We start from the raw sequence: 144,179 nt of genomic DNA, 5'->3' as shown, positions 1-144,179 counted from the left end.
GGCAAGACTTGATTACAAATATACAAGTCTAAATCAATGAGGCTATTGTTGCTGAAAGATATGTGATGATGCTGGTGAATGAAAGTAAGGTAGAAAAGATTGTTTGAGTGAAAAACAAGAAAAATCTTAAGTGACTATGTGTTGAAGGAGAAACCGGTAAGGTGTGTGTGAACCGGTAGAGATAGAACCTGGAAAAGTGTGGGCAAGTGTGAAGTGAATCTAGCAGTCAAAGGGAGAGAAGTCTCAATAGAGTAAGGACCATCATAAAAGCAGTGTTGCAGCATGTGTGGAGGTTTCATGGACCGGTAAGATTGAAACCAGAAGAGAAGAATATTGGAGGGTTGCAAAACTTCATTTGCAATAGGGAATTTACTTATGTATTTTAATTTTCATATTGTCTTTGTTGGCATTTTTGATGTTTATGTTGTGATTGTCATTGATGGACACACACTTGTATTGAGAGCCCCTTTGTATGTATGAGCTAGAACTCAACCGGTATTTGTTCCAACCGATATGTTGTATTCTAGTCCTTAGACTATTGGTGATTTTGCAGAATGTGTTTCCTGGTGTGAAGCGGCATGTCGACCCCAAGCGGTTCATAGATCTCAAGCGGTACGAGGAAGCAAAGCGGTATAACACATTCTTAGCAGTCTTCATTTTTGTTAAATCAGCAACCAGTATTTTGTATGAACCGGTAATACTCTATGATGAGTTACCAACCGACATTTTATGATGAGTTACCAATCCACCGATTGTTTGATGGTGCCGACCCACTGACGGTGCTTTTTGTGTCATGTTACTGAGTATGTCTAGATTCATTGAACCTAGGAAATTGTAATGTAATCCTATTGGACCGACATGAAATCAAATTCCTTTAAAAGGACATCATGTCTAGGGTTTTAGGTTGTTTCTGAAAGGGTTTATGTTGTGCTAGGGTTTAAGGTGGTTGTTGAGTTGTTGTAAGAGTGATCTTATCTGAGAAGATCAAGTTGTAACTGAGAGAGAGATAGATAAGACTGAAGTAATGCTGGAATACATTAGTAGTGTGCTATACTGGATCTAACCAAGCAGTTTGTGCTATTAGATAGATCAAACACTTGTTGATTACTCACATCTTTGACAAGTCTTTAGCCCTTAACCGGGTAGGCCCAAAAGCCTTTGGTAAAATCCTCTAACAAGGTGGTTCACTTCTGTGAATCTAAAATCCTCTAACAAGGTAGTCTTTAATCAGACTTATCTTCTAACAAAGATTGAGATTCCTAACAGGATCTGTTCTAGTGAAGAACATTGTAAGACCTTAACCGGTCTAGTTTCTATTCTGCAAATAGTGACTTGTGAGTTCCATCTCACCGTGGTTTTTCCCATTTGGGTTTCCACATCAAATATTTTGTGTTATGGTTGTATTGCTTTTGTGGGTGAATGCTTTACTTGCATTTTGGTTTGCATGTGTGATAACCGGTCTGTGTGTTAAATTGTTTTACTGATTTATCTTCAGACTGTTTAAGTGTTTAAGTACAAAGGTTTTTGGCATACTAATTCACCCCCCCATCTTAGTATATATCAGTCTTCACTAAGAAGGTGCTTTGTGCAGGGCTTGTAGCTCCTTTAGTTTGTATCCTATAAATTGTTTAGGGGTTGGTGCTCCTTGGGATGGTTCCCTAAAATCGTAATCAGAGCATTTTCATTATGAGGCTAGATTGGAGTAGAAGATCTCCAACAACTATTCTCACCGAGGTTTTTCCTACACTGGGTTTTCCTCATAAATCTAGTGTTATGTGATGCATTATTGTGTATTTGTTATTTTGATGTTATAGCAAATCCTTTCACACACTTAGTTTGCATTGTTTGGCTTACCGGTCAGCACTCTATCTATTTTATATTGTACCAGCATATCCTTGATTAGAAAAGAAATGTTTAAATCACCCGATTCACCCCCCTCTCAGTGATCCATTGTGTCCAACACCTATGTGTCTTCAAGAATTTATTGCTTTGACCATGGTTATCCTTTAACCCTTTCACATCTATTTATCCCTTGGAAAAAATGATTATGCACTAACTCAACCCTAACTAAACCCCCTAGGGTAACCATCATGTCCCTTTAGGCATTTAATGCCTCATCTATCTCCTCTCAAGCCTTCTCATGGTGACACTTGTCAACATGGGATTAGGTTGAAAGTATCACATGGAATGAGGATCATGCAATCCCAACCCTAGTTAAGATAATTCAATCTTAACCATCTAATTCCCTATTTCTTCTATAAATAGGACTCACTTCTTCATTGTGAGGGATCAACAAGTCTTAGTCTTAGAATCTAGATTTTGCCTCTCTTTGTCTCAATCACAAGCTTAAGCATTTAGAAGCATTTTTATTATTAGCATAGCATAGCATAATATCAATATCATATTAACATGTTTAGTTTCTTTATCATAGTATAATCTTCATCATAGCTAGCTCTGTTATAATATTATAGATCTAGAATACATTGCATATAGATCATTTTCATCACATATCACTTGTTCTTGGAGTTGTCATTCTAAAGGTCAATTGCTCAATGATTTGAGAGAAACCATAACTTGAGGAATCCTTGAAGATAGAGGACAATGGGACGTCTTGCATGGATTTTTTATTTAACTTATGTTATCTATTAGATCCTTTTCATATAAATGTTTCATTGGTATGGTTGTTATTTTTCTCTTTATTGACTAACACCACATCTCAAGTATACAGATTCAAGTGCAAGCAGTTGGGGCATTATGCTAATCAATGTAGAAATGGAAAATATAGAGAAATATGTCGAGAAGAGTGTGATAGGAATGGTGAATCAAAGAAGAAAGAAAATTTGGTCTAGAGAAAGAAGAGTGAGAACAAAGGAAGTGAGCCTGATGTACTAGAATCTAGTGCAGGCACCTCTTCCTCTGGTAACTATGTATAGTTCTTTAGGTCAGGGGGAATTCTCTTTTGAAAGAAAATTTTTATGTCCTCCCCGTCTGAGTGGATCACATCATTGATCCGGCAAGAATGTGCTTTAAGTTCTCTTTTGAAAGAAATAAGACTTTGTGAATATGTTTTGGAAGGTGAAGGAGATTGTTGAGGCAAAATTGGAGCATTTTTCAGCGTTGCTTGATAGTGCAGTTGAGTATGAGAAAAAACCATCTACTCTAGATATTTTTTCCCATACAATTGATTTGTTGGTGGAATGCAGAAGCCTTTTAGTTAGAATTAAACTGGTTGTAAATTCTTGGGAAGTTCTTCTTTTGGAGCTAAAGGAGAAATGCAAGCTTATCTTTTTGAAGAAGAGAAGCTGAAGGTTCTCGTGTCATATTTAGTTTTTGATATTTTGGTAATTGTGTATATATTTTGTTCATTTTTATTTCTTTTCTTTTTCATCAAAGGCATCCTTTGTCCTTGATGTCAAAAGAGGGAGAAAGATATTGGATTTGAGGAGTTGCATAAGTAAGGGAGAGTTGAGTCACATGCATATATTTTTTTTGGATATGTTTTGCCATCAATGACAAAGGGGGATATTGTTAGACTCGTGTGAATATTGTTGTCATTGATGTCAAACCAGTTATCCGGTTTGGACCGAATCCTCTAAGATTAACAATTTGTATGTTAAAGAGGTGTTAAATTTTTTTGGTATGAAGGATTTTAAACCAGTTGGTACTCTGATGGTGTCAGGTTGTAAACTGTCTAACAAAAATGATTCACCATCTATTTATGAGAAAGAGTACTGGTCTATGATTGGTAAATTGCATTATGTTGTTCATAGCAGGCTTGATATTGCACATGTTGCTGGATTGGTTGCTAGATTTCAAAAGGATCCCAAGGAGACTCACTTGGTAGCGATGAAAAAGATATTTTGGTACTTGAAAGGTAAAATAGATTATGGTTTATGGTTTATGGTATCCTTATAAAGGATATTTTTGTTTGAATATATTTACTGATGCAGATTGGGCAGACAATGTTGATGACTAGAAAAGCACTATCAGTGGAGCTTTCCTTCTTGGAGGTAGATTGGTTGCTTGGACAACCAAGAAGCAAACTTGTATTTTTCAGTCAACAATAGAGGCAGAGTATATTGCAACATCAATGAATTGCACGTAGGCAATCTAGATGAGACATGTGTTAAAAGGATTTAAATTTGATATGTCTAAACTGGTAACTATTTATTGTGACAACACTAGTGAAATTAATATTTCAAAAAATCCAGTATTGCATGCAAGAACAAAGCACATAGAATTGAAATATCACTTTCTAATGGAGAGAGTACAGGAAAGACATGTCAGAATGGAGTATGTGACAAGCAAAGAGCAGCTAGCAGACATTTTCACTAAACCATTACCGAAGACTACCTTTGAGTACCTCAGAGGTAAATTAGGGGTCAGAACCCTACTCAAAAAGCACTAGGATGTAGGAGATGCATCAATCCAGTGGGATTAATGGCTATTTTTCACTATGGATTGATGAGATGCAGGCTACTCCATAAGGGGACCAACTTAGATATGGTTAGAAGAGATATTAAAGATAGAAGCAATAGATTTGATGACCAGTGATACATATGCACCTTTAAAATTTATGTCAAAGGGGGAGAAGAAATGAAGATGAAGTGTAACTAGTTGATGAGGCGCAACAGAGAAGAGTTGCCTAGTAGGTCTAGAGCAGAGTAGAGCAATATGAGTTGAGTATGTTGATGTTTAGTGTTTCCATCAATGCCAAAGGGGGAGAATGTTGGCATGATTGGCATAATTGATGCAGATGGAGAATAATGGCTGAACCAGTAAAAGACTGTTTGTGATGACATTGTGATGAAGAGATTGAGGTTGCATGATGGATAACTTTGATCAGTTATTTGTGTTGTCATTGATGGAAACTAATGTTCATTCCTATCTACTGATGTTTACTTATGTTTTATTGTGTCATCTAAATCTTTTTGGTCTACTGGAGAAAGCCTACCAGTAAAGAATCAAGAAACTGGCAATTAGGACCTTAACTGATAAATGAGGAAATATTTTGATTGTATCTAGCGATTGGAGATGATTGATACTTTATGGTTTTAAATGTGAGTTTGTATCTTTGTAACATGTATCTGACCCAAAACGCATCATGTTGTGACAACTAGAAGTTATGTTTATAATTTATGTTGAGCTTTTGCTAGGGTTTAAGAAGGGTTTAAGGATCGATAAAGAATTATCTTAACTGGTAATTATTTTTGGTTTGGCAGTGATCTACATCAAGTTCACATGTCGGTGATGATGTGGCACAATCTGCATGAAGTGTTTGAATTATGTTTTGGCACGATCAAGATGTAAATTCTTGGGAATGTGCAAAGCGCTTAGTGGAATGTGCTAAGGGTTTGACTTTGTATTAGATCGACTTGCTGTGATGACTTATGATCATTCAACGGATGATATTGATTATAATTATCCATATGATGATATGTAATGAGTTGTAAATATCTATGATGATCTATGATGTAAGTCTTAGGGTTTTGTAACCGACTAAGTTGTAAGAGTTATTTATGTCGGTATTGTTGATGTTTGTTGTGTCGGTGATTTTTAGAAGTGTGTGAAGCCAAACCAAAGTGTGAGAAGAACTGCCAGAGTATTGTAGACTAAGAGATTAATTGGATCTAACCAAGGAACTTATTGAGTTCTATAACACAGATCATTCATTGCTGTTCCCTAATAGTTGAAGCAAATAAAATCCCTTAACCGAGTAGGTCCTAACAGGCCTTGGATTGTATATCCCCTAATAGGGTGACTCAACATTTGCTTTCTAAATCCTCTTGTGAGGTTGATCCTAATAGATCAAAGCTCCTAACAGGGCTGAGGTAAATCCCTTAATCAGGTGACTCCTAATAGGGTATGCTCCTTGCAGGGCATCTTTGTAAGCTCCTAACTGGTCTAGGCTCCTAACAGGGTGCATTCCGAAAGAGTGCAAAATTCTTGTGGGTATCAATTCCCATTGTGGTGAATGTTTTTGATGAGATGTTAAGATTTACTTTCAGTTTATGCATGGTTAATGAACACTTAATATGCAACATTGATATATCAGTTTAGTAGATGTTTATCAGCAGATACTGGTACTAGTAAATGGATTTGTTATTGGTTTATGTTTGATTTGGTGAATGTTTGGTAAGTTTAAGTTTTAGTTTTTCAAGTGGTGTTAATACTAATTCACCCCCCTCTTAGTATTAACCGGATCCTCTATGATTAATAGTGAATATTATTGTCATTGATGTCGAACCAGTTATCTGGTTTGGACCGGATAGTATATGCACTTTTGTGGTATCCGGATTGGTCTGAATATTGTATGTAGTCGGTATGTGTAGCTATTTTGTTATGGGCAGATGTTATGATTCAATAATATGGAGGTGATATAATGAAGTGATTTCTAAAGTAATTTCTGGAAGATCTTTGCTCTAGAATTTTGAGTTCTCATTGGTCCCAATATCAGTTATTTGTTCTGGAATTAGTTGTTTTGGTCATGTGAGTGTTATCTCTTTGAGTTTTGTGTTGTGGTAGTCTTGGTATGCATGGAATCTATACTTTGGAGTTCAGAGATGTTGTGCTTAAGTTTTGTGATAATTACTAGGAAATATTCTAATTCTATTCCTAATCCCAATTAGCTAAATTAATTCACAATTAATTAGGCTAATAATGTGATTCCTACCAACCCACCTATTAATCCCCTCAGTAAGCTAATTCACCCAAATCCTAATCCCTACTAGTATTTATTCAATTTTTAAATACTACACATCTACCCAAGTCCACATGTGACTCTTCTTATAAAGGATGTGCATGCACAAATCACTTCACCTATCCCCCTCATCTTTGACCAAGGCGTGCTCACGCATGTGTGAGATTTTTTTCCCCCATGTAGCCACCTTACCTCTTACACATGTCATAGACATGTCCCTTTCATGAGCTTCCCCGTGTAGACACATAAAATTAATTAAATGAATATTTAATTAATTATCCCCTTGCATCCATATAATTAATGTATTAGTTAATTTTATATGTCTCATGTCCTCCAAAGTTTGATTTATTTCAATATATCAAACTCAACCTTAGGGAATATTCCAATTATATTCCTAATTCCAATTAGCCAAATTAATTCATAATTAACTAAGCTAATTTTGTGATCCCTACAAACCTACATGTTAATCCCCCAATTAAGCTAATTAACCTAATCCTAATCCCTATTAGTATTTATTCAATTTTTAAATACTATACATCTACTCAAGTCCACATGTGACTCACAAAGTCAACCTACCCCTTACACATGTCATGGACAAGTCATTTTCAAAAGGTTCTACCTTTTCAACATGTGACTCACAAGTCACCTCATAGCCACCATATCCCTTAAACATGTCATAGATATGTCCCTTTTAGGAGTTTCCCCATGTGTGCTCACGTATGTGTGAGAACACTTTCCCTTTCACCCCACTTCTCCTTGTGACACTTGTCACAAGGCTAAGCCTTCAAATCTAGGACCACAATCCCTTTTAATCTCAAGCCTTCACTTGACTTCCAATCTTGATTGTCCATTTTCAAGCACCAAACTCTATAAATTATATCCTTCACTCTTATCAAATCATCCATTTTCATTACATCATTATGCTAGCCATTTATCCATAATCATTGCATCCATCATGTTGCCCTCTTGAGAGAATAATCATTAACATAGCACCCTCATCATGTCAAAATCCCTATCTACACATCCATATGTTGTTATGCAAATGTGAGAAATCCACATTTCACCCTCATCTATCTCTCCCACTCTTCATTCATCAACCTCAAAGAAATGTGGTTCATGAAGACGAGGAGGACAAGGAAGATTCAGGGCATTGAGAGCGTCATGAGGGAGTTTGTCTATTTCATTCATGTCTCTTATGCTTTATTTCAATATTTATTGGTATAATCTAAAGTGGTTTGATTTATGATTATTCACTAATCCCTACTAATCATTTTGTTGTATTACAAATATACCTCAAGATGTTTAATGTCCCACTATACTGCAATTCTTAATCTTGTGACTAGGGCTTCATACTTTGCAATGTTGTTTGTGTATTGAAAAGTGATTCTATAAAATTTAGGGATTTCATAACCCCATGGAGTCAAAAATAGGATACTTTACCCCAAGCCATGTTGTGTGTGTGAGCCATCAAAATAGAGTTTGTCATTCAGGAGTAGTTGTGACATTGCATAGGGATTTATTTGGTAAATCAAATAATAATGGGTGGTTATCTTTGACAAGAGCTTTGGCCATTTGATCTACTATTACTTGTACTTTTATATCCTTGTGGTCTATATACTATATATCAAATTCACTTAACATCATAATCCATTTAGCAAGTGATGGCAATCGGCTTGGGATAGACTAGCCTAGTCTATGCTCTTTGATCCTCTCCTTGGATCACCAGGTGTTGCAACCACACCCTAGGGTCTCTAGGTCTTCCCTTGCTTGTGGGATCCCCTGAACTTTTCCAATCCTCCCACCAACAACATGTGATTCTTCTCCTAAGCTCTCACCTACTCACAAGCTTCAAAAACCCTTACATAGGATAATAAGGGTTTAACTCTTCCTACACCTTCTCAGGTCCTAGCAAGGATAGGATAGGTCTTTGACATGTTTCTCCAACCACTCATGTGCCCCCAAGAGGTTTTGACATTCCTTCTTGTTACCGATTTCTCAATTTTTCTTTTTTCCTAAAAAATAGGGCTACAAGGAATGAGCCCCTATTAGGCCTCCATTTCGGACTTTTAGGGCTTCCTCTTGCAAACGATGCCAAAAATTGTAAAACTTCCCAAAGGGGCTGCTATTAATTTATCAAAGGCTCAAGGATTTTCCTGGTTTTGGGCCCCCAAGTGTCCGTACACTGCCCTAGGTGAAATTAAGGGTTTTTAAGGGTTTTTTAGGCCTGCCAGGGTCACAGAGTTGGTTTGCTATCTTCACCACCTTTTCTGGATTGGTGGAAGCTCCTCCTTCTCACAAATGATGCTCCACACACCCCTCTATAACTCCTCCAAAGGGTTCCTCCTTCCTTGTCCTTCCTTGCTCTCACGGACCTCTGCAACCTTGACCCTTCCTAGCTAGGCACAGACCAGTCTCGCATAGGAGTGGGTTTTTGAAAGGTTTTCCTGCATTCTCCAGGGCCTTGCTTCCTCTAAGATAATATAAAAGGTTTGTAATCCTATACCCCATGGTTTCATGGTGTTTCCACAATGGGGATAGGAGTTACCAACCCATTTTCACAAAGCAGTCCAAAACTGGACAGTGAAGAGATAACTACAAAATTATTTACAAAGCACACAACACTTGCGAAACAAAACCTAATCTAAATGCTCAAAATGAAAGTATAAACACTTTACAAGACTCTCAACATAGTTTAGTTTCCATAACAATCCATTATCAATCCTTTAATGCTCCATTTGTGCTGACTGGCAACAAAACACAGACACAGTCAAGATGTTTTTCCTTTTGTCGTACAATCTGACATCTACCCCCATCATTTTAGGGTTTGCAAAAATATAAAATTTATTTGCCTCAGTTTGTGTGCCAAGGTTAGGGTTCCCAATTCCAAGCTAAGGTTATGACCAATTTGGTGGAAAAGTTGCATGACAACTTTGAAAAGTTGTCATGCAACTTTTTGCAACTTTTAAGCAACTTTTGGAATGTTGCTTTTCTTGGCTTGTAGGCCTTTATTAGGCTATCCTCTGGACACAACCATGCCAAAAGGACCCAAAAATCATCAATAGGCCCACATTCCCTCAACCCCAAGAGAAAACTCAACCTATACTAGTGAACCTAGGACCTAAACTAGAACCTAAAAAAAACCAATGAGCTCTTGGCTCTTATTATATTACATGGCTTCATGAATAGGCAAAATCACAACAAAAACAAATGGGGGAAGCCCTTAGAAGGGTGCTCACGCACCATACTCCCCCTCTACACAAAACTAAGGAACTAGGGGAGAAATGAGAGCTAGATCAATACCAAGTTTCTTGAACTTGCCCTCTTCAACCCAAGTAGCTTCAGACACAGGTTGACCTGCCCACTTCACCAAGTGTTCCATGTAGACCTGGTTTCTAGTAGACTTCTTCACCCTTGACTCCAAGATCTACTCTGCTATTGGCTACTTCACTTGAGGCAAGACATTCACATCTAAGTCCTGCAACACCTTGGCCTGATTCTCAGTTTGCCCTGCTATTTCACCTTTGTATAATATCAGATCAACAACATTGAAGACTGGTGATATAGCCAAATCTGAAGGAAGATCCACCTTGTAGGCGTTCTCACCATATTTGGACAGAATTGTATAAGGTCCTCCCTTCTTCATTTGCAACTTAGTAGGCTTGCCGCTTTACATTCTAGCTTTACTTAAATGGACCATCACATAGTCATCCACTTTGAACTAAACCTCTCTCCTTTTCTCATCCACTTTAGCTTTCAGTTTTTGAGTAGACTCTAGGATGGCTCTCTTGACCTGTTCTCTTACTTCCTTGATGGTTTGAGTGAATTCCTCTGCTTTCCCACTCTTCATCTCCATTGAACCAAGTTCTCTTAGTTCACACACCCCTCTAGGATGTCTGCCATAGACAACCTCAAAAGGACTCCTTCCAGTGGTCCTATTTACACTATCATTGTAGGCATACTCAGCTTGTGGAATAACTAGATCCCAAGTCTTCCCATACTCCTTGGTTAGACACCTTAGCAAGATGCCTAGCACCCTGTTAATGACTTCAGTTTGACCATTAGTTTATGGATGGTAAGCTGAGCTGAATGATAGATTAGTTCCTATTCTTCTCCATAGATTAGAGAATGATCAGACAATTGTTGGCTCTATGATCGAGGTATGAAATTCGATTGCAGATTGAACTTCAGTTAGAAACAACTGGGTGAAATGAGATCAACAAAGATCAAGGTCATAAAGTAGGGTGATGTTTTCTATTTTTAGGAAACATGCATTGGATGAATAAAACGTGTACAGATTGATCTCCCCAAAGCAGAGGAGCGATCCAAGGTAAATTGAATCGTATTGGATATGGATTTGATTGAAGGAAAGAAACCCTAACCACCTAAAGTTTGAATTGGTTTTTTGTGGCAAGACTTGATTACAAATATACAAGTCTAAATCGATAAGGCTATTGTTGCTGAATGATATGTGATGATGTTGGTGAATGAAAGTAAGGTAGAAAAGATTGTTTGAGTGAAAAACAAGAAAAATCTTAAGTGACTATGTGTTGAAGGAGAAACCGGTAAGGTGTGTGTGAACCGGTAGAGATAGAAACTGGAAGAGTGTGGGCAAGTGTGAAGTGAATCTAGCAGTCAAAGGGAGAGAAGTCTCAATAGAGTAAGGACCATCATAAAAGCAGTGTTGCAGCATGTGTGGAGGTTTCATGGACTGGTAAGATTGAAACCAGTAGAGAAGAATATTGGAGGGTTGCAAAACTTCATTTGCAATAGGGAATTTACTTATGTATTTTAATTTTCATATTGTCTTTGTTGGCATTTTTGATGTTTATGTTGTGATTGTCATTGATGGACACACACTTGTATTGAGAGCCCCTTTGTATGTATGAGCTAGAACTCAACCGGTATTTGTTCCAACCGATATGTTGTATTCTAGTCCTTAGACTATTGGTGATTTTGCAGAATGTGTTTCCTGGTGTGAAGCAGCATGTCGACCCCAAGCAGTTCATAGATCTCAAGCGGTACGAGGAAGCAAAGAAGTATAACACATTCTTAGCAGTCTTCATTTTTGTTAAATTGGCAACCAGTATTTTGTATGAACCGGTAATACTCTATGATGAGTTACCAACCGACATTTTATGATGAGTTACCAATCCACCGATTGTTTGACGGTGCCGACCCACTGACGGTGCTTTTTGTGTCATGTTACTGAGTATGTCTAGATTCATTGAACCTAGGAAATTGTAATGTAATCCTATTGGACCGACATGAAATCAGATTCCTTTAAAAGGACATCATGTCTAGGGTTTTAGGTTGTTTCTGAAAGGGTTTATGTTGTGCTAGGGTTTAAGGTGGTTGTTGAGTTGTTGTAAGAGTGATCTTATCTGAGAAGATCAAGTTGTAACTGAGAGAGAGATAGATAAGACTGAAGTAATGCTGGAATACATTAGCAGTGAGCTATACTGGATCTAACCAAGCAGTTTGTGCTATTAGATAGATCAAACACTTGTTGATTACTCACATCTTTGACAAGTCTATAGCCCTTAACCGGGTAGGCCCAAAAGCCTTTGGTAAAATCCTCTAACAAGGTGGTTCACTTCTGTGAATTTAAAATCCTCTAACAAGGTGGTTTACTTCTGTGAATCTAAAATCCTCTAACAAGGTAGTCTTTAATCAGACTTATCTCCTAACAAAGATTGAGATTCCTAACAGGATCTGTTCTGGTGAAGAACATTGTAAGACCTTAACCGGTCTGGTTTCTATTCTGCAGATAGTGACTTGTGAGTTCCATCTCACCGTGGTTTTTCCCATTTGGGTTTCCACGTCAAATATTTTGTGTTATGGTTGTATTGCTTTTGTGGGTGAATGCTTTACTTGCATTTTGGTTTGCATGTGTGATAACTGGTCTGTGTGTTAAACTGTTTTACCGATTTATCTTCAGACTGTTTAAGTGTTTAAGTACAAAGGTTTTTGGCATACTAATTCACCCCCCCATCTTAGTATATATCAATCTTCACTAAGAAGGTGCTTTGTGCAGGGCTTGTAGCTCCTTTAGTTTGTAGCCTATAAATTGTTTAGGGGTTGGTGCTCCTTGGGATGGTGCCCTAAAATCGTAATCAGATCATTTTCATTATGAGGCTAGATTGGATTAGAAGATCTCCAACAACTATTCTCACCGAGGTTTTTCCTACACTGGGTTTTCCTCATAAATCTAGTGTTATGTGATGCATTATTGTGTATTTGTTATTTTGATGTTATAGCAAATCCTTTCACACACTTAGTTTGCATTGTTTGGCTTACCGGTCAGCACTCTATCTATTTTATATTGTACTAGCATATCCTTGATTAGAAAAGAAATGTTTAAATCACCTGATTCACCCCCCTCTCAGTGATCCATTGTGTCCAACACCTATGTGTCTTCAAGAATTTATTGCTTTGACCATGGTTATCCTTTAACCCTTTCACATCTATTTATCCTTTGGAAAAAATGATTATGCACTAACTCAACCCTAACTAAACCCCCTAGGGTAACCATCATGTCCCTTTAGGCATTTAATGCCTCATCTATCTCCTCTCAAGCCTTCTCATGGTGACACTTGTCAACATGGGATTGGGTTGAAAGTATCACATGGAATGAGGATCATGCAATCCCAACCCTAGTTAAGATAATTCAATCTTAACCATCTAATTCCCTATTTCTTCTATAAATAGGACTCTCTTCTTCATTGTGAGGGATCAACAAGTCTTAGTCTTAGAGTTTATATTTTGCCTCTCTTTGTCTCAATCATAAGCTTAAGCATTTAGAAGCATTTTTATTATTAGCATAGCATAGCATAATATCAATATCATATTAACATGTTTAGTTTCTTTATCATAGTATAATCTTCATCATAGCTAGCTCTGTTATAATATTATAGATCTAGAATACATTGCATATAGATCATTTTCATCACATATTTCTTCTTTTGGGAGTAGGTAATGCCTCCACTTCTTGAGAGACTGAACTAGTGCATACAACTCTAGATCATATGCTGAATACCTCTTCTTTGCCTCATTAATCTTCTCACTGAAAAATGCCACAGGCCTTCCCTCTTGACTCAATACACCCCCTACTGCAATTCCACTTGCATCACACTCCAATGTGAATATCTTGTCAAAAGTAGGTAAGAGTAGGATGGGTTTTGTGGCTACTTCTCGCTTCAATAATTGGAATGCTTCATCAGCTTGTTCAGTCCATTTGAACTTAGTTTTAAGGCCTCCTTTTATAGTGTCAAGTACTGGTGCACATATGCCACTGAAGTTCCTCACAAACTTTCTATAGAAGTGGGCTAAACCATGGAAACTCCTAACTTCAGTCCCTGTTTTAGGGGCAGGCCAATTCAAGACTGCTTTCACTTTGCTTGGATCCATCTTCAAGGTTCCCTTAGACACCACAAACCCCAAGTAGACTAACTCTTGCTTCAAGAAGTCACATTTCTCTAAGTTGATTGCCAACTTCTCCTCATGCAACCTCTCTAGGACTAACCTCAAATGTTCAAGGTCCTCCTCTTTGGTTCTGCTATAGATGAGTTTGTCATCTAAGTACACCACCACAAATCTGCCTGTGAAGTCCTTCAACACCTCATTCATCAACCTCATCAAGGTGCTTGGGGCATTGGTAAGTCCAAATGGCATCACAAGCCATTCATACAACCCTTCTGTGGTCTTAAAAGCGGTCTTCCACTCATCACCCTCCTTATACCTAATTTGATGATAACCACTTTTAAGGTCCAACTTAGTAAAATACATGGCACCCCCTAAAAAGTCCATCAAATCCTCTATTCTAGGAATAGGGAATCTATACCTTATGGTTATCCTATTTATTGCCCTTGAATCAGTGCAAAGTCTCCACTTGCCTCCCTTCTTTGTTGCTAGCACTACCGGGATTGCACATGGGCTGATGCTCTTCTTGATCAGTCCTTGATCCAACAACTCTTGCACTTGCCTTGCCACCTCCTTATTTTGGTCAGGTGTGAGCTTATATGCTGCTTTATTGGGCAGGGATGCACCGGGGACAAAGTCTATTTGATGGCTTATAGACCTTCTTGGTGGAAGTGTTGCAGGTGCTCCATCACTCACTATGTCTTTGTATTCTTGCAACATTTGCTTTACCTCCTTAGGTACCTCTATCTGCATCTTACTTTCCTCCTCCTTTGGCTTCACAAAGATGGCACATCCCACTATCTCTTCTTCATGTAGCAGGTGTAAGAACTCTTTACCAGTGTTAAGTAAGACAATAGGTGTTCTTGAGGTTCCCTCATCATTCTCTGTCAGAGATTGAATCTTAAAGGTTATGTTGTCCTTCTTGAAGGAAATGGAGTTCTCCTCTCCATCATAGATCACCTTCCTATCAAATTGCCAGGGTCTACCTAGCAGCAGATGACAAGCATCCATGGGTATCACATCACAAAGGATCTTGTCCTTGTACCCTCCAATAGAAAACTCCACCCAAGTTTGTTCATTGACAAGCACACTCTACTCTTGATTCAACCATGTCACCTTGTAAGGACTAGTGTGGGGTATCTTTATGAGTTTCAACTTCTTGGCTGCCTCATCTGATATGATGTTATCAGTTGACCCTAAATCAACTATCACCTTGTAAACCTTACCAAGGATGTTGCATCTCACCCTAAACAATTCTCTCCTATGCTTAGGTTCATCCTCAACTGACTGTCTTATCAAGACCTATTGAACACCAGATTTTCTCCAATTTCTGATTCAATATGGTCCACCTCAGTTGTTTTGTTGCTTGATGTGTCTTCATGGGCACAAGCAACCCTCTTTCCACTATTTGATGAGGTAGGTTTGTCAGGGCATCTATAGGTCGGGTGTCCCAATTGACCACAATTGTAGCATTTCATGGTTGCAAAGTAGGAATTACCCTTGTTGATACCTCTGCCCCTATTTGGACCCCCTTGTGCACCTCTTCCTCTAGAATGGCCTCCTCTGAGAGTGGTTTCATTGTTATGCTCAGTCAACTTGGACTCTCCTTGATTCCTTTGCTCATTTGCCTTGCTTTGGTAACCACCTTGGTGACTCATTTGATCTCTACCTCTGCCTCTACCCCTATTGTTGGAGTCTCCCTTCCTTTTGTTCCTCTCTTCCACCTTAGCAACAAGTTGATGACTTTTTTGGACAATTGTAGAAGTCCATAGGCTTATCTCCTCTTGGATGTTCCACTTTAGGCCACTTAGATACCTAGCCATCTTGATAGATTCCTCTTCTTGGACTTTGGATCTAAGACAAAGCTTCTGAAACTCCTCTATGTAAGAGGCCACATCAAGATCTTTTTGCTTCAATCCCTATCTCTTCTTATGAAGTTGGACTTCATATTCCTCTGGCAAGTAGTTCTCCTTGATCTTACTCACCATGGCCTTCCAGTTTGCAATAGGTAGCTTCCCCATGCTAATTCTCTCCTCTTGCAAGTACTTCCACCATGTCAAGGTTGCTCTCCTTAGTCTTGATTTGGCAACCTTAACCTTTTGGGCTTCTATCACACCTTCACACTCAAAATGGTTCTCCATACCCTCAATCCATTCCATGACGATGTCAATATCCATCCTTCCACTGAAAAGTGGCAATCCTTCAAAAGATTTTGTATTCAAAGCCTTAATAGCCTTTACAAAAGGTTCTTCATTGATTAAGGGGTCTAGTTTAGGTATGATGTCATCTATATCAATAGCTTTCTTGCCTCTGTCATTGGTGTCCTCACCCCAGAGTTCTTGTGCTCTCTGATCAACCACTTCTTGCAGCTTGTTCCTTATCTCACTCATAGCATCTTCAAGGAGTCTATTTTTTTCCTTTTGTTCTTCTACCTCCCTATCCAGCTTTGCATTAGTGACCATTATGTTCTCCCCTACCGATTCACCTGAATATAGAGACATGCATGGTCCACCAAATCTTTAACTTTGCTCTGATACCAATCTGATGGGAATGGGCTTGGGATAGACTAGCCTAGTCTATGCTCTTTGATCCTCTCCTTGGATCACCAGGTGTTGCAACCACACCCTAGGGTCTCTAGGTCTACCCTTGCTTGTGGGATCCCCTGACCTTTCCCAATCCTCCCACCAACAACATGTGATTCTTCTCCTAAGCTCTCACCTACTCACAAGCTTCAAAAACCCTTACATAGGATAATAAGGGTTTAACTCTTCCTACACCTTCTTAGGTCCTAGCAAGGATAGGACAGGTCTTTGACATGTTTCTCCAACCACTCATGTGCCCCCAAGAGGTTTTGACATTCCTTCTTGTTACCAATTTCTCAATTTTGCTTTTTTCCTAAAAAATAGGGCTACAAGGAATGAGCCCCTATTAGGCCTCCATTTCGGACTTTTAGGGCTTCCTCTTGCAAACAATGCCAAAAATTGTAAAAATTCCCAAAGGGACTTCTATTCATTTATCAAAGTCTCAAGGATTTTCCTAGTTTTGGGCCCCCAAGTGTCCGTACACTTCCCTAGGTGAAATTAAGGGTTTTTAAGGGTTTTTTAGGCCTGCCAGGGTCACAGAGTTGGTTTGCTATCTTCACCACCTTGTCTGGATTGGTGGAAGCTCCTCCTTCTCACCAATGATGCTCCACACACCCATCTACAACTCCTCCAAAAGGTGTCTCCTTCCTTTTCCTTCCTTGCTGTCATGGACTTCTGCAACCTTGACCCTTCCTAGCTGGGCATAGACCAGTCTTGCCTAGGAGTGGGTTTTTGAAAGGTTTTCCTGCATTCTCTAGGGCCCTGCTTCCTCTAAGATACTATATAGGGTCTGTAATCCTATACCCCATGGTTTCATGGTGTTTCCATAATGGGGATAGGAGTTACCAACCCATTTTCACAAAGCAGTCCAAAACTGGACAGTGAAGAGGTAACTACAAAATTATTTACAAAGCACACAACACCTGTAAAACAAAACCTATTCTAAATGCTCAAAATGAAAGTATAAACACTTTACAAGACTCTCAACATAGTTTAGTTTCCATAACAATCCATTATCAATCCTTTAATGCTCCATTTGTGCCGACTGGCAACAAAAACACAGACACAGTCAAGATGTTTTTCCTTTTGCCATACAATCTGACATCTACCCCCATCATTTTAGGGTTTGCAACAATATAAAATGTCTTTGCCTCAGTTTTTGTGCCAAGGTTAGGTTTCCCAATGCCAAGCTAAGGTTATGACCAATCTAGTGGAAAAGTTGGATGACAACTTTGAAAAGTTGTCATGCAACTTTTTGCAACTTTTAAGCAACTTTTGCAATGTTGCTTTTCTTGGCTTGTAGGACTTTATTAGGCTATCCTCTGGACACAACCATGCCAAAAGGACCCCAAACTCATCAATAGGCCCACATTCCCTCAACCCTAAGAGAAAACGCAACCTATACTTGTGAACCTAGGACCTAAACTAGAACCTAAACAAAACCAATGAGCTCTTGGCTCTTATTACATTACATGGCTTCATGAAGAAGCAAAATCACAACAAAAACAAATGGGGGGAGCCCTTAGAAGGGTGCTCCTGCACCAGCAAGGTCACAAGTTAGAATTTCCCTCTTGAGTAGATATTTCAATGGATCTATTTTTATGATTAGCAAAGTCATGTGACTCAACATATAATGTCTTAGCTTCTAGGTAGCGAAGACAACTGCTAGACACACATGTTCAACTATCGTATAGTTCAATTTATATTCAACCAAAGTTTAAATGATATATCATATATCCCTCTCTTTCCCTTTTTCATCATGTTGTACTAGGAGAGCTCCCGATGCTATTGTTGTTTTTGATATGTACAAAATGAAAGGTTTGTTTTCAATTGGAGGCATCAAAATAGGTGGAGATAGAAAATAATCTTTCAGTTGCTAGAAATATTGTTGACACTATTTAGTCCATTTTAATGTTACTCCCTTGTAAAGGAGATGTTGGAAGGTATGAAATTTATCGACCAACTATGCTATGAATTTTTTGATAGACTATAGTTTTCCTTGTGGGCTTCTCAATTGTTTCAGATTTGATGGGGGAGGCATGTCCATGATAGCCTTCACTTTTGTTGGATCTACTTCAATGCCATAATGATATACAATGTATCCTAGTAATTTTCCTAATGTAACCCCCAAAACACATTTCTTAGGGTTTAGCCTAAGCTTATACTATTTCCTTCTGTCAAAAATCATAGTCAAGATACCCAAATCACTATCTTGAGTGAGTGATTTACAAAGTAGTTCATCCACATAATATTCCATCACTGTAGGCATGAAATCATGAAGAATGGTTGTCATATCTCTTTGATAAGTTTCTCTTGCATTTTTTAGGCTGAAGGGAATTACATTCCAACAATAAGTTCCCTAGGCACATGTAAAAGTTTTATAAGGTTGATCCTTGAGAGCTATTCTAATTTGGTCATATCTAAAAATTCCATCCATTAGGGACATCATCTCATAGCATGTTGTTAATTCCACAATTATATCAATGTTGGGCAAAGGAAAGTCATCTTTTGGAAATGCTTTGTTCAAATCTCTAAAATTGGTACAAATTCTTAATGCCCCCAATGGGTTTGCTCACTGGAACCAAGTTAGATATCCATTTTTTATAATCAATATATCTAATAAATCCAACATCTAATAACTTCTTAATCTCAATTTTTACAAGTAATGCAATTTGTGGATGCATTTTTCTCAATTTCTATTTGATTGGTTTGGCATTTGGTTGTAATAAAAAATGATGGAATACCAATTCTGGATCTAGACTTGGCATGTCAGCATAGAACCATGCGAAGTTGATTTTTTTGTAGAAATAATGTGATGAAATTTGTCTTTTCTTTTTCTGACAAGGAAGCTACAAAGTGAATAACCATACAATTATATGATGTTCCCAAGTTGATTTCTTTTGTCATCTCCACCAAGAAAGAATATTTTACATGTTCTCTTAGGGTTTTGTCCATTCTTCCATCCTTTGGTACCTAATAAAGGGTTTCACCCTCTGATACATCATTTATTTTTACCTTTTTAATGTCTAGAGGTGCCTTTTGATTTTCACCAAGAGACTCTGTTGGCATTGCATGAAGATTGCATTAAGGAAGTATAAGTGTTGTCATTCATGTCAATAGAAACCGGTAATGGAGTTGTTATGCAACTGGTTGTAGAGCAGTGATGGAAATGGATATTAGCAAAGCAGTGAAGGCAACTGGTATTACTATTGAAGAAAAGTGATCAACTGGTAACCCTAACCCATTGATATGCCAAACCCTAACTGATGGAGCTTGGTGAATCGGTTATGTTGACCTATGATAGAATGGTGATCAAAGATGATCATGCCACATATGCATGTTGCACGTGATGAGTTTCAAATTGGTTTTGGTACATAGAGATAACTGTTTTATCTTGGGAATGATAAAGTGCATTACATGAAGTGGAAACCATAGGATGAGTTACAGGATTCGATGAGCGGTGATCCAGGAGTGGTTGAAGTTGTCTTGAACTATTTACAACTGTTTTCTATGTAATCCAACGGTCATTTTTGAACTGATATGTTTGTAATCTCTATGAGATCTTAGGTTTCGTTATGTGTTATCAACCTATTGTTTTGCTTATAAGGTCGATGAGTTGTTTTGTAATAGTATTGGCAATTTTGGTTAAGTGTGGTAGTCTGATTGTTGCTGAACCAAAAGGAGTATCTGCAAAAAAATTTGAAGGCAGATAGGAGCTTAAAAGGATCTAATCAAGCAGAGTAGTGCAATTACCAGATCAACAAGACCCTGTTGTTCTCTAACAATTACAACAATTAAATCCCTTAACTAGGTAAGCTTTGATAGGCTTGGTGCTATCTAAATCCTCTAAATAGGTGATCCATTAGCTTGGATTTGAAATCCTCTATTGAGGTTACTCCTAACAAGGTATTTCCTTTAACAGGGTATTGTAGTCAATCCCTTAACCGGGTGGTCCTTAATCGGATCTGTTCCTAATAGGACATTTTTGTAAACCTTCTAACAAGGCTTGGCTCCTAACAGACCAAACTTTAGAAGAGTTCAGAATACTTGTGCATATTCATCCCCATTGTGGTTTTTCCCATTTGGGTTTCCACGTCAAAAATCATTGTGTCAAGTGGTGAATGGTTTTGTGGTTATATGTTTTGATATGGTTAATATGTTTAACTGGTAAATCCACTTAGATCTATTTAGAGGACCGGAAGTGATATGAAATGTTCTATTACTAATGTTAGTAAAGTGATTTGATGTTTTGATTAAATGGTATGTGAGTTTCAGATCTATTACACTGTTATATTGGTATTCTAGTCAACTTGTAATCTTGACAATGCAGTTGTAGTTTATGGTACAGTGTCTAAACCGTTTAGTTCAGTGATTGATTTATGAGTTTGGAGAAAGTTTAGTTTTCTTTCTATCTACTGATTCACCCCCCCCTTCTCAATAGTTGACTGGATCCTTATTGATTCATCATATCATCAGACTCATTCTTTTATTTTTTTATTTTTTGTACTAGAAGAAGGAGTTGATTCCCCAAATTGTGCTAATATATCCTCATGAGACTCAAGGATTGTTGCTATGGTGTCATCATTCTCAAAATGATCTAAAATTGGTGGTCCTTATTGGTCCCAATAAATAAGTTCAGGATGAACTAAGGGCATTTTATCATCGACATTGTACAACTCTAGTGTGGAAAAGGCGAAAGTCATGATATGGATATCTTTGGCATTACTAGCAACATTATTTTTAGTATTCTTTCCTTTAGAAGAGGAGATAGAATCCCAAAAGTCTAAATTCCAAGCTCCATGATAAGGTTGTTCTAGAAGGGGAGAATTGACTTGTTTTCTTTGATGGGTAAGTCATCTGAATCAATGAAAATATTGTCTAAAGCATAAGAGTAGGAGGAATAGGAATCCCATCCCCACTCATTGGAATCAGGTTCTTTAAGGTCCTCCTCAAGTGTATTTTCATCATCAAGAGTATGTCCTTTTCACATGAGGTTAATTTAGTATTGGAACGACCAATTCGTAATGGTTTATATATGAGTACTTTGGTGTGATGTTGTTCTTTTGGCTAAAAGGTTCTATAATTCCTTTCTTGTTTGTGCCAAGACCACTATGTCCGTCATAACCTTTCTTTTGTATGATGGTGAATTATTTACCATAATTCTCTAGAGGAAATTGTATAGGTGGAACATCTACTTTATCTTTGTAAAGCCATTTGGATACATCTTCTTCAATTTTTTCTTCATTATGGTCACCCCATTTTGTAAAAATAGTAGGAGGTTGATATTGAATTATGACTTTGGGTTCCTTTTGCATAGGATGTGGATTTCCATAGGATTTAGGAGAATTAGGTAGTTTTCCAATGTGGAATGACTATTCCATAGTGTATTCTCCACATCCTTGATCTTCAACTTTGAGTTTTCCTTTAGATAATTTAGCCAATGTTTGAGGGTCTATGTTCCAAGAAGTATCATTGGATGATGGAGCTTCTCTATTTGCAGGTACTTGTTGTTCAGATGTTCCTTTCAAGTAAGAACAAAATTGAAAAGGATCTGGATCTCCAAACATGGTGATTTTTGTTCTATTGTATGGGAATTTTATGCACTAATGGTAAGTAGACAGGACTGCTTTCATGGCATGTATCCAGTGGTGACCCAGAATCATGTTGTGGGGTAGATCATTGTCTAGGACCTACAGTGTTATACTTTTAGTGATAGGTCCAACTTTGATAAGTAGCACAATGCCACCCTTTGAAAGGAATTATGCATCATCATAAGCTTTGATAGCTATTTTCTTTGAAGGATCAATGTCACTTTCAGAATAGCCAAGAGCTACGACAACTCATAATGTATAAATGTTCAATCTTGCTCCATCATCTATCAAGACTTGTCTTAACTTAGTGTTGTGGACAAATCATTCTAGATACAATGGGTCATTGTGATTAGGCTTATTATGTGGGAAATCATTAAAGGTAAATGTAACTGGGCATGAGGGAGCAATATGTCCTATCATGGCTTTAAATTGGTTGACATTTACGTCAGTAGGAACTATAGACTCTTCTAATGCTTTATCAAGGACTTATCTATGAGTTGGAGATAATCATAATGAATCCAAGATAGAGATTTGTGTAGGTGTTTTTCCTAAATGATCAAGGATATTATACTAACTTGTCACTTGTGATGTAGGAGGATCTCCTTGTATAACAACTTTATATCTCATCATACTTATCACACACTAGGAACATGGATCTTTGATTCTTATAGTAGATACATGACTATCCTTCATTGAGAGATAATTAATGGTATATTGATGGGAAGCACTGGTGTAATTAACATTGTCTTTTGAGTCAAAATTACATGTATAGGCCTTCCCTTTATCATGATCAAGTAATGGAGTCTTGAATATAGTATGATGTGTATTTAAGAATGACATTGGAGAATCTATCTCAACCAAACTTTGGTAAATTAGGTCTTCTATCAGATGTTTCAATTGGAAGCAAGAAGGAGTTTTATGTCCCTTTGTTTGGTAATACTCATAATAGTGATTGGCATTCCACTAGCTAGGTTTTATTGTTGGTTCATTTATGATCTTGGGTAGTTAAACAAGATTTGATTGAAGTAACTTTTTTAGTAAAAAATCAATAGGTTCCCTTTATGATGTAAACTGATGAGGAGTTGTGTCTCTGTTTTGAGGAGATCTTCGTTGCCGATTTTGCTACATTGTATTGGCTGCTTGACCTTGTTGTTGATTTGGTACATTATTTTGGGTTTGTTGAGGAGACTGATTGTTCGTTTGAGTATTCGATGGTATAGCTCCTTTAAGGATGATTTTTGTCTACCTATTGTCTACTGTCTTTGCATCCACAACCCCATCGTTGGTAACATTTTTGTTTCTAGACCAGAATTTCCTCTTATCATTAGAATTGCTAGGTTTGTTTGTGTTGTCTTTAGAGAATATGATAACCGATTTTTGTATAAGAGATTTCTCAATGTTAGTCCCTTTCTTGACAAGTTTGTCAATGGAGCTAGGACTTCTGATCTTTAATTTGTACATTGATTCTAGTACTGGGTTTTTAATAAATAGGTTGACTTGATGTTCTTTAAGGATGTCAAATGGGTATCGAATGACTAAGTTTCACCATCTTTGTAATAATATGACAAAGGATTCTCCTATTTTCTATTTAGTAGTGAAAAGGTCAGTCATAATGATTTCATTGTCTATATTGAAGGCACACTGGCAAATGAATTTCTTAGCTAACTCATTCCATGACTTAAGGTTACTGAGTAGTTAGACATACCAATCCATCACTTGCCTAGATAGACTTTGTAGGAACAAACACATGAGATATGTGTCACCATAGTGAGTTTCCATGCAAGATGCATAAAGTTCTCTGATATGATCCTTTGGGTGTCCTTTTCCTCTATATTTGTCAAATTTATGTACACTAAAGTTTTTAGGGAAAGGAGGCATGTACAAACTTCTATCGAAGGGACTAGGACATAGCAACTATGGTGTATAACTTATTTTAATTCCTCTTCTCATTAACACTTCAACTTGTTTGGACAGTTTCTCAATTTTTTGCATCATTACATCAAAAGGTCATTGTCTAGGAGGTTCATTGTTCATCCCTGTATGACCTTGTTGTCTATATATTGTTCCTTTGAGTGGATATTGCACTTGATACTCATGAATAGTGGATCAAGGTGTACTTGTTATTGGTGTGTCTTGGTATGGGTTTCCAACTGTGCTGCAATGGTGTCTTCATATATATTTTGCTATTGTTGATATTACATTGTAGATTGAACTTGAGGTTGATATTGAGTGTTGGATTGTATCTGAGGTTGAAATTTCCTATTTGATTGTTTCATTTGCTGGATAAGTTGTTGTGTTATAATTGTGAATAATGGACTACATGGTTGTTGTTGCAATTGGGCAACTTGTATTTTTTGTTGAGTTCATAATTGTTTCACCTATTGTTGAAAGTGGGGAACATGAGGTATTTGTTATTTCTATTGTGGTATAGATTGTTGTTGCTTATCAAATTGATATTTTTTGACAATTAGTTATTATCGTTTTACTTGGTGTGTTTGTTCAACATTTTAATATTAGGTACAAACTTAGATAGTTAGTTGCATACATTGTCGATATTATGTAGCAATATGGTGTTCTTGTACAGTTGGGTGTGTGTATCACAATCTCCCAAGAAAATTGTCAAGCATGTATGTTTTGCACTTTCGATGTTTAGAAGGCTTGTTTTGGGATATCATGTTTAGATACTCTTGTGGTATAATATTGCTTGGTTGACCTTGTTGTTTATTAGTGTTGATTTGTAATATGTGAATGGGTATGTCAACTGGTGCAATAATCACTTATTTATGAGATTGAGTTTATATTTGATTTGCTTGGACATTCATAGTTTGTGTTTGTGTGAAGGAATTTTTTTGTGTAGTCTCATTCAAAGGTGGTATGTATGGCATTCATGTTTTTTATGTAACCACTTCTTGGGTAATGGGTTGTTGTAGACCTATTTGAGGAACATTTGATGTTTGAGGTCAAATAGTATTTTTCAAGGTTCCCATCATTACTTGTGATACTGGCACCTTGCATGGATCTATTTGATGTGTTGATGATGTAGTACTAAACAATGGGTTATCAAACTTTTCAAATAAATTTTTTGAGGGATCTTGTATAATTATTTTCTTGTGAGGTCTTTTCCCTGTCTTCTTTTGTGATTCCTAGGACTTGATATGTTTGTTCTGGGAGATTTGTTTGAAATGGTTGTTGAGCATGTTGTGTCTGTTCTCATATTCCAAGTTGGGATTCAAGTTCTCCTAACATAGTTTGGTATTTAGGTGTTGATGCCAATTTTTCTTTGAGTCAACTCAAAAAATTACAACTTGTCTGTGAAGGTCAACTTGTCTAAAGTTTCAACGATTCTTGGATCACTTATAGTCTTATCGATTTGTTTTTATGATACTTTAGTTAAAGAGAAATGACTCTATTGTGAGGAATCTGAATCACATGATCCATCAGATTAAACATTCATGTTTAAGGATGATTTAGATCTAACACAAGTAAAATCTATATATAAAACTAGTTCCATTTCTAAAAATAGTCTCGGTTGAACATAGCCTTGGATTGATGGGTCTAAGTCCAGAATTGGTGGCAAATTGATTGGTGTTGTCAAGGGAATATTTCCTTCTCCTATTTTTACTATTTGGAAATCAAGTATTAACCCTACTTATGTCATGTCAAATTGAGATCGCAGGTTCAAACCTATTTCTTGACTTAAGATGGGTTGCATAATATTTCCTGATTGTGTTGAGTGTGATAGGGATCGTCTCAATGGTGTCTCTTCCATGATTTTTTATTATTTTATAGAGATCTAGGAATGTGTTTCAACAATTCACTATGAATTAAGCTAATGCTTTTTAGATTTTGATAGGGATGCAACTAAATGATATGATCTATCTTTTTGTTGTTTTGGGATTTTGAACAAGATGCAAAATGAAAATGATGAACCTATGCGAAGATGGTAAAAACCCAGTCTAATGGTTGGTTGCATAGATCATGTAAAAAACCTAAAAAGCATTCAAACAATGCAAATTACCATTATACCTAGATTCTTGCTTCTTCCTCCAATTAAGCTTCATGAAGTGGAAATGTGCCCTCACTCCACTTAATTCAATTTTCTTTTCTGATGGTAGATTGTGGATTTCTCTCCACTACACAATAAGATGGGATAGTGAATATTGGCCAAGTGAGATGGATGATGGGTGTTAGGAACAATCAAGAAGGAAGACTGAGAGGAAGGGGGGTGAATTATTCTTCACCAGACCATAGAAAATCAAACTCCAAAACATAAACAGATAAACTTCATCAACAAATAGATAAGAAAATTAACAACACAACAAACAACACCAAGATTTTGACATGGAAAACCTGGTCAAGGGAAGAATCATGGTGGAAAACTACCCATAGTAAGATAATAATTTTTAGTAGTATGTGAAAATATTACAATGGGGAATGCACATACATTTAGGCACACTACCTAGAGCTCACTTCTCAAAAGATATTTGCCTGAAAGGCTACAATACTCAGGAAAGTCTCACTGACTTACAATATGATTTGGACTACAATCTGGAAGAAATGAACTACAATGATAGTATCTACAAATGCTTGATGACAGTTTCGAGTAAGCACAGTTGTTTGCTTTGTAACACCAATCTCACCACAACACTTCACTAAATGAAATATATTTTTTGCACATTCAACTCTCTTTGATAATGCAGACACAATACCGACACCTAAATTACATAATCATCTCACCTATATATACAAACCATCAACCTTGATAATTAGGTCGACTAAACCCTCAACTCACAATTATAAAAATTACATTGCATGATACAGAGATAGATCACTAGACCAATATTATGATTTACATTACATAGAATGGACCTAATTCAAATTCCCAAATAATTACATCCACCGAAAATCCTGCCAAGATCAACCACAACATGCTAGACCACCAAAAATACCACATAACATGAAAATCATCATTGGTTGATGAAAACCACCAAAAAAATGCATAATGATCAATACAAATTGCCAAAACAAATAGGAAATGACTAGGAAACACCAGCAAACATGTTAGAATCATTTGGACTAGCTACACCAACACCACTTCTCAAATCTTCATCGATCAACATCAGAAAGCTTAAGTACACAACCAATCATCAACTGTCATAAGGAAAGATAACTTGCGGGTCACCAAATCAAAAACCATATAAAATAAAGATACATAGGATCATCTAAGAAAATATCCCAAAGTCTCAGCAAAAGATCTGATCAAATTGGAATATGCCGAAGAGAATACCAGATTTTGCAAAACATTGATCAACAAAACCAAACTATAAAACCGGATCAAAAAATCTTCCCAAACTCACAGAATAAATCACAAGAAAATGTTGACATCAATAACCACAACATATCCTAGCAGCAGCAATGAACAACCAAATCCAACAATCTCCCCCTTTGGAATTGATGGAAACATATGAATGTGAAAAACAGTTAATGCAAAGAAAGAATATATCACCAACAAACTCCCATTAAGATCAAGATGGGTAATGCAGTTTTTCACATGATCTCTCTCCCCCTTTGACAACAATGCCAAAGATCTCCAAAAAAGAAAACAAAAACTTTCTTTCCCAAAATAGAAACATGAATCTGTCTCCCTTGGGATACACAACCAAATCAAGAGACTACTCCAACAGAGGAGCAACACCAACTCATCAATCCAGATAAAAGAATAATGCTTTGAATTCCATTGGATCGATGCAACTCAATGCATCTATTTCTCATCAAGATGGGTGGATACCCCTAAGTTGTCTCTCAAATAGACAAAAGTATCTGTAGGCAAAGGCATAGTAAAAATATCAGCAATTTGTTCCTTTGTAGATACATAGTCCAGCTTCACCTTCTCTTCACTGAATTGCTCTCTCAAGTAGTTATATTTGATTGATATATGCTTAGTCTTTGAATGTTGTACTAGATTCTTTGACATGTTTATAGCACTGGAATTGTCATAGTATATAACAATAGGCTTATCATGAAAAACTCTGATATCTTTCAACATTTGCTTCATCCAAACTATCTGAGTGCAATTACTGGCAACAACAATGTACTTAGCTTTAGTAGTAGATAAAGATAGTGAATCTTGTTTCTTGCTATCCCTTGAAACTAACTTCTTACGTAAAAAGAATGGTACACCGTTAGTAATCTTCTAGTCATCTACATCACCAGCCCAATCTGCATTAGTGTAGACACACAACATGAAATCATCATTCTTTGGATACCATAAACCATAAACCACAGTTCCCTTTAGATATCTAAATATCCTTTTAACAACATAAACATGACTTTACCTTGGATCAACTTGATATCTAGTAGCCATACACACATCATGCATAATATCAGGCCTAGTCTGAGTAAGATATAATAGTTCACCAACCATAGATCTATACAAACTTTGATTAGCTTTAGGAGATTCATTATTTTTCGACAATTTACAACCATACACCATAGGAGTTCCAACCGGTTTGGAATCATCTATAGTCCAAACTTATTCAACAATTCCTTTACATACTTAGTTTGAGATAGAAAGACGCCTTTTCCTGTCTATGCAATCTGCAAACCTAAGAAAATTTCATTTCACCAATCATAGACATCTCAAATTGTTTTTGTATATCACCAGCAAAATTCATACTCATGTCATCATCACCACCAAAAATAATGTCATCAACAAAGATTTCAACAATAAGAATCAATCTTGAAGTACAGATTACTATCAACAACACCTTTAGTAAATCCCAATTTCAACAAATATTTGTCTAATCTAGCATACCTGGATCTAAGAGCTTGTTTCAATCCATAAAGTACTTTCTTTAACTTGCAAACCATGTATCCATCAAGCTCTTTAATGTAAACTTATTCTTCTAGATCACCATTCAAAAATACAGATTTGACATCCATTTGATATACCTTGAAATCTATGTAAGCAGCATAAGAAAGCAATAGTCTAATAGCTTCAATTCTGACAAACGAAGCAAAATTTTCTTCATAATCAATTCCTTCTTGTTGTGAGTACCCTATGCAAACCAATCTAGCTTCATTTCTGACTACTTCACCGACTTCAATCAATTTGTTTCTAAAAACCCATTTAGTCCGATAACATTTTTATCCTTAGTTCTACGCACAAGCTCCCAAGTGTTATTCTTTTCAATCTGATCTGACTCTTTTTCCATGTCTCTTATCCAGTTTTCATCTTTACAATCTTGAGCAACATCTTTAGGTTCAACTTTGGAAATTAAACATAATTCTTCTAGTCATCACACCTTTATTCTTGTCATCAATAATCTGATTCTCAGAATGATTTAATCTTACATACCTTGGAGTCTTTTGAATTTTTTGATCTTAAATTTCTTGCATATCATCACCAATAGCAGCAACATCCAGATTAACAATCTCTACCGGATCATTCTTATTAGACTCTTCAGGCTGAATAGGAGCTAAAACAACATGTTGACCATCATCATAAGCTCTAATCTCCTTCCCAAGGTTTTCATCCACCTTCACATTTGCACTTCAACTATCTTTCTTAGTCTTTTGTTATAGCACCAGTAGGATTTGCTCTTTGTAGAATATCCCAAAAAGATACCTTCATCACTTCTAACATAAAACTTTCCAATATCCTCACCTCTCTTGATATAACGTTTGCTACCAAAAACTTTGAAATATTTCACAATAGGAACATGACCAAACCAAAGCTCATAAGGGGTCTTATCGATATCACCTTTGATATGAACTTTGTTAAATGTATAGAATGCAGTGCTAATATCTTCTCTCTAGTAGACCTTTGGAACATTTCCTTTAATCAACATAGTTATTGCAACACCAAAATAGTACGGTTCTTCCTTTCAAGAATCACATTCTGCTGTGGGGTCCTAGGAGTAGATAATTGTCTTCTGATTCCATGCATCTCATAGAAAGAGTTGAACTCACCGAAACATAATTCTCCACCTCTATCAGATCTCAAACACTTCAACTTCAATCCAGACTTAGTTTCAACTTCATCTCTGAATATATTGAAATTCTCAAATGCTTCTGATTTCTCCTTCAAAAAGACAACCCACATCGTCCTAGAATAATCATCAATTAGCAGCATAATGTATCTAACACCATGCACACTTCTAATATTTGTAGGTCCACATAGGTCAGCATGCAAAAGATCCAACAATCCATCTAATGAATACTATTTTCTCTTGAAAGAAATCCTTGTTTGCTTACATACTAGATTAACAGGTTTAACAATCTTAGGTAGATCTCTAACAACTTGTGTAGAAGTAATCTTAATCAATGAATAAAAGTTTACCTGACACATTATCCTATGCAATAACAAACTCTCATCTATCTTAGCAATCAAACAACTTTTTTCACCAACATTCAAATGAAAAATGTTACCTTCAGTCTTACTCCCTGATGCAATCTCTATATCAAAAGCATTCAAGACCTTGCATTTACCATCCTTGAATTGTAGATCATAACCCTTTTCAACCATCTCTCCAACACTCAAAATATTATGTTTCAAACCTTCAACATACATGCCATCATCGATGTTATGCTTACCATCAAAATAAATAGAACCTCTCCCATGGATTACCTAGGCTTTGTCATCTCCAAATATTACTATTCCACCATCGTAGTTTTCCATGCTTACAAATTTACTTTTATTACCAGTCATATGATGTGAACAACCATTGTCAATCACCCATATACCCTTTTCTTCAACCTTAGCAGCCAAAGATTTCTCCTCAATAGAACAACTAGTGGAATCAATAGGCACATATCTATCTTCTTTAATGGCAATAAACACAACTTCATCTCCTTCTTATTCATCATCTGTAACACCTTCATTTGCAACATAATAACAGTATTTCTAGTTCCTAAACTTTTGTTCAGACTTACAAGGCTTATCATACTTCTCATGCTTCTCATATCTATCATTCCTATCATGCTTATCAAACTTATCATGTCTTCCGTACTTAGTCATTCTCTCTAGGCATCTAGAAGAAAAATGTCCAATCTTATTACAATAAAAATATTTCAAGGGAAACTTTCCATCATGCTTATCAGCACCTTTAGGAAATCTCCAAGCAATGAATGCTTCAAGCTCATCAAGCTCTCTTTCTTTCTCATTCATATATGGATATCCTGCACTCATCAAGATCATATTTGTTCTTACCGGATACAGATGTTGATTCTTTAAATGTTGTCTCAAAATTTCCATGTGATTCTCCAAATTTTCTCAGCTCAAATGCAGCAAGTTTTCCAACCAACACATATCTTGTCACTGTAGTTACACTTCGGATCTCATAAATAGCGGCAACCTTATGTTTATAAGTAGAAGGAAAAGATCTCAGCACCTTAGCAACAATATCATCTTCCTCAATCTTTCCACCAACACATCTGATACCAAGGACAATTCCATTCACTTTAGCCATGTACAAATGTATGTTCTCATCATCTCCCATCTTCAATGTCTCATACATTCCTTTCAAACTCTGCAACTTTACAACTTTCACTTGACTATCACCTTCATACAAGATTTCAAGCTTCACCCAGATCTCATGTGCGGTCTAAAGTTCCATTACATTTGTCATTTCAAAATCAGTCGGGGCACTAAGTAGTGCTTCCTTTGCTCTGATATTTTTTTCAGCTTCTTTAATCTCATCAGGAGTGGATGGTCTATTCTGAGGAACAACATAGACATTCTTAGTAATCTTCTCCAATAAATTTCAAGTGCACCTCCATCTGACTCTTCCACATGGTATAGTTAATTCCATCAAACCTCAGACTATCCTTCTTGAAAAGGATACCTTGAGATACCATCTCAAATCTCCTCAAGTGATTAAGCTTCTACCAAAGGATCTTGCTCTGATACCAATTGTTAGTAGCAATCAAGAAGGAAGACTAAGAGGGGGGGGGGGTGGAATCAGTCTTCACCAGATCACAACAAATCAAACTCCAAAACATAAACAGATAAACTGGAGAAACAAATAACTAAGCAAATTAATAGCACAACACACAACACCAATATTTTGATGTGTAAACCTTGGTCAAGGGAAAAACCATGGTGGGAACCTACCCACAGTAAGATAATACTTTGCAGTAGTATGTGAAAATATTACAATGAGGAATGCACATGCATTCAGGCACATTGCCTAGAGCTCACTACTCAAAATATATATGCCTAGAAGGCTACAACCCTCAGGGAAGTCTCACTAACTTACAATATGATTTGGACTACAATCCAGAAGAAATGAACTACAATGATAGCATCTACAAATTCCTGATGATAGTTTCAGTTAAGCACAATTGTCTACTCTAAAACACCAATCTCACCACAACACTTCACTGAATGATAAATCTTTTTTTCGCACATTCAAATCTCTCTATTAATGCAAACACAATACCGACACCTAAATTACATAATCAGCTCACACACACACACACACACACACACACACACACACACACACACACACACACACACATAAATCATCAACCTTGATAACAAGGCTAACTAAACCCTCAACCCTCAACTCACAATTACAAAAATTACATTGCACAATACAAAGATCGACCATTAGACCAATATTATGACTTACATTACAAAGAATGGACCTAATTCAAACTTCCAAATGATTACATCCACCGGAATTCCTACTAAGATCAACCGCAACATGCTACACCACCTGAAATACCGCATAACACAAAAATCATCACCGATTGATGAAAACCACCAAAAACATGCACAAAAATCAATGCGGATCCTCAAAACAAATAGGACACAACTAGGAAACACCAAAAAACACATTAGAGTCATCTGGACTAGCTACACCAACACCATTCTCAAATCTTCATCGATCAACATCAAAAAGATTAAGAACACAACCAATCAGCAACCGTTGTGAGGAAAGATAACTTGTGGGTCACCAAATTAGGAACCATTTAAAATGAAGATACACAAGATTATCCAAAATAATATCCCAAAATCTTAGCACAAGATCTTATCACACCAAAATATACCAGAGAGAATATTAGATTCTTCAAAATACTGATCAACAAAACCAAACTACAAAACCAGATCAAAAACTCTTCCCAAACTCACTAGAATAACTCACATGAATATGTTGACATCAATGACAACAACATATCCTAGTAGCAGAAATGAACAACCAAATCCAACAGATAGGTTGACTAAAACAATATTTTGGCATGGTAAGGGTGCAAGGGATGGATTTGAAACTCAAAAGGCTAGTATAAGATTGCATGAAAAGTGGATGATTTATGAGGAGAGGAGACTCCAATTTATAGATTGGATGAGGCTAAAATGGAGGGTCGAGATTGATTCGAAATGGAGGGATATGATTGAAAGAAGGTGGAGGAAGATTGAGAGGACAAGGTGTGGGATCTAAGAGATATTCCATAAAGGAATTTCTTGTCTCCACACCCCACAAGTACATGGGAAAGAGTTCCCTAAGTATGATGGGAATAAATATACGAATATAAAATTCCTTCGAGTAAGAGAGGAGGAATTAAAAATTCCAAAATAGGAGATTGTGTGTGGAGACTAAATGAGAAAAGGGATTAAACATTCCTTGAGAAGATGAGGCATGAGAATGTGCACGGATTTGACATTCCTTTGAAGAGACAAAGTTGGTGTATTTTAGGTTTGGAGGGTGAGAGAATAAAATCCATTTATGGCAAAGAGTTGAACCATTCTTGATCAATGTTATTAGGAATGTGCAAGTGATTAGGTGGCTTGACGATGGATTAAAATGCAAGTGGGAAAGTTAGGAGGATGTGACATGAAGAGACATAATGAGTGGAGGAATATAAAATTGGAGGAAATGTTGAGCATGATTAGAGAGTGATTAATTAGGATAGATGATAGGATTAGAAAAGGGTGATTTGTAGGAATCACATGATTATCCTAATTAATTGATATTAATTAACTAATAGAGGTTTAGAAGAAATAATGATTGAAATGAATTTAGAAGAATGGGGAATAATTTTTGATAAATTATTAATGAGGCTATAGTGATAAGATTAAATAAGTTTAGTTTAATTAATCTTAAGAGGAAGAGGATCAATAAAATTAAATTAATTAATTATGTGGAAAGGCTTAAATTAATAAAATATTAATTTAATTAATTTTAGACGTCTACATTTTTCCCCTATTTGATATAGCATCATGAAGTGATGTTATATCAAAGAAAAATGAGATATAGTGAATAAAAGGGATTAAGAATAGTAGTATGATGCCTTAGTCATAGGTGGGTGAGGAAGGATGTAGAGGAGGTAGTGGTATGCCCCCTCGAGAGGACATGTGGGTTCTAAGAACATGGGTGTGCTCTTGAAATGGATAGGAGGACTATATAATTAAGGTTGTGAAAAGGATAAGGATCAAGGGGTGGATAAATGAATAATTAGAGTCTCGGGACAAATGGATGGAAATAATGAAGGAGATGAATAGGTACATGGGATTTGTTATGTAAAATATAAAGAGAAGACCTAGTTTTTATATTGCAATAGACCATCTTCACCACTGATTATAAAAGTCAAGATGTTGTGTATGTTTGATGCATGGACTAGACTCTCAAATAATAGGTTATCTCAATGCACATATATTTGCACACACCAATGATGGTGTCGATGTGAGACTATTGGATCATACAAGAAAAGCTATCAAACACATCATAACATAAAAACTATGCCCCATTATACACTAACCAAGACACACCAAGATATAGAAGGATCAAGGTATCCCTAGATAGGAGTAGTCACAAGACATAAAATAAAAATCAAAACAAAAAGACCAATCATGCAAATTACATACACATGGCCAACTGACATATCTTGCCAAGAGTAGGAGTAGGATTTCATAAACTGCCAAACATGGGAAGGATATATCTCAATGCACAAAGGTGACTGATAGGACTGAACTAGGAAATAGAGCAAATGAAGGTGTAAGTGGATGCAGATATGAAATATCATCATTGAGATTTAATTAGCACAATGTGGATGGATGCTTGTTTAACGCACAAGTCAAGCACAAGCTTAATTTGATGGGAAAAACTCAGAATATGAGGGAAGCTAAGTGTGATGGGATAAAAGCTCAATGTAATGGGATAATCCTTATTCATATTTCAGAATGTAGCTCATCATCTCAAGAGGAGGGAGCAGGGATGAATGATCAAGTGTGTGGATGAGGGTGAACTATTGGCATGATGATGATTTTTGTATTGAATGACTTTATGTGTTGTCATTGATGACACACATATGTTTTGATTGTCTTAGTTAAGTCAAACCAGTATCATATGTATAGAGAAGTCTAGCCGGTATGAAGGTGTCTAACTGGTATATACAGTCAAGACAATTCATTTTGATCAATTCCACTGTCACCAGTTTCAAGATACTGTGGAGAGTGAAAAGGAGGCACATGGAGACAATCGATATATGAGTTGGAAGCAGTTAACATTCAATTGGTATTTGTGTTCCAATCAGTTTCATAGATTGTGTTATGAGTTATCACCGGTTGTGATGAGTTATCTCTAACCAACATTTTTTTTGAGGTAAGTTGCAATGTGTTATGAAATATTGTCTAGATTCACTAAACCTAGGAAATTGTGTTGAGGTTCTTGAGCAGACATAAAATCTAATGTCTATAAAAAGACATTGTGATGAGTTATTTTGATATGCAAGATACAAGTGATGTTATGAGTTAGAGTTAATGCGATTTATTGAAGGAGTTACAGAGTATGTCAGTGTTGCAGTATTAAGTGAGCAGAAGAGGATCTATACAAGAAGAATGTGCTATTCCTAGATCAACCACCTATTGTTTTCTAATCACTACAATAGTTAAATCCCCTAATTGGGCAAGCTCTAACAAGCTTCATTGTAGAAATCCTCTAACAAGGTGATTCATTAACTTGGATCTAAATCCTCCATTGAGGTTACCTTTAACCAGGTATATCTCCTAACAAGGCATTGGGACATTTAACAAGATTCTCTCCCAACAGAGCACTTTGTAGACCTTAACCAGTCAGTTACCTATTTCAACAGATAGTTAACTTGTGAGTCCCATCTCACCGTAGTTTCTCCCAGTTGCGTTTTCCATGTATAAACACTTGTGTTATGGTGAATGGTTTAGTTGTTGTGGATTCTTTTATATCATTTTGGATTGCATGCAAAGTCTTAAGTAAACTGGTTAATTGTTTTTACCGGTTTGGGATTAAAGTGTTATTATTTTTGCTATCACTAATTCACCCCCCCTCTTAGTGCTTTATAAGTCTATCAATTGGTATTTGAGCCTAACTTCCTTAAAACTTAATCAATTGGAAGGAAACCCTAAAGTCATTATGGGGGATATGAGTTATAGAGAGATGGCTAGAGAACTTGATGCAACCAGGGATGAGCTTGAAACTCTGAGAGGCAGATTCAAAGCTTCACAAGTAAAGAGGAGAGAACCGACTAAGCAATTATTGGAGATCTCTAACAAAAACTCTTCCGATGGGGCCAACATTGATGCACTGGTTGAAGAAGTGGAGAAACTCAATGGTGAAAAACTCAAACCAAGGAGAGAACCTGAAGCTCTTACAATCCGTATGAGTCAAGAAATTGAAGCAATGAGATCAGTTGAAGACCTGATCAAAGAGAAAGATCATGAGATTTCTAAGATTGAGCAAGAGAATGCAGCTTTGCATGAACATTGGCTTGAGGAGAAGGAATAAACAGAAGCATTACAATTAGATCTTGAGATGACAATGTCTCTTAGAGAGAATCTTACAAAGCATAATGAAGATATTATCAAAGAGCTTACTCAGGCTAATGGGAAGCTTTACAAATTCAACAAGAGTTCCTCTATGTTGGATGAATGGATCCAATCTCAAAGAATGAAAGGTGACACATCTAGATTAGGATTCAATACATCTAAGAAAGGAGAATCTTCTAGTACCAAGAGCAACATGCATGAAGGAAAAAATTCTCCTAAGGCTAAGAAGCCTACCGGTAAGAAAGATTTCAAACCTATTTACTTTAACTATCTTAAACTAGTACATACTGCTAATGTGTGTAGAAGCAGATCTGATGGTAATAGTGGTAATAGACCTAATACTAGATATGTGTCTAGAAGATTTGAAGGTCATTGTTACACATCAAACATGTATGGAAATAGATCAGTTGAATGCAGATATGGAGCAAACAATCTAGCACCTCACATGAATCCAAGACCTATCAGTGACTAGAGAAGGACTTATGACAACCGGAGAAACATGAATTGGCAAAATTCTTATGTCAACCGATTTAGTCCCTATGAGATGGAAAAGGTAATCAATGTGATTTGCATAATTTGCAATAACTATGGACATATGGCTATGAAATACAGAAGAAGAACTGGAAGAGGTAATGCAGAACCTTGGAGAGTCTCTAGGATGGCCTACTATCATTGTCACAAATCGGGATATATGGCCAAGTTTTGGAGAACTAAGAAGAACCAACCAGTAAATCTTAATGCAAATCAGAAAGGAAAGCAGAAGGTTGATGTTGAAGAGACTAGAGAAGAGATGAATAAGATTTGAAAGAATAAAAGTGAAGACAAACCACTGGAATAATCAAATCCTTCACCTAGTGTGGAGATTCCTACACTAGAAAACTGATCTTTTAAATAAGCCTAAGGGGTGCATATCAGTAAATCTACTTCCAGTCCCTTTGAAGAGAGTATTTTAAGAGAGTTTTGTATTTCGAGTTGTAATATGAGATTTTTTTATATTGTTATCTATCGAGTTTTTGAAGGATTACCAACTAGTTAAGTATACCTACCGGTATAAGTGAGTTTGTTAAGTGGTAATTAGGGTTTGTTAACCTATTGGTAGCGCATTTAATGCAATCGGTAAAGTTAATAAAATGAAGTTTCACTAAGCCATTTTTACCTACTTGCATTTGAAGAAGTATTGAACATTTGCAGAGCGATTCAGAGCATTGTTAGCAGATTGAGAATGGATTTGTGGTACGAGTTAAAAAGTTGAATCAGATTTAAAGCTAAGGAAAGGCGAATCGGGTGTGCAAGGGAGAGAACAACCGGAAACCCTAGCAGAGGGAAGGAAACAAGGTATTTTTTGTTAATCTCTCTCGAATCAAGATTATCTAAAATGTCATCGTCATCTACACTAGCAAAAAGTCTATTTATCACTGTTAAAGCTATGGAGTCTATGGGAATGGATAAGATAGAATCTTACAATGCATTGTCTCAAGTTCCCCAAGGTGTTCTGATCAAAGGTGAGTTGTCTAGTTACATAGGTTGCAAAATTGAGGATCTAGGATCACTAGCAATCTATTCACAACTTAAATATTTGTATGATAAGAGCAGAAAAATCAAACCCAAATATATTAGGGTTTATGAAAAGGGCTTTCATAATGCAGTCTACTTTTTTGAATATTTTGAGGAAGAACATGTTAGGATCATCCTCAGTCATGGCCATGGAGGAAATATGTATCTGGATAGGTCTCACACTATCACTAAGGAGTCTATTCATGCAGTAACTGGTTTCTGCGAAACTGATGAAATACCTAAATTGAGGAAAATCTCAAAGGAGACCGTTATTGAATTGACAAAGACCACTACCGATGGTCATGCTATATCGGTCAATAACATTGTAGATGAAGGAGTCAGATTTGCAACAATGGTTATTAGCTACTGGATATTCCATTCTAGCAAAAGGAATAGTGTACCATCTACTGCTGTGAATTCCGCCTACAAAATGATGAAAGAAGATGCTGATTATGATCTGTGTGAGATGATGAGAAGTCAATTGATGTTGAATTTAGAATCAATTAAGAAAGACAACAGTCATAAGTTTAAATATGAACAACTGTTGATTGGTTTTTTTTGTCTACTTTTAGAATTTTATTTCAGGAATTGGTGATATACAATGGTCTAAAGATACACTAGTTACAACACAAATTAAGAATAGGATAAAGGTTGTGAAGAACACATTTACAGTTGCAATGAATATGTATTTCAATGAGTTTCAAAAGAAAATGAGCATGAGATTAAGGTTATTTGATGAAGTGGTGAAACACTTTGAAAAAGACATATGTTTCACCGTGACCATTGACTTCTGTCTTACAGAGGCTGTTGAACTGAGAGAAGAATAAATGGAGGAAATGAGCTATAAAGTAAATTATGAATTACTAATCGGTTATGCCAACAACCTTTTGGCGTCTCTTAAGGACCCTAAGAAGAAAAGACTAGGCACTTACCGGGAAAGGATTGCACCTACACAACCCAGTAGTATGAAAGAGAAAAAGAAGATCAAGGAGCTTCTGCATCTACCAATACAAGAGTAACAAGGAGTGTTCAAATCAAGAAGGAACCAGTCCCTAAGGTATATGCAAAGAATCCTACTATCACGAAGAAGGGAGGCAGACATATCATTCTTCAAACAGAATCTGAGAGAACTCAGTCTGAAGAAGAGAAGAAAAAGCTAAAGGCAACTCGTAAGAAATCTAAATTTGTAGGAGAAATCCCTAAGCAAAATGTTCCTATTGACGTCACATCTTGGAAGCCAGAGAGTTATTTTGAGAGGACTCTAAATTTGTTAAAGAGAAAATTATTTAGTAATGTAAAAGAACATTTTGATTCTTTTGATGAACATCAGAAATAGGAAGTGGTAGAAGAGGTGATCAATTACCTGTGTCAGAATAATAGGTTACCGCATGAGATTAATAAGGGCATCTCTGATTCTTTTATTCTTATTCTTGAAAATAAATGGAAGATGATTGTAGAATAGGATCATGAAATTATTTATAGAATTTTTGTTCAATATTTTCTTGAGTTGTCTCAAGAAGAATTATCAGCAATACTTGCTAAGTATAAAGGGCAATTTAATTCAAGATTCAGGAGAATGAAATTATTGGCAGGAATAATTCAGGAGGTTGAAGAAGATACACATTGAGCAAATAAAGATATTCAAGGAATGAATGAGAAATTGAAGGACTATTAGAATAAGCCTAATTAGGCTGAGACTTGAGCTCAACCGAAGCTGGACACCGAAGACATTATTCAACCAGATGTAGTCTACCCTATCAAGGATAAGGTTGACACATGCTCTCAACTTGTTATATTATTTGTGGATGATATTGAAGTTATTCAATATATTGTTGACACAACTGGTAATGTCATTGAACCAATTAAGGAAACTGAACAACAATCGGATATTGTTGAGAAACAAATAGTAGAGGAAGTAAGGGTTACTGAACCAAGTGTGGATATTCAACCACCATCGGTAAAGGATCATAACGTCAAATATTATTAGAATAGAGGGAGAGCATGGAGCAAAGCAGGGAGGAGAAGGGGAGCGGTCAGGCCCAAAATTCAAATTTTTTGGGTGGGAGAACTGGTTCAGCAGCAACACAGTATGCAACAGCAGATTCAGGGAGCCCTTTAGAAGGGGAGAGTTCAGATGGTAAGGAACCCGATGTTCCTTTGGACTCAGGGGACCCAGGAGGGGGTCCCAGATCATGAGAGGAGCAAATAGCAGCAAGCAAGGGGAATGGTCAGGTTCAAAATTTAAATTTGGGAGGCGGCAAACCTGAAGCAGTTCCAGGACAACAAGTGGCAAGTGGTTCAGAGGACATAGTGGAAGGAAAAGAATCTAATGGGAAGGATCTTGAGAACCCACCTAATTCAGGGTATCTAAAGGGGGGACCCAAATCGACTCGACACATTGGTAAATGGTCCTCTTTGTTTGGGGTCAAACTTAAAGGCAAGTCATCCTTGCCCCTGGTTAAGAATACCTCGAATGTGTCTCAGGAAAAGTTTTCCATTTCTGTTTCTGACCAAATTAAAGATCACAACATTTCTCGAATGGAAAGTACTTTGATTGGCAAAGTTTTTGGGATGAGACCGAACATTGAGGTTGTCCATGGGTTTGTTAAGAGGAAATGGAACTTGAAAGGTCAGGTTGATGTGGTTTCTATGAACAAAGGATGCCTTTCCTTTTCTTTCTCTTGTGAGGAGGATCGTAGAAATATCCTTTGCAACGGTACTTGGGCGATAGGAAAATATTTAATGTATATTCAAAAATAGTACCCTAATGCGGGAAGAGAGGATAAGTTTGTGGTCCAAGTTCCAGTTTGGATAAATTTACTTGGGCTCCCAATGGAATATTAGGAGGAAGATGTGTTTGCATAAATAGCCAATGCTTTCGAGGAGCTTATCGCCATTGATCCAGTCATGACATCCAGAAGAAGACTTATTTATGCTAGAATCTATGTAGGAGTTGGGCCCGAAATGGATAGGTCAGAGGAAATAGAGATAGAATCAATACTTGGCAAATGGAAGCAAAATATTGTTTATGAAACAATCCCTTTTGCATGCTTTCACTGTAAGAAAGTAGGGCACTGGGCTAAAAAATGCCCAAGTAATGCGGTCAAATCTCAATCCCAAACTAAAGTTTGGAAAAAGGTGGACAACTATTTGAAAGCATTGCCTTCTAATGGACTAGATCAGGAGAAACAGTCCCACGTTGGAAGGACATAGGAAGTGTTAGTCAGAGAGTTGGGAAATGAAACGAAGAAAGGAGATAATGAAAAGATCTCCCATCAGGAAAAGGAGTAGAGTGGCAAGGATTTAGATGATGGAGAAAGAGAGTCACAAGTCAGTAGCTAAAATAAGGAAACAGAAAAGGATAAGAAAGAACAAAACTCAAATAAGAATGAGAATAGAAATAATGGTCAGATGAATAAGGGAGATAATCAATCCAAAGATAATAAAGAGGAAGAAGACAAGTTTAATTTTGTATCAAATTCATTTGAGTCAGAAAATGGAGTAGGCTGGATCCAAGATGCACAACCTGGTAACATCCTTGATCAAGGGTTGTCAGAGATTTCATTAGCCTCTCCAGCTCAGGTAAAGTTGATTTTTCCAGAGGAAAATAAACCAAGATGGGGAGATGAGGAAGACATCAAAAAGGCATTGGGAAATAGTGAGTCAAAGCGGGAAGAAGAGGAAGTAATGGAGGATAAAAGAAATATTAATAACAAAAAAAAGAATAATAACAACAACAACAATAATACATCAACTAAAATTACCAGAAGTAAGACTTGGGGATGTGGGAGCTCAACATAATTCTCTAGGAAGATATTCAAATGCAAATAAGAGGACTATGGAAACAAGCAAGAACATAGCAGATGGGACTCAAAGAACCATCTTTGAGGCAAGTATTTCTAAAAAACCATGAAGATCATCTCTTGGAATATTCGAGGATTGAATAATCCTCACAAACATGATTTAATTAAAAGTATGATTAGAGACAAAAACACGGATATTTTTTTGATTCAAGAAACCAAAATGTCAAAGGAAAAGGTTGAAGGATTGAAAATTTTAGTAATGGAGGAGTTAGCGGTGGTAGTTCAAAAGGAGCCTCGGGAGGTATTGTTACTTTCTGGAATAAAAACACTATAGAGAGAGAAGTGCTGATTCAAGACAACAATCTAACTTGTATTAGATTTAAGCATTTGAAAGAGAGCACGTCATGGGTCTTAACTAATGTGTATGCTCCTAACACTAAGAGAGGCAGAAGTGATTTTTGGAAAAGATTAACCTTGTTAAGAAGTAGGTTTGTTGAAGATGGGTGGATGATTATGGGGGACTTCAATACCCCTTTTAAGGAAAATGATAAAAAGGGAGGGAGCCAAACCAATTTGGATAGTAGATTGGATTTAATGGACTTCATCAATAATAATGCTCTCCATGACCCGGATTTTCAAGGAGTTAAATACACCTGAACTAATAGAAGGAGCAGTGAGGACTTAATTCAGGTTAGACTTGATAGAGCTCTTATTTCTTTGGATTGGTTTAATTTTTACTTTTGTTCTTTATCTGCTCATATAAGGGCAAAATCGAATCACTATCCTATATCCTTCATGGTTGATGCCAAGAAGAGAAGAAGACACTTCCCTTATAGATTTGAGAGGATGTGGACTAAACACCCAGATATGGAAAGCGAAATCAAGGAATGGTGGTAGGTCAGAATTGAAGGTAATGCTATGTATAAAGTGGTCAAAAAGTTGAAGTTTGTGAAAGAAAATGTTAAAAGGTGGAATAAGGAATGCTTCGGGAACATCTTTGTTTCAAAAGCCACTATTCTTTCAGATTTAAAAGATATTCAGGATGAGATTCAGAATAATGGATATACTAATACTTCAAGAGAGGCTGAAGATAAAATTCTTATGAGATATCATGACATAATAGAAAAAGAAGAAATTTTTTGGAAACAAAGGTCATGGTAGAGTTGTTGAAGAGGAAGAATCTATGAGAAAGGCTGCCATGGAGTTTTTCTCCAACCTCCTTGCTAAGGATCAAAATTTGGATCTGCAATCTCAAAAGAACCTTATGGATTGTATCCCATCTATCCTGGAGGCAGATCAGAACTCTTATTTGACTTCTATCCCTTACATTGATGAGATTTTGAAAGCTGTCAACTCCTTTGAAGGTAACAAGGCTCTGGGCCCGGATGGTTTTACCATGTTCTTTTTTCAAATGTACTGGCATATTGTTGGAGATGATGTTTCTAGAGCTGTGAAAGATTTTTTTGGTGTTAGAAGAATTTTGAAAGAGATAAATGGCACTTTTATTGCTCTTATTCCCAAAAAGATGGGAGTCGATTCGATGGATCTATTCAGACCTATAAGCCTTTGCAACTCTCTATACAAGATCAACTCTAAGATTCTAACTTCTAGAATCCTGAAGCTATTTCCTTCTATCATTTCTCCTTAGCAAAGTGGTTTTGTCCCTGGAAGACAAATCTTGGATTCGATAATTTTGGTCCATGAAAACATTCATTCTTTGTCTAGCACTAAAAAAGAATGCTTTCTTCTGAAGCTTGACTTATCCAAAGCCTGTGATAGAGTGGATTGGGATTTAATGATGAAAGTTCTTTCGGCTTTTGGTTTTTGTTCTAGAAGTATTAGTCTTATTAGGCAATTAGTCTCTTTTGCTTCTTTTTCTGTTTTAATTAATGGGTCTCCTTCCCCCTTTTTTGAGTCCTCAAGGGGACTCAGACATGGAGATCCTATATCTCTGGTTATTTTTATTATCATGGCAAAATTTCTGGGGAGATGCATTGGAAAGATGGTTGAGAAGAGAGAGTTTTATGGATTGAAACCATCTTCAGCGGATCAAGTTTTCTCCCATCAGCAGTTTGTGGATGATTCTATAATTATGGGGAAGGCTTTAGTGTAGGATTCTAGGAGTTTAAAGAAAGCATTGGATAGTTATGGGTTTGCTACTGGGCAACTTATTAATTAGTCTAAAAGTTTTGTTTACTTTATCAATACTCTGGAAAGAAGAAAGATAAAAATAAGCAACATTTTGGGGTGTCCATTGGGGACTCTTCCTGCTTTCTATTTGGGGCTCCCTTTATGCCAAGATCCTCCTGATACTTTATGGGGAGCTTTGGTGGACAAATTCCATAAGAAGTTACCAGGTTGGAAAGGTTTTCTTCTTAGCCAAGCTGGTAAGGTTTAGCTTTTGAAATCAACTCTTCAAAGTATTCCTCTTTATGCCATCAGCCTTTTCAGAATTCCTGCCAAGTTTGCGGAGGCTATTGAAAAAATTCAAAGAACTTTTTTGTGGACAGGGGTTGAGGAGAAGAAGAGAATGAATCTGATTGCGTGGGATAAGATTTGTAAACCAATTAGAAAGGGAGGTCTGGGTCTCAGAATAATAAGAGACATGAATGAGTTTCTTATGGCCAAGAAGATTTGGAGAGGGTATAATAACTAGGGAGAATGGAAACTGATATGGGACAACAAGTATAAAAGACAATATCCTACTCTTCTAAGCTTCCTCAATGCAGAAGATATTCCAATTGGATCCAATATCTGGAAAAATGTTTCAAGAATAAGAGATCTAATTGCCAAAGGTGTGAAATGGAAGATGGGGAAAGGAAACCTTATCAAATTCTGGGAAGACTCCTAGTTGCTTGAGTCCCCTTTGAGTGAAAGTCCTGATTGAAGCAGATTTTAGAACTAGTGTAAGGAAAAATATGGCTTTATGGTGGGTGACTACTCGAAAGATGGATAGTGGAAGGATTTATCCTAAGTTGATCCATCCCTGGGAAGTCTGAACAAAATAATGAACTCCATGGTGGTGGTGGAAGATGAAGATCAATTAATCTGGAAACTCACAGCAAATGGTAAAATTACTGTGGCCTTTATTATCAACAATTTTCTAAAATGGATAGTCCTTGTTGGGATAAGGCTTGGGTGAAAGGCCTAACTCCTAAAATTAATATTTTCTTCCGGACAACCCTTCAAGATAAAATTCTAACTATAGATAACCTCAGAAAAAGAGGTATTTGTATGCCTAGTGTTTGTTTTCTTTGTATGCAGAATGAAGAGCCCATTAACCACCTGCTCTTTCATTGTCCCTTCTCTGTTGATATCTGGGGAAGATGTCTGGATCACTTCAATATTAGTTGGAGTTTCTCGGAATTAGTTCAAGAGGTTTTTAATTCTTGGTAGCACCCATCAAGGAATAAGTCTACAATTTTGTTATGGAAATTGGCCTTACCCCATATATGTGGGTATATGGAAAGAGAGAAACAAAAGAGTGTTCAGAGAGAAGGTGTCTAAGGCTCAAATTGTGTTTGAGAAAATAAAAAGAAACATATTAGAAAATATTAATATCATAGGTGGTATTGCTAACCCTCAAGACAAGGATGATCAAATAATCTTCAAGAATTGGAGATTAAAAGGATGAGATTACTTTCAGACTAATCCTAGAGAGGGTGTGAAATGGGAATGTCCTCCCAATGGTTGGATGAAAATCAACTTTGATGGCGCTTCAAAGGGTAACCCTAGTAATGTAGGATGTGGTGTGGTCCTAAGGGATGAATGGGGAAAATGAAAAATCATTAGATGCATACTTATAGGAAGTCAAACTAATCATGTTGTTGAGGCTATGGCAGCTTATCATGGGATGGTCCTAGAAAAGGAAGCCAATTGCACCAGAGTCTGGTGTGAAGGAGACTCTTTGAATATAATAAATTGTTTGAACAAGGAGTTCCTGCCATCTTGGTCAATAAACAATGCTATTAAAGCAACGAAGAAAATAAGTGATACATTTGATATGTGTGTTTTCACACACATGTACAGGGAAGCTAATTCGTGTGTTGACTGGGCCACCAACCTGGCCTGTCGAACTGAGGAAATCGTTACTATTAATGGTGAGAGCGAACTTGCATGTGAAGAAAAATCCTTGTTCAACCTGGACCGTATCTAGATGAGGCAATGTGGTATCATCAACCATAATTTCTAAATGCTTCTTCCACTTATTTCGATGAAGGCTTACAACGACGACGATGAGCATTTATTTAAGTGTCTTTTCATAATTGCTTGGAACGAATTTAGGGCTGTTTTTCAGGGCAACAATAGAAACCAGAGAAGAAGAATTAGAGCTGAGAGTAGGAAATTCAGTGATTGCGAAGGAAAAATGGGAGGGAACAAAAAAATGTTCAAACCTACCTCTTGTTCAGAATGGAGAAAGAACAGAGAGGTTTGGGATATTATTTAGGAGGGGGGTTTAGGTGTGTTTATGGAGAGGCTTAGTGGGAAAGATCCAACGGTCACTAAGAACTTTATCAAGAATTAGAAGAATGGAAAAGTTTTGGTAGGGACCTAGATGATGACTATGGATGAGGAGATTATTGCTGAAGCCACGGGGATGATGACAGAGAGCATGGAATTCTATAGAGATCGTAGTATCTCTGATAAGGCAGTGGACAAATTTCCTGTCACAGAAGGTGAGAAGAAGAAAATGGTGAAGGTTGACAACTCCCATCACTCTCAAAAATGTATATGCAGGCCATGGAGGTTCATTTTGTTTGCTACAATTACCTATATAACATTGGATGGCAGATTTATGAGAGCTTACGGGCACCATTTTGTGTTGCTCAACCATTTCTGCCATGGGGAAAAGATAAGCTTGCCATATTATCTTGCATGTTCCATGGACCATACTATCAAAGAGATACAGAAAGACCCCAAGGGAGACCATGCTCTTCATCAGGGTCTTATGGCTCTTGTGTATAAATTGTTGAAAGGGAAATGCATTGAAAAACCTATTAAAGGTAAAAATGCAAGGGATGAGGAAACAGAGAGTGAGGTTAGTGGTTTTAACTTCAACTTGGAAAATAAAGGTGAGTCAGAGGAGCTAAGTAAAAGGGGAGGAACAAGGGAAAGAGGAAGAGGATAGTGGTGGATTCTAATATCTCAGAGTCTGAGGATGAGTCCTTCAAAGGTAAATTCATCCAAAGCAAGAAAGGTAAAGGTACCAGAAAAAAAACCCAGAGGAAGAAGAACATTAGCAGGGGAGGTAACAAAGATATTAACCAAATTTTGATTGATTCTGATGAGGAGGGAGAGGAGGATAAAAATGATAATGGGCAGGGTAAGGAGGGGGATGATATCCTGGTTGTGGGCAGCAATGAGGATTTGAATACACCAGGTCTGCAGAAAGAGGATCAAGAGGACAAAAGGGGTAAATCTAGTGATTGTGTTGGAGATAATGAGAGTATTAAGGGTTTCTGTGATACCATCAATATAATGGTGAAAGATATAGGTAGCCTGAAGAAGGATATGAATGTTGTCAAAAGAGCCATGATAGGTGACAAACCTCTATTTGAAAAAAAGTCAAAGAATTGGCGGTGGAAATTAATAATTCTGAAGCCATTGAAAGCATGGTGAGTAAAATTATTGAAACTGAAAAGAAGGTTAAGGAGATGGAAGGAAATAAAGAGGTGAAAGGGATGTAAATTTTTATGAACAATCTGGGCAATAGAGTTGACAGGATGGAACTCATAGTGAAGAAGATAGTTGAACAGAACTTCCAGATTCTCAAAGCCTCAGTGGACAATATGAACATTTTGATTAATAGATTTGATAACATCAAAGATAAAGAGGGTGACAAGGATCAACTGGATAAAAAAGGTCATGAGAAGAGGACTAGAGACAACACCAGGAATAAGGGCGACATCAAGGGTCGAGAGATTGATGATTTAAGACCTCTGCAAACAACATGAAGCAGATGGTGGTCCACGCTAAAGATATCATAAAAAATATTTAGTTGTCTCTGTCTCGGTCTCTGTCTTAGTCTTTGTGTTGTCTTTTTTATTTCCTTTTGTTGTCTTTTTGTGGTTCTTTATGCAATGTGTGTTGAGATCCCTTTTTGTTTGAGTGGGATCCATTTTTGTTGTTGGAGTGATCAGGCATGGTTCTTTCAAGCTCTATTGCTCTCCTGATTTGTAAAAGGTTCGGGTTCCTTTCAAAAACCTGTTTTTACTTAATCAAAAAATTGAAAGTCAATTGCCACTGACTACTACAACTGCACAAGAGGAACAAACAGAGAAACAAAAACTAAAGAAAAAGGATGAAGTGAAGAAGACTAAAAAGAAAACAAAGAAGAAGGAGAAACTAATTGTTGATGATGAAGATGACACAATCAATATAAAAGGTCCTATTGATATGGAAAATTTGAGTGCATCTGAACTAATGGAGATTGCTACTATTATGCAATCCAGACCTCAAAAGAAATGGTCGAAAGAGCAGAGAAAAGAAGCGGAAACTATTCAAACTGTTGTTGACATTTTGACAAGTCAACTACCGAAGATTGATACTGGTAATTTGTTTGCCCCTATTGCCAAGCTTGGATAGTTGGTTGCTGATGCTACTGACGAAGTGAAATCACTTGAAGAGGTAGCACATGTCTTAGCTGAAAAATATTATAGGAAGAAGAGGGGAGAGCAATTAATTTTAGTAATTGATAAAGGTAAGATTGCTTTATTGGTAAATAAAGATCTTTTGACTAAAGGTATTGAAACTGGAGGTAAAATTTTGGCCAATATATCTAAAGTTTCATTTTTCTATATTGATTTGAAGAAAAAGCAAGAATATACAGAAAAGGAACTTGAGAGGATAAGTGATGCTTATATTCCAATACAAGATTCAGCTTTAAATTTTGGCAAATCGGTTGATACTTTGCAACATCTATTGGAAGTTTATGATTTTGAATAGGTTAAGCGAATTAGATCCTTGAAAGAACTAAAGAACTAATTGATCCCAAAGATTGAAATTCTACAGAGGGCATACAAGGATTCAGAAATGGTTTTGGCTACCCCTGACATGTGCACAGTTGATACCATGGAAGAATTTGCTACACAACTTTTCACAAATGTTGAGATCATTGAAACATTGTTGGAAACATGGAAAATGATCTTAAATAGATGAAGATTCATTTCAGTGACATTTTCTTAAGAATTGCATTTTACGCACCTTAAACACTTATATGTATATACATATATGTATATATGTATATACATATATGTATATATGTATATACATATATGTATATATGTATATACATATATGTATATATGTATATACATATATGTATATATGTATATACATATATGTATATATGTATATACATATATGTATATATGTATATACATATATACATATATACATATATGTATATATATGTATATATATATGTAGTTTTTTATGACAATTTTTGATGCAATATATGTATTTTACTTTTTAATTTGGCATTGTTGTCAAAGCGGGAGTAGAATTAGTTTAAGAGGTCAAATTGTGTATGTATTGTTAAGGGGGAGTTTGTACATTTATTTTTGTAAACACACTTAGTTGACAAAAGGCAAAATTTTTCTAAGTGTTGCCATCAATGCCAAAGGGGAGATTGTTGGCATGATAATGATTTTTGTATTGAATGACTTTATGTGTTGTCATTGGTGGCACACATATGTTTTGATTGTCTTAGCTAAGTCAAAATAGTATCATATGTATAGAGAAGTCTAACTGGTATGAAGGTATCTAACTGGTATATGTAGACAACCGGTATATACAGTCAAGATAATTGGTTTTGATCAATTCCACTATCACCAGTTTCAAGATACAACGGAGAGCGACAAGGAGGCACATGGAGACAATCGGTATATGAGTTGGAAGTAGTTAACACTCAACCAGTATTTGTGTTCCAACCGGTTTCATAGATTATGTGATGAGTTATCACCGGCCATGATGAGTTATCTCTAACCAACATTTTTTTGAGGTAATTTGTGATGTGTTATGAAAGATTGTCTAGATTCATTGAACCTAGGAAATTGTGTTGAGGTTCTTGAGCTGACATGAAATCTAATGTCTATAAAAAGACATTGTGATGAGTTATTTTGGTATGCAAGATACAAGTGATGTTATGAGCTTGAGTTGATGCAATTTATTGAAGGAGTTGCAGAGCATGTCGGTGTTGCAGTATTGAGTGAGTAGAAAAGGATCTATACAAGAAAAATGTGTTATTCCTAGATCAACCACCTATTGTTTTCTAATCACTACATCAGTTAAATCCCCTAGTCGGGTAAGCTCTAACAAGCTTCATTCAATAAATCCTCTAACAAAGTGATTAATTAACTTGGATCTAAATCCTCCACTGAATTTAGCTTTAACCAGGTATAGCTCCTAATAGGGCATTGGGATCTTTAACAAGATTCACTCCCAAAAGAGCACTTTGTAGACCTTAATCGGTCAGTTACCTATTTCTGCAGATAGTTAACTTGTGAGTCCCATATCACCATGGTTTTTCCCATTTGGGTTTTCCACATATAAACACTTGTGTTATGGTGAATCATTTACTTGTTGTGGATGCTTTTATATCATTTTGGATTGCATGCAAAGTCTTAAGTAAACTAGTTAATTGTTTTTACCGATATGCGATTAAAGTGTTATTGTTTTTGCTATATGTGTTGTATATATGTTGCATTATGTGTAGTGGTGGATGCAGGATTGCAAGTACTAGACATTGACTCTACTTGGTCTCATAGATCTGAGCGTGTCTTATCCCAATGGCAAGTGTTGGAGTTGGAATGTGTTTCCCTTGCACACTCTAGGCTTAAGTTGTTCACCTTGTCAATTGTGTTGTGGCACAAGTTGGTGGTTAGAGTCTTGTGTTGTTTTTGACCCTTTGTCGGATTGCCTAAGGTGTTGTGAGTATGTGATTTATATGTAAATTGACATTTGACTAGTATAGTATTAATACTATAGTTGATTTATTAAATGGTTTGATTATTTGATTATTATTTGGATGGTTATTTAATATTTATTTCTATTGGCTTGGTTAATGATTAATTGATCTTGATTTATTTAATTAATTGACTTATTGTTTATGGGCTATTTATTTATTTGGTTTATTTATTGTTTAATGGTTATTTATTTATTATTTATTGTTTAAAGAATTAATTATTGATTAATGCTTTATTTTTTATTTGATTTTATATTTAATATTGAGTTTCTATTTATATAAGCTTTTGCTTATTTAATTATTATTGGGATTGATTTATTATTTGTTACTAATCTTATGATATAATATAATATTATTATTATTTGAGTAATTGGTTATATTATATAGTTACCTACCCCTTATTTCTATTGGTTGATTTTGAGTGGGGTAAGTAAATAATATTGTTAAATAATACTTACCTCGTTTTCACTCATGGTAGCTATAATATATGGTTTATTGGAATGTTTTGATTGGCCATAAGCCTTCTATAGTTTTGATTATAAATTTATTTATGGAGTTTTCTAAGAGTGTTGTAAGGTTACCAACAGGAGAAAATTGCTTTCTTTTGACATTGAATTTTGTTGGAGCTTCGATGATTAAAGATTTTGTGTTGGAATTGAAGATTGATTGATTGGATTTGTTGGTAATTGAAGTGCTCTAATTCAAATTTCCTTTGCCTTTATTTCAATTTTTTCAGGTTGGAACTTCAACTCTTCTTCTGCATTTCAATTTGAAAAGATTTTATTAATTGTGTTTGTTTAAAGATTGATTGCAATGGATATTTTAGTATTAAAATATTGCAATTTTGGTTTGGGGAGTTGATTTATATATATGAGTGAGATATTGGCAAAATCTAGAAATGGAGTATTGTCGGGAATGTATACTTTGCATATTCTCTATATGAATTTCTGTTTTCATTTCTTTGTGGTCTTGTTGGGATTTTAAATATCTTTCTATTGATATTCGGTATCGCCTTATGCTTTACTACATCTCCATGTGTCAATATGTGAGTATGGTGTCTTTTTGTGCAAGTCTGAGAGAAGGAGTTGCGGGGATTTGTTAATGAATCTTGTTTGTGTGAGTTGGTGGTTTAATTTCATGGTTGTATTGGCTCTATTTTGTCCTCCCACATATTTTGGAAATGTCTTTTGGTCAAATTGAGAGTCCTCTGGCAAGTTTCGTTATCAAATTTATTTGTTTTTAATGATTTTTGCATTTTGGACTAAAAACGCTAATGTTTGGCCCCAAAATGCCAAAATATGGCTTGGGAGAGCTAAAATGTCTCCCAGGAATGCTAATCTCAGTTTTTGGTGTGCTATTATGTCCAGAGTTACTAGTTTTGATGGTTTTTGCTAGTTTAGTCTCCTCATGTGGATGGACCTTTGGAGTATAATTTATGTAATTGGAATTGATATCATGTGTTTTTGTATCTTGAGAAAAATGTAATAGTAAAGAAATCTATGTAATTAGTACCTTGTGAACCTATGTACTAGGACATGTAGTAGGTTGATTTCAAAATGAGATGTATTAGATAAGATCATTGTAAATGGATATTCAATGTGTATGTAATTCCAAATTAGGAAGGAATTAAATGATTAAGTGGTATGATTGGATTATCTTGTGTATATCTTGTGGATGGTAGTGGATATGCTAATGAGCATGTATGTCTTGATTTGAAAGATATTAATCCTTAATGTTAGTTATCCTTGGAGTATGAAAAAGAATGAGTAGTTGTAGGTTTGTATGAACTCTATGATTCTTCTTTATGTGGAGCTAATTTCTATGTACAGAGATAGTATATTGAACCATGATGAAGTTGAAATATAAAAGAGATTATGTACTATTACCATGTATTCTTATGTGATAGGACGTGATGATGAGGTTGTTGAGGTTATGATCTTGTAATGGAATAAGATGTTGTATTAATTGTATGATACATGTTATAACAATTTTCATTAGATAGAAAAGAGATAGAGACTTATATGGTATAAGAATTGATATGGTTAGTTATGTGTATGTCCTTATTGTGGAATTTGTACTATTAGATAATCATGTTATAAGTAATCTCATTTGAAAAGTAACTAGCATTTGTTGCATAGACTTTTTTATGGTTGTGTACATGTTATCATGATGGGATGTAGGGTGAAATTAAGAAAGGAAAAGAATTGGAATTTCTTATATGTTGATAGTGCTATTAGGATTCATATAGAGTTAAATGGTTAGTAAAGATATGGGTAAATTAGGAACACTTGGAATTTGGTGTTTTTAAATTAACTTAGAGAGCTAACAGAATATGATAGGACAAGTGTTTGAAAATTCATGATTCTCATGATAAGAGAGATAGTAATGAAAATGTTATAACAAATATTAATGGTTTTATGATATTGAAGTGTTATGTGTTATTGCTCGTAAGTAATTATGTTAAAGTACCCTAGGGAATGAATGTATAGATGAATGAATGATTGAATATAGGTGAGTATTGAGATTATGATCATTAAAATGCTATTTCTATTTGCACTGTATGAGTTCATGGTTATCTTCATAATGTTTTATGCAATCATGTTATGTTGATCTATGAATTGGAGTAATGATAGTGTACTATGTTTTGATTAAGTAAAAACATGTTTTTGAAAGGAACCTGAAACTTAATACATATCAGGAGAAAGATAAAGCATTAAAGAGGAAGAAAATCATGCTTGATCACCCAAACAAAAAACAGTTCCCAACCAAAACAAAAAGGGAACTCAAAACACAGAAAGCTGCACAAAGACAACTAAAGGATAGCAAAAGGACAACACAAAGACAAAGACAAAGACAAAGATAGAGATAGAGACAACTAAATATTTTTCATAATATCTTCTGCATGAACCACCATCTACTTCATGTTGTCCACATAGTTCTTCAATTCATCCAGCTCTCGTCCCTTGATATCACCCTGATTCCTAGTGTTGGACCTAGTTCTCTTCTCATGACCCTTTTTCTCCATCTGGTCCTTGTCACCCCCCTTCTCTTTAATGTTATCAAATCTGTTAATCAGAATATTCATGATAGTGTACTATGTTACATTAGTAAATGCTTTAAAAAAAAAGTATCTCTATTTGTTAGTTAGTTTAGTTATTTTCTCCAAGGTGTTTTGGTGAGCATTACACAAAGGTGATTTAAGACCTTGAGATTCCTTTCATCTAGTGATTCCATCTCTTGTAGTCTGGCCACTCTATATTCTTCATTAAGGAGGATGTTTTGCAGTGACACCCGAAGTGACGGGAATTCAAAACCAAAGACTAAGGACTACTGTGTGTCTCTTGTGGGGATGTGAATGCTTGTATGATAATCCCTAAGGGTGGGATGGAGTTGCAAGTGCCAATCATGACCAGCTTTGTTGACTATTTTCTTGAGGATATCGATGAGAGTTTTATTTGAATCCTCATCCTGACCATTACCTTACAGGTGGTATGGGGTGGAGAAGCGATGTTGGATGGTGAACTTTTGACATAATTCTTTGACAACTTGATGCTTGAAAGGTCTTCCATTGTCTATAATGATGACTTTAGGTATTCCACAGCGACAGATTAAGTAATTTAGGATAAAATTAGAAATCTATTTGTCAGTGGTAAGGGTGAGTGGGATGGCTTCCACTCACTTAGTGAAGTATTCTATGGTATCTATTATGAACTTGTGGCTATTGGATGAGATGGGATGGATTATTCCTATGTGATCGATCCCCCACTGAGATAAGAGCTTGGGTGTAATTAATTCTTGTAGATCCTAAGAAGGTGCATGAATCTTGTCAGTATGCTTCTAACAAGGGATATATTTCTTCACATAGTGGTAGATGTCTTGTTAGATTGTGGGCCAATAATAAGCGGTGCACCAGAGCTTCTTAGCCAAAGTGAGGCTTCTTAAGTGTGACCCATAGATACCTTTGTGTACTTCATATAGTTCTCATTAAGACTCCTCTTTGTCTAAACACCTTAGGAGGTTTGCATCAAAATGCCTTCGAAATAAGGTATCACCAAGGATAGCGTATTGGGCATATTGATGGATTAATGTTTGTTGTTGGGTTTTGGTGAGATGAAGGGGAATGGTGTTATCTTGAAGTTAGATGAAGGTTCCTTGATACCATGAGGAGTCCAGATCAATAAGGACACATACCATGTCTAATTTGGGGACATTGTATGCTAGTACAAAAAGTTGTTCAATGAAATATTCACACTTTTGACTATTTGTGAGAATGTGTAGGAGAGAAACAATTATAGTCATTGTGTTAACAACTCTATTGTTTGTCCCAGGAAATTTATCAAATTAAATGGAAGTGAGGTGCTACTTGAAGTCTTCAATCATGCAAAAATAAGGGAGAAATTTTTAATCCTTGGTTTGATACTCATCATTAACTTATTTAATGACAAGCTGGGAATCTTCGTAGACTTGCAGTTCAATGATCTTCCATTGGATAGCCAAGCAGAATCTAGTGATGAGAGCTTCATACTTTTCTATGTTGTTTGTGCAATCAAAGGCTATCTTGTAGGACTTAGGGATCCAATCACCTTGAAGGGTGATAAACAAGATACTTTCCCCCAATCCATGTTGTGTGGACGAACCATCAAAATGCAACTGCCATTGAGTGGATTGTGTGACGAACATGATGGAATCATCTAGAATTTTTTTAATTAAGGGATGATCTTCTTGAAGGGGAGAATGAACCAATTGATCAACTATGATTTGTCCTTTTATTGCTTTCCTGTCTTTGCACTCAATTTCAAAATCACTTAGCAACATGACTCATTTAGTTGTGTGCCCATTAAGAGAAACCTTAGACAACAAGTACTTGAGGGGATCAATCTTTTCTATGGGTTTGGTCTTGTTGTTAAGCATATAGTGGAAAAGCTTCTGAGTGCTAAAGGTCACTACAAGCCATGCTCGCTCTATGGGAGTGTAATTGAGCTCATATCCCACAAGAGTGTGACTGATGTAGTATATTCCATGCTCCTTACCTTTGTCATAAGTTTGTGCAAGTAATTCCCCCAAAGCCAATGTAGTTGCTAATATGTAGAAAAGAAGTGGTTGTCCCATAGTAGGTGGCATCAATACTAGAGGGGAGGCCAAATATTCTTTTAGTTTATCAAAGGATTTTTGACATAGGTAGTCCCACTTAAACTTGATTTCTTTGTGTAGGAGATGTGCAAAAGGATGATACTTATCTGCAAGTTGTTCTAGAAATTGGAAGATGGATTGAATCTTTCCCTATAGAATGTGAAGTTTGTTGAGTGTCTTAGGGGAGGCATTTCCATGATTTCTTTGAATTTATTGAGATCTACATCAATTCATCTGTAAGACACAATGATTCCTAATACTTTTCCAGAGGTGACATCAAAGACACACTTCTTGGGATTAAGTCATAGCTTGTAATTCTCTAGTCTCTTAAAGATTATTCTCAGTATAGTGATGGGTTCTTCACATGTCTTGGACTTATCAAAGAGGTCATCCATATAATCTTCCATGATGTCATGTAGGAGGTCATGGAAAATAGCTATCATTTCTCTCTGATAAGTTGCACTTTTTGTTCTTTAAACCAAAGGGCATGACCTGATAACAGAATGTTCCCCAAGGGGTGGTGAATTTTGTCTTGTGTTGGTCTTCTCTACAAATTTTGATTTCATTTTATCTAGAGAAATGATCGATTAAGGAAATCATCTTATGCCCAATTGCTAAATCAATAATCATGTCTATGTTGGGTAGTAGAAAACCATCTTTAGGACATGCTTTGTTGAGGTCCCTAGAGTCTATTCAAATCCATATGCCCCCTCGTGGGCTTGCCGATAGGAAGAATTTTTTGGTGCTTCCAATTGGTGGTTCCAAGAATCCTCTATGAGAAGCCCATCTCGATCTTCAAGGTTTGGATCAATGGACCAACTTAAAAAATAGTAACTAGGGATAAGGGGATTGTTACTTTCTCTTCACTTTAGGCTCTGTAGCACCTAGGTGGGTGTCCCTATCAGCAGTACTCAAATATATTCAATTTCCTTTTAGTACTACAATAGATATATTCTTATAATATTTAGTGAAACATAAAATTATTTGAATCAATAGGATATGGATTTTATCCTCACACACAATGTTCTAAATCACTATAAGAATATTTTATCCTAATACTCAAAAAAGTAAAAATTCATAAAATGAAAACTTGATTGAAATAATAACTATATTTTCTCCTCTAGTGCCAAAGTTTTCAATACAATCCTATAACCAGTGCCTCATCCATTGAGCAAGATGAACCATTATTACAATATGGGTGTTGGACAAATATGCCACTGAGAGGGGGGGGTGTAAATGAGTGGTTTCCAAACTTTTCCATTTTCAATCCTATGTGTGTGTACAAGTTAGTAGATCTAACATAAAGCACACATACCAGTTAGATAGGAGAATGACACAAATGCAACCACATAAAAGGGATATCACATAACACCAGTATATACGAGGAAAACCCAAGATGGGAAAAACCTCAGTGAGAAATGTTGCTGGAGTCTACTGCTCCAATCCAACCTCATAATGAAACTCTGATTACAATTTTTAGGGCACTGACCCCTGATTTAGGGCAGCAAACCAAGGAGTTACAACCCCTAACTGATTTATGGGCACAAACCCAAAGGAGCTACAACCCCTACATCGAGCACCAACTCAGTGATCACAATACATTATATTCAAATATAAAAGTAGTAATATAGTTACAAGTGAGTCTTGTAACCTCTCAATACAATCCTCCCTATCGGTAAAGTACCTCCTCTATCTTATCAGTTCTCTGCTCACTCAGAATGAATCTTTAGCAACTCAGCCACTATTTTGTTGGATCTCCTCTATCACCCTCTTCTCTCTTCCTCTCATTGTTGCTTCTTACCAGTTTGGTTTCTGCTAGTTCCTTCTACACTCAGCATGCTGCCTTTTCTCTGTGGGTTCACCTCTATCTTGTCCATAGTTATTTGTCACTACTAGTTCTCTACCATTCTTTTTTCCTTGATAAGATTCCTTTGGTTCTTCATTCAACTTGCATTCATTCTTAAATGCCTTCTCACTGGTAGCCTTAACCTTACCGGTTCTCCTTCTAACACTCAGTCACTTAAGATCTTTGCTAGAATGAATTAGACTGATTTCTTCACTCACAAAGCTATACATGCACTTTGTCCAATATCAACCTCTCATGCAACATATTTCCACCATCACCTCTCATTGATTTTGGCTTGGATATATATAAACAAGTTTTCCCACTAAAAACCAATTCAAACTCTAGGCAGTTAGGGTTCCTTCCACCGACCAAATCATCATCTGATCTAATCCGATCTACCTTGGATTGATCACCTACATTGGAGAACTGAATTTGTACGCGTTTTGTCTTTCCAATGCATGTTTGTTAAAAATAGAAAACTTAACCCTGTTCTTAAGCCTCAAAATCATTTGACACATTTATGATCCAGTTGTTTCCTTTTCAAGGTCAATCTGTAGTCAGATATCATGCATTGATCATGGTACCTACAGATCTTAGATCTTCCTCTATCGTTCATCCTTCATCGAGCTGTAAACCCTGCAACTCCCTGTGATTGTAGCAGTCAACATTTAATTTCAACCAACCTCAACAACCTCTTTGTTATTCTACACCAACCTATGCAAGTTTGCCACTTCACCTCCACGTGGCATCCCTATCGGTATCCACCTCGACTAAGTCATCTGCATCAGTTTGGACAAGATCATCGACCATCATGCACTACTGGTGCACATCTACTGGATCACCAAACCTATCGATATAATAACCCTGCCGGTATATCATACATTATCGACTGACCTTAATTCCATCACCTTTTCTATCCTTCCGATGTATACCTTTGTTTATTTTGTAGCAGCATCATGCACATCTTCTCCTAATCAATGGCATATCCTTTCCTTCATGCCGGTGAAACCCTTATGTCTGCACTTCACTGCTCTGCTGGTAGCACACCTTGTTTTCACTTGCTTATCCGATGTGCATTTTTGATCTTATGCTCTAGAGGCTTCCTCATCTTCCACCTCTTCATCCGGTCTCTGCATTCAATCACCTGCCTATCTCAGGGAACCATTCTTTTGGTACAAGTGTGACTTCACCAAGGGGAGGATACATCTTCAACTTGGCATATGTCCTGGTATCTTTCCATATGTCAGCTTTCTCATAGAAGCATCATACTTTGTCAACTAATCACTTAACCTATGATATCTTCTTCTTCCGGTGAGAGTTATGGTAGTTAACATCATACTAGCAATCCAATGGCCTGCACAAATCACCTCTGGTGTTGATGAGATTTGAATAACATTCCACCTCTTTATCATAATTAACCTCCCAGTATGCCTTATCTTTCATGCCAGTTGTATGCATCACTATGTCAACAACCTTTTACACACTGATCTCTTAACTGCACCACTAGCATATTGATACATATCGGTTTTTGCTTCTACATACTTGATGGTCAATTGGTTGACATCAATGAAAATCACAATGTCAACAATCTCCCCCTTTGGAATTGATGTCAACACATGTAGTATCCGGCATACTAAAAAGTCTCTCTCCCCCTTTGACAACAATGGCAAAGGGTACTATCAGAGTTTCACTCCTCCTTGTATCTACCAGGCACTGACATAAATCTTTCTCCCCTTTTTCTTTACCAGATGCATCTCCTCCCTTAACCTTCATACTTTGCATCCTCTCAAGTCATAGTATTTGAGATGGAGGGCACAACCACCATCTATCGGTCATACTGCATCATCACTCCTTTGATTTGTAGAAGCCATTCTGACCCCTAAAGGGTGATATCAAGTGCTGAGGCTAACACTGATACCAATTGTATCTTCTCTGATACCAAGTGCATATTCTCTTATGCAGGTAATTTTACGTCTTTGCAAGCAACACTCTGGTACAGCCATACACACTTGCATACCCTCTTTTTCAGCAAGTCTGATAATAGTCCGAAAAGCATGGCTGTCAACTCCCCCCAAGTAATACATCTCAGGTTCCCATTGTCTTTCAGGTTCAAAACTAGAGCTCCAATTTTGTCCATATATTGGTTGAGTTGTGTACATGTGATCAATTTGATGATCTATCAGGTCTATTATATCCACCACAACCTATGACATGATCTTGGATCTTCACAATGCCATACAATGTCATCATCATGCCATAAATCCAACTGGTTAGCCCACAAAGGATGCATGCATTCATGATCAATAACTGGACCAACATATGTCATTCAGATTTTGATCAACACCACCTGAGACACAAACTTCTGATTCCATGTTACTGGGGCTAATGCAATTATTTCCAACCTCATTGTCTTACATAGCCTGTAAATACCTATTATCACACAAACTGGTAACATCCTACACTTACCGGTATCTTGTACCAATCCACTATCTCTGCCAGAGCACCTTCCTCTAACTCTTGTCCCTTTGTATCAATATATTCTGATCCCAATGTTAATCTCTATCTATTAACACATGCAATAGTGATCCAACCCTGATCTGTAGGTGTGTAGCAAAGGTAGCCACTACACCCACTTATCTTTTCATTTCCATCATTCATATCGGCAGCACCTTGTTCTTCCATGAGTCCTTCACTGAGGGGGTGAATGATAAGTTTAGTGTACTACTCCCCTAAGGTTTTTCTTCTCCTTCAAGCCTTAGGAGATATTAATTGTGCATTGAATGCACAGTGTTAGTCCATGGTTGCATATTCTTGCTTCTTCCTCCATATCTTCTTGATTTCTTTCTTTTTCTCATTTGCAGTCCTTGAAGTGGTGTTCACCTTCTCCTCCTCATTTTTCCTTGTTCTACAGGATTCTGCCTCATGACTGGAAGCATTTCTATAGAAGAAAATTGTGTTCATTCCATACGCATGATTGGGGGATCTTCTATCAAATTGGTTTGACTATCTTCTTCTGGTCATATTATTGTTACCAACTACCAGAACCGGTGGACACCTTAATCTTGAAGGGACATTTCTCCTTTAGTTCCATGCAGGTGTCTAACTTCGATATGCTCTATATCCATTTCTATATTGATCATGGCTACTATACTGACTTCCACATAACTACAATTTCTTCTTCCTACATTCAAACTCTTTATTGCTAGATCTATTGCAGTTATAACACACACTATTTACATAACTGGGAGAGGGTATATGCATTCATCTACTCCTTGATACATTTTTCTCACATGCCTGATAGCTATGAGATCATAGCTTGTTCCTTCTAGATCTCTTTTTTCATTCTTCTGGCCTATGGCCATAACCATTACATGCAAAGCAATAACCAATGAAGGAGGACTTATTTCTTACAAATTTGTTTTTCCAAACATGAGGTGATCTTACCAGTTTGTCATCTCCATTTCTTCTTCTCTGGGAATGAATCTTGGGTTGTCCATTTTGTGCAGTTCTTTCATCAACTCCCTTCTTCTTCCTCTCCTGCCTGGACTTGTGGACAACAACATCTCTTTGTCTTCTATCGGTAGGGGGTCTTCTAGGCTATCTTATCTTGCTCTTGCTGTCAGTGAAGCTATCTTCTCCTAGCTTCCCTTTTCCTTTAGGATCTGCATGATCCCTTCTTACATCATATCAGACTGTGAATTTTTGTCCTTTGTCTTTTTCATTCGAGGAGACAAACTGAATGTCTTTTTAAGAAGTCTCCTTGCTAGTGGAGTATTCACTGGTACCACATCCTAATCCTCCATTGTCCTTGGAATGTTTTGTTGGCTTAATATATTATCCAAGGCATCAATGCCACCATCATACTTCTTTCTCAGTTTGATCTCATCTTGGCACTTTTCAAGCTCTAATGTAAGCTTTACAACTTCATCCTTAAGATTCCGACACTCATTTCCTTTAGTTTCCACTTCTTGTTGCAGCTCCTCACATATTTTCTTCTTGGCATCCATCTTTGACTCTAAATCATTGCACTTTCATTTCATGGTGTCATCTTGATAAGTTTTCAACTCTGAGATACATTTCTCAAATTCTTCAAGACATTTGATCAACTGGTTTTGCTCAACAACAACAACATTCTTGAACAACTTGTATTCATTTCTCACTCTACTGAGCTTCTCAAGTGTACTTACATGTTCATCTTCAAGATCTACTTCAACATCTTCTTCTTCTCCATCTTCTTCATCACTATCAAATGGGTCTTTCCAGTGGGATTTGTCTTTCCTATCACCTTCTAATGTGTGCACTTCACTTTCATATTCTTGAGCCATAAGGAGATGAGTTTCCTCATCATCATTTATACAACTGGTGACCGATCTGCTTCAACATCTACACATGTGTTAGCTACATTGTTCTTCTTATTCCCACATTCTGAACCAATGGAGCATGGTTCATTTCCATAGAGATTATTTAGTCTATCCCATAGAATTTTTGCTGATCTGCACTTATCCACCTGTGAGGAAACATCATCGGTGAGTCCATTGAATATGGCCTTCATGGCTTTAGCATTGCTCATGGATCTTATTTCTACATCAAAACTGGTGGGAGGACTTACATGACTAGGGAGACCATTTATAACTAACATCCAAACATCATACCTTAAGGAGGACAGGTAGACTTCCATTCTGCACCTCCAAATGAAGTAGTTTGACCCATCAAACATAGGAGCAATAATTGACTCTAACATCACCATTGTGTCCTTATTCTAGAATCTACCCAACCTAGAGAAAGATTTTCAACAGGGAACCTAAGCTTTGATACCAATTGTTGGACAAAATATGCCACTGAGAGGGGGGGTGAAGCAGTGGTTTCCAAACTTTTCCCTTTTCAATCCTATGTGTGTACTGGTTAGCAGATCTAACATAAAGCAAACATACTAGTTAGATAGGAGAATGACATAAATGCAACCACACATAAAGGGACATCACATAACACCGATATATATGAGGAAAACAAAAGATGGGAAAAAACTCGGTGAGGAATGCTGCTGGAGTCTACTGCTCCAATCCAGCCTCACAATGAAACTCTGATTACAATGTTTAGGGCACAAACCCAAGGAGTTAAAACCCCTGACTGATTTATGGGCACCAACCCAAAGGAGCTACAACCCCTACACCAAGCACCAACTCAGTGATCACAATACATTATATTCAAATACAAAAGTAGTAATCTAGTTACAAGTGAGTTTTGTAACCTCTCAATACAATCCTCCCTATCGGTAAAGTACCTCCTCTGTCTTACCGATTCTCTTCTCACTCAGACTGAATCTTCAGAAACTCAACCACTATTTTACTGGATCTCCTCTATCACTCTCCGCTCTCTTCCTCTCACTGTTGCTGCTTACTGGTTTGGTTTCTTCTGGTTCCTTCTTCACTCAACATGTTGTCTCTTCTCGGTCAGTTCACCTCTATCTTGTCCATAGTTATTTGTCACTACCACTTCTCTGCCATTCCTTTTTCCTTGACAGGATTCCTCTGGTTCTTCATTCAACTTGCATTCATTCTTAAATTCCTTCTCACTAGTAACCTTAACCTTACAGGTTAAACCCTCTTACCGGTTCTCCTTCTAACACTCAGTCACTTAATATCTTCACCAGAATGAGTTAGACTAATTTTTTCACTTGCAGAGGTATACACACACTCTGTCTAGCATCAACCTCTCATGCAACATTATTCCACCATCACCTCTCAATGATTTTGGCTTCCATATATATAAACAAGTTTTCCCACCTAAAAAAAATTCAAACTCTAGGTGGTTAGGGTTCCTTCCACCAACCAAATCATCATCTGATCTGATCCGATCTACCTTAAATTGATCACCTACATTGGAGAAATGATTCTGTAAGCATTTTGTCTTTCCAATGCATGTTTGCTAAAAATAGAAAGCCTATTCTTCAGCCTCGAAATGAGTCGACACATTTATGATCCAGCTATTTCCTTCTCAAGGTCAATCTACAGTCGAATATCATGCATTGATCATGGCACCAGAAGATATCTGATCTTCCTCTGTCGTTCATCCTTCATCAAGCTACAAACATTGTAACTCCTTGTGATTGTTGCGGTCAACATTTAATTTCAACCTACCTCAACAACCTCTTCGTTATTCTACACTGCCTTGTGCAAGTTCACCACTTCATCTCCACATGGCATCATTGTCGGTATCCACCTTGACTGAGTCATCTACGTTAGTTTGGACAAGATCATCGACCGTCATGCACTACTAGTGCACATCTACTGGATCACCAAACCAACAGGTATAATAACCCTACCAGTATATCATACATTACCGACTGACCTCATGCCATCACCTTTTCTATCCTGCCAGTGTATACCTTTGTTCATTTTGCAACAACATCATGCACATCTTCTCTTGATCGACAATATATCCTTTCCTTCATGTCGGTGAAACCCTTATGTCTGCACTTTACTGCTCTGCTAGTAGCACACTTTGTTTTCACTTTCTTATCCAGTGTGCATTTCCAATCTCATGCTCTAGAGGCTTCCTCATCTTCCACTTGTTCATCTTGTCTCTATATTCAATCACCTGCTTATCTCAGGGAATCATTATGTCCGTACAAGTGTGATTTCATCAAGGGGAAAATGCATCTTCAACTTGACATATGTCCCAATATCTTTCCATATGTCAGCTTGCTCACAGAAGCATCATACTATGTCAACCTATCACTTAACCTGTGATAGCTTCTTCACCCAGTGGGAGTTATGCTAGTTAACATCATACTAGCAATCCAGTGGCTTGCACAAATATCCTCTGGTGTTGATGTGATTCAAATAACATTTCACCTCTTCATCACAATTAGCCTCCCACTATGCCTTATCTTTCATTTTGGTTGTATGCATCACTATGTCAACAACCTTTTACTCACCGATCTCTTAACTGCACCACTAGCATACTGGTACATACCGGTTCATCCTTTTGCATACTGATAGTCACCTGGTTGACATCAATGACAATCACAATGCCAACAATGGGATATTCAAAACCCCGCAACATACTTTGCCTAGCATGATTAGTACTTGATATCAATCATAACAGGAATGAATTTAACAATTGTAACTTAGTACACTTGTTCTCTACATAGAATCCCTTTGACTGAAATAAGAAATTTTAATCCTCTACTTTAGAAGAAGCTCAAATTCATTCAGTCGACAACACAATGTAGAAACATAAACCAAAAATCCTTGATTCATTGATTTATATAAGATTCTGGATGACAAGTAAAAAGAACAACTTGGAAATCATTGAATTTGATTTCAATGTTATTGTATAGATACAAAGTACTCATGCATATCCATTTCAAAAAGATTGCAAGTGGAATATGAAATTGGTTACAGTACTGTATTGTAGAACTATGGACTATTCTAAGTAAAATTCACCCTTGGTGAAAATAAAAATCTTATATATTAGACCTATGCCTTTTTTTTCTAACTCTATCTCACTAACCCCTACATAAGGCCTTGATTATCCTCTTATAAAATATTTGAGGATGCAACAAGCTTCAGGCCTTTTAGAATTTCAAAAATTAGGTAACCACCTGGCAGGAAAAAGACAATAAATTTTTGAACTTTCTAACAAGGACATACGTTCTCCTATCTTCCTTAGTGGGTGGCAAGTATTGTGGATGATCTATAATCCTCCTTTTTTTCATTTGAGCTCCCTTATCAAGTTGGAAAGTATGATATCCTTGCAGACCTATTAAATACGCATGGACAAAGAGATGCTTACAAAATATTTTCAAAAGATATGCATTTATCAAAGAACATAAAAGTTAATATAATCAAGAAATGTCATAAATTTATCATCTATCCAAGAAATATGTTCCTTTTGATGTAATACACTAAGAGAAAGAAAAGAAACAACATTTCTAAAAAAGTCGAGAAACTAAAAAATCAACAATTTAAAATTCAAAAAACTTAAGAAGAAAACAAAGAAGGATTAGAAGAATTCAAATCCATATTTCTTGAACTCTTACGGCTTCCTGATATGTTCATGATAGTTGTCATCATCTATCTCTGATCTTGCAACATCCAGTTTTGTCCTTCCACTATCAAATATTGATAGAACATCCATGTGTGACTGCATCTTCCCCTATATCTATGCTTCATTTGTAAAAATATATATCAGTATTGGGTCCAAAGCTGCCCCAATTTTGGTCTTCCATTTTGTCCTTGATCTCAACACCTTTATTCCTTCCACATTTCTCTTTTCTCTATCAAATAGGGTTGGCATGTGGTTTGTAATCAAACACTGGAAACTCTTGAGCCCAATATTTATTCTTTGAGTATACATCTTATGGATAATGAAAGTTTGCTTTATTACCTCAAACCTTGTTCTGGACTAAATCAAAATGTCATACAAATAGGCAAGAAGAGGCCTAACCAAAGAAACCTCTAACATTGAAATTGTTTTACTCATGTAAGACAATGAGCAATCCAAAAAATTATGCCACTTAAGATTCTCCTCAAGGAGTCCCAACATTTCTCGATGCTCATCCCAAGTAGCATTGGCATGGTCCACGATTGCACTAATCTTTGTCTCATGTAAATATTGGATCATCTCAGTTATTACCTTCTTCTCTATCCTTGAGTTATTTTATTTCCATATCTCAATTTCATTATTCAATCTTGTCATGTTTATCTTGGCCTTACCCAAATATCTTTTCAATCTCATTACCTCATGAGAGGAATGTTCTATCACACAAGGAGGTTTGTATGTTGGTCTTGATAGTTCTGATACTTAATATAAGTACAGATCCAATAGCCAACAAGATGAGAGGGGGGGTGAATCATACAAACTTAATCGTCCATAAAAACATCAGATTCAACCTCGGTAACATATATATCAGTAATATAACCAAAATTGTTAAACATGCAAACTCAAAAGCATATGAACAATATAAACCTCATAACACTAGATTTAATGTGGAAACCCAAATAGGGAAAAAACCACTGTGGGATTTTGGACCCACTAAGAAATATACTCTTCTAGAGTATGCTCAGTTAAAAGCAAATCCTGTTAAAGATTACAAACACATTGCTATATGTGACCCAGTTAAGGGATTTCCCTTAGATCTGTTAGGATCTTCACTTTGTTAGAAGTGACCTTGTTAAAGGATTTCAAACATTCAATCAGAATGTCACCTTGCTAGAGGGTTTTACATATAAGACTGTTAAGTCCACTCGGTTAAGAGATTTTCTGTCACTTTCACAAAATAATAGTAATAAAATCTATCTGCAACTTCACATCTAAAACGCTAAAGCAGATTCCTATTTGTTCAATACAATCTAGACATAGAACTAATCTTGTCTATCTGTTGGGCTTCTATACTCTATTATTCTAACAAGTCTTCAAGCTTCTGTGCTCGGTAATCACTATGTAGCATCCCTGTGCATACACTTGCCTACATGCATTGTTTATTAATAGTTTCCTATTTATAAACAATTAGGTAACCGCTTAATCTCCTTTATCACATTTCCCATGATCGATCATAGCCATCAGATCTTCAATCTTGTCCAGGTTCAATGCATCTATCAATCTAAAAATGTTTTACCCCGCCTTGAACTTGCATAATAGTCTTGGAACTTGTGCCAGGGTATTGCGGTTCAATCTGAGTTGTAGATCTTAATGCCAACTTTCCATTGCCTTAGATTCATTAACAAACTTCTTCCACGGCTCACCAATCATTTGATCCACTCCAGCTCATCAGCTTCCTTCATTAAATATTGCATGTAAACATTTAATGCATTCTATTATAGCTCGGTTACAAATCGGTAACAACTCGGTGAGTACTAAACTCTACTCAGTGGACATTCCACCTTCATTAACTGATAGCAATAACCTTAGGGTTTACCGACTATGTTCCTTAGGGTTTACCGACTAGGTTCTTTGCTTGATAACATAGTATAGTATTAACCTTTACAATTTACAACATATGTATGATGTTAAAACAATCTAAAACATCATGATCTCATCATTGTCTGACTCAGTAGTAGTTGCCCATTGAATACCTTATTCATCATATTCTTTCTCGTGTCTTTTACTGACATCTTTATAATCTTCATATCATACTTCTCAAGATATGGCAACATCATACTGAATTAGAAAATCAATTTCTTGACATTAATGAAAAAATAATAATATCAAGACAGTAAAACATCTTTAATCAGTTATATCCATAATCATCAACAACCTTCTCAATATCCTTAAGAAGTGCCAACAATCTTTCATTGTCTGTTATAATGCAATATTGCCAACAGGTCTTGCCTGCAATGGTTGCACCTTATCCCTTAGGATATAAACTTCTTCATTTGCCTTCATTTCAACCTTGTGGGAAAAAATTGCCACATTCAAATTCATGCCTATGGCCTCTATAGTAGTAGTATTTGCCACCCTCTTGACCTCGAGACCTCCAAACAATTGGTCCATTTCATGACATGGGGTTGGTCTTCTTGTAATTGGGTGCAAACACCAAATGACCAATTTCTCAGGGTGATCATCAAAAGCTTCTCTTGAGAGCACCTTATTTCTTTGTTGTGGATCCATTATATCGAATTCAATATCATGCCTTCTCCTTAAGGCATCAAATGTTGTATTGCAGAAGAGATATCCCATCCCTCTAGGAGAAGCACACCACTTTTCTTCATAATCTACCTTGCCATCTCAGGAGTCATGGTGACCATTTGTTCCTTGGCCGCTCTTAGGAATTCATCCTTCAGTCTAAATCATTCATCCTCACTTAGGATATCAAGCCTAATCCCTTTCCTTCTTTCCAATCTATATACCATGTTCCTTATTACAAATTTTGAGAACTCCCTTGTGTTGATGAACTCATCATCATCCATGAATTGTTCATAAGCATTCAACCTTATGTCTTCACTAAGGTCACCACCAAGCTTAAAAGCATCAAGTGCCCACATTTGAGAGGGGTCTTGGATATTGACACCCAACCTGGTGTCAAACCTATGAGGGGGTAGAGGTGCCTCTCCTTGGTATTCAAAGCCCTCAAAATTCTGGAATAGAGTATCTCTCCCTGGAGAGAATGTATGCAATGGAGTGAAAAATCTTGTTCTTTCTAGAATTTAGTGTTGTGAGCTTCCTAACGATGAAGAAATAATTGGTTTTTTATGGTAGCTTCTGTAAGCAATCTATGTGAGGGGAGAATTTTTGATGCAATTTAGGCAGAAGTAGTAGCAAATGAAGGCTCATTGGGGCCAAGTGGAGGAGATGATAGAGGGGAAGCAGGACCAATGGGGTAACCAATGGATTGAGGAGAACAGGGCCTTTCCTCCACCTCTTGGACTAGTGACACAACATCCAATATAGGCCTCTCATGAGGCAAAGGGATCCTATCAATATCCGGATAGGTAGCAAAGATGGCATTCATCCTTTCCCTTGGAATGAATAGCAACTTCCATGCTGAAGAGTATGTGCTATCTTCCCTCTTCTTCTTGTGTTCTTCATATTGAATTTTATACCACCTCTGCTATCTTTTCAAAACATCATTATAATCTTCAACATTTATGATAATATCCTCTTCATCATGCCATTTACATTTTTAGGGTTTTTCCTTTCCAAGGCCCTGAATAAACCATTTAGAGTCATAGTATCTATATTGAGCTCGAGGAAGGTGATACCTGTTAAACAAAGAATCCAAAATTTTATATGCCTTTTGTTAAAAAAATGGTACATCCCTACCACAACTTGTGATGGGAGAAATGATCCTTTCTTGTGAGCCCCTCTAGCTAGGGACTTATTGTGAGAATCCAATAACACTAAGAGGGGGGGTGAATCACTATTATACCAAAATGATTAATTTTAGCCTTATTAAAACATGCATACACCAATTGATATACCATTACATATAGAATTGAAAGAAGTAAAGTAAACAATAAGCCAATCACATAAATGAGAACCATAACACATAGATTTATACGTGGAAAACCTCAAAGAGGAAAAACCATGGTGGGATTTGTGACCCACAATATCAATCCAATGGACATATGAAGAGATATTACAAAATATAGGGGGCCTACACTTGTAGGAAGGCTTACAGCCTAGAGCACACTACTCAATCACAAAAAGAGTCTCAGTGACTACAAAAAATTCCAGCCTACAATCTAGAGAAGTGTGAACTGCTAAGATAGCATCTTCTATGCTTGAATACAGTTCCGGTTTAAGATCTATCTGTTTTGATTTGAAACCCTAAACCCTTTATCAGAATAACCCTTACATTAATTTCCTCACATACATGATCTCTCTGATATATTTTGCATCATATTACATTCGCCTGCACATAATCTCCTATCTCATATCTATATCAAAATGATCTATCAAACTGACTTATATACCCTATACAAATTTACATGCCTTATGTCGGCTTACAAGGATACATACAATATCAAATTACATGTCAGCCAGATAACATAAATGCATAAATATAAAAACCAATTGCCGATGCCGGATCCAAGATATGTCGGCCTCCAATATCGATAACCTTTACTAAACCTTGTCAGCCTGCATTGCTAGTAACCAAAGAAATCCTTTTGTCCTACCGGTGCCGGTGAATTATTTGTGAAGTGCTTGATGGTACACAACTAAACCAAAACATGAAGCCAAACACAATAGCATGTTGCCATCAATGACAACATAGTGAAACCAACCAATTGAGTGTCAATTGCCAAAACTTGTCTGCTTCTATCAAATTAGTGCATGATCTCAAGGAAAGCAACTCTATCTTAAATAGTAATAGGCCAAATCCTAGGTGTAAAAAGGCTACCAAAAACCCTTATGATTTTGTGACTCCGCAAATAAAACCACAATCCCCAATTGTGAGGAACTTCTAATTCAGGTATTACGTCTTTAGGTCTTAATAAATTCTTTACTTCTTTACTCAGTCCCCACCTTACCTCTCCTTGGAGGATACTCATTAAATTTCTAACAAACAAATTTTTGAAAGCCATATAATTAGATTCATCCATATTAAAATCCCAAATTTAAGTCCATTCCTAGACTAGAAGCAACTCCCCTTTCACTATAGTAGTGATATGCAGGTCCGCAGGCCAGACCTTAAGACCTTTATACAAGAAAATATGCATCAATAGATAATAATACCTAAAAGTCATTGTTTTTCCACTCTTTAAATCACAAAGGGTATTGTGGAGACCTTCCTCCACCAAGGTAGCATAGTTAAATGGTTTGTTGATGTCCTTGCTTTTGATATCCACGCATAATACTAGCATCCAATTAGGAATCATGTTCGTTGCATCTGCAACACACACTTGACAAAAAGCATAATATGTGTCTGTAAAATAACCAGCAAACAAATTATCATTACAAGTAGCAATTTGTTTTGAAGTTAGTGGTCTTTCATCTCTTGTCAATCCCTTAGGCCCAAAAGAATCCAATTTGTCTCTATACAACCCTTCATTATTCTTATACTTTATTTCCAACTCTTTTGGATTAATAGGCCAATCCATATTAGGGATTAGTATAAACACTTCATCAATGACCTCCTTAGTGATGGTTGTCAATCTACCTCCTCCTTTGGCCAAGACTTATTTGGTCTCTGGTCTGTAACTATTAGCAATAGCAACAACCAATTCAACATTCACATATACATTTGGAACCATCAATCTAGCAAGATTGCAATTCCATATGTTTCACACTGAGATTCATTCCTTTTTCTTATATTATATCCCCTTCTCCACAGGCTAAAATACCAAGGTGGGATTAAAGAATCCCTACATCTAGAAAAATGGTCAATGATGAATTCCTCATGTCTTTCCCATGGTCTAGACCTCTTATTTGTTTCTATAGACCCAAGGAGCTGCACAATTATCTCCTCAAAGAATTTTCTCCTACCCAAGCTAGAAGATTTAGCCATTGTTAAAATCAAGGTTTATGAGAATGGATACAAAATAGCTAGGGTTTCACAATAAAACCTATAATGATCCTCTCTGAGAATTTGAATGATCAATTTAGCTTATATAAATACATAATACTTAGATAGAAAGAAATAACTAATGCAACAAATGCAATTTTGGTCTGCATAGAAAACCCTCGTACACAAACCCTAACAGTAACAACATGAATTTATAGGAGAGCATTTTTAGAATACGCTACATACAAAATTGAAATGGAATGGAGTTAATATAATCAAAATTTTGTATTTCAATAGGAATTTGGGAATATCACCTAGAAGCACATAAGTTGGTTTGATGGCAAGAGCTAGCTGTTGAAATTGATATTTGAACGTTGGGGCCCCAACAACAAGATCCTAGTGAGTTAGCGACGAATGAGAAACAAGCACGTGGAGACCTTTATTATTTTTTATTCAACACTTCTTATAAAAGTATTTAAGCATTATGGAGTAAATTTTTTTAGTACATCTAGCTAATCGTGCAACTATGCAAAGGTCGTGATGGTCGATCCTATAAAAGATAATCAATGATTAGATTACCAAAGAGATGAGCAATCTAGACCCACATCCTTGCCACATCATATATGCCTTCATATGTCACCTTTTTATTAGTCCAATTGTATGTCATCATCACCAATAAGGCCCACATGCCACATATGCAGGTGGAGCTATGGAGTTAGCTCCTATGAGTGGCTTTGGTTAATCGTGCAACTCTGCGATAATCTAAATTGTTAGATAAATAGAAAGTAGCCGACCAAAACTATGGCATGTATTGTAAAGACATTAGGCCCACCTCTTTGATGTGTCCACTGACATCCAACAAGTAGAAACTTATAGGTCCACCTAGAATGAGTCATTCTTGTGTGGGGCCCATGTGCCAAGTGAGCAGATGGGGTTGCAGAGTTAAGGTGAGTGAGCATTTTAGGCTAATTATGCAACCGTGCGATCATATAGGCCATTGATCTTGTAGAAGATGCACTATATGGTAACAACATGGAGAACAAAGGTAACCTGATGACTAACAAAAGGGGGTCGATCTTGAAGATGATGCGATAAGAATAAGTCACAACTTAAAATACCTAGAATCGGCCACTAGGAGTCACCACAAATTTTTTTTTAAAAAAGGAACAAGCAATCACCCTTAGGGTTTAGGGTTTAAGGCTTTTAAGCCTTGTACTAAAAGAACACATAGAAAGTCCAAAAACCCTAGACCAAGCTTCTCTAGCATACAAGACAATTTTTGGGCATATCCCAACACAATGTTTGAGACCCAATTAAGATAATCAATGGTCTTAATTAATCTAACATCCAACATATTTTGTGGTTTTCCTTTGAAGAGTAGGGAAATATGTGGATGCATCATAGAGCTTCTATTTCACTGGTTTAGCATTGGGTTAGACAACAAGGTTGTGTACTACTAGTTATAGATCAAGGGTTGGCATATCAGCATAAGACCAGGCAAAGTTGATTTGTGTCTTATTGAGGAAGCTTATGAAGTTCAGTTTCTCCTAATCTATAAGGGGCTCAGAACCAAGCACATTCTTCAAATTATCATCTGTACCCATTTTGATGGTGTCAGCAATGATGATTTCTTCTAATATAGGGTAAGTATGGTAGGTAGGTCAATTCCCTCATCTTCTAGCGCCTAATGTAGGGTTTCACTAGAAGATACGTCTTTTGTTTTCACCTTTTTTGTGTCTGAAGGTGCCTCAGAGAGGTTTTCATCAAGGGACTTCTAATTTTTTCTTTTTTATTTTCATTTTTGTGACTAAGGGAGTTGACTTGACTGCAAAAGTATGCCTCCCTATTGAGTTGGATTTCATTTACAAATGTGTGATTCTTAAGATCTTGCATGTTCAGTAATGCCAAGAGGGTATTGTTGTTAGCGCAAATGTTGACAACATGCAGTCCTTATTGGTCCTAGTCAATTAATTATAGGTGTATGAGTTGGAGATTTGATGGGCTGGAAGGGGTGACAGGGGTGATGGTGTTAATGTAGGAATCATTGAAGAGGTCGTCAAGGTATTTGAAGGACACTTCATGGAATTCCTCTTCATCAAAGTCTTTGATTTCAGAAGGAGCATCTATCAAAGAACCAAAGATAGTAACCATAGGCACTAGTGAGTAACCCAAGCCCCTATTGTACTTGTATGAAATTGGTGAGATGAGTGCTTTCCTTCCTTGTTCTTGAGGTCTCAGGCCATGTCCTTTATAGCCCATGTTATCTACAATAGAAGACGCCTTAGGATATATTTTCTTTAGGATATCTACTAGTGCATCATCTTCTTCTCAGTAGAACCAAGAAGTGACATCAGTTTCAAGGTTCTCTTCATCAAGTAGGCCTGACTGCTCAAAGGTGGTCTTTTTTCATTTCATTATAGGCTTCTTTTGGATCTAAATTTCTCTAGGCCTTGCATATGACTTGGGAGAGGGTGGCAATTGTCTTACGTAGAGTGCATTTGAATTTTATAATCCCCATAGCCATTTTCAATTACCTTAAACTTGATCTTAGGTTGAGAGGAGGTGGATGTGATGTTTGAAGGATTAGATGGAGGTGATAGAATAGGTATATTGAGTGTACAATAGTAAGGGTGTTTTCCCTCAAGAAGTTTGCAATACTGGAAGGGCTAAGAATCAATTGAGATTATGATCTCTCTACCATTGTAAGGGAATTGAAGGCATTGATGGTAAGTGGATGGAATAGCCTAAATGGAGTGGATCCATGAGTGGCTGAGGAGGATTTTATAGGGAAGATCAAGTTCTAAGACTTGAAATGTAGTGTCCATTGTTGCGGGGCCCACTTGAAGAGGTAGTGTAATTGTGCTCGTAGATACCCTTTCAACATCATAATAGGCTTTTATTGTGATTTTTTCCAGATGTGTCAACCAAGTCTTCATAAATACATAGTTGTGTGATCAATTTATATGTACAAAGATTCAATCTAGATCCACCATCTATATGGACTCTCTTGTTTTTTATGTTTATATATGATGGTTGAAGGTCAATAAAAATGACCTAGTAAAAAACAATTCATGCCTTAGGTTAAAATGAGTAATCTAGATCTTGTCTTTCTCTTTCTCTTGCGCTTTAGGCTTAGGGTTTAGGGTTTTACGAATTTTGTCTAAGTCTTGGTGAGATCCCCTAAAAATTGTTTTAAAACTACATCACATTTTCACTTAAACCCGAGGGTTCTATAACATTGGTGGGGCCTTTTTTCTATGTCCTAGGTGTTTATTTTTTGCACGTGTCCTAATTTTCCTAAGTATGCACTTTGATTTTCTTAGGTGGGTCCCTTTTCAAGTTTTAGTTGATATTTTTATAATAATAGTTGGGCTGCTAATGTTTTCTATTGTCTATGCATGCCTTAATGGATGGAGATCTTTTAATCATGATTAAAAAACATGCTCGGTCGTTAAACGACTAGAAAAAATGCACACTGTGGCTAGCAATATAAAGTTCAAACAGATCCAACAGTTCTCGCTACCTCATGATAAAAAGTGCTCAAAAATTAATGATCGCGATATCACGAGATGATATCACGTGTATAGGGTAGGCCGAGAGAAGCCAGATGGTGGGGGTTGCTATCAACAATGAGGAGGATGATGAGTTGGAGATATTGTGTCATGCTTTTGGTGTCTCTGCTTGCCATTAAAGATGGTCAATGTCAAATTGACTCATATAGATCATGTGATGTGCCATCATGGAAAGAATTAATGACCTAGTTTCAAACTTGGTTTAAATATGAATTCGAGTCATTTTCCACTCGCGTGAGCAATAATGGTGAACAATATGGTGACACTTGATCCCAAAATAGCATTAAAAGACTTTTCAGATATATTTTTGATTCACAAAGCATTTTAAAAGTAACCAAAAGGTGAATCCAGAGTTGGAGAAGACTCGAGTGAGCTATCCCAATGTAGAATTAAGGTTTACTCAGTACTTTCAAAACCGTAAGTTTTTTTCTTTCCCTTATGTGTTTTCAAAGTTGGATAGTGTGAAATTGTGTAAAATTTTGGTGAAAGGATTGAAGATCATTGTAGAGTTTTACAGTCTTAGCATAAGGAGTTTAATAATTTTCATTCTTCTGTGTTGGAATTGTCAATTCATGTGTTGAACCCTAGTTTCCCTTCCCCATTCATCAATAATTATTGAGAAGGCCCTAGTTTAGTAGAATAGCTCCCTCATGAAACCACTCAGGATAGACAAAATATTTAAGGAGGAATTTGTATGATGAATTTCTGGACCAATTAAAACCATTAACAAATGATAAGTATTAGGGGATTAATCTTATTCAAGAGAAAACCATAGGAGAAGGGTTAGTAGATAAAGCATACACAATTTCAGATGCTAGGGTACCCATGACTTGGATAGACATGTTTAAGTTATGGCATGGACATAGGAATTTGCAGTCTCCATTCTCAAGTACATGGTAGTATGACTTAGGCAAGTTGGTAGTGCCTAACGTGTTCATGGATGTTGACCTTCTCAGGGCAGTTGCAGACAGGTGTGATCTTGTTTCAAGAGTGATAAGGGAGAATGATGGAGAGGTCTTCTTGATAATCCTAAGGAAGGAGTTCCAAGAAGTTTTTGATTTATATGAAACCTCTACTACCCTGATTCAAGTAAATTTTGATGAAATAAAGGTTGAGTATCAAAAAACAAAGGGTTTTCTCAGATCAAACCTTCTCCTGGTCCACTTGGAAAAAGCGGGAAGCACATCATACAATATTGGCCCAAGTTGAGTGGAGCCTTTTTCAATTGGTGCTTTCACCAAGTATTTACAAGCTACTTTATTATTTCTATGCCAAGTTTTGGGTTTTAACCTTTCCATAGTTATGCCACCAGATTACATGTATTGGCTATTCAGATTCAGCATCCTGATTTTATAGTGGTTTTTTATTTTGTATCAAACCTTGAAGATAAGATTCATGAGGGACTATTGGATATTAAGAATAATGTATTAAGCACTAACTTTTACTGGTACTCATTTCTTATGCATATTTTCTTATTTAAGAACTCAGATTATTTTGAAGATACCATGAATCTCAGAAGAACAGTTAATAATGTTGAGATACCAATGCAGCCATAGAGTATGGATATGTCATGGGATAGGAAGGACGATAGTTTTTTAAGGTTTGATAATGGTTTTACTTCTAAATTAAGGCAATGATTGATAGTAAATCTGCCAAGAATTCCTACATAGTTGCATGACTTTTTGAGACCAAAGGATAGGCTACCAATTATGAGAATTGAGCATAATTGGGGCGATATTATCCCTTACCCGGTCAACACTGTCATTAGAGTTTATGGTTTCCCAGGGCAACCTCATGTGGTACCTTTTAATGTCCCATTGAGATTAGGGTTTTCTAAATTAATTTAGCAAATAGGTTGCATTCAGGATAAGGATTTGAGGGGTAAGGGCAAGGGAACTATCTTCCCTGATTACACTGTTATTCCATACTTTGCGATTATGAAAGGAGGGTATGTGAATTTTGACAAACTCTTTGCACCGTATCACTTGGGAGTTGGTGTAGTTAGGCACAACGATCTAGCAAGGTTCTATAATCTTTTCAAGCAAAGAATAAAATGAGTTATATTGCCTCATGAACACCATTTTCTTGAAGATGTAATTAGAAATGATTTTGATTTCTCTGCTAAAGATTGGAAGAAGGAGAAGTGGATAGCTTTCAAAAACCTATGGGCAAATGTACAGAAAATGGATCCAAGTTATGATCCATTGAGAGGTTTCAATACTTTATGTGCCAAAGTTGATTTTTTTATACATAATTTTGATGAGTTAGTTCTTTCTTTAAAAGAGAAGAAGGCCAAGCTTGATGAAATTCATGACTGACAGATTGAAAAGAAGAGTATACATCAGTCTACACCCATTTCACCTACAGCTATGGCCACAATTCAACAAATGAGGATGAAATAGCTTGGCTCACCTCTTCCATTACCTCATAGAATGGATGGGATAGAAGAGACTTGACCTAGTTATGAGCCCCCTTCGAGGGGTGGTATTGTAATAAAAAGAGTAAGGAATGAGGAGAGTAGTGAAGAGGATAGCGATAGTGATAGTGACAGTGGAAAGTTGGTGAGGATGAAAGGAAAGAAAATAATGAGAGCAGAGCTAGCCCCAAAGATATAGGTTAGACCTTTGAGAGGGGTTCAGATAGTTGATCTAGAGGACTCAGATATAATCCCCTCACCACCACATGTGCCTTCTTCACCTCCAAGAAAATGGAAGAACAACAGGATGAAGCCATTGTTGAAATTACAAATGTGAAAATGCAAATTGGTTTTCCTCCTGAGCCACCGACTCTGGAATTTGACATCACTCATCTATATATTCAAGGAAGAGCATTTAAGGGTGCTAGAAAGGAGGCATGTGACAAATTTCTTGAGGACAAAATTTTTGTGAAAAGACTGGCTTTCTTTCAAATGATGTGGAAAGTGAAAATGGATGAATACAAGAAGAGAAGTGCCGAGAGAATAGCCCAAAGGTTGGATAGGTCTGACCAAGAAAATCAAGAAGAGGTCAAGGCTAAAATGATAGAAGAATTCAAGGCAATCATTGCAAATGAAGGCAAAAAGATTGTAAATCAAGCTGGTATCTTAATTCTACCTAAATAGGACATAGATGATGTATTGGCATTTGATACAATTAGAAAATCAAAAGGCCAACAATATAGCTCAAAACATGAAGCAAGGTTAGCACTCAAAGGATCATATTTTATAGATGATCATGCAACCTTCACAATATGGTCACAAGAGGCCTGATATAAATGATATAAACCCAAACCTGAAAGGAGGTCTCATTTTTCAGAGAGCCTCTGATACATCAAATGTTGAAGCTACAAAGTTAGTTGTTGATATGGCCAAGTTGGCCCACGAAATTGCAAAAAGAAAGGCTAAAGAGAATCAGGAGTTAATGAAGAAGTTTGAGAAACTTTTTAATGATTATAATGCAGTCCAACAAAAATATGTGGAGTTGCAGACTAAAGTTCATCTTCTTGAACAGAGACAACCAAGAGCACCCTGTCCAGCCCTTGCTATTAGATCAATCCCATCAACGTCCAAGTCTCCACCAGTCTCACACATAGATGCATCAATTCAGTTTGACAGTGAGACATGAATTCCAATAATACTACTAGTACCTTATATTGATGATGATCCTGAGCCTACTAGATCTACTGATCCAACCAGAGCTCAAATTTTGGAAAGAGTTGATGAGTTGGAGAAAAAACTAAAAGAGTCAAAAGATCAATCTTACAGTAAGAAAAGGGTGATAGTCAACTCTATGTTGACTCACTTAAATGAGAAAGTAGATAGTAGACTGAATAGTGTTCATTCTTTATATTCTTTATTATTTAATGCTATTCATATTTTTGATAAAGATAAAGAGATAACAATCCCTTTGTTCAAAAAATGGTTATAGATAAAATGAGCTCAAAATAATGTCCATCGCTTCAAAGCACCATGCCGAGAGGCCACCAACACTTCAGCCAACTTATTTATTGGTAAAATCAATGCAGGAGGCCCAAATGTTGCCCGATAATATAGAAAGTAAAATAAGAGAGTTGATGAGAACTTTCAATGAAATAAATGAGACACTTTTGCGTAGTATTGAGAATGAAAATAAGGAAATTAAACCTTTATAGTTATGGAAGGAAGAAGCAGAAAGAGTTATCAACACACAGGTGGACATGATCTATGATGGTTTTGATACCGACATGTTGGAAGACAACATGAATAAGATAATACACACAAGATCATTTTTTGAAAATTTTGAAAGGGAGGCGAATCAAGTGGCAATTAAGCACATTCCCTACACGGAAAAAGTTGATGAGGTTATGATTTTCAAAAGGCCATTAGACAAGGAATATGCTGAATGGAGTAATATCTATTTAAAGGATGAATAAGGACATCAACTAGTTAGTTAGTTGATTATGTGATGTGGAAGTCTGGTAGATATTTTTGGTTCTATGCAACGGTCACTTTTTTGATGTGAGTATTAAAAGAGGTGGGCCCTTCCCAAATCTTCACTGACAACAACAAAAGGAAAAAGGGATGCATAAAGTGTAATGATGAATCAGTTGTAGATATATTGGTCTTGGTTGTGGCATTCCTTAAATGGAATCTTTTGCAACTTATGTGTAGGTAACCGGTCATTTTTGAATGACAGATTTCTCCTCTAGCCTGTATCTTGTTTTGCTCCCTTATTTCTATAAAAGGGAACTCAAGGCCAAGAGAAAGGGTTCCGAGTTTGGTCTATGTACTTAGTAATTTTAAAAATTCTCAGAGTCATAAGGTTCCTGTAGAAAATTTTAGTTGAAAGTGAGAAATTGTAAGCATTTTGGAAAGAAATAGATAAGAGTCATGTGTCTATGTTTTCTTGCAGGTTCTTGAAGGAGTTATATGTAAATGGTCTCTATGACAGGGATAGAAAATTGGTTTAAAAGGAAATATAATTCTGATTTATTTCTCTCCTTTGTGCAATTCTATCATCTTTTGAATGAAATGTGATTAATGATTTCTTTCATTCAGTGCACTATTGTGGTGTATGTGTTTTATATTCCTTCTTTGATCTAAGTGGTCATTTAAAACGCTTGAGTATAATTATAGATTGATAAAACTTGTTTGTGGATTTGATAAGTAGTCTAGATTAGGGTTGTAGATGGAAAATGTTGTGGCAATGTTTTCTCAAGATTTGAATACTATTAGATTAATTATGTTGTAGTTCATTTATATATGTTGAAATCAAGTGCACAATGTAAGGAGGCACTGGTCATCATTTTTCATGACTCCTCATAGTCATTTTTATGCTCTGTTCATCTGTGTTTGTTGCATAATTGATTATCACCAAATAGCATGCCATTTTATATGTAATGTTGTGTGTTTCATCCATCTTAAGCTCCATATAGGTTGAGGATCATTTAAGGACTAGCCATCCTTGAGAATTCTCCCTTTTGTTGAGCCTATATCTAAGATTCTCTACTTAATTTTGATTAAGGTATAAGTATGGAAAAAATATTATAAATTCATCAAACGATCACCCTGTTGGCATTGCATGAAGATTGCCTTGATGAAGCTAAGCGTTGTTATTGATGTCAATTGTAACCAGTATTGAAGTTATATTGCAAACTAGTAGTGATGTTGTAAAGCAACCGATATTGGTAAATAAGTGAAGGAAACTGGTATTGTTATGTAAGAAGAGATCAACCGGTAACCCTAACCCATTGATAAGAAGAACCCTAATCGATGAATCTTGGTGAATCGGTTATGTTGATCTATGATCAAATGGTGATCGGAGATGGAGATGCCATGTAAGCATGATGCACATGATGAGTTTCAAAGTGATTTTGGTGTGTGAAGATAACCATTTTCTTGGGAATGATCAAATGCATAACATGAAGTGGAAAACACATGATGAGATACAAGATCCAATGTGCGGTGATCCAAGAGTGGTCAAAGTTGTCTTGAACAATGTGTAGTTGATTGCTATGTAATCCAACAGTCATGGTTGAACCAATATGTTTGTAATCTCTATGAGATTTGTAGGTTTTGTGATGTGTTACTGACCTATTGTATTTGTATTTAAGGTTGATGAGTTGTTTGTAATTGTGTCAGAAAATTTGGCTAAGTGTGGTAGTGTGACTATTGCAGAACCAGAAGAAGTGTTTGCAGAATGTTGTAAAGGCGGATAGGAGCAGAAAATGATCTGACTAAGAAAGATAGTGCTATTTCTAGATTAGAAAAGAACCTTTTGTTCTCTAACCATTGCAATGGTTAAATCCCTTAATTGAGTAAGCTTTAACAGGCTTCTTATTTAAATCCTCTAACTAGGTGATCCATTAGCTTGGATTTGAAATCCTCTATTGAGGTTACTCTTAATAGGGTATTGTAGTCAGTCCCTTAACCAGGTGGTCCCTAACCAGATCTGTTCTTAATAGGACATTATTGCATAAGCTTCTAACAAGGCTTGGCTCCTAACAGGGTGACCTTCAGAAGAGTTTAGAATACTTGTGGGTATTCATACCCACCGTGGTTTTTCCCATTTGGGTTTCCACATGAAAAAACATTGTGTCAAGTGATGAATGATTTTGTAGATGTGATTTTGATATGGTTGATATGCTAACTGGTAAATCCACTTAGATATGTTTAGATGACCGGAAGTGATTTGAAACGAGATACTACTGATTTTAGTGAAGTGGTTTAATGTTTTGATTAAATGGTTTATAAGTATTAGATCTGTTACACTGTATTATTGATGTTTTTGTAAATCGGTTAAGTTTGATAGTGCAGTTATAGTTTTTGTTACACTGTCTAAACTAGTCAGTTTAACAAGTTGTTTTTGAGTTGGGATTAAGTATGGTGAAAGTTTAGTTTGTTTTCTATCTATTGATTCACCCCCCTGCTCAGTAGTTGACTAGATCCTTATTTGTTTCATCATATTATCACACCCTCCTGGGTTTCGCAGAGCCCGAAGTGTACAAGGATAAGCATAAATCCTTGTTATATGTTGGTCTAAGTCCTTGGAGATTTCAAATAGTTGGAGTTGGCTTCTCCTCTGATAAATTTTAAGAATTGACTTGGTTTCTACCTGCATATAGTGCAAACCCCATTCTGGGGCACCAACAAAAATGGTGACTCTGCTGGGGAACAATGCACTATTGCAGTTGGTTGTGTTGTCCATTTTGAGAATTTCGTTGAAAATATATTGCATTTCTATGACTTGAAGGTTTAGCCCATGTTTTGTGTTTCTAGTTCATGTTCATGACTATAAAAGTGTTCTGCATTCATTAAAATGGGTTTCCTATTTATGAACAAGGTTCATAAATATTTTTCAAAGAACACTGAATATTATTTTATTTGGTATCCCGAAGAAATTTGGGTGGTGACTCTAAAATCTATGCGCCAGTGCATGTATTTTTTGAAGATTTCAAATAAATCTTTGAAGGATTCTGTCACTATGAGTAAACCAAAGAACACCAGAGGTTACATGCGGTTACATCTTGAAGAAGGATTAGAAGAGCTTCCTGTAGTTATGTCGAGGATTACAACAAGAAGAAACACAAAAATAAGCAATTCTCCCTCGTCATGGAAACCTAAGCACAAGAACACAAGTAAGTCATCCTTGCATCCTGTTTCTAAGTTCATACAACTTCTTCTAAAAGTTATGAATCAGGTATCATGGTATTTTTTGATTCTTTATTTAACACACTTGTACAAGAAGATGCATATCAACAAAACAAGGAGGTTACTCAGGTTCAATATTTAGAAAAGAGAAGAGGTCGGAGTAGAAGTAGAAGTCACCAAGATAATATTACTAGTGTACCTCCTCCTCTTGTCCCTAGGAAAAAACTTCCTTATAATTTTGAATAAACCCAAGAACAAGGAGATTCTAACCTAATAGATTTAGGTGATACTTCTGGATTTGAAATAACTTTGCTAGATCTTGAAGAATTTTTTGGAGATATAAGCATATTAAAGAAAGAACTCGAAGAACAAATTGATTTGATAAAAAGAAAAGAAAAGGAGAAGGAATCTGAATTTATGAATGCAGTGATTTAAAGGGACATCTTAATGAGGCAATTAGCTACACTCAAGGCTTTGAATCATGAGTAGATTAAGCCTAGTGTTGAGGGTCTCATTTTAAGAGAAATTCTAGACAATAAATCCGAACATACTTGTAAAAGAAAATCCTAGGAGCCTTGCTTATAGCCAAAAGCTAGTAGGTCCCAGTCAGTTAAATGCCTAGATTCCCAAGTTAGACCAGGACAAGGGAAAGAAAAAGGTGTCTGGTGTCAAAATAAGTGATCAAAAGGTCCCCACTTTCCTGGATTTAAGCCATGGGTTGTCTCAAATAGATGATGAATTAGAAAGAGATAGGATAGAAAGTGAAACTCTTGCAAAAGAGTTAAAGAGAATTGAGATGGAAGCTTTGATAGCATAAATGAAAAGTAAAATTGGTTTCCTAAAAATGTCATCATTAAATTATGCTTCCTTCACCACTGGTCCGTCTAATGCCCAGGTTGTTTTAGGTTTGATTCCCATAGTTGTACCAAGTATTAGTACAAGTACTCCTATTCAAATTGTTTAGGGTACTTAGAGGATTGGAGTTGTTGATGGGACTGGTACTAGAACAAAAATGATTGGAATTGGTGCAATTAATAATGTTGCAGGACAAGTTGCTACTGGGCAGTTTCAAAGAAGACCTATCCACCTAGAAAGGTATAGGGAATTTTATTTTGATGGGATACTAGGTATCCTAATATAGTCCCAAATGAGTTGAGGGACAAGATAAATAAGTTCGCAAGAAATAATGTTGTCATGGGTGAGGAACATCTGAGAGCCTTCACAGATAAATTAAATGACTATGAAGTTGAGCATGAAGATGTTGTTATGAAACTTTTTGTATAGTCTTTGATTGAGGATGTTAGGGATTGGTACAGAGGGTTACCAAATGCAAGCATTTCTTCTTGGGAAGAGTTTGAAAACAACTTCAAGGAGTAATATGGTGACAAAACTAATGCAAGGTTCACGTTGAATGAGTTCAACAACATCAACAAGTCATCAAATGAAGTTGTCACTGATTTCAACATCAGATTTCAAAAGGCTGTGCATAAGTTATTACAGGTTCTAAAGTTAGATGACAGTGTTTGTCTAACCACATATGTAAATGCATTTGATACTAAAATGACATATATCCTAAGGGATAAATATCCTCAGAATCTAAGAGATGCATTCAAGATCTTCATAAATGTTGAAGGGAATAAGAGAGCTTCAGGCAAGCTTGGGAGAAGAAAAGATCCTAGGTTCTTCGAGATTGCAAAGGATAAAATGGAAAAACCTTTTGGATTAAAGCCAAAGGAAGAAGACAAGTGGGATAAGGTGCTCAACACCTTGAAGGATCTTAACTTGACTGTTGCAAAAAATGATAAGGGTGTTGCACTAGAAAAGTAACAGTTCAACAAATTTAATAGATCTCCAAGGCTACAAGATCATCCTTACAACACAAATTGGAAGGATATGAAGCCAGTTCAGCAACAACAAAGGAATAAATAGGAGCAGAAAACTCTTGATCCATTGCAAAAACATACAGTGAATGTTTTTGAAGATACACCTTGGTGTATTGCTTGTCAATCACCTCATTTGCCAGAGTATTGTGTTGTTGCACAGTTTAATCTTCCCAAGGATGAGATACAAGAAGAAGAAGAAGAAATTTTTTAAGATGACAATGTAGATTGTCTTATGACTACTTCTTACTTAGGGGAAGCATAATACTTCTCTGATACTAAGGCTCAGGACTTGGATGTGGATTATCGAAGGCGAAGGAATGAATATTATCATTACCAAGTTTTTTCTGATGATGAATTATGTGTTGATGACCAAGCCTATAATGTTGAGAAAGAAGAAGATATTGTGTCTTTGAGAAGATCTTCAAATTAGGATATTTCCCGAATAGCAACTGATATGGCAGCTCAAGTCAAAAGTAGTTACCAACTGAGAAACAAAATAGTTGGTGAAGATCAGTGAAGCCTTGTAGTTTATTCATTAAGGAAATAAATAATAAAGGTTAGTAGGTCAAAGAAAATAAACCAAAGAAAGATGTGGTTAAGAAACAGGAGTGGGCTAAGAAGGTTGCTTCACCCAAAGTGAAGACAAAAATGGTTGAAAATCCTGTTACACATGTTAGACAGAATTTGAAGTAGAAACCAAATGTGGAAAGCAACAAGTTGAAGAAACATGAAGAAAAACCAGGTATGTCCCTTGAATTTCCAAAATACACACCTATTGACATGTTTCAATTGTTTTCTCAAATTACAGTAAAAAATCCTTTACAAGGAATGTTCAGAATAGATGAACATAAGGATAAATCCACGGTATGGGTTTGGGGTGTTTCTTCTTCTGCCAATGGGATATACGAGCACCATTTATAATGTAAAGGAACAAGCGAGTAAAAATGAGGAAAAAGATAAAGAGCTAGAGGGAATGGTTTTTTAGATTCCCCAAATTTATCTTGAGGATACAGTGGATGAGTCCTTAGAAAATGTAGATCCCTTCTTTTTGAGTGTGATCATAAATTGAGGAGTGTTAAAAAAATGTATGATTGATTATGGGGCTTCAAATAATGTTATGCCAATAAGGATAATGCAAGCTATAAGTCTAAATGTAGATACCCCTCAGGGTAGATGTTGTGCTATGGACTCAAGAGAGGTACCTATGATAGGTACTATAAGAGAATTTCCTTATAAGCTCGCAACCTTCCTTGAGAAGGATTTGACTATGAGTATTTTAGTTGTGGACATCCCACTACACTATGGGATGTTGTTTAGAAAATGGAGTGCTTCTATGGGGGAAGTTTACAGTGTGATCTATCTTATGCAACTTTTTGTATTGATGATGTGTAAAATTTGTAAGGGATTCAAGGGTGCCACATATGATGGTACATGAAAGGGACCTTGATCAGGACCTTGAAAGTTTCATACATATTGACATCAATGCTTTTAGGATTGAAGATACCCCACAAGAATAAAAGAAGCAACCTGCATCAATCAAGAAGTAAGTAGAGAACCCATCAGATGATAACAATTTATGGATGATGTATTTTGATGGGGATAGCTCTAAGGAAGGCTCTAGTGCAAGAATATTGTTCATCTCACCTAATGAAAATATGTTTAAGTTTTCTTTTTCTCTGTCTTTTGCATGCACGAACAATGTGGAAAAGTATGAGGCATTATTATTAGGATTGAGACTAGCTGAGAAGCATGGGATAAAGAATCTCAAGGTTATTGGAGATTCTGAGTTAGTCATATCCTAGATCAGATCAAAATATGCATTAAAGAACAAGAGGTTGAAGCAGTACAAAAATGTTGTATGGGATGAAATTAAAATCTTTGATGCATTTAACATTGATTGAAAAGAAAGGAGCCATAAAAGGATGGCAAACTTACTGGCTAATATTGCTCTAAGGCTAGAAGATATGACTTTTTCAGGTTTCTCAAAGATTGAGGTTCAAACTAGGCCATCAGTTCCTGACAACATTGAAATAGCAGGTTTTCAATGATGATGATGATATTCTAATATTTTTAACTTGTGTGGAGAAGTATGAGGGTCGGGAGATTGATTTTGGTACCTTTGTGCATATAGAGGGTGGAAAATAAATAGTCTTTGGGAATGAATTAATCCAATCAAAGACTAAAAAGATCCCCAAAGGGCTGGTTGAATTGGAAATGGTGTTTGACAATTAGGATAAGGCAAGGATTGCCATTGTTACCCCACACCCTGAAGATTTGGAGTAAATAAACCTTGGGACAGAGGGAGCCCCCAAAAAGGCATATATTGGGAAGAAGATGTCACCAGAGGTGAGAAAAATATTGATTGACCTATTAAAAAAATATAGGCATGTTTTTCCTTGGCCATATGATGATCTGAAAGCTTATAGGGAAGACTTTTTTCAGCATGAAATCCCTTTGAAGGAAGGGGCTAAGCCTTTCACACAAAAGAAAAGGCCAATCAATCTAACCTTGGTGCGTAAGATGAAAGAAGAATTAGTTAAGATAAGGGACACTAGAATTATAAAGCCTATCAGACATTCATCATGGGTGTCAAACCTGGTGCCTATGAGAAAGAAAAATGGAGATATTAGATTGTGTGTTGATTTTAGGAATTTGAATATATCTTCATTAAAAGATAACTATCCATTATCTGATATGGAGGCAATGTTGCAAAGGGTCACAGGTTGTGAACTTTTATCTATTATGGATAGATTTTTAGGTTACAATCAAGTTATGGTTAAAGAGTCAGAGCAATATTTAACAGCATATTCCAAGAAAGAGGGTGATCATTGTGATCATCTAGAGAAAAAATTATATAGAGTTGTTGAATATGGAATATCTTTAAACCCAAAGAAGTGTGTTTTTGGTGTGACCAAAGGCAAAATGTTGGGCCACATCATTTCAAAAGATGGTGTGTGATTTGACCCAAAAAGGGTAGCAACAATTGATAAGGTCCCTTAGTCCAAAAATGTAAATGGTATCCAGTCATTCTTTGGGTAGATCAATTTTCTCATAAGGTTTGTTACTAATTTCATAGAGATCAATAGACCCATCTCTAAATTGTTAAAAAAGGGTGCAAAGTTAGAATGGGAAGGGGAGCCAACCAAGGCTTTCTAAGAGATCAAATAGGATATCAAGAGTGTGCCTATCCTGATTACAACAAATCTACGCAAATATGTTCATTTGCATCTTTTTAATATTGTTGTTGCAATATTGTTACAAAAAAACTTAGAGGGTTTTGTACAACCCATAGAAATTTTCACCAAGTCTTTGCAAGTTGTAGAGCTAAAGTATGATATAAATGAAAAACAAGCCTATGCACTAGTGAAGGCAGTAAAATATTTTAGGGGCTACTTGATGGGAGCAACAATGGTTTCATATGTTCCTAGTGTTGTGGTTAAAGACATCTTCACACAACAGGAAGTGTTTGGAAGAAAACGTAGATGGATCAATAAGATCCAATAATTTAACATTGACATCCAAATCACTAGGTTAGTGAGAGGACAAGGATTGGCCAAATTAATAGCTCAAAGTAACTTGGATGCCAATCAAATAAATGTTACAGAGGAGGAGCAAAGGGCTTATCTTTGTGACATGGATAATTGTGAATGGTATGCAGATGTGATAAACTACTTGCAAAATTTGAAGTGTCCTGAAGGAATGAGTGATAATAAAAGGAGGGCACTAAAGTTGCATTCCATTAAATACGTCATTGTGAGTGGAAAGCTCTAGTGGAAAAATAGTGATGGTGTCAAGTTGAAGTGTGTGGACCAAGATCAAGCTCAGGAATTGTTAACAGAAATGCATAGTGGGGTTTGTGGAGGGCATTATATGGCCAACAATTTTTAAATATGGACATCAATTGGTTTGGAAATGTGATCCATACCAGATGTTTTCTAGAAAGTTAAAGTTTTCAATAAATTTTCCTTTGAAGCCTGTGAGTGTGCAAGCCCCATTTCAGTAGTGGGGTATTGATTTTGTTGGGGAAATAGCATGTAAAGCCAGTGGTGGTCAATCTTCGATCCTAGTAGACAAAAATTATTTCACTAAGTGGGTTGAGGATATACCAACTAGGAGGGAAACAAGTAAGGTAGTGATTGATTTCATCACTGATAATATATTGATTAGATTTGGTTGTCTAGAAAGAATAGTCTTTGACAATGCTATGAGTTTTAGGTCAGAAGAATATGAAGATTTCTACAATAAATATGGTATCCAAATTTCATATTCATCACCTTACCACCCCCAAGGAAAGGGACAAGTTATATCAAGAAATAAGAGCTTGATGAAGATCATCAAAATAATCCTAGACAAGAACAAGAAAGCCTGGGATTCAAAGTTGATATTGGCAGTTTGGGCAGATAGGGTAAGCGTTAAGAAGGCAATAAGATGTGCTCCTTTTGACTTGGTATATGGTATAACAGAAAGGTTTCCCCAAAATAATGTATTACAGATGTATAAGTTTGTCCAAACATATGATAATGATATAGATGATGATATGAAATTGAGGGTAGAAGCTTTGATAGAGCTAGATGAAACCAGGAGAGAAGCTAATGCTAGAAACGCAAAATTGCAAATGCAAGTAAAAAACTTGTATGATAAGAGGACAGTTGCAAGAAGTTTTCAGACTGTTGACTTGGTACTGATGTGAAATGCAAGAATAAAAGATAAAGGAAAACATGGCAAAATTGATGCCATTTGACTCGGTCCATATCTGATCCAAAGTAAGTGGGGAGAAGATTCATCTTTTCTCCAAGATATAAATGGTGAAATTCTTGAACTGCATGTTCATGGATAGTTCTTGAAGCCCTACTTTTCTTAAAGTAGTTATTTTCCATGAACATTAGATTAGATTAGGTTAGGTTCTGTATATAGGTTGGTTTGTTTCCTTTTTAGTTTGAACTATCCTATCCAGGTAGTTTCCTTTTTGGTCTACTTTGTGGCTGGTCTGCTTCGCCAAAGATTCTAGATCCTCATATCATCCCAGAGTGGTGATCATCCCCAACTAGAGCCACTGATGGTCAGTAAAAATGACCTAGCAAAGAAAAATTTAATGCCTTAGGTTAAAATGAGTCATCTGGATCTTGTCTTGCTCTTTCTCTTGCGCTTTAGGCTTTTATGGATTTTGTCCAAGTCTTGGTGAGATCCCCTGAAAATTGTTATAAATTCACATTACCTTTTCAATTAAACCCAAGGGTTATAGTAACATTAGCGAGGCCTTTTTTCTATGTGCTAGGTGTTTATTTGTTGCATGGGTCCTAATTTTCCTAAGTATGTGCTTTGATTTTCCTAGGCAGGTCCGTTTTCAAGTTTTACCTGACATATTTAAATTAACAGTCAAGCTACTAATGTTTTACATTGTCTGCGCATGTCTGAATGGATGGAGATACTTTAATCATGATTAGAAAACATGCTTGGTCATTAAACGACTAGAGAAAGTGCACACCATGGCTAGTAGTAGAAAGTTCAGACAGATCCAACGGTTCTCACTACCCCATGGTAGAAAGTGCTCAGAAGTTAATGATCGCGACATCGCGAGATGATGCCACATGTATAGAGTGGGTCAAAAGAAGCTAGATGGTGGGGACCACTATTAGCAATGAGGAGGATGATGAGTTGGAGATGTTGTGTCATTCTTTTGGTGTCTCCACTTGCCATGAAAGATGGTCAATGTCATATTGAATTGTATAGATCGTGCGATGTGCCACAATGGAAAGAATCAACAACCTAGTTTCAAACTTGGTTCAAATATGAATTTGAGTCATTTTCCTCTCACACGAGCAGTAATGGTGAACAATATGGTGACACCTGATCCCAAAATGGCCTTAAAAGACTTTTCTAAACTATTTTTTATTCACAAAGCATTTTAAAAGTAGCTAGAAGGTGATTCCAAAGCTGGAGAAGATTCGGTCGAGCTATCCCAATGCAGAATTAAGGTTTACTCAGTGCTTTCAAAATCGTAAGTTGTTTTCTTTCCCCTCTATGTTTTCAAAGCTAGATAGTGTGAAATTGTGTGAAATTCTTGTGAAAGGATTGAAGATCGTTGTAGGGTTTTATAGTCTTATCATAAGGAGTTTGAGAATTTTCATTCTTTTGTGTTGGAATTGTCAATTCATGTGTTGAACCCTAGTTTCCCTTCCTCGTTCATTAATAATTATTGAGAAGGCCCTAGTTTAGTAGAATGGCTCCCTCACGAAACCACTCAGGACAAACATAATATTTAAGGAGGAATTTGTATGATGACTTTTTGGACCAATTAAAACCATCAACAATTGATAAGTATCAAGGGATAAATATAATTTAAGCAAAAACCCTAGGAGAAGGGTTAGTAGATAAAGCATACACAATTTTAGATGTTAGGGTACCCATGACTAGGATAGACATGTTTAAGTTATGGTATAGACAGAGGAATTTGCAGTCTCTATTCTCAAGTGCATTGCAGTATGACTTAGCTGGCAGCTGGTAGTGCCTAATGTGTTCATCAATGTAGACCTTCTTAGGGTAGTTGTAGAAAGGTATGATCCTATTTCAAGAGTGATAAGGGGGAAGGATGGAGAGGTATTGTTGACAATCCAAAGGGAGGAGTTCCAAGAATTTTTTCATTTATATGAACCCTCTGCTGCCTTGATTCAAGTAAATTTGGATGAAATAAAGGTTGAGTATCACTAAACAAAGGGTTTTGTCAGATCAAACCTTCTCCCGACCCACTTGGCAAAAGTGGGAAACACATCATAACATATCGGCCCATGTTCAGTGGAGCCTTTTACAATTGGTGCTTTCGCCAAGTATTTACAAGCTACTTTATTTCTCTGTGCCAGGTTTTGGGTTTTAACCCTTCCATAGTTATGCCACTGGATTACATATATATGGGTATTTAGATTCACCATCCTGATTTTATAGTGGTTTTTGATGTCGCACCATACCTTGAAGATAAGATTCATGAGAGACTATTGGATATTAATAATAATGTATTCAACACTAACATCTATTAGTACTCATTGCTGATGCATATGTTCAAATTTAAGAACTCAGATTATTTTGAAGATACCATGAATCTTAGAAGGACAATTAATAATGTTGAGATATTAGTACAACTATGGAGTATGGATATGTCATGGGATAGGCAAGAAGCTAGTTTTGTAAGGTTTGATAATGGTTTTGCTTCAAAATTAAGGTAACAATTGACAATAAATCTGCCAAGAATTCCTACATAGTTCCATGACTTTGAGACCAAAGGAGAGGCTACCAATCATGCGAATTGAGTATAATTGGGGTGATATTATCCCTTACCTGATCAACACTATCATTAGAGTTTATGGTTTCCTGGGGCAACCTCATGTGTTATGTTTTAATGTCTCATTGAGATTAGGGTTTGCTGAAGTAATTTGGCAAATAGGTTGCATTCAGGATAAGGTGTTAGAGTATTCGGGTATTTACTTGATTAATTAAACATTATTTTTTTAATTATTTAAGTTCCCTTTATCTCTTTTACACTTAAGCTAACTTTAGGTGCATATAATTAATTGTTTTAATTAATTATTATGTGCAAACCTAGGTTTTCCCTTTTAGGGTTTCTTGACCTATTAAAGGTTGAGTTCTTTCTTTTCATTGTAAGAATCACATTACATATTTTTGTGAATATTGAGCTCTCTCTTTTTGAGCATATTCTCTGTGTATTTATTTTTCTGTATTTGCTTCCTTGCTTCTCCTTGTAACAGGTTATTTAGCTTGTAGAGATTATTTGGACTCCTGTGGTGTTGTATTTTCTCAACTCCTATATGGTATCAAAGCCAAGATAGAAAACAAAGCCAAAAGTAGACTTCCGATCAGTGACATCACCAGCCCAAACTGAGTCAATGTAGCCAACAATGTGAGGTTCCCCTGATGTGTAATGAATGCCATGAGAACTAGTGCCCTGAATGTACCTCCAAATACATTTGGCAGCTTGCCAATGACTCTCATGAGGATAATGGGAGAATCGAGAGACAAGACCAACCGCAAAGGAAATATCAAGATGGGTGTGAGTCAGGTACAACAAACTGCCAACCAATTGCCTGTAAAGTGTAGAATCGACTGAAGGAGTGGGACAAGTTGTGGTCAAAACAACCTTTGACTGAAATGGAGTGGGAGCAAGCTTGCAATCAAGCATGCCGAAGTGCTAAAGCATGTCAAGAGCATACTTCTGCTGGTAGAGAGAGATCCCATCAGAAGACTGAATCACCTAAAGACCAAGGAAATAGTGCAACAGACTGAGATCTATCATCTCAAACTGATCCATCAAGTCATGCTGAATATACTGAATCATAGATGATGAGCTACCCATGATGAGAAGATCATCAACATATAGCACAAGAATCAAGATGTCACCCTCAAGAAGTTGAATGTAGACGGTGTGATCAGAATGACTACGGGAGAACCCAATGGAGAGCAAGAAAGAGTCCATCTTCTCATACCAAGCTTGAGGGGCCTGTTTGAGACCATACAATGAACATCGAAGTTTGCAAACCAAAGAACTATCCTACACAAATCCCTGAGGTTGTTGCATGTAGATTTCCTACTGTAGATCTCTGTGCAAGAAGGCACTCTTCACATCCATCTGAAAAAATAGGCCAACACCGAGAAGTTGCAAGAGATGGGACAAAGCAAATGGAATTCATCTTGGCAATAGGGGCAAATGTCTTGGAGTAATCAATACCCTCAACCTGTGAAAAACCCTTCGCAACAAGACGTGCTTTGTACTTATCAATGGAACCATCAGCAGCATACTTAGTGCGATACAACCAACGACACCTAACCATCTTTCTGCCCTTAGGAAGAGGACAGAGATCCCATGTATGATTCCTCATCAAAGAAGAATACTCCTCCTTCATAGCACAATCCCACTCAGGGTGACCTATCACCTCTGAAAACTTCTGAGGATCATCGGAAATAGCATGACTCAAAAGACTAGAACCCATAGTATGAGAATGAGTGCGACGAGTATCTGAAGGATCACCAACCAGAGGACCTACCGCTGCAATAGTAAGGCGAGCCCACTTGGGCATCTGAGGTGGAGCAAGCCGCCCTGCCACTCGGCCACCACCGGTGCACCACCGGAGCCCCGCTTCCTGGCCACCGAACCACCCACAGGCCACTAGACTCCCTTTTTTGGCTTTTTCAGGGGGGGTTTGGTTTTTTGGCCCTATCTTGGGCATACGGAGTCATTTTTTTGAAAATGAATAGGTGTCGGAAAGCTAGTTCAGAGGCTGACCTCATGGTGTTGGTATTTTTTTCCAATTTTTCTATTTGAATATGTTTTTTTGTAGTCAAAGTGAGGTCTCTTTTTTGCACTCCGAGAGATGTAGAATGAGCATCCAAACTTCATTTTTCAAAAACTTTATATTTTCAAAAAGCTTATGCTGTGTACTTTCCAGAAATATGGTTGCTTTTTTCAGATTATGCTCCATGCATATTTTATTCAGTTTTTTGCTTTTAAGCACTCTGGTGGATGTCGTGGTTGTTTCAGGTCCTAGGATCTCTTTTCTGAGTAGGGTGTCTCTGATTTGATTCTCATTTCTTTTTCTAGTCTTCTTATCATTGTAGCATTGTATATATGCAAACGCACTGAGATAAAGTGCCATCATGCATTGTTTACTTCGAATCTTGCATATCTTGTGTCTTGTTGTACATGCACTATTGATCAAGTGCCATGAGGGGGTTGATGTTTGCCTGTTGTTTGCCATCTTCCTTTGTCAAGTGAGTGTTCCTTCCATGACATTCGCCTCATGATGATGTGTCTCAGCACCTTTGATGTTCTTGGTTCTTCATCATGTAGTTGTTTTTGGCTATCCTTTTCAGTGTTCCTGTCCCTCTCCCACTTTTGCATTATGGGGAGGTTTATCCTGTTGGTTCTAATGCTTCCGTGGTTCGATTGATCAGCTCTTCAGGCTTTGGTTTCTCATGCCATTTGCATCTTCGATTTTAGTTGTTTTTGTCTTGTTTGCCTCCTAATTCAAGTAGTGTCATTTGAGGGCACTCATGTAGATTACAGCCTTCTCTACCTGGTCATGTTCTAGTTCAGTGGATGTTCTTCAGGTCAGCAGTTATTCTTCGACAGTGTTTGTAGGTTCTTCATGCTTCAGTGGTTTTCTTTTTATCTCTTTTTGGAGTAGAGTTTTGTTCCCATGTGGTTTTCTCTATTTCTCCAGTTCATAGAGATTTCATTGTATTTGGGTACCTGATCATACCTTGTTGCCGGGACCCATCTTTATTGCTTTTAGTAGCTGTTCTAGGTTTTAGCTTCTCCCTAAGTCTGGCTTAAGGGGGGGTGTTAGAGTATTCGGGTATTTACTTGATTAATTAAACATTATTTGTTTAATTATTTAAGTTCCCTTTATCTCTTTTACACTTAAGCTAACTTTAGGTGCATATAATTAATTGTTTTAATTAATTATTATGTGCAAACCTAGGTTTTCCCTTTTAGGGTTTCTTGACCTATTAAAGGTTGAGTTATTTCTTTTCATTGTAAGAATCACATTACATATTTTTGTGAATATTGAGCTCTCTCTTTTTGAGCATATTCTCTATGTATTTGTTTTTTTGTATTTGCTTCCTTGCTTCTCCTTGTAATAGGTTTTTCAGCTTGCAGAGATTATTTGGGCTCCTATGGTGTTGTATTTTCTCAACTCCTATATAAGGATTTGAGGGGTAAGGGTAGGGAAACTATAATCCCTAATTACACTATTATTCCATACTTTGTGATTATGAAAGGAGGGTATGTGTATTTTGACAAACTCTTTGCACTATATCACTTGGGAATTGGTGTAGTCAGGCACAACGATCCAGAGGGGTTCTATAATTTTCCAGGCAAAGAATAAAAGGAGCTACATTGCCTCATGAAGACCATTTTCCTAAAGATATAATCATAAATGATTTTGATTTCTCTACTCAAGATTGGAAGAAGGAGAAGTGGATAGCTTTCAGAAAGCTATGGCCAATTGTACAGAGAATGGATCCAAGTTATGATCCATTTAGAGGTTTCAATCCTTTCTGTGCCAAAGTTGATTTTGTTATGAATAATTTTGAGGAGTTAATTCTTGGTTTAAAAGAGATCAAGACCAGGCTAGAGGAAATTTGTGGCCTACAGATTGCGGAGAAGAGTACACAATAGTTTGCACCCATTTCACCTGCAGATGCAGCCATAATTCAACAAATGATGATGAAACAGTTTGTCTCACCTCTTCCTTTACCTCACAAAATAGATGGGATAGAAGAGACTCGACCTAGTTATTATCCCCCTCTGAGGGGTGGTATTGTAATAAAAAGAGTAAGGAATGAGCATAGTAGTGATGAGGATAGCGATAGTGACAGTGGAAAGTTGGTGAGAAGGAAAGGAAAGAAAATAATGAGAGCAGAGCTAGCCCCAAAGATATAGGTTAGACCTTTGAGAGGGGTTCGGATAATTGATCTAGAGGACTCAAATAGAAGTCCCTCACCACCATATGTGTTTTCTTTGCCTCCTAGGCAAATGGAAGAACAACGAGATGAAGACACCATTGAAATTACAAATGTAGAAATGAAAATTGGTGTTCCTTCTGAGCCACCCACTCTGGAATTTGACATCACTCCTATGGATATTCAAGGAAGAGCATTTAGGGATGCTAGAAAGGAGGCATGTGACAAATTTCTTGAGGACAAATCTTTTGTGAAAAGGTTGGTTTTCTTTCAAATGATGTGGAAAGTGAAAATGGATGAATACAAGAAGAGAAATGTCGATAAAATAGCCCAAAGGTTGGACAGGTCTGAACAAGAAAATCAAGAAGAGGTCAAAATGAAATGAAGGATAGATTTAAGGAAATCATTGCAGATGAAGGCAGAAAGATTGTAAATCAGGTTGGTATCTTAATTATGCCTAAATGGGACATAGTTGATGCAATGACATTTGATACAATTATAAAATCAAAAGGCCAGCAATATAACTCAGAAGATGAAGCAAGGTTGGCACTCAAAGGATCAAATTTTATAGATGATCATGTAACCTTGGCAATATGGTCACTACCATAGGGGCCTCGAAGGCCTATTCTAAATTATATAAATCCAAACCTGAAATGAGGTCTGATTGTTAAGAGAGCCTTTGATACATCAAATGTTGAGGCTACAAATTTAGTTGTTTATACGGCCAAGTTGGCCCATGAAACTGAGAAAAGAGAGGCTAGAGAGAAGCAGGAGTTAATGAAGAAGTTTGAGAAATTTTTTAATGATTATAATGCAGTCCAACAAAAATATGTAGACCTATAGACTAAAATTCAGCTTCTTGAACAAAGACAACTAGGAGCACCCTCTTTAGCCCTTGCCATTGCATCAATCCCATCAACATCTAGGTCTCCACCAGTCTCACACATAGATGCATCAGTTAAGTTTGACAGTGAGATAGATATTCCAATAATACCACTAGTAACTAATGTTGATGATGATCCTGGGCCTACTAGATCTACCGATCCAATAAAAGCTCAAATTTTGGAAAGAGTTGAGTTGGAGAAAAAGCTAAAAGAGTCAAAAGAACAATCTGCTAGTAAGCAAAGGGAGATAGTCAACTCTATGTTGACTCACTTAAATATGAAAGTAGATAGTAGACTAAATATTGTCCATTCTTTATATTCTTTATTGTTTAATGTTATTCAGAGTTTTGATAAAGATAAAGAGCTAGCAATCCCTTTGTTCACAAAATGGTTACAGAGGGGAAACAAGCTCATAATAATGTCCATGGCTTCAAAGCACCATGTTGAGAGGCCACCAACACTTCAACCAACTTTTTTGTTGGTAAAATCAATGTAGGAGGCCTAATTGCTACCGGATAATATGGAAAGGAAAATAACAGACTTGATGAGAACTTTTAGTGAAATGAATGAGACACTTCTACCTAGTATTGAGAATGAAAATGGGGAAATTAAACCTTTATAGTTATGGAAGGAAGAGGCAGAAAGAGTTATCAGCATAAAGGTGGACATGATCTATGATGATTTAGATACTTCCATGTTGGAAGATAGAATGGATAAGATAATACACACAAGATCATTTTTTAAAATTTTTGAAAGGGAGGTGAATCAAGTGGCAATTAATTACATTCCCTATAGGGAAAAAGATGACAAGGTTATGATTTTCAAATGGTCATCAAACGAGGAGTATGCTGAATGGAGTAATATCTATTTAAAGGATGAATGAGGACATCAACTAGTTAGTTAGTTTATTATGTGATGTGGAAGTCTGGAAGATAGTTTTGGTTCTATGCAGTGGTCACTTTTTGGACATGAGCAGTAAAAGAGGTGGGCCCTTCCCAAATATTCATCAACAACAGCAAAAGGGAAAAGGGATACATAAAGTGTAATGATGAATCAATTGTAGATATTTTGGTATTGGTTGGGGAATGCCTTGAATATAATCTTTTGTAACTTATGTGTAGGTAACCGGTTATTTTTGAATGACAAATGTCTGCTCTAGCCTATATCTTATTTTTCTCCCTTATATCTATAAAAGGGAATTCAAGGCCAAGAGAAAGGGTTCTGAGTTTGGTCTATGTACTTTGTAATTTTGAAAATTCTCAGAGTCATAAGGTTCCTGTAGAAAATTTTTGTTGAAAGTGAGCAATTGTAAGGATTTTGGAAAGAAATAGATAAGAGTCACGTGTCTATGTTTTCTTGTAGGTTCTTGAAGGAGTTATATGTAAATGGTCTTTATGACAGGGATAGAAAATTGGTTTAAAAGGAAATATAATTCTGATTTATTTCTCTCCTTTGTGCAATTCTATTGTCTTTTGAATGAAATGTGATTAAGGATTTATTTCATTCAATGCACTATTGTGGCGTATGTGTTTTATATTCCTAATTTTATCTAAGGGGTCAATTAAAAAGATTGAGTAGAATTAAAAAGTGATAGGATTTGTTCGTGGATTTGATAAGTAGTCTAGATCAGGGTTGCAGATGGAAAATGTTGTAAGGAAATGTTTTCTCAAGATCTGAATGCTATTAGATTAATTCTCTTTTAGTTCATTTATATATGTTGAAATCAAGCGCCCAATGGAAGGAGGCACTAGTCATAGTTTTTCATGAGTCATTACAATCATTTCTATGATATGTTCATCTGTATTTGTTGCATAATTGATTATCACCTAATAGCACGCCATTTTATATGTAATGTTGTGTGTTTCATCCATCTCAAGCTCCATCTAGGTTGAGGATCACTGAAGGACTAGCCCATATTTGAGATTCTCTACTTAATTTTGGTGAAGGTGTAGGTATGGCACAGAGGTTATAAATTCATCAAAGGATCACCCTCTTAGGTTTTGTAGAGCTTGAAGTGTAGAAGGATAAGAAAAAATTCTTGTCATATATTGGTCCAAGTCCTTGGAGATTAGAAATAGTTGGAGTTGGCTTCTCCTTTGATACATCTGAAGAATCAACTTGGTTTCTACCTGCGTGCAGTGTAAACCCCATTTTGGGGCACCAACGATGGATTCAATGTGAACGGGTTTGTTGTGGGATGGGTTTGTGGATGGAGCATATTTAGATGTGAAGCCGAGATGGTGTTGTGTAGAAAGGTTGCCAATTAAGCCTTGGAATTGGAAAGAGTTGATGTTATCTAAAACACAAGATTCCAGTAGGGCTTGTTAAAGGATCTCTTTATGAACGAGTGAGGTCTTGAGAAGTTCAAGAATGTAGATCTATGTAGGCATATTACCGAGGTAATCAAGTATATTATAATAGTGGATAGATGACATGGTAGCTTGTGGAGGAGGAGGAGGAGCTCCATAAATGGTTACTCTCCCTCTACAAGTGGTGACATTGCAGTCATTCTAGGAATATGAAGTGTAAGATGAGGCACCTTGAATGACTATCTTAACTTGGGAGGGCCTGCTCAATGTTTGTGGGAGATGGGCACCTTGAATAGTTACCCTATATTTGTGAGGAGTGGATGAGGGGTCAGCTCCTTGGATGGTAATGGTGTTGACGTGGGCATTAGCGGGCTCAATACGGCCTACCAAAGAGTCAAAGTTGATAATGCAGTTGGTGTAGTCATAATGGACTTCATGAGACAATGAGCTTTTACCCTTACCATGTTTAGGGAAGGGGTCCTGATACATTTTAAGTTTGTCATTTGAATTACTAGATTTAGTGACCACAACTTCAACATCAACTTTGTCAATCAGGTCTTGGATATAATTCTTGAGTTTCATACACTTGTGTGTATCATGACCTTGGACCCAATGGTAGTCACAATATTTGTTCTCATTGTACCATCTAGGTTTTGGTTGATTTGCATCAAAAGGATGAGTCATCAGAAAGACAATAGCACCAACCTTGACAAGATTTTGGAAGATGACCTCTATAGGTTTGGTGAGCAGGATGTAGTCACATTGGGAATTATTGTTGGAAAGGGGAGGGCGACCTTGGATGGAGATGTTATTGCAGGGTTGGGATTCATTGCAAGAACCAGATTGTTTGTTGAATTGAGTATTGGTGGTGGTGGATTTAGTGGGGATAGTCAAATTTTGGACATGCTTCCATCATTGACAATATTTTTATTTTTGGACTAAAACCTAGGCTTTTCATTGGAAAAGGAGGGACCTTGTGAGTTTCTTTGATAGGGTTTGAGAGTACCTTCTTCTTGGAGAACTCTTTCTAACAATAGACCTTTTTAGTGACCTACTGAAATGAATCAAGGCATTGACAACTCAAAGTGTACATGACATTTTTGGCACTAGGTTGTGTTGGAATAACTCTATTTGGTAAGACATTGGTATATCCCAGGGGAATTTCTTGATAAGGTGTTGCCATCTTTGCAGAAAGTTAGTGAAATTTTATGTAGGCCTCTACTTTGTGTTACATAGGTCCATCATAGAGGCATCATTTTCAATATTGTATTCATAATTGAATACAAACTTCTCTATAAGCTCCAAGAATGATTTGATGGAACCATGAGGTAAGACTGAAAACCAAGTGAGGGTGCATCCACTAAGACTCTTAGGAAAAATTTGAAGTAAGTAGACATCACTATAGGAAACCTCTTGACATACTATGTAGAATTCTCAGATGTTATCTCTAGGGTCCCCTTTGTCTTTTTATTTTTCATACTTAGGAATTTTAAAACTAGGGGGTTATGTAACCATTGAAATAGAAGGATCACAGGGACAAGGAAAAAATTCTTCAAATGTGTATGGTTTCTCACGAGTCGCATCTTTAAGGTTTTTAATTAGATCCTTCATGTCTTGGATTTCTTTCATGAGGTCAAGTTGTTAATTTTGGACATAAGGAATGTATTGACCTTGATTGGAGTTTGGAATGTGTGTGGATATGGATGACATACCACTACCAATATATTAATAGGAAGAGATGAGAGGTTGGGTGGTGACAAAGGGTCATGAAGTGATGATGGTGCTAATGGGCGGCAAGCTAGCATTGATGTAGTTAGCAAAATTATGAAGAGGTGAGGATGATATAGGTGTTGATCAACTTGAAAGCACTAGAATACTAAGAGGGGGGGTGAATTAGTATTCCCACGGATTAAAGAAAAATTTTCACCAATTATAATTATCCACAAAATATTAAGCAAAATTGACATGATATAAAGCAGCTAATGCAGAATAAACATGAAGCACAACTACAAGATAAACATTGGATTTTATATGTAGAAAACCCAAAGTGGAAAAAACCACAAAGTGTTAACTCTTAGGAGAATATAACTAGTTATATTTTAGTTTACAAAGAAGTTGTTCATTGTCGAGTGGCTCACTATTGGACTGGTCACTATAGATATACAAAGAAACAACTCACTGTCAGAATGCTCACCGCAACTGAAAAAGGGTGAATTGAAAAGGTTTTTATCTCCAAATGCATTGGATCGGTTCCAAGGTTAGGCTTAGATTATAAATCTCAAACTCTACAATAGATCCAGTTAGAGATCTTTGTACAATTGTCCTGTAGCAGGTCCGATAAAGGACTATTGCAATACCACATGCCTTTGTTGTCCACAACTCACACTTCACATACACTACTATCTTCGCTGCCAACTTTCTTTCGCATATCATATACCTTCACACACTCAATCTCTTATTCAATTCACCTTATTCTACTATATATATATATATATATCAGAGGGAATAAATATAAAATAGTGTGTCGGTCAAGCCCAACATGTTATCACTAAGCTCATGTTGGCCTTTGCAAGACTTCTACATGCTTCCTTTGCATACTCTGATTGCCAATGCATATACCAAGATTACCAGAAAGAGATAGGATCATCCAAACCCAAGAATACTGACCCATTATCATAAGATCAAACCCAATATCTCCAAAATGTAGGCTTGTACCAAAAGAACCATAACACAAAACTCGAAGAGATACTTCTAACAATTACCAAGACTTCTAACACTGGGACACATAACTAATACCAGGATCAATAGAACTCCTAACACTAAGATACCATGATTAATGGAAACTTAATGAAACCTCTAAAGTCATCATCCAAGACTATCCAAGATGCATAATAACTTCTTATCAAAACCATAACATCTAAACTACACATATGTATTGACTACATACAATCCTCGCATACAATATTCACAATAACCATAACATCCATAACATCTGGACTAATATTTGAACCTCATATACTATTGAGTTGAAAATGAGATGATTGGTTTGACATAAATGACAATATTATTCACACAAGTCTAATACTAGGAGGTTGAGAAATGTGAGGATTAGAAGTGCTAGCAAGTATAGAAATTGGGGGTAGGGAGGTTGCAGGTGTGGAAGTCATAGATGGTAAATGAAGAATGGTATGGAGAAGGGGTCGATTTACAAGTTCACCCTCTGCAAGAGTGTCAAGGATTGATTGGTCGAAGTTAAGGGGCAATCATGCCCCTTGTTGGATAAGCTAAGCTACAAGCCCATTGGGATCAACTTTGAAGAATTTTTCTATCATTTCTTGATTGTAAGGATCATCCATAAAAGTTTTCAGACATGGGGAGTGCTAAGGTTGATCCACTAATTATTATTCTTGTTGGAGATCATGATCGGCAAGAAGAATAGATTCAGGCATCTCACTTCCTTCAACAATCATCTTCACTTTTTGGGAGTGAGCCAAGATCATACACGGATAACCTTAAGAATGACAAGGACATAAATGATGAGAATGGATTGAATGGAGTTTGGACTTGGTGAGAAAAGTGATGAGAAGGACTTAGCAAATTTGAATATGGTTTGGTTTGTATTTGATTAAATTGGACTAGATGGTCCTTGGATTAGGAGAAGATTGATTTGGATGATATATTAGTCCTTGGATTAGGACATAGATGGGGCATAGAGATCAATGATGTGGGCCTCAAAGTGAGGTAACAACCAAGCTAGGATAAACTTAGACCTTGGATTAAGACTGGATCAAGCCTTCATTTACTTAGGATAGACTTTGTTCCTCAGATAAATGGGACAAGGGATAAGGGTTTTGATTAGCCTAAATAATTAAACATCAATTGAACAATAGACTTGAGATATATTATTTCTCAAGCATAATGCTAATTGAGGATTTTGACAAATGATAAAAGTTATAAGTCAGACTTTGCAAAGTGTTGACCTTTGATAGGGAGGTTGATTGATTTGATTGAAATTGGATTAAGATTGTTTATGCTAAGTCCTCAAAGTTGAAAAATGGAAATGATTATGGAAGAAGGTAGATTGAAGAAAAGAAATGGGATGAAGGCTACCTTAGATGGGAAGTGGCTCGATAAGTGATTTTTTGTAGAGGAATGTTTGAAAATGAGATATGACCATTAAGTTGATTCTTATTGTAAGTTTTTAGGGATCCCGCCAATGATGGATTCTCAAAGCAAGCCACTTAAGGCTTTAGTTAATCTTATTGATGCAGGGAAGGCCCCTACATACATCGAATTCACACAAAACTCTAGCCAACTGACTAGCATGTTAATATAACGGCTCGAAAAACTCACTCAAGAGTACACTGGAAGAGATGATATCCCCAACTCATCCCAATTTAAAGTACCTATGTGGGGTGATGAAATCCCTAGTCAAAGATACCCCTCACTACTAAAAAGAAAAGGGGGTGTCATTATCACCTTTCCCTCTCTCTTAAGACCCCGAAGGTGGGTGGAAAGGTACTTAACGCAACAATAGGTCCACCCAAGACACAAAAGAGTTATTTTCCCTTAAATATTGCAATGTGTGATTTATTCTATTCATAAGCCAAATTCACGTTCATTTTAAAACCCAAACTGAGGTGTGAAATATGCATGACCATGTCTATTTTAAAACACCAAAGTGAAGTGTGAGATCATGCATGCCAATTTTAAACCCAAGATCAATTTTAAGCACCAAGCTAAAGTGTAAGATCATGCATGTCAATTTTAATCCCAAGATTAATTTTAAGCACCAAGTTGAAATGTGAAATCATGCATGTCAATTTTAATCCCAAAATCAATTTTAGGCACTAAGCGGAAGTGTGAGATCATGCATATTAATTTTAAACCCAAAATCCAAAAGTGATTTAACCCTAAAGGATCCTACAATCAAATTTCTAGTGGTTTCGAAAATAATCTAGGATGATCAAGCCTTCTCTATAATTTCGCCACATGCTGCAAACATGGAATTAGTAACCACAAAATAGAAAGCCAAACTACCTATTAAATGAATGTGTGATACTATCTAAGCTAATGCATAATAGTGTCTAGGTGATTTTGTTATGATGATTGAATGAATGCATAAATTTGATAGAGCGAATGCGTGAAAATGACAGGGCGAATGCGTGACAGACAAACAAAGAATTAAGAAACCCTATCAAAAGCATAAACTTTACCAAAAACCTGCAAAACAGAATGTCCAACCCTAGTCAGATCTCTTGTCAGCCATTCTATATTAATCAGAACATATTTTAGTGTGTATGATAGAAAAATATTGTTGTATCTGTCAATAGCTTTTTTCTCCTGTAGGTCTTGTATCTTCTTTTCTACCTTTAGGATTCACTGGTAATTTTTGGCATGCCTCCTTTGTTCTATTTTTCTTCGAGCCCCTGAAATCTTAAACTTTACCTTATGTGCCATGAGATGTTATATTGAACGCATCATATAAGGATAAAAAATCTTCAGATTTGCAAAATTGAATACAAAATTTAGACATAATAGAGGATTGAAAATAAGGGAAAAAAAATAGAATGCCTAAATATGAATGAGGAATGCATAATTCTATATGGGCGAATGCGTGAAGGTATTAACATGAATGCGTGACCCTGTCTACATGAATGTGTAATTATGTCTATTTGATTATGTGATACTATCTATACAAATGCTTAATGCTTAAATCCGTCTTTAAAATTTGTATAAAACCTACAAAAAATCTGAAAATCCGTACGATCATACAAATCACACAGAAAACACAAAGGGTTAAGTAGTTGTTGTTTACATCGGGTTCACCAAAATATCGTATGCTTAAAATCATCATTGCTTAACTAGAAATAATAAGGAAAACACAAATCCCTATTCTAGCTAATAAATTCAAACAACATCAATAGAATAACACAATCAAAGAAATAAGGAGGTAAAATATCAATTAAGACTCCCTATCCCATGACTGCATATGGTTTCCATGATCTTCTCTTCTTCATGGTATGATGGCTCTCAGATATTATGCTGACAATCTACAATTGACACAAAGATTCAAAGTTCGTGATTGATGAAAATGGAGATTGCATGTTGAATTTATAGATCATTGGAGAGGATTGATTGAGAGGTGTAAAGGATTGATCAATAGGTGGAACTCAAGTGAGCTCACATGATGATTGATAGTTGAACTGTTGATTTGGAGGTGGAACTCAATTGATTGAATAGATAATTGAGTTAACTAATTGAGAAAAAAGATGATTGAAAGATGGAAAAGAGTGATTAGAGGAAAATTAAAGAATGATGTAATTAACCAATTAATTGAAAATATCAATTAAAATAGATTGAATAGTTAACTGATTGAAAGCTTTTTAGAAAAAGAAAAAGAAAAATGGAAGATAGAAATAGAGATTGGAAAGATAATGGTTTAATTAATTAAGTAATTGAATTAATTAATTTAGCATGTCCTTGATCTTTGACTTTGATTTTCAATTTGATCTTTGCATGAGAATTGATTTAAATATTGAATTTGTTTTAAATTCAATTTGTTATTTGAATATATTTAGAACTTGACTTTGATTTTCAATTTGATTTTTGAAATCATGCACATGTATTTGAATTTGGAAGAATTTGAATTTGAATTAGAAGAATTAATGAAATTAGATGAAATTAGATGAAATTAGAATTTGGGGATTTAGAATTGGAATTTGAAGAATTAATTAGTTAATTAAATCATTTAAAGAAATTATTTAATTATTTAAAAATTAAATTTTAATTAAATAATAAAAATGATTCAATTAAAAGATCAAAATCATAATTTATTAAATAATAAATATTTAATTAATATTTTTGAAAAGGGTTAAATGATTAATTAATGAGAGATAGAAATTTAAAATGAATTTATTTAAATAATAAAGATTATTTAAATTGAAGGAATAAATATTTAATTAACATTAGAAAATGGTTTAAATGATTAAACGATGATGGAATTAAAATAGAATAATTAGTAATATTATGAGGAAATATGAAATTAGAAGAATTATATTAATTATATAATTAAAGAATTATTTAACTAATTGGATGAATAATTAGTACATGATCAATGAGACATTTTTAGCTGTCTACAGTACGATGTTTCAACAAGAGTTTGCGATTGATTTATGACACTTGAGGATTTTCTTATAACTTGGCTTCTTCTTCTTCTTCTTCTTCTTCTTGAGTTGACGGTAAATGAATTTCTTGGGATGTTTGAGCGACTTGGGTTTATGGTGCATGAGTGGAAAGTGGATTTGAATTAGTTTTTGTCTTGGCAAGAGATGCCAAACAATGAAAACACGTTGGCCAAGGTAACGCTTGGAGCAAGCATGAAAAAGTGGGGCCTAGATTAGCCTGTTAGATATCTCAGATAACTGGTGGACAACTAAGAGGGGGGAGGTGAATCAGTTGTCAACAAGTTATGAAACTTTAAGCACACAAAACCTTCTACTGGAATGCATAAACCAAATACCAAGATAGAAGATATAACAATTAAGCACAAACTTAAATCACAGAACATTTACCAACCATCCAAAACACATAACACCAAGATTTTTACGTGGAAAATCCAGTAAAGGGAAAAACCACGGTGGGAAGCCTACCCACAATCAGATAGTACTTCTGCAGTAAGTATGTGATTACAAAGAGAGGGGTCTACACATGCAGGAAGGCCAATAGCCTAGAGCACATTGCTCATCACAAAAGGAGCCTCACTGACTACAAAAGAAAACTAGACTACAATCCGGAAAGAAGAGCAAACTGCAAGAATAACATCTCCTATGCCTGAGTACAGTTCTGGTTAAGCTCAATAACAGAGATCTTAAACCTCTTTCACAAACCCAATTCGATCACCTATGATCGACCACAACCTCTAGATATGATTACAACCTTATTCGCACACAGATAATCCCATAACCCATGACCATTATCTACAAAAATATCTTACATCATATATATACTAAACCGAGATCTAAACAATTAGGTCGACCACCTAAAAGACAATACAATAAATCCGTTACATAATCCTACAAACCAATAATAAACCAAATTGGCCTAAGACCGAAACAACATAATCCAAATGATAAATCCAACCGGTAACGCATCAAGATATACTACGAACATGTTACATAAACCAGTCCATAACCTAGATAGCACCAGACCCAAAATAGGTTGTCATAAGTCAAATGCAACACCACCAATCAACTAGAGCACGAACAAGATAATCAACAACATCCTAATAACCTTCTAGAAGCCGCACCACGACCACTTATCAAGTGCATCAAAATATCTTCAACAAATCTCTGTTGGTAGAACCCTTATCGGTAACCAAAAGGCTTACTAGTGTTGGCATGATTGGCATAACTGATGCAGATGGAGAATAATGACTAAACCTATAAAAGACTGTTTGTGATGATATTGTGATGAAGAGATTGAGATTGCATGATGGATAACTTTGATCAGCTATTTGTATTGTCATTGATGGAAACTAATGTTCATTCCTATCTACTGATGTTTACTTATGTTGTATTGTGTCATCTAAATCTTTTTGGTCTACCAGAGTGTAAAGTGGAAAAATTGAACCCTAGTCGTTCTCCCCTCCCCAACTCCAAGGAGAGAGAAGGGAGAGTCACTAGGGTTGATGGTTTTCACTTAGGAGGGACTTTACATTCAAAAGAGGGGTTGAAACCCACAAGATCCAATCCCACACAATGCAGGATTGGATTCTAAATGAGTTTCAAGGGGTAAGACATCTAGGATACCCTCTTTTGTAAAGAAATGTAGATAGGATGATTGAACTAGGAATGCATGTAAAGTAGGAAAGATTCATTTATAAACAGAGATAGGGATATGGGATGAAGCTACGGACCTGGAATTAGCAGTAAAATGTCGAGACGATGCTGTTCTACAAATTTGAGCGAAAGTTAATGGGACGATGGCGCCCGGCATGCACACGGTCCTTCGAAAAATCCGCGAAACGAAGGTGGATCTGTTCGTCTCTGCACAAGGATTCCAGATCTTCAATTACAGCCGCGTACCTGCAACCTACACACAGAAGAGAGAGGACGATTGGGGGGTTAGGGATGAGGGGTTTGCCTTTAGGTCAAACCCCAGTTTTGGAATTAACCAAGAAATGAGAATGCTGTAAATGTAAATGTTTGTAATGTAAACAAGTACTGATACCTTGTTGTAAGAATGTTTGTATTCTTACATGCGAAGGTGTAATGTATGTTGTATGTGATCTCCTCTTCAATGGTTGAATCCTTGCCTTGAATGCAACACTTAGCCTTGAATGGAGACTTAGAATGCTCAATTGCTTGAAGGAATGCTTGAATGCTTGAATGTTTGAATATTGCTTCCACCTTTTTTTTCATCTATGTCCTCCTCCTTTTTGAGAGGGGAAATGTAGTTTATATACTTGTCAATTTAGGGTTAAAAGACTGATTTTACCGACCTTAGGCCGACCTGGGAAAATTATTTTCCAATTTGCAAACTTAAAGACCCCAAGCCCCATAAGAGACCGGGCCCAAAATAGGGCCAAGGACTAGGGCGCTGGGCGCCATGGTCCCACCTCCAGGGACAACAGGGTGCAAGGAGGATCAGGCCAGGGTGTTGAAAAATGCAGTTTTTGATGTCATGAACAAGTTTCGGGGTCTCCATTTAGGTTCCGTGTTGCATCGCCATCGTGAAGACCCACATGCAGTCAAAATTGCAAGTGTCGCAATTTTAGGACGCTACATTTAGCCCCCACTTTAGCGGGAGTATAAGCGTATGCCAATACTTCTGGTAAAGTACAAGGAAACAACATTGAAAAACTTTCACCACGTCAAGGAGGCAAGATACACCAAGCCCCCAGTGGACTAAGGATCTTACGACTTCTATTGACAAAGTAAAAGGGAAGATCACGAGGGAGAACCATGACTGTCAGTAGTAAGGTTCCCTCACTATGAGTCATGCAAGAAAGATATCAAAAATTTTCAAGGCAAAGCTAAATTTGTCAAGAAATTTTCAAGTATCTTGAAAAGATATGAACGGGATGTATGCCCCCCTACGTTAAAGCGATCGCACACACCTCACCGGGGGTGATTGCTTTAAGGTAGTGATACATATAAGAAATGAGAAGGGAAAGGAGCACGTTATCACAAGGATTTAGCCCCCAAGTGTGAGATAAGCCCAAGGATAATAGACACAAAACACAAAGCACAAGGTGACTTCGCTTTCCTTGGGGTCAGTATGCTGTATGATAATTCATGTATATCATATGTATGTATGCATAATTGTTCTTCATTCCCCAATCAAGGAAGGTCACCTAGAAGAAGGGAACACATGTGTCTTTTGAGTCAACATGAGAGAGACCAAGAGATCTCAATGCTTTGCATCGTCCTCAAGTAGACAACACTAAGGACAACAAATAGAAGAATGAGAATAACACATAGAAGAAGTAACAAAAGATCAAGAGAGGAGGAGAGAATCTGCTATGCTAATGAACTAGTCTAGCACGTCATCTACCCCCTAATCTTGCTGATCAATATTTCGGGAAGGTAGGAAACATGCTAGAGGAGGAACATCCAACACAGCAGATGGAGCTATCACAAGATCCAAACAAGGGCTATGTTCATATCCCAAGCCACGGTGTTCTTGTCTAGGAGCTAGGATAAGTGCTTTAGAAAATTCGTTAGATAAATGGTTATCAACATCAACATATTCATATTTACTATTAGAATGAACAGGAGTAACATTTTCATCATGAATAACATTTTCATCTATATCATCATCAAGATTTATAAAAAGAGGATCTTTAACTCGCACAGGATCAAGACCATCATGCATCTTATGTTTAGGAGATTTCGGCTCAATCGTCGGCTGAGGAGAAAATGGAATAATACTGGCTGAAGGTGTTTTTGGGGATTGCAAAGTTTGAGAAGCAGCTGCCTGAGCTCTAAGACAACGCATTTGTCAGCGTTCACGTGCAGAACGATTTCGTCTAGTCTTAGTAGGAAGATTAGGAGATTGAGGAGGAGGAATGTTCTCATCCTTATCACTTGGGTGTTTAGGTTGTGGTCTCTTAGGTTGAATAATAGGAGAAGAGGAAGGTCTCTTCTCTCCATAAGAGGAAGGAGGAGGAACTGCTACATATAAGGGAGGAATATTTGGTTTAGGAAGGAGACCAAGTCCATCATGACGAGGAGGTATAGGTCTACCTTTAGAAAGTTTATTAGTCATAGACGTAGTCACATTCATAGGGATGGGTTGGGAATCTTCTTGAGGAAAGACATTAGTTTTATCTTTCAAAGGAAGAACTTCCTTCTCAAGAACGATAGGAATGTCAAGTTTGGGTGTTCTAGGTTCACTTAGAGATAGGATCATATCTTTTTTCCACTTTTGATAAGATTTGAAAAGATGATCACTTCGTGGAGGAAGAGATTGTAATTGTTTAGGCCAAAAGTAATCAATAGGAATGCTAGAAGTTCTTTCAGCTGGTTTAAAGAGGCTATGATTGACAGTAACAACTTCACCATTATGGGGAAATTTCAAACAGTTGTGAATAGGAGAAGCAATAGCTTTCATGGAAGATAGCCAAGGATAGCCTAGCTTCACACGAAATTGTTCGGACGATGGAATAATAGCAAAGTCCACATCAAGGGATTTGTTATGGACCTCAATAGGTAATGTAATAGAACCAATTGCAAGAGAAGAAAATGCATCAAATAATTTCACAACCACATTTGTTTCATCATAGATCACTTGATTCAATTGCAAAGTAAAAAGAAATTCTTCAGTAATGACATTAACCATGCAAGAAGGATCAATAAGCACACCACGGCAAGGTGTATTCTTGACTTTTGCAACTACATATAAAGGACCATCAGGTGCCCTGATAGTTTCACTAGAATCAAATGTGATAGAAGGTTCTTTAGGGATTTTCTGCTGCTCCACAAAGTTAATCACATTAGGAGTCATAGACACAAGATCATCAGGTGAGATAGAGGAATCAGTAGTATCAATCGCATTAGAGGTATGAGAAGGCAATGGATCAGTAAAAATCTTAAGATTTTGGTTAGGAGGAGCTACAGATGTGTTGCCTTTATCATTCACACCAGAAATAGAGATAGTATTATTATCAATCAAATCTTGAATTTTTCCCTTTAAAGCAAAACATTTTTCAGTATCATGCCCAGGATGACGATGAAATTGACAAAAATATTTGTTATCAAAATAGGGCGAATTAATCTTTGCAGGATCTATTTGCTTTATAGGAGGAAGAGTGAGCATATTTTGTTCCAATAACTTATTCATAATACTATGCAATGATTCATTCAAAGGAGTAAACTTTCTTTCTTTCTTGAAAAACTTAGAAATAGGAGGCACACCTGATGCTGCATTCACATTGTTGTTGATGATGTTTTCATTAAATTTAATTGACTCTCTGTTCGGTTTAAACTTCCCAAATGGTTGTTGACTACTATCACCCTTATCACTCGGAGCCATAGGATTTGCTTGTTCCATTTGACTCACAGTCAGTTGATAATTGTGAAGAGTTGCGCACAACTGTTGGAAAGAAGTAAACTCAAAAAATAGAAGTTTTTCTCTAATATCTTTTTGTAAATTAGAAATAAAGATTCTTTGAATATCATTGTCAAGTACTGGAAAAGAAATTTGAGCATACAAATGCTTATATCTACCAATGAAATCAGTCACTCTTTCTTTAACACCTTGTTTACAATGCATTAAATCAATCAAAGTAACTTTAGGACTTATATTGTTTTGAAATTGTTGAATAAAAGCATTTGCAAGTTGTTCGAAAGAAGAAATAGAATAAGAAGGCAACGAGCAATACCATTGTAGGGCTTTATCTCTTAATGTTCTAGTAAACAGTTTTGCAAGCAACCTTTGGTCATAAGCAAAATCGGTACATATTGTTTGAAATGTCTTAACATGTGTTAGAGGATCACCCTTACCATTATAAAGCTCCAAATACGGAATTTAAACATGTTTAGGGGGAATAGCTCGGACAATGTCAAGAGAAAGTGGGCTCGCAACATCAAATGTGGGCACACTAAACTTAGATTGATTCATAGAGGCAATTTGTTGCTGTAAAGAAGAGACAGTTTGTGCAAGATTGTTAATGGTCCCTTCAGTCGAAGAGTTCATATTAGACGTGTTAGATTGTGATGGAGGTGTTATGTTATTGAAAGAAGGTAGAGAGTAAGGTGGTGGGACACTATGATAGTTAGTCATAGGAGATGATTGGAAAGGAGGAACACTACAAGGAGGAATGGAATGATTAAACGAATTGCCCCCTTGTGTCATGTTCATTTGTGGAGATATAATAGGAACACTTATTGAAGGAATGAGTGAAGAATTTGGATTGAATGAAGGAAGAGGGTTGATTGAAGAAGAGGGATTGCCCCCATGACTGGTGATCATAGGAGGAATGTCTTGTATTGAAGTAGTCATTATGTTTGATGTAAAAGTAGGTATACTAGCAATAGGAGTTGTCAAAGGAATAGAATGATTGACTTGAGTAGGAGGTTGTGTATAACCTAAAGTTTTGGCACAACTTTTCATAGGCATCACATTCGAATCCACAATGTGTGCAATACCACGCAAAATATCAATTCCATTCTTATCACTTTGAACCATACGTTTTAGACCGTCAATTAATGAAAGAGCTTCACTATCAGGGTATTCTTGAGACATCCATTGTCGAAAATCATCAAATTGGTTATCCAATTTCGAAAGTTGTTCTACAGAAACCTCATGGAGAGCTTCTTCATCATTAAGAGGATTAGAGGAATTACCCATGTCCTCGTTAAAAAGGCCATTCAAATTAGGTTCCATCTCCTCGGTAATTACACCTTGGAAAGACTTAATTCTAAGGCTTCGTCTAATGGGAATAGTGTAATTAGGGCTTATTGTTGTAAAACTCATGCACTAAAGAAAGAGAGAAGATTTTGAATTTTATAGGTAGCAAATTTCAATAAAATCAGCCAATCTCCTAGATTTAAGCTGTAAAATGCAATCAGGACAATCTCCCGAAATTTCAGAAAAAATGTCCGGGACCATGGCAAACAGAGTGCACACGGTCCTGGCAACTTTTTTCGAAATTTTCAGGGATGAAAGTTATGATGATTTTAAAGCTAATCTGAAAAAATTGAGTGATTTTACGATCTGTAGATAGGCCAAATTAAAGTTGTAATCTCAAAATTGAACCCTACCAAGATTGTTGAAAAATGCAAAATTTGAATTTTGAAAAAGTGAGGGAAACTAAAATTTTGAATTTTATGATTTTAGAGGGAATACTGAAAGTAATGCAGGCTTTGAAATTTAAAAGTTGACTCGATTTCATGCAAAATTCAAATTTGAAAGTGGAAATCAAAGTTGTTGTAATTAAACACTTAATTTCAAAAGTCACAAATTGTAAAAATTTGAATAAAGCACTGAAATTTTGAATGAATGCCAACACACTTTTCAGATTTAGGACTGTAAGAAACACAATTTTGATATGAATTTTAATTTCTACAATTTTTGAATGATTAGAAGCCTCAATCCAAGAAATCACTAGACCCACTTTGACTTTAATTTTGAAAGTGTTAGAATTGATAAAATCAGCCAAAATTCTGGATTTTAGCAGAAAAATACAGTAAGATCTAGCTCCCGAAATTTCGGAAAAAATGTCGGGGACGATGGCGCTCGGGATGCACACGGTCCTCGCCACTTTTTTCCAAATTTTCAGGGATGAAAGATATTGTGATTTTATTGCGGAATCCAAAGTTACAGCCGATTTGGAGGTGTTTTGGTCAGTGGAATTATCAGTCAAAGGTTGAATCGAGAAGGTTTTAAAAATTAGGGTTTTGACACTTAACCACTTAATTTTCAGAATTAAAGCACAAATATGAATTGATAATTTGCAATAGAAGGGTAGATCTGAAACAAGCATTAACAATTAAGCATTTCACAAGCTCAATTACTAAAAAGAAAATTTTAGGGTTTTTATGCAATTAACCTCTAAAATTTGCAAAAAACATGGAAATGTAATTAAGGAAGCAAATTTTTTAGATCTAACCATGAATAATCAGAATGAGGATGTTCACGTCGGGTTCACCAAAATGTAAAGTGGAAAAATTGAACCCTAGTCATTCTCCCCTCCCCAACTCCAAGGAGAGAGAAGGGAGAGTCACTAGGGTTGATGGTTTTCACTTAGGAGGGACTTTACATTCAAAAGAGGGGTTGAAACCCACAAGATCCAATCCCACACAATGCAAGATTGGATTCTAAATGAGTTTCAAGGGGTAAGACATCAAGGATACCTTCTTTTGTAAAGAAATGTAGATAGGATGATTGAACTAGGAATGCATGTAAAGTAGGAAAGATTCGTTTATAAACAGAGATAGGGATATGGGATGAAGCTGCGGACCTGGAATTAGCAGTAAAATGTCGAGACGATGCTGTTCTGCAAATTTGAGCGAAAGTTGACAAGACGATGGCACTCGGCGTGCACACGGTCCTCCGAAAAATCCGCGAAACGAAGGTGGATCTGTTCGTCTCTGCACAAGGATTCCAGATCTTCAATTATAGCCGTGTACCTGCAACCTACACACAAAAGAGAGAGGATGATTGGGGGGTTAGGGATGAGGGGTTTTCCTTTAGGTCAAACCCCCAGTTTTAGAATTAACCAAGAAATGAGAATGCTATAAATGTAAATGTTTGTAATGTAAACAAGTACTGATACCTTGTTGTAAGAATGTTTGTATTCTTACATGCGAAGGTGTAATGTATGTTGTATGTTGTATGTGATCTCCTCTTCAATGGTTGAATCCTTGCCTTGAATGCAACACTTAGCCTTGAATGGAGACTTAAAATGCTCAATTACTTGAAGGAATGCTTGAATGCTTGAATGTTTGAATATTGCTTCCGCCTTTTTTTTCATCTATGTCCTCCTCCTTTTTGAGAGGGGAAATGTAGTTTATATACTTGTCAATTTAGGGTTAAAAGACTGATTTTACCGACCTTAGGCCGACCTAGGAAAATTATTTTCCAATTTGCAAACTTAAAGACCCAAAGCCCCATAAGAGACCAGGCCCAAAATAGGGCCAGGGACCAGGGCGCTGGGCGCCCTTGTCCTGGAGGACCAGGGCGCTGGGCACCATGGTCCTACCTCCAGGGACAACAGGGTGCAAGGAGGATCAGGCCAGGGTGCTGAAAAAATGCAGTTTTTGATGTCATGAACAAGTTTCGGGGTCTCCATTCAGGTTTCGTGTTGCATCGCCATCATGAAGACCCAAATGCAGTCGAAATTGCAAGTGTCGCAATTTTAGGACGCTACACAGAGAAAGCCTATTGGTAAAGAATCAAGAAACTGGCAATTAGGACATTAACTGATAAATGAGGAAATATTTTGATTGTATTTGGTGATTGTAGATGATTGAGAGTTTTTGGTTTTGAATGTGAGTATATCTTTGTAACATGTATCTGACCGGAACCGCATCATGTTTTGACAACCGAAAGTTATGTTTATAATTTCTATTGAGGTTTTGCTAGGGTTTAAGGATCGGTAAATAATTCTCTTAATCAATAATAATTTTTGGTTTGGAGGTGATCTACATCAAATTCACATGTTGGTGATGACGTGGCACAACCCACGTGAAGTTTTTGAATTATGTTTTGGTGCGATCAAGATTCAAATTCTTGGGAATGTGCAAAGCGCTTAGTGGAATGTGCTAAGGGTTTGACTTTGTATCAGATTGACTTGTTGTGATGACTTATGATCATTCAATGGATGATATTGATTGTAATGATCCATATGATGATCTGTAATGAGTTGTAATGATCTTTGATGATCTATGATGTAAGTCTTAGGGTTTTGTAACCGACTAAGTTGTAAAATTTATTTATGTTGGTATTATTGATGTTTGTTGTGTCAATGATTTTGAGAAGTGTGTGAAGCCGAACCAAAGTGTGAGAATATCTGCTAGAGTGTTGCATACTAAGAGCTTAATTGGATCTAATCAAGCAAGCATTTGACTGCTATAACATTGATTATTGATTGTTGTTCCCTAACAATTGTAGTAGATAAATCCCTTAACCGAGTAGGTCCTTACAGGCCTTGTATTGTAAATCCCCTAACAGGGTGACTCAACATCTGAGTTCTAAATCCTCTTGTGAGGTTGATCCTAACAAGGCTGAGGTAAATCCCTTATCCGGGTGACTCCTAATAGGGCATCTTTGTAAGCTCCTAACTGGGCTAGGCTCCTAACAGGGCACATTCCGAAAGAGTGCAAAATTCTTGTGGGTACCAATTCCCGCCGTGGTTTTTCCCTATTTGAGTTTCCACGTGAAAATCATGGTGTTCATGTGGTGAATGTTTTTGATGATATGTTAAGCTTTACTTTCAGTTTATGCATGGTTACTGAACACTTAATGTGCAACATTGATATATCTATTTTGCATATGTTTATCAGTAGATATCGGTACTAGTAAATGGATTTGTTATTGGTTTATGTTTTATTTGGTGAATGTTTGATAAGTTAATACTGATTCGCCCCCCTCTCAGTATTAATCAGATCCTTTGGGATTAACATTTAGTATCAGGCATTGGTCCTCTATGTGCAAAAAGCCTAACAGCTTGAGGGAAAGATCCTAAAGTAAAATGATGGATGGTCCCAAGTTTACCAAGGACAACTATCGAATATGGAGTGATCGGATGAAGATCTACATTAAAGGAATGGGTTCATAATATTGGAATCATGTCGTAACCAAGTATGTTTCTCCTACTACCAACCCCTTGACACCGAATGAACTTAAAGAACAACAAGAAAATATTCAGACCCTTGAAGCAATTGTAATTACTTTGTCTGACGTTGTATATAGATGTTCATGGATTAGAGACTGCAAATGAGGTATGGGAGAAATTAAAATTAATTTATGGAGGAGATGAAAATGTAAAAATGGAAAAGGAATAAAGCTTAAGAGGCAAATTTGATGATATGAAAATTGTTGATGGTGAGAACATAGCACAATATGGTCAAAGGATTAAGGAATTTGTAGGTAGTATAAAGAGTGTCAAAGGTAAGATTTAAGATAATACTATTGTTAGTAAAATGCTTAGAAATATTTTACCACAATATTCTATTAGAGTTTCTGACATTCAAGAATTGAGATCTATTTCTAAAGATAAAGTCATTGTTGATTCTCTAAATGGAAAGTTAACTGTGTTTGAGTGTCATGCCCAAACTTTAGGGCAAAACACAACCCACAATTTTTTTTTTTTAAAACACTTAATTACATGCAACCATCGCTTAAATAGTTGTGACAACTTAACAAGATGTTCCAAGAAAATTCTTAATTGAAAATAATTAATAACCTAACCATCTACGATGATTCCAATTATCAAGGGGAACGAATAATCTTTATAAGGAAAAATATTAAATTCCCTCAAAAGTCCTTTTTATTTCAGTTGCACTTATTAATACTTGTTGAGACCCAATTCTGCTAAATATAATACTTAGTTTGATATCGATTATTTACTAACTATCCAGTTTCCTCCATCCTGTTATTATGTCCTTCCCTAGTAACTTAATTAAATAAGGCTTCTATTAAATTCAATACTATTACTATATCATTTCATTACTATTATCTATTATTGGAGTAGATTCAGTTAAAGTGCCAATCATTATTATGATAATTAAATTATCAGATAAGAGTATCCACTTGGGTTAACAAGGTTCGCAAGACTTAGTCCCTTAAATTTTCTTTTATAGAGACTCTATATTGCACCATTGCAATATTCCTTAAATTAATTATTTTACTATATTGAAACATTTCGTTTAATTATAAAAATAAAACCATTTGGATCTCTAAAATGTAATTATGTAAATTAAACCAAGTTGTTATATATATATTTTTTTTCACACATGATCTATTCAATATTTCGTATTCAATATTTACACTTGCTTTAAATTCGATCAATTAAACTTCCCAATTCTATTTACCCAATTATGGTAAAAATAATGCTGTAGAAAAATACATTATGTTTTTCCATTAAATTTCCAAATTAGCTTGAGGAAACCCAAAATTAACTTACCAAATTCATTAAAATTTCCCATAAGATTTTAACTCCAAAACAATTAGAAATTTAAACATCCCTTTAAAATAAAATGCCCGTTTGATTATAAAAAGAAAACATATATTTTAACTACATATCCTTTTTCACATGTATATATAAAAATATATTTTTTTGTTTAAAAAAAAAACACTTATTTCCCTATAACTTAACTAAGTATTAAGTAATTTAGAAACCCTAATTTCTTATGATAAAAAGATAACCCCCTTTTTTTAATATATTTCTTTCATTCTTTATTGTTTTTATCTCTTTTCGAATACCCTAACCCATACTGGGTTAGGGTTTCAAAATTCCTCTTTGATGCAGGGTCGATCAAACAAAGATGGAGGTGGCCGAGCAAATGGGGGTGGTGGAGAAGCGGCCAAAGGTTTGACAGGGTGGCGGCGGCGTCCTCGGGAATGCCACTGTGGTTTCCCACAGTGGCGGCGACCCCAAGCATTGTTCACTGTGGAAACCACAATGGCAGTGTCCCTGGGCGCCGCTCACTGTGGAAACCATAGTGGCGGCGTTCCCGGGCGCCACTCACCGTGGAATCCACAGTGGCGACGATCCCAGGCCATGCCAAAACCCCTTGCCTTATTTTGTTTATATATATATATATATATATATTAAATATAAAATGTTATATATATATATATGTGTGTGTGTGTGTGTGTATGCAGGTATAGATATATATATATATATATATGTATATATATATGTTTATTTTTATTTATATAACCAATTTTGCACATATTTAAATGTAGAAATTATATGTATATATATATATATTTATATTTTTAAATATATATCTATATATACATGAGATGCATTTGAAACTCAGGCAAATTGTCACTATGTAAGATGTGCTGTCATTATAAATTTTTTTTTTAAAGCTTTTTAAAACAGATTGATCAAGAAATGCTGCTTTGAAATCAGTGTATATTTATTTATTTATTATTATTTTTTATTTTAAATTCCATATTGCTAGAATATGCGATAAACTATATAATTTTAAATTTAATTCCTACAATAACTTAATTGACAGAATTCCATAGATTATACAACACTATATAAATGTGTTATTCCTTAAATTAGCTTGACTGATTATCGTTAGTTCTTTACTTTCTACAAATAAGAAATTGGCAGAATTAAATAAATACAAACAACAACAAAAATTAATCCAGTTTCAATTGATTTTAAACTTGGAGTTATACATGAGAATATAAACAGAGCCTTTAAATTTCACAATAATCATGCATGCATGTATTAAAATTATAAGAATAGTAAAAACTAATTCCCAACAGAATCTTTTCATTTATGCAATAATAAATTAACTGAAATAACGCATTTATTTAAACAAAATCGACATGCAATATAGTTAATATTACCAAATGGGTGAAATCCCCAACCTAGTCCCTCATTTCTATTATTTGGGGACTATAAACCCAAATAAATAAATTCTTTACTAAATAAAACAACATATAGTTTCCTTTACAATTTCGCAACTTAGAATATCAAATACTCTATTTCTCATTCTTTTTCTGCTACCGATTAAACCAACAACTTCTAATTGTCCTTTTTCTTTCTTTTTCAACAACCTACAATTAAATCATAGGCTATGACCATGGAGTGCTCACCTCCCAGCCTAAGCTAACTAGTAGCCACCCCCGAGCTTGGAGAACCAAGCCCTAGACAGGTAACACACATGCAAACACAATAAACAAGGGAAAAACCAACACAATCACATTCCCAACCAAGGCTACACTGTACCACACATTGTGATGTCTTTTAAAGGGTGGTAGTGGACCAAGTACCCTAAGGAGACTACAAGTATGGTAAAACATATAGCCACCTCATGGCAAACCAAATACATCACAAGTATATCAGCCCCACATCCTTATGCCCCCCAAGGCATTCATGCCTTATTTCCCTCCTTATGACCCCCAAATGCATAAACGAGCCATGCAGCAAGGGTCACATAAAATCCCTTGTGATCACTCATATCGAGAGCCTCTCACTCGAAGGTTGTCACTGCTACCACCCACAAGACCATCCTCTCCCCCAAGAGTAGGAGGCCTTGATTACTCCCAAAGCACATAAAAATGCATACAACAAGTAAAACATAGAACACAACAATTTTCCAAGGAAAAACAGGCAAGAAACTAGCCTTTTTACACAAGCAAATCCTTACAACATACATGCAATACAAAAACAATGAAAGAGAAGTTTAACCAACCTTTAACTACCCAAAGGTATACTAGATTAGTTGAGGATGAGCAGCCCAAATCCACAAGCCTTGCTTCTCTACACTTAGCCAAATTCCTCTAAACCAAACCTATCTATTCTTTCAAAATTTCTTGTCTCCAAAAATGGAGAGTGGGTGATTACCCACTAATTTTCTCATTCTTTCTTAAGAAGGCCTTTGTGAGAGTTCTCACAGGTTTCTAAAACTGAAAAGGAAAGGTAGGGTGAAATGGGAAAGGGATCTCATTTCCAAAAGGGAAGGTTAACAACTTAGATGATGCCTTCTAATTTTCAATTTTCGCTCAACTTAGGAAACCTACTTTTTAGGGTGTCTAAATGGTCACATGGGAGTTGGTACATGCCTAAAATTACTCCTAACCCTTAGGTATACCTTCTGGGCTTTAGGAAACACTTTTAAACTACCCCTAGGAGTCCATTTAACCCTTTTTAAACCCCTTTGAAGTTAATTTTCGGGTCAAACCTAAGTTGACCACCCCAAAGATTCTTTACCCTAGAAAAATATGGAACCATATTAAATTAATTGAAAAATATATGGTTAAACAACTCCCTCCAAGAGACAATTTAAAAACCAAAACATAAACAATCATATGTGTCAAGCGACACAATGAAAATACTTTTACCAAATTACACTTGAAATTTTGTCTCTTGTTGGATTTACACGAATTAACAAAATTCAATTTAACATTCATGCAACAATCACTTTAACAAATAAAATACGATACAAAACGGGGTGTTGTCTCTCCAAATAGACAAACCCTGGTTTTACAAACGTACATAGGTCTAGGTTTGGTTCTCCATAATATTTCCATGGTCACATGGATAATTTTCCTGCACATCTCAATTACACATTAGTACTTCCAAATATCCTCATAAAATATTAAACACATGAATAAGAATACACATCAAACACTCTGCATACAATTGACATTAACAAATCAATATCTCATATATCCCAATTTATCCACGTAAGCCATTATCTTAATTCTCATAATTTCATTCACTTATTAGATACGCATCATATTTCCAACATCATAATAAAGTTCTGCAAATCTAGATATAGCTGACATTCGTTAGTTCAAGATTATCCAATCAGTGGATCTTTTAAGATTTCAAATTCATAACACATCAAAATGTACACCACAAGGTGAAATAATTCTATAACTTGGTTCAATTACTTTTCTCACCAATATATCTGTCTAACATAGCCCATTCTATTGAATTATATAGCATTTATTAATAGGGTCAAACATGGTCAACTAAGTTAATCAAAGCTTAGTTTGGGGAAGGCCTTACATTGAGCTAAATAGTTTTGATAATAGTGTTTCCAAACCTTCTAAATCTTCTTTTAAGGCTTATGTAATTGATACATCCAGAAGGAAAGGAAAAGATATTTGTCATAATCATGACTGCAGGTCTAGTCATGGCAGTAGCAGAGGTGATGATGAAGAAGATCATCTGATGGAACTTGAGGCATTACTGGCTAAAAGATTCCCTAAAGGAATAGGTAAATTAACCTTGAAGTGTTTCTCTTGTAGTAAAATATGACACATTGCTTCTAATTGTCCTAACACAAATAAGAAAGAGAAGTTCAAGAAATTCAAAGGAAAAGGCAAGAAACATTGTTATTTTGTAGTGGATGAAGGTGTGATTGATGAAGAAATAGAAGAAGATGACAATAAGGAGATAGTGTTTGTTGTTGTGGAGGATCTAACTGATGAAAAGGCATTAGTGTCTCACATGGATAGCAGTGATGAATGGATAATAGATAGTGGTTTCTCACACCACATGACCAGTGACAAAAGTAAGTTCTTATCCCTTGAAGAGTTTGATGGAGGTGTTGTGAGGTTTGGTAATAACTCTCCATGGTTAAAGGTAAAGGATCAATTTCATTAAATGGAAAGAGTAATGTCGATGATGTATTTTGGGTTGATGGATTAAATCATAACCTCTTGAGTGTTGGACAACTTAATAGCAAGGGATATCTACTTGAATTCAAAAGTGGAGTGTGTAGGATTATTGTAAACAATGGAGAATTGATTGCTACTAGAAAGAAGACTAGAGGTAATCTATTTCATTTGAATACTAATGTGAATGATTGTTTGGTTGAAAAGATTGAAGACATCTGGTTGTGGCACAAGAGATTGTGTCATGTGAATTTTGACAATTTGACAAAGGTTAGTAAATCAAGTATTGTGAGAGGTTTGCCCCAGCTTGTGAAACTAGACAATATGTTATGCAAGGACTGTCATATGAGTAAGATGACCTTTGTATCTTTTAAGAGTAAGTCTTTCTCTTCAGAGAATATTCTTGATTTGGTCCATACTGATCTCTATGGTCCTATGAGGGCTAAGAGCTATTTTAGTGATAAGTACTTTATGATCTTTACTGATGATTTTTAAGATGATGTGGGTAAGTTTTCTGAGAGAGAAGTTTGGGGCATTCAGTAAATTTAAAGCATTTAAAGATTTAGTTGAGAAAGATGCCAGGAAAAATCTTAAATGTTTGAGATCTGACCGGGGAGGTGAATTTACTTCTAATGAGTTTGTGATGTTTTGTGATGAACATGGAATTAAAAGGCAGATGTTAGCTTCTAGAACTCCACAACAGAATGGGATAGTAGAGAGAATGAATAGAACAGTTGTTAAAGCTACTAGAACCATCATGATTCAAAGTGAAGTACCGAATTTTTTTTGGAGAGAAGCAATTAGTAATGTTGTTTATACTTTGAACCGGGTACTTGTCAAAAAAGGTAACAACAAAACACCTTATGAATTATGGCATGAAAAGACTCCCAATGTAAGTTATTTCAAAAAATTTGGGAGTAAATATTTTATTAAGAGAGATGATTACACTGAAAAGTTTGATGCTAGGTGTGATAAAGGTATTTTTCTTGGTTACTCTACAAAGAGTAAGGCATTTAAATATTATAAAAAGAGAACTACGAAAATCTGGTGAAATCGGCAGATCCGATCCTGAGAAAGATAAATAAAGACTTGTGTTTATAGAATCGGAAGTGCAGAAGGATGATGAGAAAAATACTGCAGAAATGGGTGCTCAACTGGTAAATGCAGAAAGAAATGAAGAAAATGAATAACATGAAGCAAAAAGCACAGCACCGGAACTGGTTATTCCAAGGTATGTCAGGATAAATCACTCAGAAGAACAAATCATTGGAGATAAAAATGTTGGTGTACAAACAAGGAGGAAAATCAAAGAAAATTCCTGTTTGATTTCAACTATTGAGCCTAAAACAGTAAGAGAGGAATTAAAGGATGATGACACTATTAATGAAATGAATGAGGAATTGGATCAGATAGAGAAATAAAAGACTTGGGTACTTGTTCCTATACTGGAAGACAAGAATTTGATTGGCACTAAATGGGTCTTTAGAAACAAGTTAAATGAAGAAGGCAAGGTTGTGAGAAATAAAGCAAGGTTGGTTTGCAAAGGCTATGCACAAGAAGAAGGAGAAGACTATGGTGAAACCTTTGCACCAGTGGCGAGATTAGAAGGAGTAAGGATGTTACTTGCTTATGCTGAATTTAAAGGCTTTAAGGTCTACCAGATGGATGTTAAATCAACTTTTCTAAATGGCATCCTTGAGGAAGAAGTGTGCATAGAACAACCAAATGGATTTTTTTTGTTTGATGATAAAGATATAATTTGCAAGTTGCATAAGGTACTGTATGGATTGAAGCAGGAATCAAGAGCATGGTATGAAAGATTGTGTGCACACCTAATCAATATTGGATTCCAGCGTACCAGTGTGGACAGTAACATATATCTTAAAACTAGTGGAGACAAAATGCTGATAGATGAAGTATTTGTAGATGATATAATTTTTGGTGGTAATGATGATTTATGTATGGCTTTTGCTGAGGAAATGAAGAAAAAAATTTGAAATGTCTCTTATTGGTGAAATTAAATTTTTCATTGGGTTGCAGGTCCAGCAATTGGATGGTGGAATATTTATCTATCAGAGTAAGTATGTTAAAGAGGTGTTGAAAACATTTGGCATGGAGAATTGTAAACCAATTGGTACTCCGATGGTGACAAGTTGTAAACTGTCTAAACAAGATGATTCACCATTTGTTGATGAGAAAGAATATAGGTCTATGATTGGTAGATTGCATTATGTTGTTCATAGAAGGCCTGATATTGCACATGTTATTGGATTGGTTGCTAGATTTCAAAAGGATCCCAAGGAGACTCACTTGGTAGTGGTAAAAAGGATATTCTGGTACTTGAAAGGCATACTAGATTATGGTTTATGGTATCCTTATAAAGGTTCTTTGAATGTGTTTACTCATGTAGATTGGGTAGGCAATGTTGAAGACCGAAAAAGCACTACCGGTGGAGCTTTTCTTCTTGGAGGTAGATTGGTTTCTTGGACAATGAAGCAGTCACCGATGAGGAGGGACCTCAAGGAAGTCAGTAAGAGTAAACACAATGGAAACACATAGATATGATGGAGGCAATGCAGAACAGATAGTTTTATTGCATGAAATTTGATTACATCCAACTAGTAACAACCGGGTTACAAAATATTGACACACAGGCCTGGTAGAATAGGTCATGATCGGGACCTTGAATCGAAACATCTATCTTCTAGGCACAGTCTATCTATCTGATACTCTGATTGATTCTAATTGATTACATTCTAAAGCATGATTTTATATATATATATATATATATATATATATATATATATATATATATATATATCGATCCAAAGGATCCAGTCCGCACAAAAGGGATCAAAACTCGAAGAACAAGACCTAACATGCAAAATGAACAAGGTCGGCCTCTGCCAAGAGATTCCTCCAAAAAATCCAAAGGATAAAATGTAGAAGGTTGGCCACACACCAAGAAACATCAAGATCAATGCTCAAGGCTCCACAAGCTTCGAAATAATTTCTGGTAGATCACCATAATAGGTCTCAGGAAACCGGTAATAGAGGAACTGGTAAGAAGAAACTATCATGCAAACTGGTAGCGATATCTTATCTATAAGTGATCCAAATGAGATGCGGTTTGAAAGAAAGAAAGATGATCAAGTCTTCAAGTAGAATCCAACTCCATAGGATCTGGTGAGTAAAAATCAAGAAACATAGAAAGAAAATTGAAACTGCAAACAAAACAGAAAGGAAAGTGTTTTTGGTTGATGCAATATTGTTGTGAACCGGGGACGCTCCCGCATCAGACATCCAAGGTTAATGAAAAGTGAGCCTCTCACTTTGTTGGGTTTAGAGGGAAACCAAGGTGGTCCACCTCTTCCTAAGAAATCCAAGATGAATCTTCAACTGGTTTTCTCTTCCACTTCACAAGATATTCTTTGTACTAACTATTCTGGGTACTATGCCCAATCCTACTATCCAAAATCTCTTCAATCTGATCTGGTTTCTTCTGAGGCAATTGTTTCTCAAGGTCTGTAACACTATCCTCACTAAATTCTGGTTCATAATACTCATGAAGATCTGCAATGTTGAATATAGGTGAAATACTTAGACTATCTGGTAGCTCCACTTCATATGCATTTCCAGAACTGAACTTTCTCAAAATCTTACAGAGTCCAAACTTCTTCATCTGCAACTTGTTATAAGTTCCAATAGGGAATCTCTCTTTTCTCAAGTATACCATCACTTCATCACCAACTTCAAATTCCTTATGTCTCCTCTTCTCATTTGCCTTCTTCTTATATTTTATGTTCATGTCTTCCAAATGTTGTTTAACCTAAATATGCAATGCTGCCATGTGATCTGCAAAATCTTCTGCTTATGAACTCTTCCGGTCTTCACTGCTAATGTATCTTAATTCTTCTATTCCTCTAGGATTCACTCTGATAATAATCTCAAAAGGTGTTTTTCTAGTACTTCTATTCACTTAATTGTTGTAGGAAAACTCTGCCTATGCAAGGATCAAATCCCAACTTTTGGTTTTATCTCCCACTAAACATCTCAACAAGTTTCCCAAGCTCCGGTTAATAACTGTTGTCTATCCATCAGTCTGTGGATGAAAAGTAGAACTGAACTTCAAATCTGTCTTCATCTTCTTCCAAGTTGTTCTCCAAAAATAGGCAACAAACTTACTGTCTTTGTCTAAAACTATGCTCTTAGGTAATCCATGCAATCTCACCACTTCCTTGAAAAATAGGTCTGCTACATGCAATGCATTTGATGTCTTCTTACAAGGTATGAAATGAGTCATCTTTGAAAATCTATCCTTTACAACCAATATAGAATCATTCCCTCTCAGTGTCTTAGGCAATCCAAGTACAAAATCCATGCTTATATCCTCCCAAGGTCTTATTGGTATGGTCAAAGGTTTATACAGTCCCACATTTTGACTACTACCTTTTGCAACTTGACAAACTCTACAACTCTGCACATATCTCTTAACATCCTTATGTATCTAGGGCCAAAATTACTGCTCACTCACCAATACAACTATTTTATCAATGCCAAAATCTTCGGCTAAACCTCCACTATGTTTCTCTTTGATTAGGTTCTCTCTCATGGAACTCTTAGGTATGCATAATTGAACTCCCCTGAATAACATCTCATCCTAAATGAAATAATCCAACCATTTTCTCCTATCAACCATAACTGGTTCTCTACATGCTTTCCAAGGTTCTGCAAAATCTGGGTCTTCATCATACAAGGTCTTCAAATCTTCAAAACCTAATATTGTCATTCTCATCTTTGTCAACAAAATCCTTCTCCTACTCAATGCATCAACAACTTTATTAGATTTTCCACTTCTATGCTTCAACACAAAGGTGTAACTCTACAATAATTCTACCCATCTCATATGTCTTTGATTCATTTTACTCTAGTTGTTCAACTACTGCAAAGCTTGATGATCTGTATACAACACAAACCCCTTAGGCAACAAGTAGTGTCTCCATTTCTTCAAGGCTTGAATAAAATTCCTGATCATACACTGAATATCTCTTTCAAGCATCATTCAATTTATCACTGAAATATGCTACTGCTCCTATTATTATTCCACTTGCATTACAATCCACTTGAAATACCTTATTGAAATCCGGTAAAGCTAACACAGGCTGCTCAGTCACTTTCTGCTTCAACAATTCAAAACTTTTTTTTTCTCTGGTGGTCCACTTGAATTCCTTCTGATCTCTTCTCATGGTCTCAGTCATAGGGTTACAAACTGAACTAAAATTTCTGATAAACTTTCGGTAAAAATTAGCCAATCCATGAAATGATCTTACCTCTCCAATGCTTTTCGATGTAGGCCACTCAATAATGGCTTTCACTTTCTCAGGTTCCATCTTCAAACCATCCTCAGATATCACAAATCCTAAATAGACTAACTCATCCTTTATGAAAGTACACTTCTTGATATTGATCAGCAAATTTTGTTATCTCAACCTCTGTAAAAACTTGTCTTAACTGCAACAAATAATCATCTTTTGTTCTACTGAAAATCAGAATGTCATCCAAATACACAATAGAAAAATTACCCAAGAATTTATTCAATACCTCATTCATCAGCCTCATGAAAGTGCTCAGTGGATTAGTCAATCCAAAAGGCATCACCAACCATTCATGTAGTCCTTCATTTGTCTTAAATGTTGTCTTCCACTCATCACCTTCTCTGATCCTGATCTGATGATATCTACTCTTCAAATCTATCTTTGTAAAGTATTTTGCTCCACTCAAACAGTCCATTATGTCATCCATCCTAGGAAAAGGAAACTGGTATTTCACTGTGATCTTGTTTATTGCTCTTGAATCAGTACACATCCTCCATTATCTATTCTTCTTAGGTGCTAATACTCTTGGTAGTGCACAAGGGCTCAGACTCTCCCTAATCAAACCTTTCTTCAACATCTCCTGCACTTGTTTATTTAGTTCTTCATTATCTGCTGGTGTCAACCGATGTGTAGCTTTGTTAGGCAAACTAGCTTCGGGAACCAAGTGTTGGCCATTTGGAGGAATTGATTATGTGTTGCATTGATGTTTTGTAATTGATGTCAGTACTAGTTATTTGGATGCTTTATCGGTACCCTTCTCATCTCGATAGGTTGAGTAGTTTCTAGTTGGTTTGGATCCGACATGATCCGGTAGGCTCCGGTATGATTTGGTTATGGAATTGGCTTATTCATGATACTCATTTTCATATTCAGTCATTTGGTTTTAGTCTATTTATTGGATGCTATCCTCTTTTGCTTGGAATCTTGGCTTGCAGTTCTGGCAAGGGTTTCAAACGGAAGAGATTTTGTTGAAGATCTTTGATGAATTGCATAAGTGGTGTTGGTGCAGCTTCTGGTGGAGATTCAGGATGTTGTTGATGATCATGTTTGAGACTTGGTGGATGGAGATCATTGCTTTAGCGTGTGGACCTATATTGGATCCCAAATGATCTAGGTTATGGACCAGGTTAATGTAACGTGTGGATTAGACCTCTCAATGTGTTTCTGAGATGTCTTATGTCTTGGATATTATTTGTTTGGTCTAAGGCCGACATGTTTTGTAATTTTATAATTGGTTTATTGTCTGGTGGCCAACCTGATTATTTATGGTCGAGGGTTTGTATATATATGATGTAAGATCTCATTGTAGATCAGAAAGGATAAGTATAAGGTTAGGATATGTGTGAGGATGTGTAATGTGCGAATAATATAATACCATTCAAGCACAGGATTTGGTCGATCATTGGAAATTAGGTTGGGTTTATGTAAGAGGATTTAGTCCTCCGATATTGAGCTTAATCGAAACTATACTCAGGAATAGAAGATGCTATCTTTGTAGTTCAAACACTTCTTCGGATTGTAGTATGGATTTCTATGCAGTAAGTGAGACTCCTTTTGTGATGAGCAGTGCGCTCTAGGATGTTGGCCTTCTTGCAAGTGCAGGCCCCTCAATTATAATTCACATACTTACCGCAGAAGTATAATCTGACTGTGAGTAAGCTTCCCACCGTGGTTTTTCCCTTTACCGGGTTTTCCACGTATAAATCTTGGGGTCATGTGGATGGTATTTATTCTATGATTATTGCTTATGCTTAATTAGTTTAACTGCTATTCTGGTATTTGGTTTAAGTATTCCGGTATTAATGTTTTAGGTTTTGGTATTAAGGTTTTAATTGCTAAATGTTCTAGTAATTTGTGAGAACTAATTCACCCCCCCCTCTTAGTTGCCTTCTAGTTATTTGAACTATCTAACAATTGGTATCGGATCTTTGGTCCTCTTTGTAGAAAGCTTAACCTCTTGAGGAAGATCCTATGGCGACTAACAGTTCAAGTTCATCCAATTCATCTTGAGCTATCTTTCGGATATATATTCCTAAAGGATTGATGGAAAAAATTACACAGTATGGAAGATTCAGATGGACACTCATCTGAGATGTCTTGGCAAGGAGATTTGGGAGATCACACAGAGTCGTGTTACACCTCATAATCCAACATTTGGAAATCCTCCTCTGGCAAACCTGGATAAGGAGCTTGAGAATGATTGTAGAGCAAGAGAAGCCCTCTTGTGTGCACTTTCTGATCAGCAAATAATGAGATTGACTAACAAATCATAAGGAAAGGCTATATGGGATAAGTTGGAGACTCTTAATGAAGGTGACCCTACAGTGAAGATTTCTAAACTTGATAGTTATTGGGTGAGATATGAAAACCTGAAGATGGAAGAAGATGAAAGGATTGTTGCATTCATGGAAAGGGTAAATGAGATTGTTATGGGAATTCAATTTTGTGGTGGAACTTTGAGTGAAGATGAAATTGTTTCTAAAGTTTTCAGATCCCTACCACAAGATTACAAGATGAAGGCTACTTCTATCAATGAGTTGAGAACAATGGCTAATACATCTATCAACAAAGATACCTTGCTTGGGAAATTATCTTCTTTTGAGCTTGAAGAATTTGGACCTTCTGGAGCTATGAAGACTGAACCTTGTTTTCATGCATCTCCATCAGCAACTGGTAAGCAAGATTGGAAATCTTTGTATGCAAAGGAATTGGATGATATGAAGAGATAAGATGATGAGTTTGAGCAACTTGAAGGACTATTTTCTAGAAGAGTACCTAAAGGACCTGTAGGAAGTAAGTATTAAGGAAAAGCACCTTTTAAATGTTTTGCATGTAATAAGATTGGTCATTTTGCATCTAGATGTCCTGAAAGGAATTAAAGATTTGAAGAAAGAGTTAGAATATATTTTAAGCCTAACCTTGGATATACCACCAAGTATAAGTTAAGGAAAAAAAGAGACAAGTCATGCTACATAGCGGATGAGGAAGGTATTATTGATTCTGATGATGAACCGACAGAAGAATCTACTAGTGGTTTTGGCAATGGGAAGGAATGGGTGTTCCTAGCTATCAAGGAAGATGTTTTGAAACTGGAAGAGAATGTACCTGAAGAGAAGGCACTTGCTGCTAAAATTGAAAATAAGGATGAATGGGTAATTGACAGTGGTTGTTCACATCATATGACTAGAGATAAAGGTAAATTTCTATCTTTGCAAGAATTTTATGGCAGTCTGGTTAGATTTCGAGATGACAAAGCATGTAGGATCAAAGGAAAAGGAACTACATCATTATATGTTAAGAACAATACTAACACTTTTTATTATATTGAAGGTTTAAGGCATAATCTTTTGAGTGTAGGGCAATTGGTGGATAAGGGATTTCAATTACAGTTCAAGGATGGAAAATGCAAAATCATCAATAGATCTGGTTTGGAGATTGCAATCGATACATAAACAAAAGGTAATATATTTCATTTGAAATCCAATGAGAAGACATCTTTGATTGCACAAATTGATGAGAGTTGGCTATGGCATAAAAGGTTGTGTCATGTGAATTTTGATTGTGTTGGTCCTCACAACTGGAATGGCAACTAGGTAATAAAACATAATTCATAAATTGGATATCCTTGAATAGCTAGCTTTCCTTTAGCAAAGGCTCATTTACTTATCAACCAGGGATGTAAACTTGAAATAGGCTAACACTGTATGTGTACCAAGTTCATATTGCAACCATTCTATGTTAAGGAAGAAAAGGAAATTCTTTGAAGGAAATAGACAAAATCTTATGAACTAACAACTAATCTGAATTCACAACTGGAAATTACTCAAACAACTACTGCTAAATGAAAATGTTCTGGCAAGTGAATAGGAACTACTCTATTTTTGTGGTTGTAGGAACAAACACAAGAACTATTTCCAGTGGCTGGAGGAATAAACAATTGCCGAAACAACTACTACTGTAAATGGAAACTAACTAGAAAACACAAAGGATTACTCACCAAGTGGGCCCCCTTGAGTGAGCATATCCAAAACTTTCAAATTACAATTGTTGAGCTTTCAAAATCACATTGATCTCTTTATTCCATTTTGACTATGAAAATACACAAAATATCAAAAGACTGAGTATTACAAATATTATGGTCGTTCTTCTCTATATCAAGAGGAGAGAGAGACCTCTTTATTTAAATGGAAACTTATAACAAATTCCTAACTGATCAACCACATTCCTATGGAATAGGTGAACAGGATTTATTTAAACAGAAGAAGAAGAAGTCAGCGCATGAAAACAAAACAATATACGTCCTGCAACTGAGAAAATATAGCATGATTGGCTTCCTAGATCTAAGCTCCACTAAGAACAGTTATCAATGTTTCATAAATCATTTTGTTGAAGAACCGGTCAAGTGGCTTTGATCTCCCTTATTACTGCTTTCCTTTGACTGGGTCTGCATTGCGGCTATATACTTGATACTTCTTTAAACCGCCACTTAGTCTTTCCTTTTCCTTTGCTGACCCTGCATCATGATGTTAACGAGCACAACAAATATGTGTATATACTAATGCTAACATGATATAATTTAAACCATACTTAAGATTGATTCTAGATATTTGCATAGATAGATCATTTAAAAACCATTATATGACAACCTTAAGTATAAGTCAAATTAGTTTCATAAACACTTAAAAGGTATCAACTAAGAGGGTATCTTGATCCAAATATCATCTAACCACAAGACCTAGGGAGGAGTATTATACCAAAAATCTATCAAAATAGAGCCATTATTTAGGCTCATCAAATTGCATTGTGAAGATCAGTTTAACTAAGGCGGTTAGAGATATACCTAAGATTATGAAGCCCTATAATCTAGTATGTAAAGAATGTCAAATGGGTAAACAGGTCAGAACCTCTTTTAGGAGTATACAAGATAAATCTAATGATGTTATTCTAATGAAAGCAAGGCATATAGATGTTATAACAAGAGATTGTAGAGAATTGTGGAAAGTGCTTATGTCAAATTAGATGAGCTGAATAGAGGTCAAATCAGAGTTTATGAGAAGGAATTGACGGTGGAAATGATTATATCTAAACCGGTAGCACCTTTACCGAAACATATTGTTGAACCAGTTACTTTTGCAGTATCATAAAATTCTATAGTAACTAAATAAGAATGTTATTGGAACTAAATGGGTTTTTAGGAATAAATTGAATGAAGATGGTCAACTTGTAAGGAATAAGGCAAGATTGGTTTGTAAAGGATATTATCAGAAGGAAGGAATTGATTATGGAGAGACTTTTGCACCTGTAGCTAGGATTGAAGCTGTAAAATTATTTCTTGCCTATGTTGCCCATAAAAACTACAAGGTTTATCAGATGGATGTTAAGTGTGCATTTTTGAATGGGGATCTTGATGAGGAAGTTTATATTGAGCAACCTAATGGTTTTTCACTATGAGATGATACAAACATGGTTTGTGTAGGTTATGGAAAGCTTTATATGGATTGAAACAAGCACCTAGAGCTTGGTATGCAAGGTTGGATAAATATCTTTTGTAGCTTGGTATTACTAAGGGTAATGCTGACAGTAATTTATATTATAAGATCACTGATGATGATATACTGATTATTGAAGTATTTGTTGATGACATTATTTTTGGAGGTGAAGATAAGTTGTGTAAGGAATTTGCTAACAATATAAAGAAAGAATTTGAAATGTCTATGATTGGAGAAATGGAAATTTTCTTAGGTTTGTAGATTACTTAGACTGACAAAGGTATTTTCATCTATCAAACTAAGTATGCTAGGGAATTGTTGAAGAAAATTGGTATGGGAGATTCTAAACCGGTAAGTACTCCTATGGTTACAAGTGAGAAATTGACAAGAAAAGATGTTTCTACACCGGTAAATCCTACTAGATACAAATCTATGATTGGAGGTCTTCTTTATTTGACTTAGACTAGGCCTGACATAATGAATGTTTTTTGTATTGTATCAATATTTCATAGTGATCCTAGAGAAAATCATGAGAGTGCAGTGAAAAGGATTTTTAGATACTTACAAGGAACAACTGAATATGGTTTGTGGTACCCTAAGGATGATGAATTTACTTTATGTGCATATACAAATGCTGGTTGGGTTGGAGATGTTGATGACTAGAAAAGTACTTCTGGTGGAGCTTTCTTTCTTGGAAAGAAGTTTGTTTCATGGATCAGAAAGAAACAATCATGTACTTCTTTATCTACTGCTAAAGCTGAGTATGTTGCTACTACTACTAACTATACACAAGTTTTATGGATGAAGCAAATGTTGAAGGATATAAAGGTGGATTGTGATATGTCAAAGAATCTAGTATTTTATTCTAAGAAAAAACACATATCTATCAAGTATAACTTTTTGAAGGAAAAGATCAAAGCAAATGAAGTTAGATTGATTTATGTGAACACTAAAGAGCAGATTGTAGATTTTTCACTGAACTTTTGCCTAAAGAACCATTTGAGTACCTGAGAGACAGGTTAGGGGTTTCTGCCCCTTCGGTAGAGAACTGATTGATGCACTTTGGCATCAGTCCCGTATGCATTATCATAGATATTTTTCATTATGGCACTGATGTGGGGATGCTACTACCCAGGGGGAGTAGTTATCTTTATGATTCAGTGGTTTATGTTTTTTCTTTGAAATTTATGTCAGATTTGTGGCATTGATGTCAAAGGGGGAGAGATATTGATGTGAAAAAGAAAAACATAAGGAGTTGAATACATTAGGGAGAGAGATATATGTGTAATTCAAAGATTTACAGAGATATCATTCACAGGGGGAGTTTGGTCTTTGTTTCAAAACTTCATTGCTATATCTTTATGTGGGAGATTGTTGCATGTCTTCCATTGGGGGAGACTTGTTTGGCATTTCTTGGTACTTAGATGTTTTTCATATCTAGTGTTGCCATCAATGCCAAAGGGGGAGATTGTTGGCCATTTAGAGGAATTGATTATGTGTTGCATTGATGTTTTGTAATTGATGTCAATACTAGTTGTTTGGGTACTTTACAGACACCCTTCTAGTCCTGGTAGGTTGAGTAGTTTCTGGTTGGTTTGGATCCGGTATGATCTCGTATGCTCCAGTATGATTTGGTTATGGAATTGTCTTATTCATGATACTCATGTTCATATTCAGTCATTTGGTTTTGGTTTGTTGATTGGATGCTATCCTATTTGCTTGGAATTTTGGCTTGCGGTTCCTGTGAGGGTTTCACCAACAAATCTTTTGTTGAAGATCTTTGATGAATTGCATAAGTGGTGTTGGTGCAGCTTCTGGTGGAGATTCCGGATGCTGTTGGTGATCATGTTTGAGACTTTGCGGATGGAGATCATTGCTTTAGCATGTGGACCTATATTGGGTCCTAGTTGATCTAGGTTATGGACCGGGTTAATTTGACATGTGGATTGGACCTCTCGATGTGTTTTCGGGATGTCTTATGTGTTGAATATTATTTGTTTGGTCTAAGGCTGACATGTTTTATAATTATGTAATTGGTTTATTGTCTAGTGGTCGACCTAATTGTTTATGGTCAATGGTTTTTATATATATGATGTAAGATCTCATTATAGATCAGAAAGGATAGGTATAAGGTGAGGATATGTAATGTGTGAATAATGTAATATCATTCAGGCAGAGGATTTGGTCGATCATTGGAGATCGAGTTGGCTTTATGTAAGAGGATGTAGTCCTCTGGTGTTGAGCTTAACCGAAACTGTACTCAGGCATAAGAGATGCTATCTTTGTATTTAAAACACGTCTCTGGATTATAGTCTGGATTTATATGTAGTCAATGAGACTCCTTTTGTGATGAGCAGTGCGCTCTAGGTTGTTGGCCTTCCTGCAAATGTAGGCCCCTCAATTGTAATTCACATACTTACTACAGAAGTATTGTCTAACTGTGGGTAGGCTTCCCACCATGGTTTTTCCCTTTACCATTCCTAGTTTGTCTTCACACCATTTATTCATGCTAGTCCTCTGCAATTGTAGGTCACATCCACAATCTGCCACCCTACAACAAAATTCAGGGCATGCAACCTCCAGAACGAAGCTTCACTCTAATACCACTTGAAGCAATCATCGGTGAGGAGGGACCTCAAGGAGATCAGTCTAGACTAGTCAATAAGAGTAAACACAATGAAAGAATATAAATATCATGGAGTAATAAAAAATAGATAGTTTTATTGCATAAAATTTGATTACATCCAATTGGTAGAAACTGGGTTATAACATACCATCACACAGGCTTGGTAGAATAGGTCATAATCGGGACTTTGAATCGAAAGATCTATCTTCTAGGCATAGTCTATCTACCTTATACTTTGATTGATTCTAATTGATTATATTCTAAAGCATGATTACAAATATATATATCGATCCAAAGAATCCAGTCGGCCCAAAAAGGATCAAAACCCAAAGATCAAGACCTAATGTGCAAAATGAACAAGGTCAGCCTCCGCTAAGAGATTCCTCTAGAAAATACAAAGGATAAAGCATATAAGGTCGGCCACACACCAAAAAACATTGAGATCAACACTTAAGGGTCCGCAAGCTTTGGAATGGGTTTCAGTAGATCACCAGAATAGGTCTTAGGCAACCGGTAACAAAGGAACAATCGCTAACAAGAAACTGCCATGGAAACCGGTAGTGATACATTGCCAGTAAATAATCCAAATGAGATGTGGTTTGAAGGAAAGAAATATGATCAAGTCTTCAAGTAGAATCCAACTCCATAGGATCCGATGAGCCAAAACTAGGACACATGAAAAGAAAACTGAAACTGCAAAAAAAAAAATAGAAAGGAAAATATTTTTGGTTGATGCAAGATTGTTGTGAATCGGGGATGCTCCTGCATCAGACAAGCAAGAAGAAAACTTGTCTTTCTCAATCAACAACAGAGGCAGAGTATGTTGCAGCATCAATGAATTGCACAAAGGGAATCTGGATGAGACTTCTGTTAGAAGGATTTAAATTTGATATGTTTGAACTGGTAACTATTTATTGTGACAACACTAGTGTAATTAATATTTCAAAAAATCATGTTTTGCATGCAAGTACAAAGCACATAGAATTGAAATATCACTTTCGAAGGGAGAGAGTACAACAAAGACAGGTCAGAATGGAGTATGTGACAAGAAAAGAGAAGCTAGCAAACATTTTCACTAAACCATTGTCGAAGACTACCTTTGAGTACCTCAAAGGTGAATTAGGGGTCAAACCCCTACTCAAGAAGCATTAGGATGTAGGAGATGCATCGATCTAGTGGGATTAATGAGTATTTTTCACTATGGATTGATGAGATGCAGGGTACTCCGCAGGGGGACATCTTAGATATGGTTAGCAGAGATATTGAAGATAGAAGTTGTAGATTTGATGATCGGTGATACATATGCACTTTTGATATTGTTGTCAAAGGGGGAGAAGAAAACTATCAGACATGGGAGAAGCAATATAATTGGGAGAAGAACATATAATAGGGAGAAGAAATGAAGATGAAGTGTAACCATCTGATGAGGTGCAATAGAGAAGAGTTTCAGAGTAGGTCCAGAGTAGAGCAAAGAAGTATGAGTTGAGTATGTTGATGTTTAGTGTTGCCATCAATGCCAAATGGGGATAATGATGGCATGATTGTAATAACTGATGGAGATGGAGAATAATGACTAAATTGGTAAATGACTGTTTGTGATGACATTGTGATGAAAAGATATAGATTGCACGATGAATAACTTTGATTAGTTATTTGTGCTGCCATTGATGGCAACTAATGTTCATTCATGTCTACTGATATTTTCTTATGTTGTATTGTGTCATCTAAATCTTTTTGGTCTACCGGAGAAAGCCTATCAGTAAAGAATCAAGAAACTGGTAATTAGGACCTTAACCGGTAAATGAGGAAATATTTTGATTGTGTCTGATGATTGGAGATGATTGAGACTTTACAGTTTTGAATGTGAGTTTATATCTTTGTAACATGTATCTGACCAGAACCGCATCATAATGTGACAACCAGAAGTTATGTTTATAATTTATGTTGAGCTTTTGCTAGGGTATAAGGATCAGTAAAGAATTCTCTTAACCGGTAATGATTTTTGGTTTGGCGGTGATCTACATCAAGTTCACATATTGGTGATGACATGGCACAACCTGCGTAAAGTGTTTGAATTATGTTTTAGCACAATCAAGATGGAAATTCTTGGGAATGTGCAAAGCGCTTAGTGGAATGTGCTAATGGTTTGACTTTGTATCAGATCGACTTGCTGTGATGACTTATGATCAATCAACAGATGATATTGATTGTAATGATCCATATAATGATATGTAATGAGTTGTAATGATCTGTGATGATCTATGATGTAAGTCTTAGGGTTTTGTAACTGACTAAGTTATAAAAGCTATTTATGTTGGTATTGTTGATGTTTGTTGTGTTGGTGATTTTGAGAAGTGTGTGAAACCAAACCAATGTGTGATAAGATCTGCCAAAGTGTTGTAGACTAAGACCTTAATTGGATCTGATCAGAAAGAAGTTGAGTGTTATAACACATATCATTCACTATTGTTCCCTAATAGTTGTAGCAGATAAAATGCCTTAACCGGGTAGGTCCTAATAGGCCTTGCATTGTAAATCCCCTAACGGGGTGACTCAACATCTGAGTTCTAAATCCTCTTGTGAGGTTGATTCAAACATATCAAATCTCCTAATAGGGTTGAGGTAAATCCATTAACTGGGTGACTCCTAATAGGGCATCTATATAAGCTCCTAACTGAGCTAGGCTTCCAACAGGGCGTATTCTGAAAGAGTGCAAAATTCTTGTGGGTACCAATTCCCACCGTGGTTTTTCCCTATTTGGGTTTCCACATGAAAATCATGGTGTTCATGTGGTGAATGTTTTTTATGAGATGTTAATATTTACTTTCAATATATGCATGGTTAATGAATACTTAATGTGCAACATTAATATATCATTTTTATAGATGTTTATCAATAGATACCGATATTGGTAAATGGATTTGTTATTGGTTTATGTTTGATTTGGTGAGTGTTTGATAAGTTTAAGTTTTAATTTTTAAGTGGTGTTAATACTAATTCACCCCCCCTCTCAGTATTAAGTGAATCCTCTAAGATTAACAACTAGAACAAATAATAGCTTCAAAATCATCAAGTCTTGAACCAACAGACCATGAAATGCATTAGGAACATATGAATGACCAATCCAAACCAATTCCACAAACCAGAGAATATCAAAGAAGAGTCTTCAAATCAACATCAAAGTCCAACCACTCTATCAGAAGTTGATAGATAACTGGTGTTGCCATCAATAACAAACATCAATGCAACACATAATAAATTCCTCAAAATTGCCAACATAGCCCAATGTGACAAAATTTATGGGTATGAAAAAATACAGACACACAAAAAACACACAACCTAGGTTGGAAAAAGGATTCTACTTGTTGGATCCCCACTTGTATTTCACCAAATACCTAGAAAAAGTGGATAGATAGATATCTGGTAGCACTGGCTCCCCTCCACAACACTCGCTTTTCGAGAATACCAGAATCTCTTACCCCAAAGATCTAGAGATCTTATGAACCGGGGGGTATCTATCTCTATTTTGAATGGTACAAATTAGGGAAGCTTCAAAGGTCTGACCTCCTACACCAACAAGAAAAAAGGATTTTGGTAACTAAAACAAGGTATCTAGTAAGTTTATGAGGGATCCTAGTCCAATGATAGATTCTTGAAGAAATCCACTTAAGGCTTTAATTGTGCTTATTGGTGCAGAGAAGGTCTCCACATAGTCAAATTCACTCAACATTCTAGCTGCCTGACCAACATATTTATATAGCAGCTCAAAAAACACTGCTCAAGATCCCGTTAAGAGAGATGATATACTTGATGTACCTCAATTTTGAAAAACTCCCTTGGGGTGATGAGGCCCCCAAGAGGTGATTCTCTACTTAAAATAAAAATCAAACGTTGTGAATCTCTTTTCTCTTACACCCAAGGTCCCCGCAGGTGAGGGGAGAGGATACTCAGTGTAATGGTGGGTCCACCCTACACTAGTGCAAGTGCACCAAACATGAAAGACAATGATACATTTTAATCCAAAAAAAGATGTTTTCTATGCTCAGACATGAAAAAGAAATCTATTTTAGTGAATAAAAATGATTATCTTCAACAAACATCTTATAATAAGTGATTTTTAGTTTCTATTTTTAGTCTAGGATAGGCAAGGATGCTACAAACAACAAGGCATAGTCAGTGAAAATCCAAAGTTAAACACTTACAGTGGAGATGCTGAAGTGCAGGTGCAAATGTCAAACTATCTACATAGACATCGATGTAGGTCCTACACAGAAAAATCATTATCCTGTAAATTTAAAATTCCAAATTTTGAAAACTAGCGGGAAATTACCCGAGCAGAGATGCCAAAATAGGATGCGGAGATGTCAATTCAGCTTTTATAGGCAAACCGTTAGCTCTAAATAAAAAAATTAAATATAGAAACATAGCAGAAACAAAGAAAGGTGAAGACGCCAATCTATGGGTGCAGATGCTAAAACATTTACATAGGCATCGAAACATATGTGCTAGTGCCGATGTGAAGATCACCAAAAAAATATTAGAAAAAACAACTACAGTACTAAGATTGTAACCAAAAATCTGAAATGCAGGATATTTAAAAAGGAGAGTGATATTTTTTTGTTTTTAAAAGCTTATATATGATTTTTTTTTTGAATTTAAAAAGTTTTAAGCATAAAATAACGAAACTACAGAAAGAAATATATGAAGTGGAGACACTGATGTGAACCTACAGAGACATTGAAACAAAGGCATAGGTTGTTGTAATTTTAGAGGAATTGATTACGTGTTGCATTGATGTTTATCACTGATGTCAACACTAGCTGTTTTGGTTGTCTACCGGCTTTCGGTAGAGTGGTTGGACTTTGATGATGATTAGGAGATTTGTCTATGATATTCTCTAATATGTTTTGGCTGTTGGAATTAATTTGGATTGGTTATTCATGTGTTCCTAATGCATATCACATTCAGTTGGTTTAGGATTTGATGATCCGGATGCTATCTTTTGTTCTAGTAAGGCTTTTGGTTACTGGTAAGGGTTTTACCAATAGAGCTTTGTTGAAGATCTTTTGATGCATCTGATAAGTGGTGTTGATGCATCTTCTAGAAGGTTATCAGGATGCTGATGGTTATCGTGTTCATGTTCCATTTTATCCATGGTGTTGCATTTGGCTTATGGCGACCTATTTTAGGTCAAGTCTTATTCTGCTAGGCTATGGACCGGTTTGTGTAACATGTTGGTGGATGCTCCCAATGCATTACCGGTTGGATTTATTGATTGGGTTATGTTGTTTCGGTCTTAGTCCGACGTGGTTTATTATTGGTTTGCGGGTTTATGTAATGAATTTATTGTATTATCTTTTGGGTGGCCAACCTAATTGTTTAGGTTTTGTGTTGGTATATATATGATGTAAGATCTCTTTGTAGATCATGGATGGGATTATGGTTATGGTATTATATGTGTGCAAATAAAGTTGTAATCATATGCAGAGGTTTTTGCCGATCATAGGTGATCGAATTGGAATTGTGGAAGAGGTTTTAGACCTTCAGTATTGAGCTTAACTGGAATTGTACTCAAGCATAAAAGATGTTATTCTTGCAGTTCATTCATCTTTTCGGATTGTAGTATGGATTTCTTTTGTATTCAATGAGACACCTTTTGTGATGAGAAGTGCACTCTAGGTAGTGTTATTTCCTACATGTGTAGACTCATATTATTGTATTCACATACTTACTAGAGAAGAATTATCTGACTATGGGTAGGCTTCCCACCATGGTTTTTTCCTTTACCGGGTTTTCCACGTACAAATCTCAGTGTTATGTGTTGTGGGTGGATGGTAACTATTTTGTGATTTATGTTTGTGCTTAATTGTTATATCTACTATTTCAATATTTGGTTTATGCATTCCTGTAAAAGGTTTTGTGTGTTTATAGTTTCATAATATGTTGACAACTGATTCACCCCCCCTGAGTTGTCCATCGGTTATCCTAACAATTGGTATTAGAGCATGGTCCTCTCTGCAGAAGCTTAACCGCTTGAGGAAGATCCTATTGCATATAATAGTTCATCTGTAGCTGTTTGCCAGAGAGAAACACCTAAGCTTGATTCAACAAACTATAGATTATGGAAGATTCAGATGGAAACTCATATGAGATGTCTTGGCAAGGAGATTTGGGAGATCTCTAAAAAATGATATACTCCTTATGATCCAAACTTTGGGAATCCTCCTCTGGAAGACTTGGATAAAAACATTGAAAATGATTGTAGAGCTAGAGAAGCCCTTTTGAGTGCACTTTCTGATCAGCAAATTATGGGACTATCAGACAAATCATCTGCTAAGGCTATATGGGAGAAGTTGGAGACTCTGAATGAAGGTGACCCTACTATTAAAATTTCTAAACTGGATGGTTACCGAGTGAGGTATGAGAACTTGAAAATGGAGGAAGATGAAAGAATTACTTCTTTTATGGAAAGAGTTAATGAAATTGTTATGGGAATTCAATGTTGTGGTGGATCTCTGAGCGAACATGATATTGTTTCTAAAGTATTGAGACCTTTGCCACCAGCTTACAAGGTGAAGGCTACTACAATTAATGAGATGAGATCTATGTCAAATACTTTTGTTAATAGGGATACCTTGGTTGGAAAGTTATCTGCTTTTGAGATTGAAGAAGTTGGTCCCCCTGGAGTTACAAAGACTGGATCTTCTTTTCATGCATCTACATCATGTACCAACAAGAGTGATTGGAAAGTTTTATATGCAAATGAATTGAAGATATGAGGAAATAAGATGAAGAGTTTGAGCAACTTCAATCCCTATTTTTTAGAAGAGTACCTAAAGCTCTGGCAGGAAGTAAGTATGAAGGAAAATCACCTTTTAAATTTTTTGCATGTAATAAGATATGTCATTTTGCATCTAGATGTCTTGAGAGGAATTCAAGATTTGAGGAGAAAGATAGAAGATATTTTAGGCCTAACAATGATTATTAGAACAATCATAAGTATAGGAAAAACAAAGACAAATCATGCCACTATGTGGATGAGGAAGGTGTGACTGATGACTCTGATGATGAACCAGCACAAGATTTAGCTAGTGGATCCGATAGTGGAAATGAATGGGTATTATTGGCTATCAAGGAAGATGTTTTGGAACCGATTATTCAAAATGAGGAGAAGGCCCTTGCTGCTAAAGTTCAAGACAAGAATGTATGGGTAATAGATAGTGGATGCTCACATCATATGACTGGAGTTAAAAGGAAGTTTCTATCTTTGCAAGAATTTGATGGTGGTTTGGTT

Source organism: Cryptomeria japonica, chromosome 2 (assembly GCF_030272615.1).
Source record: "Cryptomeria japonica chromosome 2, Sugi_1.0, whole genome shotgun sequence".
Classification (NCBI taxonomy): domain Eukaryota; kingdom Viridiplantae; phylum Streptophyta; class Pinopsida; order Cupressales; family Cupressaceae; genus Cryptomeria; species Cryptomeria japonica.
This window is presented reverse-complemented; position numbering follows the sequence as displayed.